The following is a 128,646-nucleotide window of genomic DNA, read 5'->3' on the forward strand; positions in this document are numbered from 1 at the left end:
GTGCCTTGTGAGTATCTGTAAGGGCATTAGAGGGAGAAAAAAAATCTTGGAAATAGATTCCTTAAGCCTGCAGAAGCAGTAGATCTCAAGCCCTCACATGGTCTTACAATGTACTTTAGGCTACTGCTTGGTGACATTGGGATATTGAAGCATCTGGTATCCCAGCAGGGCAGCAAGGACAAACCTGCCCAGCAGCTGGCACAGGAGCATTACCTTCCGGGTACTGCTTCTTGGATTCTACTTGAAATCAGCCTCAAAGATCCTCAAAGACCCTCAGACTTTCTCGTCCTAAAGAAGCTGAACCTCGCTGAGCTTATCCAGGCATTCCTATCACCCTGAAGCTATGTTTAGGAGCATGGTAGCACTTCACTCTCACTCACGTAGGCATACCAGAACTGGATGAAGAAAATGTCCTTGTGTTATCAGGACAAATCCAAAACATAGCCCCATACAAGCTACTATGAAGAAACTCTTTTCCCCATATCTTTATCAATTACAGTTCTTAAAGAGCAAACTGCAGATCAGCATGGGGCGTGCACCTTGGTTTTCACAGTGTCAGTTGATTTATTGTGCTAGATCAGAACATTCTCCCATCTAGGTGCTGTACAGTGCCTATAATCTCAGCACTGCAGTGAACTAGGGTGCAGAAACTACACTGTGTTTATCACCCTGTTATTGCTGAGAAACTTCCAAACTGCACAATGTCATTATGCTTCAGGGAGAACTTTGACTTTCATAAAGCCAAGGTGACATAACAATGGGAATGTATTACTTCAGAGATTCTGTGCAGGTGCAAAGAAAATGTCACTGGTTTCTAGTGCAAAATTTCCTGCTAGCCACAATTCTCCCTCAGAGGGTCTAAAGGTCAGGTTGGGAATTAGGAGAGCAGAGCATGAGGAAACCTAACCCCAGAGGAGAAATGTACCATTTCTTTGATGTAATACATATCTCTTGAGGTGTCTGTGAGTGAATTGTGTATCTGACAGAGCTTTTGGAATTGAAGAAAATTAAATTTAATTTTGAAGAAAATTAAATACTGCATAGTTGCTGCATTTTTAATGGCCTTGTTTGAAGACAAGTTGAGATTTTAGTTAACATGAAAACTTTTGTGGAAACTTTCCACATCAGTTTACATTTACATGTTTTCCAACAATGGAACAAATTGATTTTACAGCTATCTAAGAAATAGAAAATATTTGTAGTTTTTGGTTTGATTTTTATTGCAAAACGGAAAATGTAACTGGGAGCTTAAAACAAATGAAAATGGGGTGGTTTTGCTTTACATGTGAAAATTAACTGGCACTTCATGATCAGCTCTGGTATGAATGCTTATGAAGAACTTTAAATTGGCATGACATATCCAGCACAGAAAAAGGGAGCCAACAATCACATATCTTTCTAACTCTCATTGCAAAGACCTTGAATTATAAGTGTTGGGCAATTTTATCCTACGGTGAATAATTTATTGCATTGCCTTCTAGGAAGAACCCTGACTTTTTCCTGTGAACAAACCAGGCTTTCATATACTGCAATGACTTTATCCATAATCTCCTTTCTAATTAACTCACTTTTCACAAGTGTAATGTGCAGGGAACAGAATTTTACAGGGTACAACATGTTACTGATATGCAAAGCCACCCACTGCTATTGCAAAATAATTGCTACCCAGAGGAAAGTCACATGGAAGGAAATTGGAGGGAAGGACACCAGACACAGACCTCCCACTGTCTTTCTGCAATACAAACTTGATATATCAAGTTAAGCAAACTGATGACTAAAGGGAGGTTCATCTCTGCCTCCTTTGAGGGGCAGCAGCACAATTGTGTCCCAGCGATGCTGAGGGCAGGACTCAATCGAACAGGCTGAGATGCCTGAGTTCTCCAGGCCTCTGGAGACTCTCCTTCATTAATGGGGTGAGCTTTTTTCTCATCAACTTTGACTGTATCAAAATTAGATGTTTATGTAGGTCACCTGTGTTCCCTCTCTGCTCAGCATGTGGCAGCACTAGAGGTGGCCATTGGAGGACAATGCTTTACACCCACCTTGGGATAGGATGAGTAACTCTCTCAGTTTGCCAGTCTTTCTGTATGTCCCATAGGAGCCCAGAAGAAAAGTTTTCTATTAGACCTGCTAAACCAGATGTCCAACCCTGAGAACTGCAGTAAGTCCTGCAATGATTGCTCACTTTCTCTGTGTAGTAAAAGCAGAGGCAGGAATCCTTGAAGGCCCCAAGGAAGATTGCCTTGGCCTTGGTGAATGCATGTAAGACAGGCAGATAGAATCTCCTGGGTGCTTATTTTCAAAGACACCTGCTGACCACATAGGGAATTTGGATACTTGCTTTAGGGGAATGGCTTCTCTAGGTGCCTAACATTTAAATGCAAAGCAGTATCACTCCCTCAGGTGAGGCAGCTGGTTTCTACCCCACACACAAACCACTGCCAGGAGCAGGGTGCTGGGTGTTTAACCACGGTATGTGGCAAAGTCTTCAGTATATAATGGTTCAGCTTGGACCAGTGCCCTTTTCTGGGCTCACCAGGTGGTGTGAGAGAACCCAAATGTGTCATGTCACTAGCACCAGCTGTGCCTTTGTAGGGTCTGCAACTCTGATCTTCTCTTTGGCAGGAAAATGCTTCAAGCTTCCCAACCCCTTCTTGCCTACGTGTGCTCCTTTAGAACTCTAACTGACAGAGGAATGTCCTGACTGCTTAACTCTCCTGCTAGCACCTGGGAGCCACAGATCTTTGTAAAATACCTGCACAACAGAGCAAATACCAGGTCTCCTGATATGCTCTGTCCTACCTTTTCAATGAATCCGAGGTATGCTGCTATTTTGCATCTGGCCCCGTTTCACTCACCATCTTTCCTATTATCCTACATATTTATGCAGAACCTCAAGCAGAGATCAGTGACTTGCTGTAGTTTTCTCTGCACTTCTCATCTTGCTTAACTGGTTGAGTGATAGGAAGCTTTTCTATGCAGAGCAGTAAGCTGAGCAGTCTGGAAAGCAGTGCCCTGCTTTGAACAAGGATGCAAAACAAAATGCCACCCCTGTTTCTTTCTGGATACACTTTGTCCTGCCTCTCACAAAGAGAGGAGTTTACCAAAAGGATTTACAAAAGAGAGGAGGAATAATCTGAAAATGTGCTTTCCTAATAACAGCTTTGCAAGGTACAAGACACTGATGGCCACCATCCAATCCTTGAATGGAACGTGGTAGGTATTTTAGTTCTGTTTTCTCAAGTCAGATCCAGTGTTATAGTCTGTCTAGATTGATAGTCTCAATGTGTACAAATAAACATGTGCATAGGTATGTATGCACACAGAATTTCAATGTTTAATGCAAGAAAATATTCAGTATTTCAAAGAAATAGAATGCTCTACTTCTCTCTAACACACCCTTGCAGCTCTGTCAGTTTATGCAGCCATATTGCCCTCTGCTGACTTCAGCCTGTCCTGGCAGCTTTCCTCTGGCTCCAAGTCAGAGGTGACTCTTACTCTCAGAGCAAATAACCATGAAGCAGGTTTTTTCCTGACACAGACTTGCAGAATGGTTGAGGTTGAAAGGGACCTCTGGATGTATCTGATCCAACCCTCTTCTCAAGCAGGGCTGTCTAGAGCTGGTGTCCTAGCATCATGTCTGGATGACTTTTGAGAAGCTGCAAGGAGAGACTCCACAACGTCTCTGGACAGCCTGTACCAGTGCTCAGTCACCCTCTCAGGAAAATAAGTGTTTGGAAGGAACTTACTGTGTTTCCCTTTGTGCTCACAATCTCTGGTTCTGTCAGTGGGCACTGCTGAGAAGAGCCCAGCTCCATCCTCTCTGCACCCTCCCTTCAGGTGTCTGTATAACCTGATGAGATCCCCCTGAGCCTTCTCTTCTCCAGGTGAACAGTCCCAGCTCACTCAGCCTTTCCTTACAGCAGAGGTGCTCCAGCCCCTCTGCCATCTCCATGGCTCTTTGCTAGACTGTCCCCAGTATGTCTGTGTTTTCCCTGTAATAGAACCCCAGCTATGTTTCCCCAGTGCTGAGCAGAAGGGAAGGATCACCTGCCCCCTCTTGCTGACAAGATTCCTCCTCATGCAGCTGGAATCCTGGGAGCCTGCTTTGCTGCAAGGAGACATTTCATGAGTATTCATAGATGCAATAAAAAGTAGAAGTGTAAACAGATACTGTAACCTCAGTGTTCATGAAAGGAGTGCCATAACCAAAGCAAGCATGAAAGGAGTGCTACAACCAAAGCAAGGTGAGGCAGAGTCATGCGAGGAGGAAGGGAACAAAAAGTACTCAGGTGTCCATGGTTTACAAGTACCACAGTTCTACAGAAAATACTCTGTCTTTATGATCTTTATTACTCAGAGTGTAAAACCTCAAAAAATAATTTTAACAATCTCCAAACTTCAGCAGAGTACCCAGGAAGGTTCAGAACATTTGTCCCAGATACTATGACCCCAAGGGACATGCAGTTAAGGGCAAGGCTGTTCAGAGGTGACTACCAGGGCTGAGGTGAATGGGATGGAGGGATGTAACCCTGCATTCCCTGTGTGGCCCCTTGCCTTCCCACTGTCCCCATCCACTAATACACACTTTAATGCTTCCTGCATTCCCCCAGGCTCCCTACACCCTCTTGCCTGGGTGCTGAAGCAATAACCACACAAGCTGCCTTCCCTTTGGTGGCCACAGTAACCATCTGCACTGACCACAGTAACCACTGTACTGACCACAGTAACTGGAGGCATCATTCAGAGCCTCCAGTCATTTCTTGTTGCAGAGGATGGTCCTGTTCATTGCTTACAGTAAACACATTTTCATGGCATTCAGATTTGTGTCCAAAAACTTGTAATTTCCCTAGAAATACTCATGTACTGCCTGTGCAGTGGGGAGAGCTCCAGTACCCCGATGTGCACCAAGACTGGGAGGCCATGGAGAATTAAAACATATTGGCTGAGTACTTTCAGTTAGCTGCAGCTGGAGCAGTTTTGGGTTTTATTCTCTTTGGCTGGCTCATTAGTGAGGGCAGGAGGAAATGATGGGGACACTGTACTATCCAGGATAACTCTGGGATGCTTCTTCATTAGAATCACAGAATATTCTAAGTTAGAGGGGATCTACAAGGATCATCAAGTCCACCTGGAGTGAATGATCAAACCCACAACCTTGGCATTGTTAGCACCATGCTCTAACCAACAGGGGTTTAAATATAAAAATATTGGGCACATCCAGCATTGCTAAAGGGCTGATCAGAGAAATCCTTATGGAAAAAGATAGAAGAGGAATTCTGCCTGCTGAATACGGCGTTTTACCCTGGCTGTGCGGGAAGTAGCAGAACGCTGCCCCCTGATGGAAATGCTGACGTGTGCAAGAAATTAGTACCTCTAGAAAACAACCCTTTCACAGAAAATATTTTCAATTTCCGGCAAGGTGGGAAATCAATAGTATTATCTATATTATATATCACTGACATAAAGCTACATTTAGATGTTTTTAGCATAAATTGAACAGAATGTATATCCTAAATTACATAGAATCCACTATAGAATTATTCACTATAGAAGGAAAATTATCCTGGCCCATTGTTGTTCTCCCACAGGCAATGAAGGATTTATGTTTTAAAATACTGACGTGCTGAAGTGCAAATAACAGAGGAATGTAGGGTGTCCAATCTATTATTCTAGAAGAAAATACAATTTATTTTCCAGAAGAAAATGTGAGTTCTGGAAAAATATACATAGCGTTAAACCACACTAATTATAAAAATGTGTCAATATTCTAGTTCAATTATTTTCTTGATTAAATAAATCGGAAACAATTATTCAAAGTCCTTCCAAAATTATCCTAGATTTTACATTTTTTCATATAAAAAGATGTATGGGCATTTCACTGTCAATTAGATGGAAGAGGTTTCTGTCTGAAATGTAATTTCCCTTTCTCTGCTTGTGCCCAGGTGTTGTTCAGGACAGTCAGTCTGGGACTGGGGGCTGCTTTGCTCACCCCAGGGTTCATTTTGGTGCCAGGGGGGTCTGTGACCTCCCAGGTACCAGCACAGATTGGGGTCTGACCTACTGGAGAGCAGCTCTGCTGAGAAGGACCTGTGAGTCTTGGGGGGTGACAAGTTGATTCTGAACTGTCAGTGTGCCCTTGTGGCCAGGATGGCTGACCAATGGTGTCCTGGGGTGCATCAGGAGCAGTGCAGCCAGCAGGCCCAGGGAGGTGGCCCTCCTCCTCTATTGGGCACTAGTGAGGCCACATCTGCAGTGCTCTGTGCAGCTCTGGGCTCCTCGGCACAACAAAACCAAGGAGGTGTTGGAGAGGGTCCTGCAGAAGCCACAAAGATGACAATGGGACTGCAACACCTGCCTTAAGAGGAGAGGCTGAGGAAGCTGGGCTTGCTTAGTCAAGAGAAGACTGAGAGGGATCTCATCAATACATACAAATGATGTATTAATTAGCAGTGCCCTGGCAGCCAGGAGGGCCAATCATGTCCTGGAGGCATCACCAGCTGGGCCAGGCAGGGGATTGTCCCACCCTGCTCTGCACTGGGCCAGTGTAACTTCAAATCCCAGGAGCGGTTTTGGGCATCACAATATAAAAAAGACATTGAGTTACTAGAGAGCATCCAAAGGAAGCCATGAGGATGATGAAGGGTCTGAAGGAGAAGCCTTATGAGGAGATTTATGAGCCACTTGGTCTGTTCAGCCTGGAGGAGACTGAGGGGAGACCATATTGTAGTCTTGAACATCCTTATGAGGGGAAGTAGACAGGCAGGTAACAATTACTTCATTCTCATGATCAGTGTCAGCACTCAAGGAAACATCATGAAACTGAGTCAGGGGAGGTTTAGATTGGATATCAGAAAAAGTTTCTGCACCCAGAGGGCAGTTGGGCACTGAACAGGGTCCCCAGGGAAGTGGTCACAGCACCAGTGTGACAGAGTTATAGAAGTATTTGCAAAATGCTCTCAGGGGACAGAGTGAGACTCTTGGCGTGTCCTGTGCAGGGCCAGGAGCTGGATCCTGATGGGCCCTTCCAACTTAGCACATTCTATAAGTCTCTGGTTCTAGAGACATCTCAAAAACTGATTCCAAGAGGATGTGCTAGATTCTTTTTAGTGGTGCCGGCGACAGGAAGAGGAGCAGCGGCCATAAAGTGAAACACAAGAAGTTCCACCTCAGCATGAGGAAGAACTTCCTTACGTTGAGGGCGGTAGAGCACTGGAACAGGCTGCCTGGGGCAGTGGCGGCGTCTTCCTCTCCGGAGACATTCCGAACCCGCCGGGATGTGCTCCGGTGTCACCGGCGGCAGTGACCGTGCCCCGGCAGCGGGGCTGGCCCACAGCGCGCCCAGAGCTCGGGGCTCCCTCCCGGCCCTGAAGCCCCGGCGCCCGCCTGGCCCCGCCCCGCCCGGCACTGCGCCTGCGCTTGCGCGCGACCGCGGAGTCCTTGAGCGGCCGGGGCGCGGCGGCACCGCCGACATGCAGCGCTGGGGCCGCGTCTCCTGCGCGCTCGCTCGGGTACGGCACCGGCAGGGCGGCGAGGCGAGGGCAAGGGAGGGGACAAGGGACGGAAGCCGCGCCGGGCAGCTCGGGCCTGGGCTTTCTTCAGACCCCTTAGCCCGCCGGGGGCGTGTGTGAGGGCGGGCGGGGCCGGAGTGGCGCCTTGAGGCGGGCGCGGGCCTTGGCCGCGCTGCCCTCCCTGCTCCGCTGTCCCCGTCCCTCGCCGCTCGGGCGAGTGGTGGCAGCGGTGGCGGCCCTCAGGGTCCGTGAGCGGCGGGGACCAGCTGTCGTGTGCGTTATCGGTGTCCCGCTGTCCCAGCCCGCGGGAGGCCGCGGCCGTGGTGGCTGCAAAAGGCGCCGCCGTCAGCCGGCCCCGGCTTTTGGGCTGCGGTGCTGGGGACTTCGCAAATGCTTCCAGGGACATCCTCTGCTCCAGTTACAGCGTGATCGGCCCTCGATGTGTTTGTAGCAGCTGCTCTGTGCTGTCCCATTACTTTTTCGTAAAGGTTAAAAAAACTTGCCCTCCCGAACCTCCTATGAGGTCCAGCTGCCTGTTCATAGGAAATGGCTGAAGGGGTTGGTTACAGAACAAGATTCTTGTGGATATCTAATTTATGTCATTATGTGGTGTGAGAGTTGAAAGAGTTTTGTAGATAGAGGTGAGCCTGAGGTGAGAGTGACCTGAGAACAGGTGTGATGACAGACTGAGGTGACAGAGCAGGTAAGTGGCAGAGCAGCTTCTGCCTCTTGTTCCGGTCAGTGCCCGCTGTGCTTCAGTCCTGCTGTTCCTGTTTTGGTTACTGGTGACATTAACTGTATATTCATCTCTGTGTGGCTGAATGCTTATTTTCCCTCAGGGATAGACAGAAACTTGTAAAACCAAGGGGTGGTTTTTATTAATTTTTTTTCCTTTCTAGAGAAGCCATTTTGATCGAATTCATCATGGTCTGCAGGGAGTTTGTGCAGTGCCACAAAGATCCTATGCTGATCAAGGTAATTTCTTGTGAGAAACCTGTTTTGGACAAAAAAACCCCCACCAACCCAAACCTCCACAAAAAACAAAACAATACTTCAAACTCAGAAATCAGCCTTCCAGATGAAAACTGTGGTTTATTTTCATAATTTGATTACAAGTTAAAGCTGTCAATAGAAGTTGAACTTCACCATCTCTGTTCTTACATTAATTAATATTCTAAAAGAGATTGTGGTTACAAGATATGGGCTCGGTACAAAGTTCATAGCTTCCACTGCTTTATAATCAATAGAGTTTGCACAGATAACTATTGCAGCCATATTTTCCCCTTTATAAATTTGTGGCATTCAGTAAGCATTTATGATTGGTGCTAAACATCAATAGAACCTATGTGGAAAAAATGTTACAGTAAACTACTGAGACATCTTGGGTTAAATTCTTAAAGACTTTAGAGCAAGAAGGATGGGAAATTCAGTTTCTTGATGTCATTTTACATTATTTTCCTTGTGAAATTTAAGTCTGGTTATTTTTCTTGTGGAATGAGTACCTTTAGACAACCTTTCACTGTGTCCATAAAGTTACTTTCACATATGAGGTGTAGCTTCCTTATCTAATCCTATTTCATTAACTTGCATAGTTCTTAATGCACAGTTATTCTGCTGAAAAGCAGTAACCCAGCTGTTCTCTGTTTCAGTTGATGCCGATGTCACCGTCATTGGCTCTGGGCCTGGAGGATATGTTGCTGCTATCAAAGCAGCTCAGCTTGGGTTTAAGGTGAGACCTCACTCACATAGCACAGTACTCATCCAGGTTAAGTTCAAAGGTATCTGTGTGACACTGTAATCCTTCTGGCACGTCTTGGGCCACCAGATGCTGTAGACATCTTTTGCTAATCTTTCCTTTCCTTTCTTACCTGCATCCTGCAGAATTTGAAATGGAGATCTGACTGTATTACTATCTATAGCCCTGCTACTGACAGAGCTGCTTAGGACAGCTTACTTTTGGTTGGAACTGGTAATAAAATAAGGTGGGCTTATACTCCTGTGAAAGAGAAGGTGGGAAAACAGTGCTAGGAAGGAATTTTTCTCTCAACAAATGAAAAAATTAAGTGATCATGACTGACAAAAAGACTGGTGGAAAACTGTTTTGAAGAACAGACTGAGGGAGCTCAGAAGGAGAAAAAGCCATATTCAGCTGATATGCTTTTTGAATGTGATTAGTGGAATTCTACTGGCGTATGAGAATTTTAGAGGCAAAAGAAATACTGTACTATCTTAGTTGCATTTATTTATGTTCATCTCCATTCTGTCTTGTTGTCTTTGAATGCTTTTCAGAAGAGGCGATTTATGCCTGATGTGTATTAGTGGTGTCATTTCATTAAGTATTGTGAGAGTTGTATGTGTATAATATATGTCAGGTGTTCTTAAACTTATAAAAATACAAAATGTGACTTCAGGATATTTCTTTGCCTTCACTTCTTAATATGAGGCCAGCTGACACTTTTGGTATTGCATTATTGTTCTTGTAATTATCTGGAAAGAACTCTGAGAAGGTGGTGCTAGCATTCTTGAGCAGGTTTCTGCTGTTTTGTATGTCACAATGTTTCTGAATTACCTAAAATAGACTTCATGACCAAAATGAACTCCTGGTGATGAGTTCCAGTGAGGCACAGGAATGGGGGGCCTATGCAGTGTGTAGTTTTCATCTTTCAGTATTTTCAGAACTTGGCTGTACAAGGCCCTGAGCCATGTGATACATCATGGAATCACAGAATGGTTTGGGTTTGGAGGGATGTTAAAGCTGGCCTTGTTCCAACTCCCCTGCCATGGACAGGGACACCTTCCACTAGACCCTGTTACTGAGAGAGCCATCCAGCCTGGCCTTGAACATTCAGGGCTGGGGCATCCACAGCTTCTCTGGGCAACCTATTCCTGTGCCTCACCAGCCCCACAGTAAAGAATTCCTTCCTTCAGCTTAAGGCTGTTTCTGTCACTAAATATCCTTGTGAAAAGTCCCTCTCCAGCCTTCTTGCAAGCCCCCTTTAGATACTCCAAGGCTGCTGTGAGGACTCCCCAGAGCCTTCTCAGCCTGTCTTCAATGGGGGAGGTGGTCCAGCCCTGTGATTAACTTGGTGGCCTCCTCCAGGCTTGCTCCAGCAGGTCCAGTTCTGTGTTGTGCTGGGGGCCACAGGGCTGGACACAGTACTCCAGCTGGGGTCTCATGAGGGCAGAGAAGAGGGGGAGAGTCACCTCCCTCAATGTCTTTGATGCTGACTGTGTTTGGACAAGGAGGTTTGAGTAGATGGCCTCCTAAGGAGGTCCCTTCAAACTGAATTTACCTGTAATTCTGAGTGTTGTCCCTCATTGGTCAGTATTCCCAAAAATGGGTGTCAGTAACATCTTTTTGGGCATCTTTTAGCCTTCTAATATGTAACTGTATCAAAATATAAGTGTTTGAGATTCCATTAGGTTGTACATCTGCCTGTGACCTAGAGCAAAATAACTGAATTGTCTTTGCACATCTTTGTGAATTACTATTTTGTCATGGTAATTACTCTTGCTTCTGAAGGTATGTGGTTACTTAGCTAGTAAGCTGAGAATAAAAGGTGCTCAGTGATGCAGGTTTTAATAAAGATTGTGGCCTTCTGCCACATGAGTTCATGTTTGATTATTCCAAAGCTATTTTTGTGGCTGGCTATAAAGCAGCTTTTCTTGGAGCAGTACTATCCTTGAGTCCTTCATATCTGTGATTAACAGTAGGATACCATGCACAAGGGGGTTAAAAAGTGCCCTGGATTCTCTTTTTCATAATAGTAAAAAATAATTCTCTTAGACTGTTTCACTACTAGTTAGAGAGGGGAAAATGCTTGGACATACTTGTGCATGTCACCATAATCATTGAATAAACATGTAGAATGTTTTTAGTAGACTGGCAAAAAGATTGTATAGTTACACCATCCATGGAAGAACCTAATTCTGCTCTACTGAATTACTTAGATTTCAGTTTTAGTGCTATTTCTATTGGCACAAGCATTGAGCCCTTGTATCCACACTACAGCATCCCATGTTGTTGCCAGTAGTGTTCTCTGGGTTTTGGCTTCCCAAAAGCTTTGTTTGGCCTTGTCAGTGAAGTTTATGTGAAATGGATGAGGCAGAACATCCTTGTTGGGTAAAGATAGGTGCAGTCTGGTGCTGTTTGATCCATGATGCAGCTTTTAAAGCCCTTGTGTTGTGTTTCATGTATTCATGTGCTTAAAACAAGAGGAAGGGGAGGTAGGGGATGAGCATGTCTCAGAATGTTCCTGTGATTTGATTTGGTGAATTCTGCTCTTCATGTTACCGTCACCTACCTTAGCACAAAAACAACAATTTAAAGAAATTGTGAAAGGTTTTCACCTAGGTAGTTGCCTCTCAGTGGACTGGAGCTCTCAAGAGTGTGAACCAAGGTTACAATTATTTTGAATGTGTGTGCCTTCCAAAGAAGGAGATGACAATTCCTTTGCTTATACAATTCCTTCTCTGAAGGAGACCTTCCTTTGCTCTCCTTCATTTTCTCCCAGTGATCTGTTTTTAAATGAAGTTTTGGCAGTTGTTTTTGTCCTTTGCACACTTTGATGTTGTCAGCTTAATGAGAAGGAGATGAAATATTTTCCATCCCTGTTGTTATTGACCTTATTTTTGTTTGGTTTTGCTGTACTTCATTTTTGTTTTTTCTTTCTTTATAGGTGGTGGTACAGCTTTATAGCAGCAGAAGGAAATGTTGTTTGTGGCTTGGGGGTTTTGTTCTGTTTTGTTTTCTTGGAAGAAAAGATAGCTTCATGGGATTTTAATCTATGCCAGTTCATTTACCAGTTATTTTCTTGTTTTTATGAATCTTCACATGACTTACATGTTTTGTTTCTAGCAGTTTTTTCTGTAATTGTTAGGGGAACATCTTTCATTGGACTGAGTCTTGTATTTATTATTTACTTTGTAGATTTTTGTGGTAGGATTGCAGAAGTGCATGAAAGTAGCACTTGTATGAATTGTGCAGTGGCTGTTGTTTGCAGACAGTAAACTGGTGCAGTTTGGTAGAGAATTTGGTTGCAAGGAGTTATTTGGGGGGTTTTAAGTTAACAAAAAAATGAGAGAAGGGAAACATGAGCTGTAAAATAAATCTAGGAATTAAATTAATGGGATACTTGTAGAGGTAGAATTACTAGACAAGTAGCCAAATGTCTTTGTCATCAATTCTGCATTGTGAGAGAGCCCATAAGGAAATGGTGACAGAGTATTACTAAAAAGTTTTTTTTTCCCTCTGTTGTTTTTCCTCAGACTGTCTGTGTAGAAAAAAATGCAACGTTAGGGGGAACCTGTTTGAATGTTGGATGTATTCCATCCAAGGTAAGTTGCATGTTTGTCATAGCTTCATTAAAAGCAGCTGACATGATGTGCTTTGCTTGGAAGGAGAATAAGAAGGAGTTTCTCAAGATGGATGTCCATGTAAGAGTGGCCTGGAGGGTGAGGCTGTGGAGTGTGGAGTAATACAGATGTGGAGAGAAAGAGCTGAGTCCAACATATGCACTCTGAAAGAAAGGACAAGCAAGAAGAAATCAATAAGAACTTCCTATTTGACATTGTCAGTCTAGTTTAAAGTAATTTCAGGCCTTGGCCTTTGTAAGGACAGTGCTGTTGCTGGGGAAGCTGCCTCAATAGCACCCAGCAGGTGGAGGAAGACTCTGCTAAGGCCATGTTTGTGATGGCTGTAGTAACAGACATAATATTCTTAGCAAGATCCCTCCTAACTGTGTTGCTGTTTCTAATCCTTTTGCTCAAGAGGTTCTGTTAGCATGGGAGGAGAAAATACAGTATAAATACTAAAGGGTTTTTAAAATTTATGTTAATTTTTCTAAACATTTAGTAATCATTTTAATGAGGTTCTGAGTATCTTAATATATTGAAGCACCAATGAAACATGTTAATCCACACAGTGCTACCTTGAAAGTTTGAAACTACTGCTGGGATCTGCTTCTCAAGTACCCTATTATTTTTTTATCCTTTAGATTTCTTATGAAAATACTATTGAACCCATGGCTAAACTTGAATGCTATCTAGAATTCATTTGAATTGCAGTAAACTTAAAAAGAGGATACGTAGGCTGTGTACACCAAGGCAGTAACAAATGATTCAAATATTCTTCTCCAGAAAACCACCCAAAATAATACCTTGGGCATGGATTTTTTTTTTTCCTTTCTAGTTGCTAAAGTCTTAAGCAGTGGCTGCATCTTTTAAGTAATGTGAATGTTACAGTTTTGGGACTGGGACAGTTATGTAAAGTAGAGAAATTACTTTAAAGACAGTTGATAAAAATTATAAAAATAGAATTATCTTATTTTGATAGTATTAGTTTTACACAAACATATGTAGATAAGGCAAGTATTTCAAAATGCCCTTTGAATCTTTTACTGTGCTTACTTTAGATTTAAGTCAGTGCAAACTCACACTGCTGTCCTTGCAAAGATATAGATAATTTCATATTTGGGGTGGCTATAACAAATCAATTTTCTTAGTAAGATCCTACCTTAACTATATTGTTATTTCTAATCAAAATACAATTATCAAGCTTCTGAATTTGAAGCTACTAATTTCTAGCCATCCATATAAAAACCATTCTAATTTTATCTAAGAATTTGGAAGATCCGTGTACCGGAGCTAGCTCCAAGCCATCCAGCTTCAGCTTGGCTGGCTATGCAGTTACAGAAACTTCAGCACAAAACCTCAGAATTTAACTCATATATGTCTACACAGGTTAAAATCTTAACAGGCATTTTACTTCAGCATTGTGTTGAAGTATAGATTTTCCTCATCTAGTTATTCTGTATCTTCTCTTTGGCCATCAGTCACAGTGATTTTTCTCTTCCTCTATTTGGTCTGTCCTTTTTTTTTTTTTTAATCTCTGTGGAGTAATTATCAGTTTCTATGGTGAAGTGAGCAAAAAGGATAGGTGTTGATTTAACTGTTTTCTATTTCTAGGTAAAGTATGTAATTTCATTGAATGTTTCTGTAGGAGCTACTGTGTACAAGTTCTGTGATTGAAATACACCTTTTCAAATATGTAAATATCGAGCAATAGTGAGAACATTTTGCAAATAGCATAATTATTTTTCCTTATAGTAAATACTCTTTTATATTATATATGGAATGTATGTCCAAATCCACATTTTTGTGTGTCTGTTTTAGGCCTTGCTGAACAACTCACATCTGTATCATTTGGCCCATGGAAAAGATTTCGCTAATAGAGGAATTGAAAGTGAGTAAAGAGCTCTCACTAACTGTTGCATAAGTGGTTTCCACCAAGAAGTAAATTTAGTCTTTCAAATCTGATTAGTATGGTTTTCTGGTCAGAACATTTTTAGAGTTATAAATAATATCCTTTATCTGTCATTTGGAGGCTTAGGAACGTGTCTGCTCTTTGCACTCTGAATATTGGATAGATAAGTTATAGCTGAAAATGCAATATTGATTTTCAGCATAGCAGTTGTTGAAGGTAACCTTTAGCATGTAGTGGGGCCATTCAACACATCTTTCTGTGCCAGCTGTTAACTGTGTTGAGGTTAGCTCTTTTAACATTACATGCTTGATGTAAGTTGTTTTAATGCTTGATGTAAGTTGTTTTGCTTTAACTTTAGTTACAGGACTCCGTTTGAATCTAGAGAAGATGATGGAACAGAAGAGTAGTGCAGTGAAGGCCTTAACAGGTGGAATTGCTCATTTATTTAAACAAAACAAGGTTAGTTTGGATTATATACTGAGATATATCCATTTTTTAAATCTGAATTTCTTACTTTTTACATTTTCTCATTGCCACATAAATTAGAGTGACTGATATGACAAGGGCAGAATTTGGATGCTTCTCTTCCAGAAAACTTTTAAATGCCTGGTGCCTTCATTCTTAATCTGCTTAAAGGAATAGTATACCATTACTATTCCTACTAGTATGCAGTTACTTTGTGATTTGTACCAGATAGAGATGCAGAGAGATGTTTTAGCAGCATCTCTAAGCATTAGTGAGATTCAGATGAAATGCAGCCTAACTTACTTGAACCTGACTTCACTGTTTTCTGATTACTAAAGGTTGTACATGTATCTGGGTTTGGAAAAATAACTGGCAAAAACCAAGTCACTGCAACTAAAGAGGATGGCAGCACACAAGTTATCAACACAAAGAACATACTCATAGCCACAGGCTCAGAAGTGGCTCCCTTCCCTGGAATTACTGTACGTATTTGAACTTAATTGTACTTCCTTTTCAGTGTCTCATAGCCACACAGTTTAATGTGTAATAATGGTTTGCACCTGACTGCACTTCATGTTGTGTGTGTTTTGTATATAGTATGTAAAAGGTGTTTGGTATAGAATATGTAACAGAGATTGCAGACCTCCCTTTGTGCATTTCTTTGTCATTAGATTGATGAAGATACCATTGTGTCATCCACTGGTGCGCTGTCGCTGAAACAAGTTCCAGAAAAGATGGTTGTCATTGGTGCAGGAGTCATCGGTGTGGAACTGGTGAGAGGATGTTTAAACCACTCAACTTTTAATTTGTAAAGGAAAAAGGTGTATTTTTTGTGGCTGTATTTGATGGTTTTGCTGTGCTTTAACAGTTCAGCGAGTTGTAGTCAGTCTGTTCAAACTTCATAGCCTGCTAGCTCCATTTTTTACCAGAAAAGCTGGGATAAGTGTCTGTTGGGTCAGTACTTCTGCAACTGGTTAGATAAGCAAAGAAATTAGAGAGGAACATCCAGGGTCTTGCATAATTATTTTTCTCTTGTGGAGGGGTAGGGATGTGAGGGAATGCCAGGGTAATCAGGATGAATTCTTGTGTTTAGTAGTTAATCTCAAGAGATGATTAATGTGATCTGGTAGTACATATTCTATCAACCAGAAGCGTGGAGACTTTGTAGTTCATTGTGGTCTGAGTCCTTTTACCTCACACCTACACATTTCAAAAAGAATTTATATTTGCTGGTCTTGCAGCTGCTTGAATCTGTGCCCATCTGCCAGGTGGTTGCTTAACCTGCTGACTAATAAGCTGGGAAAGAGTAAGCAAAGTGAAATTCTGTACTGGGTGGATGTGGGTAACTGTAGGTAGATACCTCCAGGGTGTACATGGGTTTTGTTGGTGAGGCTGATGATCATGGTTAAGGTTATAAATACAGACAGGACCAGCAGAGGCTCCATTTTGTTGTGTAAAATTTCCTTAATGTGATACTGTTTTGATTAATTAGTAGTGGTATTAGGGCACCACAAGCAATTCCCTTTGGGTTTTCCTTTCAGATTCTTTGATTTTAAATTTCTTCTATACCTGTAGTATAAATAAAACATACATGAGTCATATTTAGTGATTTTGTTAGCTATTTCATTAAAAGCCTAATTCCCTGAATTCGATCATGGAAGTTTTGTGTCTGTAAATAAACAATGATAAATCTTTTCATGGAAAGGCTGGGGGAAGTTGAACTTGTTTTATTTTACATCATGTTTGTAGAAACTGATCAGTTTGCTGTTACATGTTATCCTGCTTTAGAAGAGTTTACAGTCTGTTGTAAATACTAGAGTAAAAGTATCTGAAATCTGCTTTTCAAAATCTCTTTTTACTTGCATTGTTGACCTGCAGGGTTCAGTTTGGCAGCGCCTCGGTGCAGATGTGACAGCTGTTGAGTTCATGGGCCATGTTGGGGGAATGGGAATTGACATGGAGATCTCTAAGAACTTCCAACGCATTCTTCAGAAGCAGGGATTCAAGTTTAAACTGAACACCAAAGTCACTGGTGCTACCAAGAGACCAGATGGAAAAATAGATGTAGCGTAAGTGTTAAACATAAAGCTAAAGGAATGCAAAATTTATTCTTCCTCCCAATTCATCAAACCTATTTAAAAATACAATCTGATATTATTTTTTAAACAGGAATGAAAATTAATTCTCTAGTGCAATTAAATGTTTATCCTCCTTTAACAACTTACAGAGCTCATAATTTTGGGTTTATTAAGTCCTGAGTTGCTTATACGGGAGAGGTTCCATTGACTTGAGTTGAGGGCATTCTGGCATAAAACCACTGTTATAATGAGATCAGTAATAAAAACAGAACTCTAATTTGTTATTTTCATGGAAGATATTTGCTTCTAGTATAACTAGCATAAATACCATGATTGTTCATACAGTTATTTCCAAGCCATTAATTCTTGACTATGTGCTGTAAGGTCATCTTGTCTTAGGGTAAGCCTGGCAGAGATATTATTGTTCTTGAACAGAAATAAATGAAGCTATACAAAGAGTTTATTTTAGTGGTCTTACTCAAGACCTTTGAAGTTTTATACATGAACAGTTAATATAGAAACACATAAAGCAAATTTGCTTTATTACAAGTTCATAAGTATACACTAGTTCTGTTTGTGTTTATGGATTCTCTGTGCAGAAACTGTATTTTAAAAAATTGCTTGATGTTACGTCACAAAAAAAAGCTTAAATGTTTTTTCACTGGAGACTAACTATGGAGACTTTTACTTGCTGGATCACTGTAGCTTGGGACAGTCTGTCATCCATCACTCTAAAGGTCCAGGGTTTGGGCTTCTTTGCATGCCATACTCATGCTGGCTGAATCTCTCATGTAGTCTGTTTCTGCTTTTAGGGTATCATTTTGGTTCAGAGTGTGCTTTTGAACCACACTTCCAATTATCCTCACTTCCCATGCTTTGGTTCTTGTGCTCTCAGAGTACATGAACTGAACTTGCTCTGGGCACAAGTAATGACCAGATGCACTTGAGGGATGCCTGGGATTCATGGCAGCTGCTAACAGGTGTTTGGTTCCTGGGCCAGGAGAAAGCTCACTCAGAATACATGGCCCTACCCCACCCCAAGTATATATACCATATACAAAATATATATACTTTGGGTGGCAAGTGCTCAGCAGTGATGACTTTGCTGTACAGATTTGATCCCATCAGATCATGCTACTTGCTGTTGAAAATACACCCTGATTTTCTCCCTGACAGTTGTTGGGAAATGTAGTAAGAGGTGTTGCCCCTTCCTCCCTCTTCCACTGCTGAACTCTTGCAAGGAAGAAGCCTGGGGCAGGCTGAGTGAAATGCTTTGGACCCAGCCAGGATTTCACCATCTTCGGTCTTACTAGTTACTAGCCAGGGAGAGATAAGGCTACAAGTTTACAGCTTAGCATTTTTGCTTCTTGTTTTGCTGTAGTGTTGAAGCTGCTGCTGGTGGCAAGGCAGAAGTATTAACTTGTGATGTGCTCCTAGTGTGCATCGGTAGGCGCCCTTTTACAAAAGATCTAGGTCTTGAGGAAATGGGAATAGAACTTGATAAGAAGGGAAGAATTCCAGTCAACAACAGATTCCAAACCAAGATTCCAAAGTAAGTAAGACTAATTTTTTTCCTGTTTTTTTTTTAATGCAGAAAACTTTAAAAATACGTTTAACTTACTGAAGCACTTCTGGTTTTTAACAACAGAACATATTTTCCTTTTCTGAAAAGAAAACTCAATATATCCTATCATTTCAGTAGCTAAAAAAATTTAGTCACAAAACTCCAAAACTTTGCAGTTTTGTAATTTAAAAGTCACTGTGAATTTCATGTCACTAAGTACTTCTTGAAGTGTGGCCATTCTGTGGAAACTGCTAAAATGAAGTATTTTAATCTGTTTTGATTAGAGTTTTCAGTAATATGTTTCAAACAGACTGTTATGTAAGGTGTGCTAGGATGTTTTTAAACAGTGTCTTATTCTGTTTCATTGGTCTGATAGCATCTATGCTATTGGTGATGTAGTTGCTGGACCTATGCTGGCCCACAAGGCTGAGGATGAAGGCATTCTTTGTGTAGAAGGCATGGCTGGGGGAGCAGTTCACATTGACTATAACTGCGTTCCCTCTGTGATCTACACTCACCCTGAAGTGGCCTGGGTGGGCAAGTCAGAAGAACAGCTGAAAGAAGAGGTACTGTTTGTTTTCTTTTCCAGCAAAAATTGTTTTTCTCCTTTGAGCTTGGTTTCATTCCCTAGTTGTTTACCTAGCTACTTTATCTAAATTTCTGCATTTGAATTTATGGGTTAGGGTGTGTGAGTGAATGATGCTCTTGTGCATGCCACTCTCCCAAGAACCACAGTTCTCATTAATGCATTCTGTGACATGAATATTGTTTGCAAATTAATATGTTTTGTACATTCTTACACCATTTACAGTGATAGTTTGTGTATATTCCTGTGTCTCCTGTTTTAGCTGTGCCTTGCTTCTCCTCATGTGTGTAACATTTGGTTACATTGTTCTTGTTGGTCATTAAGTCAGTGACACATCTCTTTTGCAGGGTGTAGAATACAAAGTTGGGAAATTTCCATTTGCTGCGAACAGTAGAGCAAAGACAAATGCTGACACAGATGGCATGGTGAAGATACTTAGTCATAAGTCAACAGACAGGATGTTGGGTGCTCACATTTTAGGCTCAGTAAGTATCATCAATTGTGCTTTCTTAGCCTTGTAATGTTCTTTTTATTTAGTGTTGCATAGTTGTTGAGTTAGAAGTGGTGTTTGTAAACAGGAAGGTTTGAGTTCGCCATACTTATATTTTTTTACAGTTCTGTTCCACACCCTAACCTCCTTCCTACTTTTTAGTTCCTTAGGTATAACTAAAAAAAAAAAAAAAGCCCAGCTTTTTTTTTTTTTTCTTTTTATTTTCTTGAATTGCTGTGGTTATTTATTTGGTTTCTTTGGCAAGTTTTGTGTGGTGAGGTTTTTGGTGATGGTGTTTGTTGTGTTTTTTTTTTTTTCATTTTGTTTTTATGAATACTGCCAAATACTTGAGAGAACAGCAGAAATTGTTGATTGATCTTTTGGAAGTTGGAGGAGCTGAAAAGACTTTGTCTTTTTCATTGGTGTCTTCTTTTTTCCCTTCTCTCCAACTAAAGACCTCAGCAAGGGTGGTAATCTTATGCTGCAGTCACCAAATCTGGGATCAGTAATTTATGGAATTTAGAGTAAAAAACCTTCGGGATTTTCCCTGTCTAGGGGGTTTTTGTTTTTTGTTTTTTTTTAAACTAAAGTTAGACCCTAATCTTTCTCTGTTTTGTTTCTTAGCTGTATTTTTTTTTTAAATATGTTTGCAGAAACGCTTCCTTACATTTTTGTGTACAGCTTTCTGTACACAAAAGTTAAGCCAAGTTAACCAAATTGTTCTCAATAAGATTCTATTCAACTTAATTTCTCTTGCAGTTGTAGTAATTTAGAAACCAGCATGCCTTAAAGGAAGCACAACTTTGTCTCATACCAGCAGATCTAATTTTTAATTTTCTTCATTGGGAAAGGACTGGGGGAAAATCTTATGGTTGTGGATCTGATTGCTAAAAATCTAAGAGGAGATTTAACTATTTTTGACTCCTCAAATATATATTCTCTTAGTAAATATGCATAAATACAGCAAATAAAAATGAAGGTGTAGGTGTAGTAACATGCCTTTTTTTTTATCTAGTTACCTCTTTTAACTTTTCAGGGAAGCATTGAAGTTTTGGGTAGGTTTCCTTTCATGGAAAAATGCCTAGCTTTTGCACAACTCTCAATGTTTGGATTTATGCTAGGTTTGATCACAATCACTAAATAGAGTACATTACTTACATTATAGCACAGATGAAGTGCTGGTTAAACCATAATTTCTCTTTTTTAGCAGAAAATGCTTATTTATAAGCTGCTACTAATGCAGCAGAATGTGGACAACTGCTTAAGAATTTGTGCTAATTGGAAGTACCATTAAATTACAGGGTGCTGGTGAAATGGTGAATGAAGCTGCCCTTGCAATGGAATATGGAGCATCATGTGAAGATGTAGCCAGAGTTTGCCATGCCCATCCAGTAAGTTAAACTAAAGGGGCTGTTAAACACCATTACACAGACAGGCTGTTATTCCATGTAGCTATTTATGACTTCCAACTTTTTGTGCTTGCTCCCTACAGACGGTGTCAGAAGCCTTCAGGGAAGCAAACCTAGCAGCATCCTTTGGCAAAGCTATCAACTTCTAAAATGAAAGAGCAAGTCTTTGTACATACATGGTACATCTCTGAAAATGGACTGTGGGCCCTTATGGAAGGCGGAATCTGAGGATTTTAGGACTGACTTAAGTGAATATCTTAATTTTAAACATCAGATATTTAAACAAGTAGAGTTTGGAACAAGTGGAACTATCCCGTCTCTGTAAATTAAAACATAAAATTACATGTTTATTTACACAATGAATGTTGCAGAAAAGCAGCCTGACAGAACTCTTTTCTTTTTGGAAACCAAACATTTTGCTGCTGCATGGGATTATCAGGTTTGCTGGTCAGAACTCTGGATGATTGTCCAGCATACCTTGTATTTTCTTATTTGAAGTAGTGTTACAATAAACCAGTTGAATACTGGCACTAAAAATGCCACTGGCACTTAAAATGCCACTGTCACTTCCGCACAAAAATGTGTTTCTTCTGAAGGGATTAACTTTGGTATTTAACCTACTTCTTACATATGAGTACCAAAACTTGTTTTCACCTAGTAGTATTGGGATGTTGGGAGAAGAGGGGCTCGTGTAGATCAATTAAAATTATACTCACTTTTTAAAGAGAAAATTACTGTCTGTGTGATTCTCCACATCAGGTTTTCATATTGAAAACTCTTAAGGGGAAAAACTGAGTGCTGATTGAGAAATGAAAAATTGAAGACAAATTCATTGTACTGCTACATAATCCTTTTTGGTTTTAAAGCTTCCATTGTCCAGCTCTCTTAAACTTGAAATGCTAAAACTTGGGTAGTGAAGCAGTGTTTGCTGTTAAATGCTATGGCATGAGGGTTATTCTGCACCTTCCACATGTAAGGGCTGCAGTGTCAGCTCTCCACACAATTAAGACATACTTTCTTCTCTTCTGTTTTCTATTTTGTTCTCTCTTTCTGTCTCTTCTGTAGCAAGAGAGCATAATAAATACTTGACACGGCTGGAGGGTCTTCTTGGATTTTGTTTGTTGATTGGATCCTTGTAGTGTCTAGGTTGTTGATTATGTGGGCAAACTCACAAACAGATGGCACTGTTGGAAGATCTGTAACCTGTGTATGGAGCATGCCCAAATCCAGTAGTTAAAATTAACTTCTTTTCCAAGGTGCCATTTCTTCTCTTTTGCCAGGCCCTTCTGCCTTGAAGAAAACCTTAATACCTGCTGGTGTTGTGCATGTCCTTTTTCATTATGCCACTGGACTGAGAAGTGCACATTCAGAAGGTGGTGCTTTTTTTTTGGTGGTGCTAATCAGCAGAAGCCAGTCTTCTTCATTGTGATTTATTTTCTTAGCTTCTACTTTAAATGTAGATGGAGTTAAACCATAGCACCTCATTAAGCTTATCAACATCAGAGGTAGTGAATTAATGTGGATCTGCTTTCAGGTGTTAGTAGGAAGCTGCTGAATGGAAAGTGAAGGTGAGACAACAGAGCAGAAAAGCTTGATTCTTCCAATAGATCTTGGCATTTCAGAATCACTTCTAACTTAACAAAGGTGAATGTTAAGTGTTAATCATGTGATTTGCAAGTTCTTCCCAGAAGCCTTCTCTTTCAGAAACAGTTTGGTGTCTACTCCCTCCACCCCTGAATACTTGTAGCAGTCTTACTGCAATTCATTCTTGAAGTTCATAAGTTAGAAAAGTTTGTATCTCATTTTATGTTAAATGAAGCTTAAAAAGCCAGGGAAACTTATAACCAATAATACTTCTAAGTTTGTACTGGAGACTGAGTTTTCCAGACACTTAAAAATAAAAGTCAAGGCCTTAAAATTATTTTTGTTACTGCTCTAGCTGTCGTTCCCATTCTAGTTAAGTATACAAAAAAGCATAAAAGTAAAATGAGCTCCTGAGCCACCTGTCAATAATCTCATGGCAGTTAGGCCTGAGTGGTCCCAAATTGGCACTTTGTAGCAGCTGCTGAGTGTACTGGCAGTGAACAGTGCATGATACTGCTGTCATGATCAGTTCCTTCAGAATTTTTTTTTTTTTTTGTTGTGCTGTTTGTAATCTCTGGAGCTTAGGGGTAATTATTTATTTAACCAGAATGCCCTTCAGTTTGCTCAGGTGGTGCCATATCCTGCTGTCCTGATTTTGATGATTCCACCTGCTTATCAAACCGGATTTCCTTTTATCACAAGATAACCCACATAGCTGGTCAGTGAAGCCACCTGATGTACCCTTTTTGGATTTCAGCAAAGCTTTTGATACTGTCTCTCATAGGATCCTTCTGCACAGAATGTCCAGCACACGGCTGGATCATTGACTCACAGGTTGGGCACAAAGGGTTACAGTGAATGGGTGGCATCAGTGGGGACCTGTCACTAGTGGGGATCCACAGGGTTCCATCTTCAGTCTTGTGCTCTTCATCTTCATTAATGGCTTGGAGGCAGGACAGGAAGGGCTACTAAGCAAGTTTGCAGGTGACACAAAACGGGGAGGAGCTGTTGAGTTCCTCTAAGGCAGAGAGGCCCTGCACTGAGACCTTGACAAATTACAGAACTGGGCAGTCACCAACCACTGAAAGTTCAGCAAGGGGAAAGTGCCAGATTCTGCACCTGGATGTATGGACAGACTGGGGAATGAGAGGCTGGAAACAGTGTGGAAAGTTGAATTATGAGTCAACAGTGCCCTGGCAGCCAGGAGGGCCACATCTGCTGGGGACAGCATCACCAGCTGGGCAAGGGAGGAGATTGTCCTGTTGTCTGCACTGGGGCAGCCTTGAGTGCCAGGGGCAGTTTTGGGCACTACAATACAGAAAAGACATTAAACTGTTAGAGAGCATCCAAAGGAGGGCAACAAAGATGGTGAAGGACCTTGAGGAGAAGCCACGTGAGGAGTGGCTGAGGTCACTGGCTCTGTTCAGCCTGGAGGAGACTGAGGGGAGACCTCACTGCACTTACAACTCCCTCATGAGGAGAAGAGGAGGGGCAGACCCTGATCTCTGGTGACCAGTGCTGAGGGAATGGCCTGAAGTTGTGTCAGGGGAGGTTGATGTTGGATATCAGAAAAAGGTTTTTCACTCAGGGGGTGGCTGGGCACTGGAACAGGCTCCCCAGGGCAGTGGTCACAGCACCAAACCCAACAGAGTCCAGGGAGTCTTTGGACAGTGCTCTCAGGAACGTGGTGTGACTCTTGGGGTGTCCTGTGCAGGGCCAGGAGTTAGACTTGATGGCCTTTGTGGGGCCCTTCCAACTCTGTTTATTTTGTCAGTCCAAGCTTGAATTACCATATAAACTTGGTACATTCATACTTTCAGTGCTGACCTCTGTTTTCACTCTACATATCAAGGATACATATAATTTCATAATCAATAACATGAAAGTAGTCTTAGGCCTAACTGGGTATCATGCAGGGGCTACACAATCCTTTTTGAGTGCTGTGGCATAACAAACTACACATGGATGGTATTTCTTCACTCACTGGTAATTTGGTCTGAGTCACCATATTATGTTTTATAGTAATAGTAACCCTTCTTTAGAATTACACAGCTCAAGCCAAGTTTTTATTAGATCTCTAACCAATGTAAGAACAAGACTTGCTAAAGGATTAATTGGTGTACCATTGCAGCTACTGAAAATAGGCAGGAACTTAATGAGTCATACTAGGTACATACAGTGATACAAAAGTACTGTTTATTTTCAACATCAAAAAGTTACTTTTCTTTGGTTCTGTGGTTTTAAAGTCAATATAAAACCTGTTCACCTTTTCAGGTCTTAATGTAATGTCAAAAAGAACTAGTATAATACTTGTAAAACCCATCCTGACCACAAGCACTTCCCACTCCTGTTTACAAGCAAGTGCTGTAAACAGCAACCTTCTGGCTGATTGTCTGTAAGAGGGAGCGAACTGTCTCCTCCAGCTCCACCAACTGCTTGGCTTTGTCTTCCAGAACTTTCTGATTGTTTTCATATGTATTTTCCAAATCTGTAGGCAAAGGAAGGTGAACAAAACAGCTTAATTGGTGGTGTTTTGATGCATGTAAATCATTATAGATAAACTACTATTAAAATTTATTTCTAGTGTGGAAGATATTCTGATTGGGGAAAAAAAACCAAAAAACAAACACAATCCCCCAAAATCAACAAAGGCTGGAATGACACCTTTTGTTTCCTTAACATAGGGATGAAAAGGAACAAAGAAGTTATTTTCCAAAGGTGAAAATCTGAAAGTATATTTTGAGGGTTAAAATAATTTTACTTCTTTGCTCTATGGTGGCTTTTACAGAACAGTGAAATGTTTTGGTTTGTGATGATTAAGACTACTCAGCAAGTCACAGTAACTGTGCAGCAGAAGCAAAGAGGGGAAGAATGAATTCCTGGCCTGGCAAAACCAGAAGGAAAATTTAATTCTGTCTCTGCTAGCCAGGGGCAGATTGCCTTGTTCTGGTTCAATCAACTTTGTCAACAGTAAATGTTAAATTAAACTGTGAACTGGAACTCCTGTGTCCTGATTAGCTTTTGTTTTAAGAGCTTTCCGGGGGGGTGAGGGGAGTACTGTTTGAAGATGGGGGTCTTGCTGGTAGAGATGAGTCCTTGGCCTGAGCAGAGTAGTTTTGCTCCTTCCCTGTGGTGGTTCTGGGGACAGTGAGAGATGCCTCACCAGAAGTTTGTGTCTTACCTGTAAGTTTCAGCTTATTCTATAGAAATCTTTGCTTCAAAAGACTGTATTATGTCCAGAAGAATAAGGAAAGCAGATCAAGTCTCAGTAACAAAAAAGTACCTTTTTTTTCCCCTTCTGCTAATGAATAGCTGGTCTAGCAGCATGAAACTGCTTCATATTCTAAGGTGCCAAATGACCTCCTCAGAAGAGCCTTACCTTTGAGCAGCTGGAGTTTGCTGTTTGCTTGAGCCAACAAGGCTTTAGCTTCATCTTGCAGCACGCCTGCTTTCCTCCTGGCCTCGGCCGACTCCTGTGTCTTCCTGGCAATGAGCTCCTCCACGGTTCTGTACTTGCCGCTGAGCTCGCCGCTGAGCACCTGTTCCCAATGCAAGCACAAGGTGGAGCTCACACAAAGCCAATACAGCGGGAGTCGGCATTTCCTCCCTCTGTCCTTTACTAGTCCAGCTGCCAGGAGAGGCTACGCTGGCAGCTCACTTAACAAGGGCAGAAACGGTGTCAGGGTATTTCCTACTTTCTGTCCAAGACTAGGAGCTGTGGTGAAGTCTCATCAGTTGCTCTTCTGCACATCTGTGGCTGTTTTACAGCTTCAATACTGGCACTTGGCAGAGATTTATGGGATTCAGTTCCAGGGTTCTGTAACTAATGGAAACCATGGCCCCTAGAACTGCTGGAAAGCTACACCTGGCACTGCTCCTGGCTGAGTGGCTGCATCTGGGGAGGAATAAATACCCCTGCTACCCTTTCAGCAACAGGAACTGAACTAGCTGCCCAGCTGGTGTTAGTGAAGGTGCTGGCAAAGTCATGAGGTTGGTTTCTCAGCTGTGCTTTTGTTGCGGGGTTAAGATTAAGAAATCCTATGGCCCAACTAAATTCAACCATTGAGCAAGATAACAAACCAGAGCAGCACGGGAATTCTCTTGTGTTTACTTGACAGCACCTGAAATTCTACTTAATGTTTGGATATTGTTGAGTTGATGGATAATGCAGCTCTCCTGTCAGAAAATGGCTCTCTGGAGATTGGTAGGCTAACTACAGACAAGAGATGGGAGCAATGAAACTTCCTTTGGCAGATTGGTCAATTGTTTTGTTAATGAACATTCTTTTGCTATTACAAAAGTGTGTAGCAAACATTGGGAGTAATGCCATATGTTCACAGAGAAAAATCTTGCATCTCCGATATTTAGCAATTACTTCAGTTTTTTGTTAGGATAATTATTTTTCCTGTTGCTTGATTCTGTATATGCCAAATTCTGGTTTGTTTGTCCTGAACCTATCATTGTCATAGAACCATAAATACTCTATACAAGTGGAAAAAAAAATTTCCAGTTCTCCTATGATATATAGTAAAGCTGAGGAACAGAAACCTATCTGTGAAAGGCTGACAGGTTCCCTGCAGCTATTTCAGAACCTGAAAACTTCCCAATAAATCTCTCTCAGGATCTGATACCAAAGTAAAAAGTAGCTATCTTTGGTTAGAGCATAAATGTTGGAGTATTTTCTACCCTCAGAATATGAACAATAAATGTGATGGATCACATGGATTCATTGATCTCCCTTTAGCCAAACATGGGGAGTTTTGCTGGCTTCCCTTTAGGATTGTTCTTGAGCTTCTCACCTTTTGAACTTCTTCAGCATTTTGTTTTGCACTAATAATTTTGTCTTCTATATTTCCCACAGTCCCTGAATTTGTAGCAGCCTTTTGTCTAAGGTCTTCAACACTCTTCTCTAGATCAAACAGACGTAAGGTAGCATTGTTCAGGGTTTCTGCAGATGCTGCATTTTCAGATTCAATCTAAGAGAAAGAAGAATGAGAGTTAGACTTTCAAAGGACAATGGATATAATACTAAACTTTCTCCATAAACCCTGCTCAACTAACTAGTTTGTGTCCATATATCTGAGTTAAAAGCAGTGTTTTAGTTTTGCTAAAAATGGCCCATTGCAGCCAGGGTGAAAAAGCTCAGTGCTTGAGAATGGTACATATGGGGCTGCACAACCATTAAGGAACATGGTCAAAAAGTATTTGATTGCATTATACACGCAAGAGTTGACTAATCCACTGACAAAACTTCAGACATTTGACTCCATCATGTGATAATGGACTTGTGAAGCTTCTAAACTGGCCAAGCTTCATAAGTATAGATAGCACTGTGGTCTCATGAGGCCTTTGAGATGAAGTCTGCAAATACTTTATCTGACAAGATTGTAGCACTTGGCACTTCAATCCAGCCTTTCTTTATTTTAGTTTGGTGCTGCAGCGTGGATGACACTGAGCACACCAATGCACAACCAGTGTTGCTGACAGGTGTGGCTTGCCAGGGGTCTTGTCAGACCTGCTGGTTTAGAGGGCTACAATCCTGCTCATTTAACTTGGCTGGTGCAGGATACGGGGTGAGAAAAGCCTTATGGTGTTTGTTGTTGTTGTTCTCTGGTTTGGTTTGTTTATGAGCAAAAAGTCCCCACTTAAAAGTTGATGTGAAGGCAGGAATGGTTTAGATGGATTTTAACTGCAGCCTTTGCTTTGCAGTACCCAAGAGCTTTCTCTAGACAGGCTACATCAGTTTCTGAGCATCAGACTTGGTGCTGTTCTATTATGTTAAGAAATACTCGAAAGAACTCACCGAAGTCAGCAAGTCTTGAGTTCCTTTAATATCTTCATCAGCTTGTTTGATGGCTTTTTCAGCTGCATTTTGAGCTTTTTCAGCTTCTTCCAGTGCTGCTTTCACCATGTCTGCAGTGACTTTAACATCTGTTGCCCCTTTGCTGTGGAGCAAGATTGTTAATGCTAAAAATGCTCTTACTTTGGAACTGGAAAAAGAACATACGCTGCAACGGGCTGGTTTTGCCCCTTACTGAAGGAATGAGAATTTACATCAGGGAAAGTTAATCTGCATTTTCTGATGCAATGAGATGAAACAGGGCTGCATACCTTGCTCTTTTAGCTTCCTCCAGTAGCATTTCTGCTCTGGCAATGTCTCCAGCACTCTGCTGCAGAATGACCTCAACATCAGAAAGGCTTTCTACACGCTCACGAATATCTTCTGTCAGGGCCTGCAGCTGCTGGGGAGTGCTTGGCATCTCCATGTTCAGCACTTCATTAGCCACTGCCTCAATGCTATCCAGGTCAGCACTGTCTTCTAGCAGATGGACACAAATGACAGAGATGTGAGTAAAAGCTTCTCTCTGTCACATCTCAGCACTCAAATTCTGTTCAGCTGTTTCCTTAAGAAGGAAAATAATGAGAAAATTTCCTCCCCCAGATGTATGGAAAATCAAGGTGTTAAAGTTACTTCCCAAGGTGAAACTTCCCTCTCAGGAGAGGCCCAGCAGATGTATAGGCCCTGCTGGCACAGCTCTCTTGGAAGCCATTTGAAGATCTTGGTGCTCAGCTGCAGCACTCTGGGGAGGACCCGAGCCCACAGGAAACAAAACCAACAGCTGCACGTAGATTTATTTGTGCTCCCAGCACAGTCAGCCCTGAGCAAACAGGCAAGGAATGGGTTGCTGGCAAACAAGACTCTCATTTAACCTTTACTTGCTTTCTTACAGGGAGAGAAATGCAGTTTCTGACTCCCTTCCCCTTTAATACTACTTTGTCTTTCTAGCCAGAACTTACAGACATACTTGGCAAAGTACAGCAGTACAAAAGCCTCAGCTGAAATGCACACAAGAACATGTCACAGTTTGCTCTCACTTTCTTATTATCTTGGTTTTCTCTTGTTTTTTCTCATGTTTCCAGATTTCATCATACACACTGTCTGTCTAAGGGAGGTGCGGGGAATGATGACAACAGTTGAGCTAACTCTTGGAAGATAATACAGATGTGTAAAGCCGGTTTTCACAAACCCAGAATTAAAATATTATTGAAATGTAACGTTCTTACGCATTAGGAAGTCTCTAATCTGTTTAATAAGATTTCTCAGATCTTCATTGCTTCTGTCCACTTGTTCTTTTGTAGCATTGGTTTTAAGCAAAACTGCTTGTGCATTTTGTTTTGCTTCATCTGCTCTCTGTTTTGCCTCAGAAACCTAAAGAAAGGAAAATGGAAGGCTTGCTTGCTTATCTTCTTATGCTTTAGGGCTTGTTTTAAAACAATTCATCTGGAGTCAGAAGTAATAGTAACAAGGAATGCTTTTTTTCATATAACTCACAGAACACTTGGAAGCTGGCCCTGATCCATACCACCAGTGCTAGTTTAAACAACTCAGGCTGATGTTTAGTTATGCATGAAGCTTCACTCTAGCAAGCTCCCTTTCTGAAGATATTTACAAGCATGATGAAGTTATCAACCAAAAGAAGTATTTTCTTCAGAAAACCATCACATACTTTATCAATTAGAGTCTGTGCTACAATAGACAGATTTTCCCTTTTCTTTTTTACTATCTTAACAATTAATTTGGCATATTACCATTCTGGAGAGTTGCTCAACTTCTGCTAATGCACTGAGGATGTCTCTGTCAAAATCCATAGCCTTCTGCCAGGCATTGTGAGCCACGGTCACCAGCCCGTCACAGCCGGGGCCTCCACACTTCTTCTTGCCCTCGTCTGTCCGACAGCTCAGCCCCCCGCACTCGGACTCGGCACATGAGGCTCCCGGGGCACTGCCACACGTCTGCAGGGACACAGGGGAAGCAGTCACAGCCTCATGTCCATTCCATTGCCTGGGGGCTGGAGTAGGACACTTCCACCACAAAATTTCAGAGTCAACTTCTTTTCCAAGAAGCAAAACTATTTCTATCGGCAACACTGTGCTGAGAGTTATCCACTGCTTGGTCAATTGTTTGGTAATGAAATAACACAGGAGTTGGTTTAAGCAGAGGGAAAATTAGAAAATTCCCTGTTCTTGTGAGGCTCTTTTACCTTTTCATGCCCCCCCAAACCCTCCTTTTGCCAAATGATAGTCACTAACTCAGGTTTTGCAGCCAAAAAACCTCCCTGGAAAAACCTAGGGGCTGAGCCAAGTTAGCTGCAGCTGTCTTCTGTGAAGTGTAAATGAGTCCCTCTTACCTGTTTGGCACGTAACCCAGCAGTAGCTAGAAAGCAGAAAGATGTGTCTCTGTGTGTGTGTGTGTGTGTGTGTGTGAGTGTCTTATGATTACACCTCCAAGCAATTCAGTATTTACTGCCTTGATAAACATCTACCCAAGACTTCAGTTCTTAAGAACAGTCGGGGCAGGAATGTAGGGGAAGGGAAACTAAACAGAAAGATGTCTCTTTCTTCCCTTCAGAGAAAAAAAGGAGGGCTGAGGGAGTGGGAGGGATGACTGGTTGTAAAGGACAAGGGACAATCAGAGTGTGAAGAACTCACTCTCTACCACAGGCCTGGCCTCCCTGGGGGAGTTAATGAGGGGTGCCCTGCAGCCTGCCTTCACCCCAGGGTTGTTCAGGGATTGTTCTCTGAATGCAGCTGGCCAACTTCAAAGAGAAACTGAGGAACACCCAGCCTCTCCCAAGAAAAAGCCATCCTTAATCATATTTACAGATGAGCAGGCGCCTTCAACAGAGAAAATGCCCTTTTGACTCCATCTCCCTGTAAATTCTGCTTTGTCTCGAGCAGGAGGATGAGCCTGGGGGGATGCTGAGGCCCGGGGGTGTGTGCAGAAGCACAGCCTGGCCAGGCACTGTACAGGCACAGAGTGCATCTGATGGAGCTGCAGAAGGGAAGAGGGGAGCCTAGGGAAAGCAAGCACTGAACTCAGGATAGGTTGAAGAGGATGGCTCTCAGCCCAGCAGATTTGCCACACTTTCCTGCACGTGGGAACTCTGTCCCTAGCAAAGAACATTGGATTAGAACAGGGGTGATGCAAAAACAGGTGCTCTGTTGGGGCTGGGAAGAGTGGGAGGAAGACCAACATGAAAGGCTGGTCTTTGAAAGCCAGTAGTGGCAGAGCCCACCAGTTAAACAACCCAGTTCCAGCCCACAAAACCGAGGGGTTGCTCAACCAAGCAAGGTGCATTTCTCAGGAACCAACTGCACATCTCACACTGCCACATCCCCTACACCTCCTCCCTGCCCCTTGCTTCATCACAAACCTAATTTTGTTTCTGCCATGGGTTTATCCCAGCCATTCTCAGCTGTGTACCTTCTCAGCCACCTCAGAGAGATCCAGGCTCTGCAGCTTCCCAGCGAGTTCATCCAGAAGGCGTGACTGCTCCTCTTGGTTAGCCTTGAACTGTGCCTCCTTCTCGTTGATCAAGTCTTGCACTTCCTGCCGCGTCCGCGCCGACAGCTCCACGGCGCTGTCGGGATCAACGGTGGAGGCATTGACCCTCTCCTCTGCCTCCTGGGACATCTGGAAATACTTGGTGATACTGTCCAAGGCTCCTGCAGAAATCAGAGGGAGCTAATGAAAACTCTGTTGAGTAACCCAAAGTAATGTATATGACAGATGTTAGCAGATGACACATCAGGATTAGTGATATATCACATTAAAGGAAACGCTGGCCTTGGCAGCTGTGCCATTGCAAGGATGACAGAATTTGGCCTCTTGTAGGAAAAAAGTTTGCTTCTTTGCTTGGTGGAGAGTGTCAAGTTGGTCTTTGAAGTTAAGCCTTTCTCTGACCCTAGTGACTGAATTCTGCCTGCCCTAAGGGCAAGAGGAAATACAGCCTTTGAAGGTTTTTAGGGGAACAGTTTGTTTTCTAAGGATTCCCTTATCCCATCAGTTCTTACTGCTTGCCCTGGGATGTCTGGCTTATGGAGTCACTGCTTGGAAACTGGTCAGAGCTTTCCTAAGAAACAACTGCTTGATGAAAGATGCTGATTTATGGAACTGTTGATTTTGGACAACTCCTGGAGATGCCTTGTGGGTGTGAGGGACCCTGTGGAGGTGGCTATACTCTGCAGCTTGGGGCAGCTTTCCTTTGCCAAATGCCAAAAGTCAGGGACTCCCCTATACCCACATGCTATTCGCCTCAGTCTGAAATCTCCCATGTTCACTGGAAACAACCTCAGACTTCCTGAAAACCAGGAAACATATAAGAAAAATTATAAATACTTTCTTTGAAGTCAGCTTTCCAGATTTCCAAATAATTTTGTGACATTCCTCTTCCTCCAGCAAATTTTGATTCTTGGCCCATTTCAATGTACCAGTGGACATGCCAGGCTTGGGTGGGTCAGGAGAACTGGACCATTTACCACAAGCTCTTTTTTTTCACCCAGAAATAGCAATTTAACAGACTGAAGGGAGCAAGGGGAATGTCCAGGCATATCTTGAAATCAGTGGTGCACTTTCTTCTATTGTGTCTCATCTACAATGTGTTCAGCATGATACCTTAAGACGATTCTGTGCCCCAAGAATTTGAGCCAGCTTTGCAACATGAAGAGGAAGAGAGACCAGATGAGGGGGCAAAAATTCCTGCTGCATCAGCAACTCTGCTAATGCACAGAAAGAACCTGTCCCTGAGGAACTGTGCTTTGTTACAAGTTAGAAGATTAATCTGGTACTGAAACCCATGCATCAATTAAATCTTTGGCCACCCTGCTGCTTTCTCCCCCTCCCTGTGACACTTACCCCGAACATCAGAGATCTTGATGAACTCTAGCTGCTCTGCAAGCTCTTTCACGACGTGGTCCAGACTTTTGGCATCTGTCTCCAGTGCACTCAGGTCTGTGTCTGTGCTATTGCTCTTTGCTGATAAGGCTGATAGGTTTTCTTCTATATCAGCTATCTTAACTGTAACATCTGCTGTCAGCTTTCTGTAAAAGAGGCACAGGATTCAGCATGGGGAGGAAGATGGGTCATACACCTCATACTTCACTGGAGCATGGTGGCCAGAGATGTACCCAGCTTCTCCCATGGCAGGACCTGTCCTCCCTTAGTGGAGCTCCAAGTGATTTGTAACAACATGCCTACCTAAAATACGGTTATGTTTCCTTTAATATACAAACCTACCTTTTAATCTACAGCACATTTATAAACCCAAAGTGCCAAATCACTCAGAAAACAGCTGCATTGTGTAAGATTAACTGGAGGGAGATTCCAGAGGACTGGAGTAATGCTCTTGTATCATGGCAACTGCATAGGTCAGAGTTGACTACTATGATCCATACATAATTTGCTCCCCATCCCACACAGCTTAAATGTAGTTTTGATTACTACGAGCTCATCGGACAGAATTGAACTTCAGGAAACAGGGAGGGGGGAGCCTTAGTTTTAGCACAATGGATTCTTTAAACTCTTCTGTACAGATCCCTCCTCACCAGAGTTTTGAAGGAAAACCTCCTGCTCTATGCATTCACTCAGTGAGCCATGGAGCAGGCTTTAGCTAATGGGATAACCCTAAAAGGAAAAGCAAGTGAGTTACATGTCAAGGCCACTGTGGAACAGAAGTGGGCATAGGAAGCTATTCCCATCCATGGTGATCCCCTCAAGCCAAGCATTTCCTCACTCTGAAAAAATCAAGGAAGTACTTAAAATCTAAGATCAATTTACAGCTCTCTCAATAGTCTAACAGCCTGCTGTTTTCCAGGACTCCTCCAAAGCCCAGTACTTTCTATACAGCCAGAGAGAAGCAAGAACAGATACACCTAAGGCAAGTTAGGCAAAAGCAGCCCCTCAGCTGTTCTGATCTCCCTCAATACACACAGAGTCCAGAAGCAGCAGCAACCCTCAGCTCTCCAGCAGGACGGAAGGGAGCTGTAGGACACAAACTATTCCTAATCGAGACATTTGTGCTTTAATCCTCGCCCCTTTGCTTTGTGCAGTTCCCTTCACAATGCAGAAGCAAGTTGGAGCAGTGGCAGACAGGGCTAGAAAGCCTCTGTAATCCTACTTAATGTTACACTGCCCCATCTCCAGACTACCATCTTTTGTATGCTTAGCCCTAAAAGAAAATACAAGGCTCCTACTCTCAGAAAAAAAGGAAACAATCTGTGTTATAAACCTGGTACTTCCGCCAACACGTGCTCAGCGTGCAGAAAGAAGCCCAAGTTTCCAACTCATCAGCTACACACGGAAATCCAGGAATTTAATCTCTCCCCCTCTTCATTCTCTCACATAATAGCAGTGTTTGTCCTTTGCCCTGGGGCAGCACAAGGCAAGCATGAGTGGCTCCCTGGTAATTATCTGCCTGGAGAGCAGTGGGAGCAGGACAATCCAGCTCAGCACGTGGCAGCTGCACTGTTCCTGCCTTCCCACCAGGTTTCTGTCCAGTGGGAAGGGCACTCACTGCCAGGGCTGAGCATGGCAAGGGGCTCCAGCAACCACAGCACCCTCACCCAGTCAGAGTGCCCTCAGCCCAGCATGGGGACATCAGTCACTCAAGTAAATCCCAGCTCACTGGAACTCCCACTTCTTCCCAAGACACACTGATCCAAGTAACTACAACTGTACTCACTCTGCTTCCTCGAAGAGATTCCCAATGTTCTTCAGGGGCTCAGCTGCTGGATTTTGAGCGATGATGGTTTTAATTTCAGTGAGCTTCTCCTCCAGTGTGTTGAGTGTCTGCTGGTATGGGCCAGTGACTCCAGTGACTTTGAGGGTATTAGCCCTGTCCAAGAACTGCTGGGTCCTATTAGCCAGCTCACTGATGATCACATCCCAGAGGGCAAAGCACTGGTGGCAGGGCACGCAGTCAGGGAAGACACCTGAGTAGCCCCTGGAGCACTTGTCACAGTGCAGCCCTTCCACCCCCTCATTGCAGATGCACTGCCCTGTGGCACGGTCACACTGCGGGGTCTGGATGCCACGAGGGTTGCAGTCACATGCTGGGAGGAGAAAAAAGCACATGTGAGGGCCATGGATGTTGGCAGGGTGGGGGAAAAATCAGTTATTATAAAATGAATACAAATGTGGTCGTTGTCTCAATTATAAAAAGCTAATTATGGATGTATCACACATGTATATGGAGGAAGCAAGTGTGAGTGAGAAAAGGGAGAGAGATGGGGAAATAACTCTAGAGGAGATCAGGATTTGCATGTCTTGGAAATAGGAACAATAATGGAGCAAGGGTGGACACCAATTGCAATGTTCAAATGTCAGCTGAATAGCAACTGAAAACAAAGATCCCAGTTTCTCTCCTGCAATGAAGAGTGAGTAGAGCAAGGCTCTCGGGACAGGAAAAGAAGTGGCAGGCAGGCCCATAGCAGAAGGTTTAAGAGCAAACCATGAGAGAAAAAGGAAAATTTGACTGGAACAGCCATTTACTGTCTCCTCCAGCAGAGGAGTAACAGTCAAGTGAGGAATCCTGCAAATCATAAACCAGCCACCCTTTCCCTGCCCCTCCCACAAACAGCACACTAAAAGGAGATAACTGATTACACAGCACTTGGTTAAGCAGAGGAGCTCTGTTCCATAAGGTGCTGTGGGGTGTTAAAAGTGGAATGGGTTTCCAAGAACAGGCCAAATCCATGGAGCAAAAGCTCTTGTGAGATCTTGCAGGCAGAGGTACAGAGACTGGCTCAGAACATGCTCCTGCCATGGATAGTGGGAAAACATTCACAATACACACTGAGGAGCCTGGCACTGGGCTGACATTTTGGGTATACAGAAAATCAGAAAAAAAAATCTGGCAGTGAAAAGTAGAATAGAATAAAGAATGTGGTCATGGGCAGCCCTGTAGTGTTTGAGGTGTTAAGGACCAAGAGCCTGCATGCTGTTTGTCACCCTCAGTGTCACCCTCAGTGGAAATGAGGACACTTAACAGATTTATAAATTTTTCAAAGTTATTTCACACTGAGCACCAGCTTCAGAGTTAGTATTCACACCTTCATGAAATGCATTTTTTGGCACTAACCCATCACAGAGAGAAGTTACTTAACTGAGTGATGCACTGTCACTGCTGAAAGCACAGACACACTCTGTACACAATAATGCTATCAGGAGAAGCATTTCCATGCAGCAAGGCTGCCACTTGACCTCCTTAATTACACAGGAGGCAGCAGCAGCAGAGGACATCACCAACATGCAAAGCTTTTAATAAAGAAATGGCAGCAAGCAACAAAAAGAGAGGCTTTGAAAATATGCACATCATCTACTTATCATCATGGCAGAGTGCACCCAAAACAGGTCAGGCACATGTTCCCTAAACAGGAAAAGGACTGGCATACCTGATAAAACCCCTCACTTACACATCCATTTACCAGGCATTCTCTAAGGAAGTTAAATGGCTCAAAACCCATAAATCAATTCACACACCCAAGGCAAATGCCCCCTTGAAAATAGGGCAAAACACAAAGCTGTTTTCAAGACTGTACATTGTTTGCTTCAATGCCAGAGCACAGTGGTGGTCTTCAGTTCAAAAATTACACAAAGAGCCCCAGCAGAACAAATCGCTCCTCAACAAAACGACTTTCTTGTACAACGTGAATATGATAGGCAAGAGACAAAAATAACTTCTGCTGCCTGCACAATTGAGCAAAACGGTCTTTTGTTCTTTGAACTATACCCTGACACAAGAGATTGTTTTTACTTTACATTGAAAGTGCTTAAGTAGTCAACTCACCATGGAATATGTTCCCTGCAGGCAAACCGTTGAGTTCCTGTTTGAAGGTCAGCTAACCCTTCTGTCAACTAATAAGGCCCTTGGTATAATGATGAATTGTCCAAATTCCTCTGTATAGAAAGAGGCTAAATGGCATGTGGTTTTTCTCAAAGATCTTGAGGTCTGATCAAGTTACATGAATACTTGCTGCTGGCAAATCAGATCACTATATTTACTTGCAGATTTAAAAGGCTTAATGTGAAAAAACCCCCGTAACCCCATATTGGTAATTCTACTCCTGAATACCTGCATGTTCAGGAAAGCCAGATGACATGGCTTTAGTAGCATTTGCATGGTAAAGTGGATTCCAAACTCTCTGCAACAAGAAAGTACTAGGGAAGGAGAGAAAATAATTTAGGTACTAACATACTGTTTGCAAAGTGAAAACCCAAACTCCACAGCTGCCTGTCAGGGGATGATAAGAGCAAAGAAGTAATTTATTCTAAATGCAGAGCAACAGTTGGAAGAATACAGCCCTACAAAACTCCCAAACAGAGCTTTGCAGGACCATGAGAAATTGCACAAGGCAGCTAGAAACATTACTGTGTCTTATTTCTCCATTTTAAGATTTTTTTATCAAGCCCACAAGCAGGCAATCCTGGCTCTGAATTACCTCAGTCCCCTCAATGAAATGTATACAGAATGGCTTTCAAAAGTGGTGGTTTCGTATTGCTCTTCCTCCTCTTCATCATCTTCCCAAGACATTAACCATATACAGGACTACACCAGATTTCACCCCTAACCATCTCTAACACCTCTAGTGATGAGTCCTGCTCCTTGTGCCCTGGACACCTCCACCAGGCATTTCACAGCCCAGCAAGGAGCATGTTCAAGCCACTGAAGAGGAACACCTCCCCTTTTTGCCATGGTGGGGATCAAACCCTCTGCTCACTCCAGCTGTGGCCAGTTCTGAAGAGAAGGAAAGCAAGCCCAAGCCAAGGTCATGTAAAGCCTTCTCCCTAGTGAGTAGCGCCTTGAACACTGCAGTCCACCAGGCAAATAGCTCAGTGCCAGCTTTCACCTCTGCCTCAGGCAGTGCCTGCCTGCCAAGAACCTGCTGGCTTCAGTCTCTTTGACTGAAGGGCATGACTTCATCCTAAAGGAACAAAAGCACAGTGACAGTGGCAGGATGTATGTGAAAGGAAAGGAGGCCCTCCGAGCTGGCACAGACTGGAGAACCCTGGCAAAGAGCTCATGGAAGAACAACTGAGTTACACATCTATCATTCAAGATGGTGGGTGCGCATGCACCAGAAAATTCCTGTGACATTCTAGTATCACTGCCAATGAACTGGGATGTGAATACCAGAGATACCTGCTAGAAACAGAGCAAACACCAGTCAGAGTGATCCAGCACACCATGCTCAGTATCATGTTTGACCAAAGTACCCACCATCACTTCTAGCCACAGCAGAGTTCTCATTCCCCAAACACCTCCTTTGTTATGTCCAACTATTCCTATGGCCATGGTGGGATTCAGAAGCAGTCCTGTACCCAACAGGCTCACTCAAACACAACCTTCAAAATATTGCTTTGCTCAGGAGATTTTGGCTCCAACCAGCACACTCCTAAATCTGATGTAAGACCTGAGTAATACAACATATCCAGTATTAGCATATATCTAGTTAATCTGAACTTTTTCAAGAACAAGAAACACACAGCCACATCTAGGGAGGCAGATGTGCCTGCAGATGTTTCAGATGTGGCTTAGTAGCTACCAACACCTTTATACTCTACTTATATGTGGTATAGGGAAAGATGAAGTCCTGTAAGCTACTTTTATATGGCTTCCCTATGCTTACATGACAAGAAACTGGAAAAGTAGCTCATTTTGCACTGCAAAATCTAACAGATGTTGAGTTTACTTCAAGATACTTGGATGCCTTGACCACTTTGAGTTGGAAATGCCTTTCAAGACAAATGGTTGATTAGTCTCCCTTCAAGCAGACAGATGGCCCAAAGCCAAGGTGAAGGGCTGAAAGTTAATGCAGACACGGCTGCTTGCACTGAAGATCAGTGTTAGACAGGCTTCAAATCTGTAAGCAGAGCAGGACATAACAGTACCTCCCATGGAAAACACAGTGGAGGAAAAGAAGTCTTTTGAAATCGTTGGCCCAAGATTTAAGGGCTTTCAAAGGAGCATTTACTAAATTAAACAATAGGTTTCTGTTTTGAAATGTCATTTTGGAACTAGGCGTATTGTTTTCTTTAACTGAGTGTGTAACTCAATCAGTGATTCTTTTGTGGCATACTTCAACTTCAGGGAAACCATATTTTTAGAAAAGTTTAGGCCAAATTCTCAGCCAGGATCTGCTGATTAGCAGATTTATGAGGATTGTAGCTGCATCTGTTTACAAATGCATGTGCATGTATGTGCATGCACACACTGAATATCCGTGGGTAATTTTTGTATCACCTTCATCAGAGCATTTATTCTCCTTCTTTTTCCTGATCCTCAAGAGAGAAGTAACACTCAAACATGTATACCAAATGCATTCATGTAAAAACCTAAGAAGAGAAATCCAAAAGAAGCAAGTAACTAGCTTCAGAGGTTTGCTTTAAGCTCAAAAGGATCTGAGAATTGCTTTATCTTTTACCTACTCTGACAGCTCTGCTATCTTTTCCTCTGATTTTAAATATTTAGGACTCACTTCCATTTAAACTACTCTAATTCAATATGCAGTATATTTGCACATCACTTAATTTAAACTCGGGTGTGTCAAAGCACTTGATACTAGAGCAGAGGTGACAGAATGGATACTGAATGGGCTGTATGAAGACCAGTATCAGTGTCCAATTCAGGAACAAACAAGCATTGTACATCATCCTACGCTGAACAGAAATCATTTTTCCAGAAATATTTTTTTTACTGCTTGAGACTGAGGGCGGCAAGCATCAAATGTTTAACTCCTCCAGAGAAAAAACACAAAGGTTTTGTTCAAACATGATTTCCTGGCACAATTTCCCAGTGGTAGTGAGGCACTGTGATAAGAAAACCATTCAACAGCTTTTAAGATTGAAAGTTTTGCAGAGCTAGCAAATTTCTTCTGAATAATCAGCTATTGATTCAAGTTACCCTGCAAGCATAGTGCTAACTCCTCAACATTATGATTTTCAGTAGGAATATTAATGTAAGATCCCAGTCTAAAATTACCGGAATTGTGCTACATCTTAACATGCTAGCACACCATGCCAAAAGGATAATTTTCTGGAAATAATCAATACACATTACAGTACTTTATGACCCTAGGTAATTTAAAATTATGAAACTCCAAGTGAAAATTATATTTTTTTTAGCACAGAATTTGTCTGACTTCCTTTAGGCACTTCTCACAGAAGGAAACAAGACATCTCTAAACACCAAAAACATCTCCTATAAAAGCAGCCTATGCGACTAGTTTAAGATCCAAGTGTTAAAATTTTAAGACTACAAAACTTATTCTTACATGGCAATAGGGCAATTTTTAGTGAACTGCTGTTCCTGCACCAACCATATAACAAAGACTAAAAACTGAAAAAAACAACATTCTTGTCAATGTATGCAGTGTGTATTTGACAAAAAACATGATTTTTTTTTTAATTGTAGTTCAATTAAATTCTGTGATTTTACAGTAAGTCTTGATACTCATGTCCAACACAGGACATGCTCCTTGTGAAGGGGCTATAGCAACACCACCTACTTCCAATCTCACACAGAACCTCCTACTAACTGCACTCTTGTCTGCTTGTTCAACTTATTACAACAGTAATGACAGTGAAATTGTCATCTCCTTCATTTTAGATGAAATATAAACTGGAAGTATCTATTGTGCAAGGGCATTGTTTAAGCTGCATCTGCAGCCACTCCACATCTCAGGCTTCCCAGGAGCCTGCAGCCTTCTCCTGGACATCTACTTTGTGGGTTGAAGCTGGTGCAGAACTTGGCATGTTGAGTCCTGCACTTGAGTTGCCAGGCTTTGGAAAAGCTCCAGCAGAATGCCTGGGAGACCTGAATGTGATGAACCCTGTACTGCTATTATTTACTCCCTTAGGCAGGATTTTTATGCACACACACACGTTCACAGGCAGGCTCGTGCAGAGCTGCAGCCAGCTCAAGGCTGCAGCAATGGCAGAAGAGTTCTGCCAAGGGGCTGGCACTGCCTCCAGAGCAGGTGATGCTCACAGCACAGTTCCTGCCCACTGTAATCCTCCCAGGGACCTGCATGAGGCCAAGACGGAAATGCTGGGCTCATTCCCATCCTCTATGCCTCTGCTGTGCTTGTTTCAGGCATTATGTTGAACTCAAAGAGAGAATATTGTGCTTTTTCGAAGCACAGGGAGTAAGCAGGCTCTGCAGACCCAGCCACAGGCTCTCTGTGGTGTGTAATCCCCAGTGGACATCTGTGGGTGCTGAAGTGCAGCCAGTGCTGTGGGTGCACGATGCTGTCCAAGCACAGGCACCCACTTCAGCTAGCCCCAGCAATGCCAGTGTGAACTCTGTGGACATGCAGAGAGGAGACATCAGACGACATTTTCTCTCCACAGCAGGGGGCACAGACTGCAGCACCCACACCAGGTACAAAAACCTGCCTTCCCTGGCTTCTACTTCACCATGGCTGATCTAAACAAGGTTTCTAGAAGAGACATCACAGGTAGCAGCTGGCAATAGGGATGGCAAGGAACAGTGCCCTAGAGCCTGGTATCCCCTGGAGTGTACTGGGACCCTGGGCCCCATCCACAACTCACTGCTACTGCAAGTGCCTGAGAACCCATGGAGAGCTGCAGCCCCAGCCTGTCCTAAATGGGCCATTTTGCACATCTCCACACAGCTTTGTCCAGAGCTTATTTGCAGGCACGCAACATGAGCAGTATGGTCCCCATTGCTCATCAGGAGCTTGTGTTTCTTGATGCCAGCAACCTAAAGACCTTTCATGAAGAGATCACATATCACTGTCCTTGGAGTAATTGATTCACCCTGTGGTTTCCAACCTTGAGCAGAACCCACTTGCCCTAGAGTGGAGGATCCCACACTGGAGTCCTTGGGAGCAATATCCACATCTCTGCACCAGCTTGGTGAAAACTGTGTCCACACTCACAAGGTTCAGAATTTTTGCTCTTCCCCATCCAGATTTGTTCCTATTTTGTTCCTGAATGCAGCACAAAGTGTGGCCATACTGGCTGCTTGGGCCAGCAAGAACACGCCAGGTGGCAAACACCATGGCAGGAGTCCACATGTTCCCTGCAACTGGAGCAGACATCTTTGTGACAAAGCCTTGTCTCAGTTCCAGCTTCACTGGCTGCAGGCCAGATCTCTGCTGTTTTCCAGGGACACTGCTCAGCAGCTCCTTAAATGGCACAGTTTTCTGCTTGCAACCCGCTTATCCCAGAGAGCTGCTACCTGCCCACGCAGCAGCTGCAGCTCTGCCAGCCTGAACATCACCTCTCACTCCCTGAGGCTAAATGAGGGCTGAGAAGTCAATTGTCTTCTTGCCAAGGAGAGACAGGAGACAGGCAGGAGGCACTGACCCCAGCACACCAGGAGAGCCTGCAGCACCACCCAGCTGGATGTGTTCCACGAGCCAGCACATGCCTGGAGCCTGTCCAGAGCATCACACTGCAGGCTGCCACTGCTCAGCCCTGGGCAGCAGCTCTCCCCACCTGCCACAGGGACCTCCTGCTGGATGTAATCATGAAGGAAAATCTGCCTTTCCACCTGAGGGAGTCTCCTCTGTCACTAGGGCACAGAAGGGATGGTGGACTGGAAGGGGAGTGTAGATCTCACATGGTAAAAACAGGCTCTGAAGAATATATTGTTTCTTTACTTCAGAAAAATTAAAGCAGGTTTTCACATGTTCAAAAGACAGCAGAAACTCCACGAGAGATCAGAAATGATGCTATGCTGCAAAACCCTGCCGATAAGGTATGCAGATGGACTCCATCAATAAACCCTGATGGAGACAACTGATAGCAAAAGACAATCCCTGCCCTGGAGCCAGCAGGGTCAGCACACCCCTTCCCATGTCAGAACACACACAGCCTCTGAAAGGCAGCCTTTCCCCAAGAAACCCAATATGTACTCAGGAACTGGGGCAACTCCCCAGTCCTTTCATCTGCTGCAAACTAAGTAGCTGTGACCTGCCTATCTATCAAGATAATGGGCTCTAAGCTATCTCTATTGTAAGGGATTTATTAAAGACCACAGCAAGCACATTCCTCCCTGCAGGAAAAAATACCTTAAATCTATTGCAAATCCTCCTGGCAAGGGCTCCTATTTGAACAGATCAGAGATACAAGTTTGTTCTGGTCTGGACAATGTTTGAAGTTTCTTTTCCAGCTAACGAACAGACTTGTTTATAATGAAAGGACAGAGGCCATCCAGTTTTCTAAACAACCTACTTCATGGTGCTCTGTTTTGCAGCATGTAGTTATGGCTAACCCACTGCATGGTCTCTGCTTTCTCCTTTATTTTTATCTGAAATATAAGGAAAGTCTCCTACTAAATAAAAAAATCTCTACTCTCTGTATGAAGGCATAAGAGACAGGGGTCTTCAGCTACGTACAATCGAAAGGCAAAGGAAACTGGTTTCCAGAACAATTCTCAAACTCAAATGCTTGTGATATGTTTTCTTATCATGCTGGCCTACCTGAGAGAATTGCGATCTTACCCTTAAGGAAAAGTTGCTTCTAAACAGAGAGGTTTGTTTCTAAATAAAGGTCAGACAAGAAAAACACAGACAAGCACTGGCCTGGCCTCCTGCCACATGTCTCATCCTGCAAGGTACCAAAATCCCAGGGCAGACTCCACCATGCTTTGTCCCTCTTTTCCAAGGCTCGAGAGGGCTGGTCCCAGCAGGGGTGTCCCAGTGAACCAGGCTGTGATGGTGTGCTCAGCCACACAGACATTTCCAAAAGGAGCAGGCACCAGGGTTGGACTCACCTAAGCACTCCACACTTGGGTCACCCCAGAAGAGCTCCTGGCACTCCCGGCAGGTCCGGCCTCCAAAACCCGGCATGCAGTGGCACTGCCCTGTGAACTGTCAAAGACAAAAAGCAAACCCATCAGTGAGCCCTCAGCAGCTCACCCTGCCCCGAGCAGGGGCTGAGCCTTGGGCACAGGGCTGCGCCTCGGGCACAGGGCCGCACCTCGGGCACAGGGGCCACGCCTTGGGCACAGGGCAGAGCCTCGGGCACAGGGCAGAGCCTCGGGGACAGGGCCGCGCCTCGGGCACAGGGCCGAGCCTCGGGCACAGGGCCCAGCCTCGGGCACAGGGCCCAGCCTCGGGCACAGGGCGTGCTGCCTCACCTCGTTGCAGGCAGGCCCGAGGGAGCGCGCGGGGTCGCAGTCGCAGTGCTCGCAGCCGGTGCTGCTGGCCAGGCGCCACGTGTGGGGGGCACAGCGGTCACACGTCTGTCCCACCACGTTGGGGAGGCACCGGCACTGCCCCGTGGCCGCCGCGCAGCGACAGCTCTCTGAGTCCTCGCAGTCCTCCCGCACCGTGCCCAGGTAGTTGCAGACGCACTCTGTGAGGGAAAGAGCACGGCACCTCCATGTCAACCTGCCCCTCGCTACCAGACTGCCCTGACTCCACAACTAGTTCATTCTCTAAGTCCACAGAAATGTGGGCAGATGCTGGCATGTCCCAATGCCAGTGGCCAGGCCTGGCTGACCCAACACTGAATGACATCCAGCACTGCTCAAGAGCCCTCCTCATGCCCCAGCCCCCCTCATTCAACCAGCCCAACCCTCCCTGCTCTCCTCCATTCCTCCCTCTGTAAAACCAAAGCCTAGGTCTGCCCAGCTTTCCTCAGTCAGCTATGGTGGCAGATCTGCTTGAAGTGGTCAACTGGCCAACAGTAAGCTCACCTGCTCAGTGACCCGCCTGTCCTGGTGGGCTGTGCCTGATACCACAGGAGAGGAGGATCTGCTTCCCCACCACCCATTTCAGCTTCCTGTCACAGCCTTCATTCCCACTGTCAAACCACAAACTCTCTCCCCACAACCTTATCTCTGTAGAAGATATAAACAGAGACCAGTATCAAGAGGGTAAGAAGTCTCCCTCCTGCAAAATCCTCCTTCCTTTCAGCAAATGTAAATGCTGTCTCAGAACTCCCTCTCAACCGTAGAGAGCCAGGAGCCCCATCCAGCTGCAAGCAATAAAGTTTTCCCTCCACACTAAATGCTGCCAGGTAAAAAGCATTTAGCTGCCCACTCGCACTCACTTCTGCAGTCCTGCTGCAGGGCGCTCCCGTAGTAGCCCTCTCTGCAGAGGTGGCAGTTCTCCCCCTCAGTGTGATAGAGGCACTTCATGCATGCCCCGCTCCTCTTGTCGCAGGCCTCAGGGTCAGTGGTGTCGATGTTGTTGTTGCACTGGCACGGCTGGCAGGCGCCACCGACCTCATCAGGGCTCCCAAAGAAGCCAGACGCGCATTCATCACAGCGACTGCCTGTTTGAACAAACAGGCACAGTGGGAACGGCCATCACGGCTCCCTGGCACAGCCCCTTCACCAGCAAGGCAATAAAGACCATTACTGGGGGGGCATTAACTGGATCATGTTTAAAGAAACAGAGACAGCACTTGGTGAGACCATAGTAATAGGGTGCAGAGCATGGATGGTACCACCCAGGGCACCAAGGCATGCTGCTCATCTCCTTGGTTCCTGTGTTGTCCTGTCAACCCTTTGCTCAGCACCAGTCATCCCTCACTGCTGCAGATGAGGTTCATGGCCATGCTGGCACCACCCACACAAAACACTCTGCCCTGGCACCTTCGAAGTGAGGCAGCACCCTGCAACAACCCACTGGTGCTGTGGTCACATCTAACCCACATGAACACATCCTCTCCCTGAGAGGTTCAACCCAACCAGCCACCCATCCACAATCCCCCCCACGTACCTATGTATCCCACGCTACAGACACACACGACTTGCAGTGTGACTGGATCCTGGTAACAGCCACTGGCAAACTGGCGTCCACTCTCAGGGCCATCAGGGCAAGGGCAGGGCCGGCAGTGGTCACCTGATCCCAGGATGGGGTCTCCATAGTAGCCAGCCTGGCACCTGCACAACAGAGTACACAGCATGCAGGGACTGCAGGCAAACACGCTGTAATTAAGCTGTAAATAAGCTCAGATTTTATACCACTGTGAAGAAGCAAGGGGCAGAAACATCCTTATGGCTCACACTCCTAACAGCTGTGTCCACAGACACAAATTTGCCTGGTTTACACCAGCACAGGAGCTGCACACCGAAGGCTGGACATCAGCCCCGCCACTGCAACGCCTCTCAGAAGGCTTGCAATGACTCGCTAAAGGCCTGGGTTCCTGCAGCGTGCTCTTGGTCACTTATGCAGACACAAGGCTGTGGGCAGGAAAGAGGGGATCCCCACTCCCATCAATCCTCAGGACCACAAGTGCTTCTCTGACTCCCTCGGCACAGGGACTTTTGCTGTGGCTTAACACCTGTGTGAGCACCAGCACCAGGGAGGAACAGCAGAGCTGCTGTGCCCATGCTGCTGTGGGGGAGGAGAGGGGCCAGGGCAAGGGCACAGGTGCCGCACCTCTCACAGTTGTGTCCGGCTGTGTGGTCCCGGCAGCTGAGGCACTCCCCGGTGTAGGGGTTGCAGTCGTCAGCGTGGCCATTACAGTGGCAGGGCTGGCAGCTGGGGAAGCCCCAGAAGCTGGGCAGGCAGCGGTCGCACTGCCGCCCATACACCCCGGGGAAGCAGTGGCACTGGCCCGTCTCCACATCGCAGAAGGCGTTGTAAGAGCCTCGGGCGTGGCACTCACACGCTGCAAGGAGAGAGGGAGAGGGGCTGAGTTCCCATGACAAGCCAAAAGCTCAGGGCCCCAGCCACAGCACAGCCCAGAGCCAAGAGTTTAACATACGTCGGCATCCGCTCGGCCCGAACCCGAAGGTGCCGGGGGCACATCTGTCACACTGCCTTCCAACAACGTTGGGACGACACTGGCACTGTCCTCCATTGGGGTCACACACCGAACTCAGGGAGCCCTGCGGGTCACACTGGCATGCTGAGCAGAGAAAAACATTGCAGAAAGTGAGCACTGTGGCACAGGACATGAATGCCCTGCCTCATCCCACGTACACGCCTTCCCCATACAAACTGCTCTGCCCGCAAGCGCCATCCAGCCCCCAGGCATGGTTTGCCCTAAGAGTAGATGGTTACATACATAAGGCAGTCTCATGCAGTAGTGCAGAAATGCTGAATATTATGTTCTTGCAGACATCTGTCATGGGAGTTTTCACAACACTCCTGCTGTTTTCCAAACACCGGTATCTCTGGAAAGTTTCCCAAGCGCTGTTCGTGACCACGTCTTCGCCCGAGCCTCCCACTGTGAATATGTCCAGTGATTTGCAGTATGGCATGAGAACAAGCTACAAAACAATTTTAGAATGACAAAGTGTCACTATTTATAAATAGCCTCCACCAAAATTGTGAAAATTCAGTATTATCCCAGCTTCTAGCCTTTTTTTTGCTGAAAAGCAAACAACCAGATGGAATTTGAAACATAAGTGACAATATTTCTCTAGTTTTGATGGAACACTTGTAGTATCTGACAAATTTTTACCAAATCTACCAAATTCTATCCATTCTAGAGAAGAAGATTGACACTGATATTGATTTTCATTACCTACATGACACACATTAACTTCTCCAAAGAAACTATAGGTCTGTGGACTAGCTGCAGTCCTGCAAAATACCTCAAAAGCCTCTTAGCAGAAAAACAGCTCACATGCTTGGAGGAACTTTTGAAGAAACCTATGCTGCATTACATTGTTCAGCTGAAATCTGACTTCAGCTGCAAGAAACAACGCTGCAAAATACTACTTTGAATTTACACAGATATATACCAGGGGAAATGCAAACTTCCAGGCTTTTAAGAGCATCCCTAAAATGAATTCTGCTCACAGAGTCAATGAGTGTGTAGGGGTTCTCAGTCTCCGTGTCCACCGAGGAGTACTGGGACAGCTCCAGGCGGATGGTGTAGTTCAGCCCCTTCTCGAAGCACACGGGCCGCGGGAGAACAACGTATCTGAAGGAGGAACAGGAAACAGTCCTTACTTCAAAGGCACCATAAAGCATTTAAGGTGCCCCTATAGAGCAATCAAGATAACAGAAAGCAGCCAAGACCCAGCAGAACAAAAACTGCGACGTGAGAGAGGCAGTTTGCAGGCTCGTGGAAGCCAGAACCGGAAAAGGTTATCAGCAAGGTAAAAAGTCAAACCAGTGTTCACTCACAGGCTGTGCAAACACCTCCCCCTCCCTCCACTCAGTGAACAAACCCTATCAGAATATGAGAATAAACTTAAAAGCTTTGAATCTACAGACACACTACTAAATGTGGTTTTTATAACCTACTGGAAATTAATTTTCACCTATTTTCACAGAGGTTACAGCAAACTGAAAATGTTACATTATTGTAGTTCAATTTTAATCTGTTTTATTTTTTCTCTCCTTTTGCCCATCCAGTTATACCGACCTGGATCCAGGTGACAGTGAGACCACTTGATTATCATCATCAGGAACTGTGTTGCCACACCGACTGCCTGTGGGAATCTTGCCTGGGCGTGTGACACTGATCACAGCTTTTTCCCACTGATCAGGCAACTGGGGAAAAAAAAGGCTCATCAGTATCTAGTAATAATCATAAACTCCTGGAAGCATCCAGAGCTCAGGCCAGGAAAAGCGTGAGCACAGACAGGGTGGTTGCAGTGCTTCAGGGAGGATGGGGCTGCAGCTGCAGCATCAATGGGGCGTCTACCAGCTGCAGGTGTGGGCTGAGAGCAAGGAGCAGGGGTCCAGCAGCCCCATCTGCATCATGGCATCACCAGGGGCTTTGGTGACTCCTCTCCCCTCACCTCTGGGTCCTGTATCTGAGTATTCACTGCAGTTAGTTGCTGCCAACGGGCAAGGAGATGGAGGGATTTTTCTCTTTCCCTTCCCTCTGCAAATTATCAAAGCCAACTGCTCGCAAACTCTTGGCTGCAGGCATTCAACATCCAAGATGGGCAATCTGCTTCTTAAGGTGCACAATGCCCATCTGATCTGGCCAATAACAAATTTATAGTTTAATCTGCCCTGATGGGACTTGTCACTTTTTAATTTGCTCATTAAACAGGTGCTGAAACAATGCAATAGTGAAACAAACTCTAAAGCAAATAGTACTAGAAATAGTCAACATCATTTTGGATTTTCACACATCTCAGACATTTAACTGAGCACCTGTCCTGTCTTTGGGCCCTGATGACTCCTTAAAGAGCCAGCTCATGTCAGTTGTGCACCAGGACAGCCAGCACCTGCTGGGAGGCAGCAGTGCCCATACTCACAGACCCACCTGCGGCTCGTAGCGGATCACAACATCATACTCCATGGAGTAGGGGATGTTGTCAATGTAGAATTCCAGGTGTCCCCCCTCAGGGACTCTCACAAATCCTATGCCTGTCCATGACGGCGTGCGGTCTGGCGTGTACTGGCGCTCTATTATGTTCACTCCCTACAAAACAGGGAACAGATATTTCAGTACTGATCCATTAAATCTGCAAGTCCCATGGGAGTCCATGAAGTGTGGGGTTCTGCTGATGGATGACTTCTACATTGCAGCATCCACTGCTGGCATCCCAGACAACACAAATTCTCTTTTAAATCCATACACGTGCACACCACTGCCCTTTCACTTAACAACATTACAAATGCAAGAGAGATAAAGCAAAACAAGACTGCACAACTCTTCATTTATTTCTCTGCTATGGTGCAGAATTAAATTTAAAAACTTGCTATGAGTAACTAATTCACCATACAGATTTCCACACTGCACTTGTAGCAGTAGGATTTACTGCACTGGCACATCACTGTTCCATTAACCATCCAAGCCTGAGTGCTAATTGCTCCCTGACTACACCAGGCTGATTCAAACCAAACCACTGCTCAAAATTGCATTGGAACAGCAGATTGTGGCTTTAATGAGCAGGGTGTCACTAAAGAACAGAGATCCTAATCATTGATAGATATTTCCTAGCCAAATCAACACGTGGTCACCCTTTTCAGTCAGAGGTGTCAGGTGTTTTATCTGTTTTTTATATAAAGCAAAGAAGAGGAAAAAGGTAACAGAAAATAGAAACATGATGCTCAAATTTCCTGTTTCAAATGTATCTGTCTCCACTAATAGTTCTCTCCATAGAACAACATCCTGTGCATTCCTAAGGAAGCTGCTTCAGTAGAAAGGGATAAAAAGCAAGGAAATGTCTACATACATACGTGTCACTCCAGGATGTCCCCTCATGTATTCTCACACTCTTTGAACAGAGCCTGGCTGTAAGTTATCAGCCTTTGGCTTTGCACAAAAATCAGAGCTCCCCAGAAAGGATGGCAGGCAGGATGTGAGCAAGGGCATGCAGCTGCAGGAGCACAGAGGCTTGGCACTGCCTGTCAATCCCTGCAACTCTGTGCCACTGCATTTTGTCTTGTGTTGGGCCCCTGTCTGGGAATTCAGAGTTTTATTCTATCATCAGATTTGTGAGAAAGCTTTTCAATATTGATGTTTTTAAAAATTGTTTGTTCTCAGGGTTTCAAAAGGCAAACCAGCAGCACATCCCCTTGCTCTGTTTGGCAGGGTGGATTTTTGTGCTGGGCTTCTCCATCCCTGAGCCTTGGAAGGGCCTCAGGTACAACCTCTCCAGTTGGGCAGACACAAATACACCAAAAACCCTGTGCCAGCTTATGTGCCCTCTGCTGTGGTACAATTTCTGCTCTGTGCTTTCTGCAGTTATATGAGAGCAAAAACTCCTCTGCCTTGGCTGAAACTGCAAAGTGGCTGCACTTCGCTCAAAATAAATAAATTAGGGCACCAAATGCCCTGACTGCAGGCAGGCAAGGATCTGTTGCTTTAGAGAAACCATTATTTCCATCTTCCTGTCTCCTTGCTGGAGGCAAAAGTGATTGATATAATCACCTAGCTGCTGTTAATGAATTGAAAGCAAGGCTGTGTGATGGGCAACAGAAAGAGCCAGAGACCCTATTGTACCATGCCAGCAGGCAGAACAAGCTAGAGGCAACCTCACTTTCGTAAATAGTTTTTTGGACAATCAATATGGTTTTAGTCATTAATAAAATATATGTTACTGATGTACAGAAACTCTAAAAACTGTGGCAATGTGCTTAAATGTGTGCTTTGTTCACTCCCAGTGAAGTGGCATCAAGGAGAAGAGTCAGTGCCTGTGTCCCACCTCTTCTGAGATAAGAGGAGAAGTAGATGTGGTGGGGTACAGAGAGGGATGGTGACAGAAAACTAACTGTACAGTCATGATCAAAAAAAAACAGGTTTAAGAAAAATTACAATTCCTCCCCCCTCAATTACTCCACTATTTATTGATACTAAGATTGAAAAGCTACAGGTTAGTGGTTTTCTGACACATTTCAGTTTTGTGTTTTCCACATTTTAATTGCAAAACAAGCAGAGTGTAAAAGATACTTCCAAGAGCCAGCTGGTGAAACAACTTTCCCACAGCTCTCCAGACACTCCAGCCCACTGAAACCGCTACTCACAGGGCCCAAGTTGGCTTCCTCTGCCTCGTAGATGTAATGATCCAGTGAAATGAAGTAATAGCCAGGCTCCACCTGGTTGCACTGACGTCCGAACATGTGGGGCCGGCATTCGCATTGCCCAGATTCACTTGAGCAGCTAGAATGGAAGAGCAGTGAATTTACAACAGATCTGGGCTCTGCTGAGACAGCAATAGAGCTATGACATTTTAAATTACACAGGAGGAGAAGCACTTCTGGACACAGCACACAGGAGAGGCTCTTGGGCTCTGCAGCTGGGCTACCTGCACTACAAACACGGCAGCACAGTCACAGGTACAGACCTAGCTCTACCCAACTATCACTCTCCAAAACAACATCCAGGCTCAGGCTGGAAGCAAGCATGGACCAGGAACATTTCCAGTAGGCAGTTTGCAAGTAGCTTCTTCTGTTTAGATGGCAAGAGGATTTCGTGCTATGGATGCAGTGATTCCCTAGGACACGGGAGTTCTGGGAGCTTTACTTGCCACCAGACCCAGCCAACAGGCACATTTGCCCTGAGGCCAAGGGCAGGCTTTGTCTCCAAGCTTGCAAGCCACACAGGCAGTGCATCTGTTTGTAGGGTCTCAGGCATGACCCTACATGCCCCAGGATGCTGAGCTGCTCTCACTTGCTGCAAAGCATCCAGACAGGTCATCAGCAGCAGCTACACAGGGAGCAAAACCATTTCTGGCTGCTCTAGAGCAGGACAGACACAACCAGTGACATGGGGCAGTCAGGGCCATCACCAGAAGGTCTGTCCAGAGTGACACACAGATTTCCCCTTCTTTCACAATGAGACGTTTTCTTTACTCAATACAGCTCTATCCCCAAACTGCCTTTGGCTGTTTTATTGTCCCCAGAGAGTCTGTCCTGCATCATAAAGAACGCTTGATCACATTGCAATTTTGCACAAACTCAATCACACTTCTTAAAAGGAAGGTTTTTTGGTCCACCAAAATACACCTCCTTCTTTAAATTTGAGTGGGATTTAGAAACATTTTCTAAAGGTAAATGCCTCTGGTTTCCATGAACAATCTCCAGACTCCTCAAGCCACCAGACAAAGAGTAATTTTTAACTGAAACTTTTTTCAAAATTGCAGAGATTCTCTAAAATGTTCACTTTGAGATGCCAGAAGTGCCTTAGCTGGTCCCAGAAGAGGAGGTGGGAAGCTTCCCCTCTGGGGAGGCAACAACTCCACCACCTGGTGGTGGGTTACACCACAGGGATGAATTTTGGGCAAGGCACAGCATCCCACACCCTGAGAGGGAGCCAGGAAGCAGTAATTCAGCAGCTGAGGAGAGGAGCCCTGAGGAGAGCACAGCTCCCCCTTCCCGATGACAGCACAGCTTCCCCTTCCCGATGACGTGAGAGAGTGAATGCAGGAGCCAGAGCTGGGCTCTGCAGTGCTCCTGCGGCTGGAGGGGAGCACAGCTGCTGCCTGCCCCTGCCAGGATGCTGCACCTCCCCTCCCCACATGGTTTTGCAATCTCCAGGCTCAGTGCATGGGAAACAGGCTGGGCCACGGCTGGGCTGTTACCCCAAAGCCCTGGGAGCAGCTGTACTGGGGGAGCTGCTCTGGGCTGTGTGGTGTAACCCATCTGTGCGCAGGCAGCGAGCACGGGGGAGTAAATAATCCCTAAGATCCACACTGCTGTCTGCCAAGGGCTAATGATTCACTGGGGAGCAGACAGGAGAGACGGCCCCTGGGACATTCCCACGGCAATCCCTGATGCAGAGGGGTGTCTGTAGGCTGTGATGACCTATGGGAGACACACCAAGATGATCCCACACTCCCCCAGTGTGGTCCATGGGCTTCAGTGGGAAAGAGCTCTCTGACCCCCTTGGGAAACTTCTGTGGCTTTAGACAAAAGCATAACATTTCAAAAGGTTTATGGAAGGAAGGGAGAGGGGAAAAAAAAAAAGGCAAAAGAACATGCTACTGTTAAAAAGCCAGGGGTTGGACACACACCTAGCACACAGAGAACTGCTCTGGTCAGAGGAGCAGGCGGGCTACCCAGCACCCCATTGACAGGGCATCTAAGCTATGACTTTCCATGCTGATACTGATGGATGCACATTCAAAACTTACAGTTTTCTCTAAAAAATGTACATCTCCCCAGTGGGCACTTCTAGGTCCACATCCTACTCCATGCAGCACCACTGGGACAACAGAGCAGTACTGTGCAGCTAGTATGCTTCCCTTAGCACAAGTGGGCAGACAGATTGGCCAAAGGGTGATTTGGCAGCAAAGCAAGACCAGCATGTCCATGTCACTGTCCATGTCATGCCCGAGTCCTGCTTTCATCTTGTAAGAGCAAAGCTTTGACATGGACCATACCCTAGGTTACAGCCAAGGCAGAGCTTAACCCACACCTGGTTCCTACCCTGGCTGACAAAGGCAGAGCTACACCAAGAACAGTTTTACATGTTCACTTCCACAAGTGGCACCAACGAATGTTGTTCCACACAGAAAAGACATGGATGCCCCTGCCACCTTTGCTGCAATCAAGATCTACCACCTCCTGAAGCAGAAAGATGGGTGACAAACATCCTCCCCCAGAGCACACTGAGCCCTGGATGCTGTGGTTACAAAAATATGAGGCTGGTTGATCACAGGAGAGGAACTGTGCAGGGACTCACTTGTTGTTCAGCGCTCCACCCTGGTCGCAGTCGCACGGCCGGCACCCGTCCATGTCATTGCTCAGGCCCCAGTGCTCGGGCTGCAGGAGCAAACATCACCAGCACTGTCACCTGGGGCTCACTTAGTTCCATCTAACCCAAAGGAACACTTCTAAACACTCAGCCCAAGCTGTCCCAGACTGCCCCACCACCCATGGATCCTGCTCCCCTGGCGGTGGTTCTACCCCTATAAGCACCAACAGCACTTTCCTACCTGCTCTCCTCCCACCCTGCTGACCATTTCAAGGGCAAGAGAGCCACACATGGGGCAGTGTGTTTGGTTTTTCCATGCAGTTCACTGCTAGATAAGAGTTTCTCAGTGTTTGTACAAACACATCCAGTTATCTGACAGCATGTTTCTGTAACACTCCAGCATGCATAAACACTACATGGAAATGTAGGTGTGTGAAATAATCCCTGCCTAAAATAATGGCCTGTTTAGAAAGCAATTTTTTTGGTAACACTGTTTCCCTGACTGCTTTGTCTTTCATCCCAGCAAGGACTTCAGCAGAACTGCCCTAGATCCTTCATTTTCAGAGCAACCACAGGTATCCTAATGTCTCACCCCTTATGGTCCTAGGAATTAGACTGGATGCTCCTGTCTGCCATGACATGCATGCCAGCTCCCCAAAACACAGCACACTTCATGGCTCCTGACATCTCAAGGTGCCCTCTACACCCTGAATGCCAGTAGGCAGTCAGAGATAGTGGTCAGCACCTTGCTCCATGCTTCCCACACTCCAGCCCCTCTCACACCAGTGTCTCCCAATTGATTTTACGGTGAACTACTTGCCAGACATTGATTGCACTGCTTTCCTGTCACCAGACGCTTACAATAGCAGTTTCCTGTCTCCGGATCACAAGGATTGCCCCCGGGGTGGGTACCCAGAGGATTACAGGCACAAGCTACATGGAAATACAAACAGGCAGGTCAAAAGCAGGACTGGAGTCATATTTTAGACAGTGTTCAACTTAAATATATACATTAAATTTTCCCCTGAATTCCCCATTATAGAAATTCATTTCATTCTTTGCTCACCACCCATCCCAGTAAAACTTCCCTGGCCTAGAGATTCAAAATTGAAAAGAAATAAGGAGGATTATGCTATTTCCACTGAATATACCAGAAGGTTCAAATGGTGAACTGGATTTTAAGGGCCGGTGGACTCCAAGCTACATCAAATCTACAGTAATGTTTTTCCTTTAGGCAAAACATGAAAAAAAGGAAAAAAAAATCCATCCCACAAACCAACTTCTCCTGGCACTAACAGCCCCTCAAAGAGCTTTTGATCACACATAAAGGAACATATGTTTTTACTCACACTGACAGCCTGCTGGGTCATCGGCACTCAGGCCATAGAAACCTTCTTTGCAGAGGTCACAACGCTCCCCCTCGACAAATAATTTACAACGGCACTGTCCGGCAATGAGGCCGGTGGAGAAATCGGTGTAGCGGTCACAGATCCCACCATTCTGGGAGCCAGATGGGTCACAGTTGCAAGCTAAGAAGGAAGCACCACACATGTGTTATTAACTGCTACAAAATGAAAGGCCAAGTCTCACACTGAATTACTGAAACTCAGCTGCTGTGTAGAAAGACTGTCACTCCTGCATGACATGGCATGGGTTGGACACACAAGGACCAGGTAAATTTCCAGATTCTCAAAGAGAAAACAAAACCCAGCTAGGCTCCCTCAAGACCTCCAAGACGGCCACTTGGAGGCTTCCTCAGGGATCCCAAGGCCCACCTGGGATTTCCTCAGGGATCCCAAGGCCATTCCCACCCTGCAGAGTGGGGCTGCACTTACGCTCGCAGACGTCGGGGTCCCGCAGGTCTCTCTCGGGGTGCTGGAAGTAGAAGGGCTTGCACTGCTCGCAATTGCGGCCCATGGTGTTGTGCTGGCAGTCGTCACACACTCCCCCGCTGGTGTTCCCTGTTGTCATGTACACTGCCATGTCAAAGTGACACTGGCTGGAGTGGCCATTGCAGTTGCACTCTGTGACAAAGACAGAAAGCAGAGTGAGAGTCCTGGGGGAAGTGCAACTCTGCAAAAAAGACATAGCAGTGTCAACCAAAGAACAAAGACAGAAAGCAGAGTAAGAGTCCTGGGGGAAGTGCAACTCTGCAGAAAAGACACACCAGTGTTAACCAAACATGAAGGATTTTACACACAAGTAACAGCCTGTAACGCTCACGGCACCCAGCTCTGCCTTTTACTCCAACTCACTTTTGCATGCGTTACTATTGCGACCTTCAGCAGGGCGCCAGGGTAGATCATGGTAGAAATCCATACACTGCTCACAGTTTAATCCTTTGGTATTATGTCTGCACATGCAGTGACCATGAACCTGTAATTGAAAAAAAAGGAGGAAAAAAAAAAGAATTAAAAAAGAGTTGGTTATAAACGAAAAATGAAAAAAATCATTCTACAATGAATGCAAAATAAAGCTAGCACATAATGGACATATACTTTTGGGGACTTTAATCCATGTAACTGCATTTAGAAAAGGCATAAAGGGCCATAAAAATGTCCTTCACCTGCCCAAGTGTCCTCATACAAATTTGTCCTTCTTTCCTCACTGGAACTAGTGCCTGAATAAATGCTTTCAGAAATAAACAAGGAGAGCACAGTTCGGCCCAGAAGCCTCTTGGAACTAAAAGTTAGCTGTTTATTAGCTGTTAATTAGCTATCAACATGCTTCTATTTACATCAGCAGGTCACTAGCCCAGTGCCCTCTTTCCAGCCTGCCTTGATCCTCAGAGCAAAGATAACAGAGTTTGGATGGCGTTTATCCATAAGCCCCAGGCTTTGCCCTTGCCTTGTGTACAGAACAAGCACCAAGCAGACCAAGAGTGGTTGTGTGACAGCTGCTGCCACAGACCACTGGCATTACCAGCACTGTAGCAACAATGCTAAAGGCAAAGCTTGAGTGGAGACACTCATCCAAACACAGGGCAGTGGAGCATGCCCAGCTCGATGGCATCCTCCAGCCCTGGACAACTCACAACCCCATCCCACATCTCCAACCAGTTAATAACTCACCCATTAACAGGGTGCTATTGTGGCTTGTCATGCAAAAAGCATGGGGAAAAGCAGACCCCACAAGGGATGTGGCACTTGTGCAGCAGCATACCATGGAGGCAATCAGGGTTTTCCTTCAGGGCCTGTGTTTATTAGGGCTACAATCTCGATTTCTCAGCTGGTAACAACTAATACAAACACAGGTTATGTTTGATTCACAAGTGTTTCAGCCTTTGATGCCTCTATTCCACTTCAATTTTAAGGTAACCAAGTGAACTCATATATCGGTCTCTGACCTAATAAGGTTACACTCCCTTTCTTCGTTCCTACCTTTCAGTTTCATCAGCTCTGCAACACAATCAGAAAAGGAATGTTAAAACAATTATCACCTAATCTGAGATATGTGTTAGGTTAATACCAATAATGACAGATGTGTTTGCCACGGAGGAATAATTATAACAGTTCTGTTGTTTGAAAATCAAGCGTGCGGAGGTGAGGGAGTGTCATCTTTACATTTGTGTTCAAATCACTTAAAAGAGGCAGAGACAAGAAGAGTGTGAATATTTACCATTCCTTCCACCTCCTCATCCAAGCCCTCCACGGGCGCGCACTCGCTGGCGTGCCCGTAGCAGAAGCAGTTCCCACGAACCACCATGTCGTAGATGGCATAGTAGTACTTCTCTCGGATCTCCATCCTGGAGTCCAAGAGGTTGTCTCCCAGAGTGTGCAGCTTGACAAATTTGACTCTCAGGTTTGTGATTTTCAATAGGTCTGCAGGGGACACACACAAAATAGCTAACCAGCAAGCCCATTTTGGAATTATTTGCCAGATAATATTTTGAATGAGAGGAAGCCAGGAGTGACTTCCTAAGCCTGCTTCCTATGGGCAGATTAGATCAGATTTGATTTCAGCACCTACACATCACTTCATACTCCCCAAATTAAAAAAAAAATTACATTATTTTACTACAAGTTGATAACTGTATAAGTAAATTTATGCATAATTTTAAATAATGGTTTATTTTATTATAGACGTGCACAGGCACATACACAAATGTTAAAGGCAAGGAGAAAAGCACTACCTAAAAGACACTGGTTCCTTGGGGTTTTAAAATATAAGATGGGTAAGGACTTGATATCAAGAAACTGCTGCCAAGTGGACCAAGAGCCAATAGACTTATGAAACTTTTGGAAAAAGTCTTAGCTGGAAATAAAGACAATTCTTCTTTTGTACACGCCTAATTTTCCTAGGAAATGTAATTAGTTACATTTTGTGGAAAGAAGTAACACCCCATCACTGACCAAATACAAAGAATTTCTAGAGGGATAATCCATGGGAATACAATATTGCAGTAATTAATACCATCCACATATCTACTTTGATGTTGTGAATCCTATGTAGTTTCTTATAGCCTTGAACTAGGCTTGACAAAGGACTTCAAGCCTATGAAAGCAGTTTCTCCTTTAAAATGCTGAGTAAAGAAAAAAAATAACATTAAACTCATAGCAACAAGCAGACACTCCTCTACTTCACATATTTCCTTTTGCTCCAGGTAGCTTTACACTGAAGGACATGAACCCAGCCTGAGAATGCATATTAAATCAGGTCAGGTTAAGGCTGAGCACTGCAGTTCCCCCAGGCCAAACACCCCACAAGGTTTCTCTTAAAGCCACACTGAGCAACAGATCTCTCATGCATTGCCAAGACCATGCACAAACATTACAGCAAGTTGTGGTTTATGAGCACATCTGAGTGGTCCAGCCATGCCAACTACCATGGCCAACTGTTCCAAAGTCACTACTTTGTTCTGAAAAATAAAACATGACCCCATTGATTTTAGCTAGAAATGCACAATGAAATAAGTACCTTTGTAGCTCTCTTCATTTGTTTTCTGAATACTGTACAATGATAGGATCACATTTCAACGTTGCCAAGTTTCTCTTGGCAACTGCATGTATTTTGGGGAAAGGGGGTCTTTAATGAAAACAAATCCCTGATCAATTAAGAAAAGGACCAGATCCAAAGAAGTGTGTAAGAGCAATCTCTTGAGTTTACATCACTGATCTTTATTTCCCTGCACATCACTGTCTCAGTCAGGAAAAGGAGCCATACACAGAGATATTCATATGACTTCAAAACTGCTACTGGGGCTAATGCATGACTTTGTTAGTGGATTACTGGTTTTCCTAAGCAAGTAAGTGCTGAAATGCTCTCAAATCAGCCTGAAAGGCAACTGCATACATACTCTGAATCCTTGGACTGTACGGATCTTCAATTCGAAAAGCAGGATCTAGAACACGATATATTACCTGGAGGAAAAATCAAACAACGAAAGATTCAGCTTCAAAAGTAAGAGAGCCTGAATTTAAAAGGAAAAAGTCTACACAATAAACATATTAGAAAAATTGTCTCTGACCTCTCCCTCTGTTGAAGGTTCAATGTCAGAGTATCGGGAATCACAAATTATATCATCCACTTTCTTCATGGGTCCAGTTGAAATCCCAGGAAAGGAGCTCTCACAGTCATATGCAAAATACCTGTAAACGTGCCAGGTCTGTCCAAAGTCAGATGATCTTTCAATCAACATTGCAGCAGGACGGAATGTCTAATGGTAAGAAAAACAATAGATTTCATTTGGTTAATTATTATTTGCATTTACATTAAATCTTTAGTAGTGTGAGCAATCCACATGTCTGGATTTTAGTCTCTCTCCCTGCACCGACTATTTCCCATATGTGGAAATATCAGAAATACTTTTCTGCTGATATTCCACTTTCTTCTCAGAGGCAGACACATGAAATAACACTCATCAAGCCATAGACTACTACCCATCTTCAAAAGATGGCACCCAGTGGCCAAGTGCATAAACACATTTAAACAAGCAAGCTTGTAAGTTTTTTTGATTCCAAACTCTTGCTGAAAAGTGGGGTTAAAGTAGGGCGTTACAGAGACAAAAATAATTTTTTCCCGCAGCTTGTGGAAAGCAGCAGAGCCTTCTTCCTTGCTGTACCTCTTGTCCTTATCTTTTACAAAGGACCTAATTGGCTTCCTCTCATACTGTAGGGAGCAGGAGGTCACTGCAGTACTTCCCATCCAGCTCTGATGCCCAGCCGTTACTGCTGAGCAGGTAGCTCTGAAGCTCAGAGAAGCCCCAGCATTTCCTCTCTTTGCCTGACCACATGACCTTTTGCAGCATCTCTGACATTCAGTGCCAGCTGTCCTCTGTGCTGCCTTAAGAAAATGTTCCTTATGGAGATGGAGAGGTTCAGCTTCATCCTCTCACACTGCATTTGACTGCCCCCATCCCCAGTGACCCTCGCCCGGCTGGCCTTGCCCAGACTCTGGCAGGCTGCATTCACTTCACCAAACCAGTGTCCTTCTTACCTACATGTATCCAACTCTAGAACAACAAACTAATGAAGTTTTGAAAAGATTTTTAATCCCTCTGACCTAAATAAAATCATGTTTTCATTTTTGTGCTGCCTTTCAAAAGCCAGATATTTATTTAACCCTAGCTTGTACCTACCAAGAAATGCCAACAATCTCTTCCTTACTTTATGTATTCAGTGGAGGACCTCCCAGAGCCAAGCACAAAAGCATTTCAGTCACAGCTGGAAAGAAATTTTCTCTCTGCTTCCTGCCTGAAAATATCACCCAACTTAGAAACTAGTATCTCACCCAACAAAAAAAAACAAAAAAATTTAGCAACCCAGAAATAAGACAGCTCAACTGTCTACCACACCAAGTCCACAAGGCATCATTAAAACTATCTTTCCCCTGCAGTCTTCCTCCTGACAGCAGACCAAGCCCCAGTTTGTACTGGGGTACAATGGCTGCAGTGCCAGGGTTTTTTGAGGGGTCCCTCACTGCTGGTTTCAGTAGAAATGACCACCTTCCACCTCAGCCACCACCTTAAGTCACAGGGAGAAACCCTTGTTGATGCCCCAGGAAAGAGGAACCAGCTGTCCTAGAAAGCTGATGCGCAAAAATGAAGAGATTAATTTGTCCACATGGGAAGAACATTTAGGATGTACGGGACATAAGCTACCATTCCAAGACATCTGTTTGTAAAAAAACAAAGACACTTTGTGTACAGATGTTCCTTCTTCCTGAAGACCTTTCCATTTGCCAAATGAAAACTGATACCATGGCCAACTTTTTTCAGGAAAAAAACCCTTGCTACTATATGACTTAGCTAACAATCTTCTAGAATACAACCACCACAAAACCCAGCTTCAGCATGACTCCTTCTGCAGCCTCACTTGAGCTCAAACACAAATCAAAACTCAGCCTTTCTGCATGACTTCAGCACTGGTTAATGGTTGGCAGCTCTGAAAACTTCAGGCCAAACAGTTCAGACAAAGTCCTAATCCCAAATATCAAATAGATGTGAAGGACTATGAGACCTCTCATTTCCTCATGTTTTAGGGTTCAGGGTAAGGCTGTGGCTTCCTTACCTTGAAGGTCATAATGAGATGAGTGAAATGAAACTCAGCCTCCAGGTCCAGCTGGATAGTCACATTTTCCAAACCTGCAGGGGCAGAGTAAAGAAGGTGTTAAGCAAACAAGGACACCTGCCAGTCTCTACATTTACATTTTGCCAAAGCTCTTCACTCTGTTGGCATGAGACTATTTTCTTTACTACTTGGCTCTGCTGTGGAAAAGGAATATGATGGTTTAATGTGTGCCTGAGGTAGAGGAGGAGACACCAAGAACCTGCTGAAGTGTGGGATTCCTGCGTGTGATCAGCACCGAACGCTACACCCAGAGCGTGAGCCCGCAGTGCTATTTGACACAGAGGCATGGCTGGGACCAGCACAGGCTGGGCCCTGGCACCAAAGCCCCCAGTCCAGCTGGGGATGCTGAGCCCAGATGTGTGTGGTGGTCACAGGCTGTTCTCCCACAGCCCAGCCTCTCTGGCAGCAGCAGCAGCACAAGATTGTGCAGCCCTAACACCCCCAGTCTCACTGATGCCTGGGTGGGGGCCATTCCCCACCATTTTTCACTCACTCCGGACTCTCCTGTCCACAAAAACAGGTCCTTTATAACCTGGTTTTGAGACACTCCTAAAGCAACTATCACAGCCCTGCTTTGCAGTCCCAAGGATTAAGAAAATGGTGAGAGGAAAAAGGTTTTCCAAACTGCTGTAAGACTACCTGTGGTCAAGGACTCTACACAGAAAGGAAGAAAAACAGCCAGAAATATTATTTTGCCTTGTGAAAAGAGGTCTCAAAGCAGCTGGATACTAATTATACTGTAGTTAGAAATAAAAAAAATAAAACCAAGATTTACAGAGAGGAGAAAGGGTAAGAAACGAAAATAATAAAACAATCAGGCACTTAAATTTTTGACCAGCTGTAACCTTCTGTGAAGCATGCAGCAATGGTCCCTTATGCTGTATGCCTGAAAACATGAATTGGACAGAAAGAATCGTTTGTTTTTTATTGTTGAAGGACATTTTCATGACCTTATGAGCTAAGAAACTTTTTTGTGTGAATGCTGCCAAGCCTGTTGCAAAAAACATGAATTATCTGGAATGCTGGAAGAGAACTGGTGGCGGCAAGCAGTTGATCTAAATGGTTAGAAAGGATTTAGTGAAAATCTTTCTTTAACAGGCAGCAAAACTGTTACAAATATTACCTTTTTTTTTTTCTCATATACAATAAGGCAGCTGCTGCCAATGAATTTGCAGAAATCCCACCCTGTCCAGCTGGCTTTAAGGTTTCAGGGTAGGACCGCTGCTTGAGAAACCCTTGCTGTCTTGTTTTGTGTATGAAAGCATGCCAAAAGCATAACCAGAGAAGTAAAACAGGCAGAGGAAGGATTAAAAGCAAAAAACCAAAAACCCCACCAAACTAATATGCAATTTTTGATTTTAACGAGCTGGCTTGTTTCCGCAGTTCATTTTATTGCTTGGCCAATGGTACAGAAATTCAGGGAGCTCAGGAGGGAGAAGGCAGCTTGCAGGGTAAGAGATATCCCTGGCTTTACTGTCCTGGGGTAGGAGAAGGAAACTGGAGGACTGCAGGCAGGGCAAGAGCAGCTCTGTGCCCAAACCCCCTCCTTCCACAGCCTCCATCCCGGGCGTGGGGAAGCCCTGGGATATTTTCTCCTGGAAGGCTGCTCCGCTCTTGCTGCCCAAATATGAGGGAGATCTGAGGCCAGTGTGGGAAACTCTTCTCTTTAGGAAAGGACTCTTGCAGAGTGCTTGGACGGCTGTTTCCAACACTCCTGGAGGACCCGAGGGGTTTTGTCACAGATTAAGGACCACTCCAGGGCACACAAAGGCAGCCAGTTTTACTCATGGCTCCTCACACAGCATGATCCTTCACAGGGCACTAATCAGCAGGCCAGAGATAAGAGCAAACCCACAGGTACCCTTCAACAAAAGGAGGGAAAACAGCTCCCAGCCCCGGAAATTGCTCCGGACAAACCACATACCATTTTCCGACTGCCACCAGAGCTTCAGGCGGTTTGGGTCGAACGTGGTGACAACATTTTCAATGCGATGGCTGTCGGGATTGAGAGTATCGTGGAAGGGATCCTCTGAATCACATATGAAACATTTTTTGTCCTCCTGAAACAACACGATAATCAGCATTACTGATTTTATCCATGGGGCAATAGTTGCTTCCTGCAGATAAGGGTATTTTCCATCCACATCACATTCCACTCATTTTGCCTGCAGGAGTCATCAAAGATTTTTTTTTTGTTGAAATGTTCAGTGTTTTTACCTCTATGAATTAATGTAATGGAAAGTATGCCAGGAATTCCATAAACTTCATTTTTATGGGAAGCATGCTTTCAATGAAAATTGCAGTTTCAGGAAATCTCTTCCAGCGCACGTATTCTCCAGTGGAATTCAAAACCAACGGCAACATCTACAGAAAATTGCTGAATTGCTTCTGTAAAAATGCACATGTGCAAAACTGCATCTTAACAACTCGTGAGAAATAATTCTGGCTTTTGGAAGCTGCCTTGGAGATGCAAGCTGCCTGCACTAGGGATACCTCCCTTGAGGCTCAGCGCACATCAAGGGGCCCTCAGTGATTTAACCCTTTTCTCTGAATTCAGCTCGTCCAACTCCTACCCAAACCTTGCATCCTCAGCTGGTGTTGCAACCTCAAACTGTGTACATAAGGTTCATCTGCACACATTACAAGGTCTGCCCAAGCAAAACCAGCTCAGAACAAGTCTGGGATGTGCTGCTTGGGAAAGCCGGAAGCTTCTTCACCAGGGGACAAAACCCCATCCTGGCTATTACTACAAACGGCACTATTTTTGCATTGTCCTTCTGCCTAAAACCACCACTTTCTGACTGCAAGGCAGGGTGCAAACTTAACCAAAAGGGAGGGTTCCTGCCCAGACCAACGCGAGGGGGCAGATGAGGAGCTCATTGCATGGCAGTGAAGAAGCCCAACACAGCAACAACTCATCCCTGCCCAAAGCTACACAGGCATCATTCCTGCAGCACGTTTATGGAGGCAGATGCTGTTCTTTATCAGCCAAGAATGTGACAGCTGGCAGGTCTGCACCACACAGGCTTTCCATTTCACCAGTCCTGGCTTCAGTGGCTCCTCCCAAGCTCAGGGCTTCACCTCCCAAGAGCCCTCCAACACTCGTCCAGCACAAAGAATGGCAAGAAGAGGGTCACAGGAGGATGTTCCCTACTGCCTGCTCCAGGCTTCTCTCCCCCCACACTTCATGCCACAACTTGCTTCTCCTCTGACCAAAACTGAATCCTAGAAGACCTAGCAGATCCTAATTCTGCCAAGCACTCAGTGCGGCCACGCCCCATGTTACTAAGAGGATACTGGCAACTTCCATGATTTCTTCAATACCACACACTATGTATGGTTCAGAATAACCAGGGACATCCCAAATGCTGAACTGGGGCAGGGAGATCAGGAATATGGGCACATGAGAACTTTCTGAAGTGATGCTTTTTACAACGACACTTCAACATTTTTTGAGACAAGAAAATGTAACAAAGCACCCTTGTTATTTCATTCTACCAGAGATGCTTATGATGCTAAAGTTAATCCCAACATATACTGAAAATGTTCAGAGAAGCTAAATCCCTCGTCAAATAAAGTAGAGCCATTAGACAGAACTTATATAGTAAAACTGAAGGTGGGGAAAGAATGAAGGGAGACTTGGTAACTTCAGGGCACAAATGAGTCAAGGGCTACAGCCTCTCCTGCTTCCTGTGGTTTTCCTTCCAAGTGCCAGAATCCGGCCCTATTGTCTCCACAGTAATTCGTCCGGAGATTATCCCTTTACTTTCAGTTCAACAGAGTTCCACGTATATAACTGATAGTTTATTCTTCTCCACCATCCCTTCTCTCTCAGAGATTTTAAGTTTGATGAGCTGCTTCTGGCTTTAAAGAGCAGCAGCTCACCAGATGTGCAGAGATACCTTATTTGCATCCTTCCACTCCGAGACCATACACATGTAATTACATTACTGGGACTGTGGACAGAACACTGCCGAGCCCTACAGCCCACTCTCCTTTAGGAAACTGTCTAGACGACTCCGAGCGAGCCGGGAAATAAAGCATTAACTGAACTTACTGCGGCACATTCTTCCTTATTGGCCTCGATCGGGAAAGCGGGCTCGGAGCCGAAAGCCGCGGGCATTCCCTGCACGCGAGGTGCGGGATCCCGCACGGGGCACGGTGCTGCCCGCGCCCCCACCCGCGGGCGGTGCTCGTCCCGTCCCGCCGGCCCGGGCGCTGCCCCCGCACCCCTGCAACTCCCGCGCAGCCCCGGCTCAGCCCCCGCACCCCGCGCTGCCCCGGCTCAGCCCCCGCACCCCGCGCTGCCCCGGCTCAGCCCCCGCATCCCGCGCTGCCCCCCGCACCCCGCGCAGCCCCGGCTCAGCTCCCGCGCAGCTCCCGCAGGAGGCGATGCCCGCCCCAGCGCCGGCCCCGAGCGCGGTGCCCGGGAGCGCTGCCCGCCCCGGCCGGCGCTCACCTGGAGGTGGCTGACGATGCAGTAGGGCTCGGGCTGGCGGAGGCCGCAGGTAGAGGAGGCGGAGAGGCGGGCGGCGCGGCCGATGAGCAGGTCGCCGGTGGCGGGGTAGCAGCTGCCCTCGGCGCAGCCATAGCTGTACTCGGGCTCCTGTGCCGCCGCGGGCCACAGCGCTGCGCGGCCGCGGAGGGAAGGAGAGAGGGGGACACGGTGAGAGAGGGACACAGAGTGAGAGAGGGGGACACAGGGTGAGAGAGGGGACACAGGGTGAGAGAGGGGACACAGGGTGAGAGAGGGGAGCGGGAGCGCGGCCGGGCTGCGCGCCCCGAGCCGCCCCGGCGGGCAATGCAGAGGCGCGCCCAGCCCGCCGTGCCCCGACGGCGGCCGGAGCGGAGCGGAGCGGGAGTTACCGAGGCAGCAGCAGCAGAGGTACAGCGGGAGGCGGCCCATGGCGGGCGGCAGGACGGGACGGGACAGGACACGACGGGACGGGACGCGGCTGCCCCTCCACGCCGCTGCTCCGGCTGCTCCGGCCGCTCCACGCAGGCGCCGCCGTTCCCGACCGCGGCCCCGAGCCGCCGGGTGCCCCCGGCCCTCCTCCTCCTCCGCCCCTCCGCATCCGCGGGGCCGGGCCGAGCCCCTCCCGCCCGGCCCCCGCCCTGGGGCAGCCCGGCCCTCAGCTGGGGTACGGAGCGCCGCCGTCGAGGAAGGGCGGCTCAGGCGGGGTGGGAGGCGAGCGAGGTCCTGTCCCGCTGTGGCCGGGGAGCCCCGAGCGGGACACCGGGAACTCCGGCCCCCGGCCCGCAGGCTGTGCCCTTCCAGCGTCGGGAGCGGGCTCTGGGCAGGCTGCGACAATCGGAAGGGGGTGGCGGATAGGTGGGGGGAGTCACCAATCGAGTCTCCCCCTTCCCTGCTCCTGTCGGTGGAGAAACAATGAAGGAATGGGGTTATTGACTTAATCCTGCCTTCTGCCGCTAGTATGGATGGAGCCGGGCCCCTGGGATGGATGGATGGATGGATGGATGGATGGATGGATGGATGGATGGATGGATGGATGGATGGATGGATGGATGGATGGATGGATGGATGGATGGATGGATGGATGGACGGACAGTGGTGCATACTTGTGTGGAAGAGCCCAAAGCCCAGCAAAGCACCAGGGGTTTGACAACTGTCCCACACAAGGCTCATCAGCCCCGCTGTGCCTGGTGTTGTGGTGCCAGCACACGTGGCTCAGGAGGGCCATTCCTGGGGACGGTGGCTGCCATACATGGCCAGGCCTGGCTCTGGCACAGGCAGGGAGGCCCAGCAAGCTGGAGCAGCCGCTGCCAGGCTGTGTCACATTCCCTGGGAGCACACGGCACTGGTGCCTTCCCAGGGGCACTGGGGCAGCTGCAAGGAATGAGTGGCCGTGCTGCAGCTGCCCCTGCGCCCCAGCCTCCCACATCAGTGCCCTGGCCTCTGCTGGGGAACATGGGGGCTTCACTGGCTGGGGGCAGAGTGCCCTCAGCACCCAGGGAAAATGTTTAGGGTTAAATAAACACCTAGGAGTGTGTGTGAAGGATGGATGTGGCTGGGACAAATGCCTGGGTTTATATACCCAGGTTGTGCTTGTACACGTGTAACACGTGTACTTGTGTAAATCTTTACCAGGTACCAGTGCCCCCCAAGAACACTTTGCCCTCACTATTTGCAGTGCCAGAGTGAAAACACACCATGGTCTGTCTGGCCCAGCAAACCCTGCCGAGGTAGGTAAATATGTTCATTCTCATTTTACAGATGGATAAGCAGAAACAGAGAGATACCAAGTGACTTGCCCTAAAGGTTAAACACCAGGTTTGAAACATAACCCAAGACTCTGGATTAAAGAACTTGTGGAGCTGTTTCATTAAAGAAATCCATAAAATTAAATCATTCTATACTGACAGGGCAGGAATTGTAATATCCTAAACTTCTTCTGCAATGTGGTCTTCTAAATTCAGAAAACAAATTCAGTTTCATAACCCTGTTATATTTTTTAAGCTTCAGTACAGCAAACATTTTTGTCCCCCCACTAACAGAAAATGTTTTACTTTGCTGCTGGTAGAGCCTCCTCTGACCCATGGCAGATGGGCAGCAGCAGCATCACCTCATGTGCAACTCTTTCAGTGCCACTGGACTTATTCTGTCCTGTATTTTTCCAACTTTGATTGAAGCTTTCTCCTTTCGGTTTTTTTTCCTATTTCATGGCCTTGTGGAAGTCCTTTGTGCCTTGGCACAGAGAGCATGAAAACGTGCTTTGTTCCAGCCTGGGGGTGACCCTGGCATGCGACACCAGGCTTGAGCTGGAGCTTTGGCCACAGCCTGGGGTGGCCACCATCACCCACAACTGGGGATTCTTTCAGACATAACAGAAACCACCACACTCAGTGTGTGAGTAATTAGGAACAGGGACTCGTGTCCCTCCCTCTTTGCAGTGCTTGTGACAAAGAGTGAGTGGGAGTATTTTAATTTGATTCTTCAAATGATAAAATTTCAGTGTTGTGCCCATCCTTGTAGTTGATGAACCACCTTTGCCTCCCTGGAGTGTTTGTGTTTGTGCATGGTTGGAAGTCTCAAAAAACAAAATTTCAGAATTTGACCCCAGTGGGACCCACTTGATCACCCATGTTCTTAAAACACTGCAGCGGTTGAATGCCGGTAGACAGAGCTGATTATAGGATTTTGATTAAATATATTTTTGATTATATGTCAGTTTGGTTGTGTTGTTTGCATTTTGATTAATGCTATTGAAGTAAAAATGCTCTACAACAGGAAACTTATTTCAATTCTTTTTCAAGAAACAAATTTCTGAAGCCATTTCTGCCCACAAGGAGGAGGTCCAGGGGGAACTACAAATAGGTACTTATTTTTTGTGGGGAAAATAGGCATTTCCCCCACAAATTAACTTTAAAAAACCCTTTGTAAGTTTTTGCATCACTTCCAGTGGGAAATGCTACACGGTTGTAAACTTCTGAAGCTGTCACAGGATGGATTTGGAGTTCTGTGGCCACTGGTCCCATCGGATCTGCTTCCTTTGTGTGGGAGCATGCTCGGGGGCAGGGAGGGGAGGTTAGGCTCTGTGCTGAATTTCTTGTTCCTGCTTCCGCTTTCCTCCCAGCGATTTCTACTTCCCCCATGGATATATCTCCTCTCCAGGCCTGTTTAACTGCCTTGTGTTTACAGATTTCTCATCTGTGCAGCTTGTGGAAAGCCATTCAGCAATTCTCATAGTCGACAGTGGATTTTAGGGGGAAGTTCTCTTTCAACTTTTTGCTTGTGAATTCAGATTTTTAAAGCCATGAATGAAATCATTTTGGTTTATATGCAATTGGAAATTTCTGTCAGAGCTTCAGTTTGCCTCTCCCAGGTGCAGTCCAGCAGAGATGCACTGAAACCTGCAGAAAATCTTTCACTACCTGCAGACCTGCACGTGAGCAGCTTGGTGTGTTCTCCAAGTAAAACAGAGATGTTTGATTTCATTAAGTCAAAGCCAGACTAAATACACTCATCTGATTACAGCCTAGTAACTTAGAAAGAAGCCTCACACCTTACAGATGATTTTTCCAAAGTTCTAAAATTCAGACAATGCTAACCCACAAATTCCATGCATTCCTGTGTTCAGGTGACTTTGTTAGATTATATCAAAATTATAATTTGATTCCATTATTTTCACAACAGAATGTGTCAGTGTAATGCATGTTGCACATTGCCCTGGAGCACAGCTGGTTCGAGTTAGAGGAGTATCTCTGAAATCTCATCTGCCAGCAATTCCCACCCAAGCCCCCAGCGCATACCAATGCTACTTTAGCTCTTGTAAACACGGGGTGATAACTATGCAGTGTTTATCTCCGTGGGATCGATAAGGATTGTTTCACGGGTGCTGCTGGCATGGGTAAATGTCAAGAGCCCTGTGTTCCCGCAGAGCATTCCTGAGTTTTACAGATGTGGTCTGGGCTGCATCCAGCTCTGAAGCAGCACCGAGCTGAATGCAGTCCCTCGCAGGGGGACAGTCCAGCCAGCAATGACGCGACTGGTTTTGACTGAGGAAAACCCATCATGACTCTGTTCTGCGACCTGCAGGAGTATGTATACCAAGGGTGGGAGTTTGAAACTGAGGCGTAGCTCACTTCAGTCTTTTTTAAACTCTGGCACATCTATAACACTTGCTTAACCACAGATTCCTTTCTTATTAATATATAAAAAAATAATTACAGCCTAAAATTTAGGCCAATTCCTGTGTTCCTGATGGCTAAAAGAAATTGCTGAGTGAACCCTGACTTCATGAAGTGCTGCATGGTAGGAGAAGAGCTGGAGAAACTGGTTTTCAACATTTCTGGCCCTTTAGACTCACAGCTTAAACATAAGAGCTGGAGTTATTCTCCAGTTGCTGGTTACATTAATGAAAAACGCGTGGAACCCCCTATAAGCATAAGAAAAACGTGCATTGCAGGAGCGCCAATGTCAGAGAAAATACTTTAAAGTTGATTTCTGCGTTAAGCATCTGAGCACTGCCATCCAGCGGGCAGCGGGGAATCGCCTCTGTCCCCCACCGCCCGCGGCCCGGCGCTGCCCGGAGCTGCTGCCCGCCGCTTTCCAGGAGCGCAGCGGGACCCTCAGAGCGCCAGGCTCTGTGGGAGAGCCCTGCTCTGCCTCCCTCGGTGAGGAGATGGGGCTGGAGCGGTGACAGTGCCGGGGGTGCTGCTGGATGCCAGCAGGGGCGGCTGGGAGCCCGCGGGGTTTCATTCACCCGCATCCCGCTGCAGGAGCCGAGGGTTTCATTCACCTGCATCCCGCTGCAGGAGCCCGCGGGGTTTCACTCATCTCCATCCCGCTGCAGGAGCCCGCAGGGTTTCATTCACCTGCATCCCGCTGCAGGAACCCGCAGGGTTTCACTCATCTCCATCCCGCTGCAGGAGCCGCAGGGTTTCATTCACCTTCATCCCGCTGCAGGAGCCCGCAGGGTTTCATTCACCTGCATCCCGCTGCAGGAACCCGCAGGGTTTCATTCACCTGTATCCCGCTGCAGGAACCCGCAGGGTTTCACTCACCTCCATCCCGCTGCAGGAGCCGCAGGGTTTCACTCATCTCCATCCCGCTGCAGGAGCCCGCAGGGTTTCACTCATCTCCATCCCGCTGCAGGAGCCGCAGGGTTTCATTCACCTTCATCCCGCTGCAGGAGCCCGCAGGGTTTCATTCACCTTCATCCCGCTGCAGGAGCCCGCGGGGTTTCACCTGCATCGCCCCATCCGAGCCTCAGCAGCCCCTTGCAGGGTCATGGCACAAGCTCAATTTTTAGGGGCTGGCAGAAGACACAGGGCGCTGGGAGTCTGTCTTTGAGACAGCTACCAGCAGCTCTCTGAGCAATCCTCCTTTTGCATTTCCAACTCCCCCACCATAAGAAGCCCTAGACTGTGCACAGGAGTATATTGTAGAGCTCCCTCAAAGACTATATGATTACTAAATCAGATGGTTTATTACAAGGTATTTCCTATTTCCATATAAATTCAATTGGACAAAAGAAGAAAAAGAAAAAGAGGTAAAATTACATTATTCATTAGGCCACTTCAGATGTATTTCCAGAGGACAGTGGCCTGTGCCAGGATGCTTAGGACGTGGTAATCATGGTGATTTCAGCTTCATTCTACCTGATGGTCTGTTCAGACCCTAACTCTTGCATGTTGCATATTTGCTTTCCTGCTCCATTATTTCATTTTTAATGGCTATCACTTGTTCCTCTAGTTGTCTCAGTTGCTCTGCTTTATCTTGTTTGGTTTGATTCAGTTCCTGAAGCTTCTTCTCCAAATCTGGAAAAGCAGAGACATGCAATGATGTGAGCAATGATGTTGTGTAAGTAAAATCCAGTGATTAGCAGCATTTCTTTTCCCATAAGTTTTAGAGGCAATAAGCCCATTTTGAATGGGGAATGTTATATGTGCAACTGGAAGGGAAAGTCTGGCTTCTGGACAGCAAGAGAAACATGATAGCCTTGAAGAAATTAATTTCCCAGCATGTGCTTTTGTCCATCAGCTATGATGGGATGGACAGAATGTGGAATTCTTCAAGGACTTGGTTTAAATGGAAACACTCAGAGAAAGAGTGTGTCCACTGATGTGTGTAAAGCCTAGACAATTTGGGTGTGATGGGCTTAGGTCTCCCTCACTTGTGTAACTGTTTTCTGCTGGTTCCTGTGGAGCTACAGCAATGTAAACATATTGGTAATGAGTTAAATCCACAGGATTCACTGCCTGTTTCTAATATCCTTATCATTCAGGCATTTGGAGTGACTTGGATGATCTTAATTCTTTTCCTCAAGGTCTGTGCTCAAAATATTTATTTGGATCCTGTCCTGAAGAGTTTTCTCCTGGGATAGAGTTTCTGCTGCAGTTTTGTTGACGCTACATGGTATTTGCTTATTTGAGCCTGGCAGGATCCTAGGCCTAAGGGTTCCCAGTGGGAATGCTCAGGTCTCCACTACAAGGAGGATTAGGTTCCCTGTGTGCAGGGACATGAGATGTGCTTCTCCTTTTTGGTGACCCCCTGAGCCGGTGAGAGCAGCACTGTGTGCCAGGACAGCCACAGCAGCTCTGTCTGCAGGGCCTGTGACCCCTCTGCCTGACAGTCATGGCCCCCCAGATTCAGGGCACCTCAGCTGCAGTCTCCACAAGCTGTGGTTGTAGCTGGTTTGCTCTGCCATTGCTCAGAGATAAGGTCTGAAGGGGAGCAAGTATGGGCTGAAGGAAAACAGCTGCCCTGCAGCTCTGTCACACCAGCATTGCCTGGGTGATGTAGGAAAGACAGAGCATAGAGGAAGGATGGAAGGTCCAAGTGCCCAAAGCAAATGCATAAATCAGAGCCTCCAGATAAATCTGCAGCCAGGTTTTATGCAGGTTTTGCACTTACCCTGTTTTTAAACTGAAGAAAATCTCTGCAAGTCCCTGTGTGGACAGTTCATAACCTTTGCTTATAGCAATGTATTTAAGTCAGAAAAAGTACATAAGCCAAATCAATTCAACTGCTTTTAAAATTAGTAGCTTCAGGTAGGGATTTTCACCAGGTAAAATGTTTTAAACTTAATTTTGGGTGAACTTAGTGTGTTAGTGTCTGTGGGCAAGGACTTTAGCCTTGAATTCATGACTATACAGTATTTACCACTCACTGTGGAAATGAGAACATCACCTGTTATTCTTTTTATCTTCTTTTCAGTCTCTTCAGCTAGTTTTTCTGCTTCTTCTTTCAACTGCTTCACTTTTTCTAGTGTTACTTTTGGAGGTCCTTGGGTTTTTAGCTTTTCTTGAAGAATAGTGTACTTTCTTTTAACATCAGTAAATTCCTGTAACAAAATGTCATTACTTAGTTTAAGAGCATGTCATAATTAATCTGGTGTACAGAAGGAAGATTTAATACTTTTTTTAACATCCTCTTTGAACCAAAGTTTAGATTCCCCATTCTCTTAAATATTAAAAAATAGATCCTTAATTTCTAGACATTGAAAAATGCTTTGCAAAATATGATAGAAATCAATTAAAACAAACTGCCAGTGGAGTAATCTAAAGGAGGGGGAGGGGCAAGGATATAAAGAAAATATTATTTAAGATATTTAAGTTTATGCTGGTTTTGCTTGTGTTGATAGGGCTTTTCTGTAAATTTCATTTTGCTGTAAAGCTTAATTCAAATTTAATGAATTATCTGTAGCAGCATTGGGGTTTTTTACATTTTCAATTGCAGTAAGATTTACTGGCTAATCTCTTCCCTGCTGATCTAGGTTGCTGTTGAGGCTGCAGCTTAGATTTTGCCTACAGTTCTTGTAACTTGGAAGTATGGCCACGTTCCAAGCTTGTGGTGTGGGTACTTGGTTCTTGCCATTTTAGCAAATTTTTAGCTGCATTTTAAAAAAACTGAACTACTGGAAAGCACCAAGCCAATCAAAAACTCCAATTACTCCCACAGCAATTTTCTCTGAAGGAGAATGGCACAGGATGAATTGCCAGGGTGCTTCCATCAGTCATGTATTTTAATATCTGGTTTTGTAATTTGTTCTGTTGTGTTTATTGGTGCCCATGGTGACTACAAGTCTTATACACAGTGCAAGAAAAAATGTCATGAAGTAGCCAGAGAAATGTGTATGTTTTCTGTCATTCAAGCAAACAGAAGGGTATGCCAGAAACCTTAAAATAAAACACAAATTCTTCTTAACCATGGCATTTTACACTGCATGGCATAAGGAAAATGTAAATTTTTTATGACAGCATGGCAATGCTTCTGAAGCAAAAATACTATTAAACATGGGGAAGGTTTTTTCCCCTAAATATGTGACAGAAGAGCTTACATTATCCATTTTCTGGGCTTGCTTGTGAGCTGCTTCTGCCTCTGCTCTTGCCTTTGTAGCTTGGTTCTTGTTCATCAGCATTTTTGCCTGCCATGTGGCACTTTCATCTTCCATCTCAGTCTGTTTGGCTGACAAGTCATTTAGTTTATTGTTTGTCTTGTTCATTTGGTTCTCAGCCTAAAACAGAGCAATTGAAGGCTGTGATTTCTTATGCAACATCCATCCAGCTCGTGGAGTGTGATAATGAGGGACTGTCAGTGGATTAAGAGACACTTAAGCAGTATGGAACTGGTATTATATCTGTGCCACATTCTGGTTTTGTTTATTTAAGTTTATGTTAATGAAATTTCACAATGAAATATCTCTTTCTAATAAATCTTGCAAATAAATTAAAATATTTGCAGCAAGATACCTGAGAGATTTGTGTTCTGATGCTTTGTATCTCTTCATTTGACTTTATGATGGTGCTTTTGGAGTGCCCTTGGGACTTCACAACATTTTTTAGTTTATTATTAATTTCATCCACTGGCAGAAGAGCTTTAGCTGCTTTGCTAAAATGGAAAAAAGGAAGTGCATGTAGTATCATGGTGTGGTGAGCAAAGCAAGAACATGTTTCAAATGGACCCATGCTGACATACAGGAATGTTTCCTCAAGTCCAACAACAACCATTAAAATTGTGGTAAATTGGTAAAGCAAAACCTCAGAAAAGGGCTTTGTGGGGGAGCACCTGAGTTGCTGTACTCAGGGTGAGGTTGGATGCTGCTGGCTGCGGGGTGGTGCACAGCCAGGAGGGAACACTCATGGGTGAACATGTTTTTTCTCTTGTTGGGTTTTTCTCACCCTTATTCAAACCACCCAGTGAGCCAGATGTAATGCTCCACCAGGTCCAAGGTGGAGTTAAGGAGCTGCTTTGGCCTCTCTGACAGCAGGCAGAGGAGCCAAGGGCTGTCAGGAGCTGCTCCTTTCAGCATGGTGGCTCCTGCAGCACGAGTGGCAGTGACAGAGGCCCTGTGGAAAAGGCAAGGTGAAATCTCCATCTGAACTCCCCTTCCAGTGTTTCTGCCAGGGGAATGGAGCAGTCCTGCTGTGCACAGTGCCACCCCAGCTGGAGCTGGCACACCAGCATGAGAATACTCTACTTACTCAGCTTCTTGTGCCTCCACCAGCAGTGTCTGAGCATCCTCCCTTTTTATGTTTCTCTTGTTATTCAGTTCATACTTCTCACAGTGGTTCATCATGCTTTGGAGTTTGCCAAGCATGCCTGTGAGCTCTTGTGGAGTCAGGGGAAGGTTTATTTGCAGAACATAATTTGCCACCTTCTCGATGTCTTCTGGAGGTGCACTCTCATCTGCAACAGAAATGGAGCTGAGAGTATCCTGAAGCAGCTCCTTCCTCCCAGCAAATGGTCATTATGGCTGCCTACCCTTTGAGTTATGGGGGAGAGTAAAGCTGACAGGCACAGCAAGGGGGTAAGAGAATTATCTCCAACATTTTGTAATTTAATATTATGCTTCCAGATACTGCTGTTAGTGTTGTCAGAACTGGCTGAAATGAGGATTTGAACCCACTTTGAACTGAGTTATTAAAATTCTGACATAGGACAGAACCCATGGAGGGCTTTAAATCAGTGCCCAGCACAGCTAGATGTGTCAGAGCCCATTTCTCCCCTGGCCCACAGATCAAAGAGGTGCTGGTGAGGCTGGGGTGTGAATGGAGATTTCCAAGCTGGCCAGTGGGTGTAATCCCTTCCCTGGAGTTGCCACAATATTGAGAAAGTGGTTCCTTTGCTGGTTAATGAGAAAGGCTAAGCTGCAGAGGGAACTTGGGTCAGACTTGCATAGGATGGGAATTTACCATAGAAAAAACTATATTTTGAAAATTCCCATTACAAATGAGCTTGTCCTAGCTCTTTGCTGAGAGGCAGAGGCACACACAGAGTAGTCAATGTCTTGAGAAGTCACATCATCAGTTCTATCTTCTGTTCACATCCATTTATAGACAAGACCTTGTATGATAAAGCAGTTGAGATATGTTAAATGGTTGTGGTAATCTGAAGAGTAAGTCAGCAAGGATTAAATAGAAGATGTTTAGTGTGCAAACAGTAGTGAATTCCTGAGAGCTATTTTCTGTAGAAATTTATTCATCCAGAATCACCATTCACATCAATGTCAAGTTCAGCAGATTTAATGTATTTTTAATGTTTAACTGTATATTTCTCAGCTGTTCCTGTTCTTAAAATTAACAAAACAAAGATTTGAAAAAATTCTTTTAAAATTGTTAATAAATGCTGTCTGTCTACTAAGAAACATAAAAGAAGAGTGAAAGATGGAATTTTCAGTGGCTATCAATAAAAATCTGAGACTCTTAAGCAATCAAATTGACGTAAATCTTCTAAATCAATAAAATAATGTAAATTTTTCTGAACAAAAGAAGTCATCTGTCCTCTGCCCTTGCTCCCATTTGGATGTAGAGGTATGAATGCCAAAAGACTGCAATCCATAGAAATTTATGAGATCAGCTACATTGAAGAGATTAAAGAAAATCCTGCCACATTTGAACCCTTTGATGTGCATCTGGTAAAAAAAATTAGGATCTGTTTCCTACAGCATTTTTCTGCAATCCTGAGAGTGGAAATTTTTTAGGGTAGATACGGTTGTTTTGTTACTTTTTTTTATGAGAGCTGTGAAGTTCTACCAGAATCCTTTGATTCCTCGAGTTACAGCTTTATGGAGAGGATGGAGTGGGATGTGTCCTAATTCCCACGCTCCCTACTGAGAGCCTCTATTTATGGGCCTGGAAGAAGGGGGTGGAATAACAATTTGAGGGTGCACTGGACATGCCTGGCCATTATATATTGTATGAAATTATCTTAGTAGTCCTTTACCCAGAAAAACCAGGAACAGAGAGAGTTACTTCAAATTAAACTCAGTAATAAAAGATGATAATCAGAATGTAACAGATGTAATTGATACAAAGTACTGTCACCTGGGAGAAAGAAGCACTAGAAAAAAGGGATTTAAATAGTTTGCACAGTTCAGGATGCAGATGAGAAATTTCATGCATATACAGCTAGATCATCTTCTGGCTGTTCATTATGCTGTATTATATTGGAATATATTTATGAAAAATGAGTCAAAAAGAATATTGCATATTTACCTAACAAGAAGACTTTCACTTTTTTGATGAACTCCTTAGTGATCTCACCATCAGCTTCAATTTGATTGATAGCTGTCTCCAGTTGCCCATTAAATCGTGAGCCTTTCAGTTTGCTGTCTTCTGCCATTTTTCTAATGATTTTAACCTGGAAATATTATTAGAAACAGCAGTGCCATTTTCTGGAGGTTATCTGCCACTGCTTTGCAAGTTGGGCTCTGACACAAAGGTAATTTTGATCCAAGCCTCAGCTGGAATCACTTGATGTGGCTTTGAAAAGTAGTAGGAGACCTCTTTGGGGAACTCCAGAAGCTGCTACATCCTGGGCTTCATCAGGCCTCAGAAAAAGCCTAAATCAAGCATTTTTTCCTCTCTGCAACCACTGCTAAACCACAGCTCCCTCCTATCTCTAAAAAAAATACTGACAGTATTATTGCAGTACTGTAGCTTGTCATGGCCAGATTAAGATCTGATTATAGAAAATGTGATTTCTTTTGTCATTTCACATTGGACTTGCTGTTAAAAAACAGCTGAAGAGGTATCTTGGTTTGGAAAGACAGGAGTCTGCTAAGGAAGGCAGGAGCCTCCCTGAAATGGAGAATGTAAACCCTCCCCACCCTCTGAATTCCTATAAATTTTAACAAGAGGACACAAGGAAGGTAGAGTTCAAGGCTTGTCTTTAAAAGTTACGTTTCACCACTAAATTAGTATTCTTGATAATTTGAATGAGAACTTTAGACTAATTATCAAATTCCAACAGTATTTTACTTTGGCAGGGGCTTTGCCTTCCAGAATGGCCCAGGTACATCTGTGGTCTGCAGAGGGAAGAGATTTGGTCTTTCCCCATGCAATGAGAAAAATGCTCTGGCTGGCTGGGATGCAGTCGAGGGCATTTTAAAGAGAGGAAATGGATGCCCAGGCATCCTGCAGGGACAGGACAAAGCCACAGCAGAATGTAATTTCTGCTGGAAAATGTGCTTTGCCTATAACTGTAACAGACATCATCTCTGACTGTTAATAAGAACAAACTCCTTACTGCTGCTTTGGGATTTGTCTGTTTTGTTTCCTTGGCATACATTGCATTGGCCACACTTTGTTTGAATTATTTTTCACTGCTACTGTGCAGTATAGTCGACTAATTGATGCCCTCCTAAACATTACTGGGGGCAGAAAAGCTTCATCTTGAAATTATTTTCCAAAGGAATTTATTGGCAAGCATAAGAGTAGTATGAAGTTGTATAAATAGAGCTTAACACCATGCACAGCAGTAATCCCATTGCAATAAGCATGTCAGGCTACTGACAAATGGTGCCATTTGAATCTTTCCCAGTAAAAATTTAGACAATTCTAGCCTGAAACCACCTACTCCCATAGAAACATGGCACCATGACTTTTGAAATCAGCAGCTGTGAGGAAGAAGATCTAGATAAAGCCAATCTCTTGGAGGGGCTGACACCTGGTACTGTATCATGATCGGTCTGTGATGCTGGGACAGAGTCCATCACTATGTCACCACTCCTTGTCCAAAGAGCGGGTGAGTTTTTGTAGATTTGTGACCTCCCAAACCTCACCCTCCATCCATTTCACTGAACAAATGTAGGTTTGATATACAGCACCTGATTTGCAGGTTCCTGTAGCTGAGTAGTCAAGTTATTTAGCATCACAGCAGTCTCCTCAGCTTTCCTGAAGGCCTCAGAGGAGAGAGGAAGAGCCCCAGTGCAGTCTGGGCCACCACAATGCCTTAGTCCGTGATTGTCCTGGCACACAGCTCCCCCACAGGCTGCTGTGGCACATGGCTGGTCTCCTGGAACACCACAGATCTGCAAGAGGGAAGATGCTTATGTCAGGACTCCTCTGGGGGCCTGAGATACACTCCTGAGGGAAGGAAGATGTTTGACATCATGTGAACATTGACTATAGGATTGGATATTCCCTAAGACACAGTATCTGGTCTTTATAAAAATGGGTATCACTGCTAGGCACAGGTCCCTCTGCCCTGATTTGAAGGATGCAATGGCAGCCCATGGCTCTGAGCATCCTTGCAGGAGCCATTTGTTAGGCTGATGTACTGAGTGATGTACTGAGACCCTTGCTTTGCTCTTCTTTAGCAAAAGGGCTGAAACCATTCCCTAACTATATCCAGCCCATGGGCCAATGGCTTCTTCTAAAGGATCCAGGAAACCTCTAACAGAACAAGGTGCCATGTCTAGTCCCATGTATTTTGACACAGATATGGAACTATAGGCTTAGGTGGATGATCTCTTCCAGATTTGTCATGAATTGGTACTATCAGGTATTTACTGCTGCCCTGCAGAAGAACAGAAATCCCCTTCTTTCCCAGAGGTGACACAAAGGATATTGAGCACTCTCCATCCATTCCAGGACAAAGTCACTCTGGTTAGTTTAACTTACTCATGGAGGAGGTTTGCCTTAATCTTTCTGAAATTACTCTGATGACCTCTTGAGACTAAAGAGTGCTTAAACAGTTCCTTGTGCTGGGAACAATGTCTTCCAGAAGGCTGGAAATAACTACACCTGAGAAGTGCAGTTGTTCTGATGTGATTGGCTGTGGCAAGGAAGTGCCATTTTCCAGGCTTAAAAATGCATGTAAGCATCCTTTTAAAATAAAACCTACTACAACATCAAAAAAAAGAGGTTTTTGGTTTTTAGGGATTTTTTAACTTGCATTCAAAATCCACAGCACCTACCTTTTCATTCAGGTTTTGGATGTCAGGGCTTTTGATCATTCTGAGCTGTTGCAGCACACTGCTTGCGTTAAAGACCTGATGGTCCAACATAGTGAGGGCGTCGTTCCTGGTGTACTCTGAGTGTCTTACAGCAGGGGTTGTCCCCCTGGTCCTCTGCTCTGCCAGCAATGATACTTCAGAGTGTTTCCTAATGTTGCTGATGGCCTCTGTACCAACAGAAATAGGGTTTAGTACCAACTGCATTTGGTTGCATTCAGTTTGTGCATTTGCTTGAATCCTGGACAATTGATGAGTGACAGCTGATTCACTGGTGTTTAATTTGGGAAGCAGGGAAGGGCAGGAACTGTCTTTTCCTCAGCCAAGCCTTTTAATCCTTTACTTATCCAGTTGCCAAATAGAAATAGTTATCAATACTCACAAAACCTGCTAAACTAGATGAAAAAATGGTGGATCCTGTGTTATCCACAGGATGCCAAGGTGTTTGAGAAGGCAACAGAATAGTTAGAAGTATGAAGGAGATCCCATTATTGACACTAACTGCTACAGATCTGCATTCATCATTGCAGATCTCATACATTGCTGCCATTGTTGATTGGATAAAAGCTCCTGACATTTATTATGTTTTAGGCAGGAAAACTCTTTCTGCCAGTTGTCATGAAATGATCAGCTGCCTGATTGTGAGTCAGGAAAATAACCATCCTTTCTGCTCAGCATAGCACCCAAGAGTTAAGTGGTCTGCTAGAGTGAGACCAAAATTTATGTTACAAATGGGAATATATGAGGGTTTTTTTGTCTCTGGAAAATCCAGTTTCAGGATTGATGAATTAAAAAACCCCCACTTCCGTGATAAGCTAATAGGCCAGGCTAAAAATGCTTTCCAGCAAGAGTCTTTTTTGGTTAGTGAAAGCTTTTCCTTAAGTAGGCTCAAAAGGGTTGGAGAATATTACATTTTTTGCAGATTAATAGCCTGAGAAAAGGATTCAGGCCCCTTTGCGACACACATAATTTAAAGCTGTTACTGCTGCTGTTGAGGTTTCCCAGATCTCTGGAGAGCCCAGATTTGTGCCCACATTCTTAGGCAGAAATGTGTCCAGAGCCAGAATTGATGTGTCAGCAGTGAAAAAGCATTAGAGGTCTCTGATTAGCATCTCTCTTTGTGCTGGTAACTGCCTCAGTTACAAGTTGAAGTCAAAGACAAGACACTCAAGTCCTGTGTGCTTTGATTCAGGCTCTAAAGCCCTTGGCTGTGCTTTGATTGAAGCTGAACAATGTTTAGTTATCATGTGGAACCGGGGCTATTTATTTATCTTGTAATTCTTGGAAACAATGTACAGTTTAAAGCTAGCTCTTAATACAAAATACCTGGCAAGAGATTGCTGCAACTCCTCATCTAAGCCAGAGATTTTTTTTCTGCGCAACAATTCCATTGCAGGAATATTTCACAGTGGTTCAGCTCTTCATTAAATGGCCTAAAGGCATTTTCCACATTTGGTTTTTGATGGAGCTGTAGAGATTCCAAGTTCCTTTACATTAAACACAGTGTCTTAGCACAGGCTGGATTTACAGCCTAGGAAGCTTCTCTCACTGGCTTACTGCACCTCAGCTGCTGCAAAGGCAGGGGCCAATGCTGGAAACCCATAATTTCATGAGATCTCATAGACTGCAAACATTCTTTTAAGGGCACTTGCATCTTGGTTTTTCCAGTGGTTTTAATTTATCATTAGATATTGATATTTCCAGGTCATCTAGCTGAATGTGTGCCTGTGAGGAGGACTCCAGCTCCTGATCCTCTGCACAGAGACACAGGCAGGAGCTCATTCTCTGTGTGTGTCTAGGGCACGAGTGCCAGATGTGCCCCAGATGGTGAATCTGCCCCAGCAAAAAGGAGAGGAAAAAGCAGAACCATATATAGAATATGCTGCTGGTCTGAAAGGAAGATGGACTGAGGAGTCAGTCTCTCTCCTGGGTATCAGAAAAGCTGTTTATCTTGAGGGAAATGTTATTTTTGTGCTATTATATGCTTGGTAGCAGAACCAATGAATATTTGTGGCCTTGATAGGAAATTCATCTTAAATTCAAGGTCTTCCCCTCCCCACACTCCCATGAGCTTTTTATAGGGCTGTTTATCTGTCTCCAGAGGCCAAAAGATTAAGTGGGTTTGGAATGTGACCAGAGAGCACCATGGATGCTTCAGCTCTGTGTCCACTGGCCTCCCTGGGATTTATTGTTTCTTTGCCTTTCTGCCTTTCTGTGTGCAAGGCTCAGCTGAATTGAGAAGTGGAGCCTGGGAGAGCTCTGCTGGCTGCTTGCAGAGGAGCTGCCCCAGGGGGCTGCCAAATGCAACAGGGCACGGGAGCCCTAAACCTCTGTTAATCCTTCTTTTCCTCTCTCCCATTCCCTCCACTTTGCATTTTGTTGACTTTTCCTTCTTTTTTCTTTTTCCTTTGTTTTTATTTAAAAAACAAACAAAAAACAAAACAAAAAAAATTTTAAATCCAAACCAAAACAAAACCCCAACTTGCCTGGGCCAAGTTTTTCTTGCCTGAATGAAACAGAGGAACTGTAAGTGGGAGTGCATTGCTTGTGTCTTCTGTGGTGAGCACCCTATCTTCTGGGGGTTCATATCTTGGCAGCCATCTCTTTGGAGAGAATTCTGCTGACCATCTCCTGCCACTGTGGGTGATGCAGCATCTGTCTAAGATCCCTGCCTGATATAGCTCCATTTTTCTCCAGAAACCAGTGTGGGACATCATCATTACAGCTATTAGCAGCTGATGGAGACTATGCTTAGTTCACAGAGGATGTAATTCTTTCAAAAATGCCAAGGAGCTCAGTTCTGCTTTCACATTTTTTGATGAGGGAGAGCTACTTCTGTCCCACATGAAGTCAAGTATTTTCCCATGAGAACACTAGGAAGCTGCACTATGACACAATGCTTTAATTAAATAAACTGTTCCTGTACAAGATTCTTTGAGTATTCCTATGAGCAAGAGGAGTCAAATGTGGTGGGGGATTCCTTTGCTGTTCCATTGCATGTGAGTCTGTACTGTGAAACTGGGTTTCTTTTATATCCTGATGTAAGCATTTGGATTTTTGAGACTTCTGACTGATGTGACCCTGGCACATGCATCTGAAATTTGGGATGCCAGAAATCACTGCATTTTAAGACAAAAGAAAATTTGGAAAGTCAGTATAAAATGTTATTAATGTCAACATTTTTGTGCTACCATAGGAAGCGAAAGGATCTTTTGAAATGTTGTATGGTTTAATGATGAGAAAGCATTCCAAAATTTCAGGGAAAATGTCCACCCATTTTAATTCATTGCTGACTTACCTTTGAAGTTCAAGTACTGAAAACTTTGATGCAGATGTATTTTTTGTTGTAGAAGTTCAAACACTAGGTTGGCTTCTTCTACTATATCTTCTATGCTCTTGTTAAGGTCAGGAAAGTCAAAGGGTGAACTGTGAAGGGGATCCATCTGTGCAACTTTTTGTCTGAAGGGGATAGGACAGTTATGCAGAAGTCAGACCAGATTGTTCTTAAACTAGAACTGAGTTACACAATATTTTAGAGGGCAAGAGATACATTTATAAATAAGCAAAAACATTTAATTATATGACTTATTTAGAAAACCTTTAGTATTAACTGGAAAATTCCAGCATTTAAGTATATGTCTCTATGGGTTAGGCATATATTAAGGATTATTTTGTTCATAGATCTATTGAAAACAGTGACTCAGTAGACCAGCATCTGTGTGCTAATCAGAAGTGGGATGGCTGGTGGAGGCTGGGGGAAGACAGATTCTCAGCTAAGGGATTTTTCCAGGAGCAACCTAGCCCTTACTGAAGGTAGCCCAGAAAATCCCTGATGCCTGAAAGGGCCTCCGGTGAAAGGACAGGATGTCTGAGAATGCGTTCAGTTTCAGAAATGGCATCTTCAAAGGCTTTGAAGCGCATGTCACAGCTGGGCATTCGTCCTCCTTTATCTTCCAGCTTTGCTGCAAACCTCATTAAGCCCTGCACAGTCTGAGCCAGAGCAGCAATTTCAGCATCCCACTGATCAAAACAAAGATGGCACTGAGGGCAGGAGGGAAAGTCCTTCCCAAAGCCGCGGGCGCACTGGTCGCAGAGCCGGCCGGTGACACCAGCCCGGCAGTTACACGCGCCCGTGGCTTTGTCACACGTGGGCTGGTGGGTCCCCTCCAGGTTACACTCACATGCTGCAAGAAAGGAACAGCAGGTTACATCCAGTTGTTCCTCTTCTTTGGGATTAATGCATGAAAAAGACACTTTTCAAGATAATAAAAGCAAAGCAGTGTTTGAGTTAGAGCAAGGTGGACTGCACAGTAGTGGCTCTTCATCTCTATCTTAACCATTGAAATAACAATATAGGTAAACAACATAAACACTTGTCCATCTCATACACACAAACATATGAATGCCCTGTTTCCTCTGTGAATATAAAAGGTAAACATTTATGTTGAGGCAGTTCCTAATCCAGTTGTCCCACACAATAATATACTTACAAACACAGTGCAGCTGGGGATTGCCAAAGTAGTTTTCCTCACATTCATTACAGTATCTTCCACTGTAACCTGGCTTACATGGGCACTGGCCTGTAAGCTGTGAAGACAGATAGGGTTGAATAACTTCCAGCAGAGCCATAGGGCTGGATATACATTATTTCAGCTGTACAAGAGCTGCAGCAACACTGCTTGCTCACAGTCTTTGAGCACCATGGTTTACACAGTATTGGCCCAGCTTTTCTACCTTTCTCCTGAAGGTCCTGAAAACAAAATGCACTCTGAGAAATGGCTTTGCTTTACTAATGTTGTATGATCCAATCTACTGATGCTGTTTGAGAACTCATCCTCTGACAATGATCTGAGAGGATTCTTTTCCTTTGCAAAATAATTATTTTTTTATTTTTGCTAGATCTGAGGACTTATCTTAACATTTGAACTTAAACTACACAATACATCAATCGTAACTGAAAACCTTGAGGATATATTATGCATGTTGCCCTAGAAAAAATATTTTGAAATTCAGCTATTAAATTAGACTCCAGGGAATTACAACTCTGATAACCGCTAGTAGTTCTTTGAAGTCAAGAACTAAATTCGCTATAAAAAATAATAAATCTACTGGATAAACTGGAACAAACAGAGAGCATATTGAAAAAAAATGTGCAAGTACATCAGCAAGATTTGAGGATAAGCTCCTGGTGCTCTGAAGTCAATGGCAGAATTGCTGTTGACTCCATGGGACCACAATTTCACCTCTCTGTTCTGAAATGCTGTTTAATTTTTTCTACATTCTAGCCCTGAAATGTGCACAGGAATTAAAATGAGAAAAGGTACTCCAGTAGTACGATATATGAGGCTTGATTAATGTAATGGCCACAGCTGCTACTTTATGAAAATAAACACTTAAAAAATACTCATCAGACTCTTGGGTCCAAGCTTGGATTTCCTTCTTCCCTAAATGCATAGTTATGAGGCAGCTTTTTCCTATGACATCTTTTTACAATGTATTTCTAAGATCCACTTGACAAAAAAAACATGCAAAGAGAGATTGCAAAGCCTCATTATCAGAACAACACTTTTGATTTAATGACTCACAGTGTGATTACACCAACTACAAACGTCCAAATAATTTTTTGGTTTTAGGGAATATGACAAAAAAGCGATCTTCATTTATAAGAGGGTCCCCACTTTGCAATGTCAAAACACCAGCACCTTGATTTCTAGAAAACAGTAATTTTCTTGCCTGGTTGCACTGGTTGCTTTGGGAGTTTTTTGGGTCACAGTCACAGGTCTGACATCCTTTTCCACTGGCCAGGCCCCAGTAGCCAGAGGCACACTGGTCACACGTGGCACCCAGCACATTGGGCAGGCAGGAACAAGCTCCTGTGGCTGGGTCACATAGGCAGGCTGCGTCCCCCCCCGGGCACACGGCAGGCTGAACACCTGCCAGATTGCACCTGCAGCCTGGAAAAAGAGGGACAATTACTACAGCAGACAGAAACACAGACAGCTGATGGACAGTCAGAGCTGGATATAAAGCTTTACTTTTAGTGACCTTGAACATGTTTCATACACATTACCTGTCTTTCTGTAATAACTTATATATGGCTTTGAGAAAACTTATTGTGAATGTTCAACCCTTTTAATACAGGCACAGAAAATGAAGGCTCAGTGTATTTTGAATCTTATTAGAATGCAATGTTAAATATGTTGGGCAAGGATAAGTTGATTTACAGTAGGCATTATCCAGCGTGGGAATCCCCAGTAAGCCAAGTAAGATAAGAAGCCCTCCTAGTGAGGAGCCAAAAGTTCTTGCTTAACAATTTCTAACAGACATTTTCCAAGAATGAACAAGGGATGGACTTGGACTGTATTTTAGAGATTCCCAGAAAAATTGTTTCTTGACTATACTTATAGTTATCTTGGCCATAAAAATTAAATCCTCAGGCACATCTGTGAAAATGAGTTTAGAGAAAAACTGGGAAGAAGTTTGTGCCTTGCTTTTACTTACACTCCTACTCTTCTGTTCAAAGTGCTGAGTTACTGATGTGTCCTCATGGAATCTATTCTATTGTCTGAATGCTCTCACTCTAGCCACTTAATGAAAACAACTGGTAAGGCAGGAAGTGCAGCAAGGGATCGTCTGGTTAACTGAGCTCTAACTGAGCTTAGCTGGCATCAGCCAGCAACATGGATAAACAATTATCACTGATTCCTTTACTTTTGATTCCTTCCTGAATAAGCTGAATGCACATTTATTTTTCTAACAGAGAGTACTGCTTTCATTTCACAAATAAGTATTTCCTAGGAGTGATATTCAGTATGAGAGTTAGTGAGACTTGGATGACAAAGATTTAATAGATGCTATATTAAGTTATTTGTATCATTGATATATTTATATTTAGTAAATAGAGAAATATATTTGTGATTAATATATTTTGCTTTATTTATCTTCTTTAGTTTTGTCCTCCCTCCAAGGTCTAGCCTTTCCCTATAGCCTATTTTAAAAAACATTTTCTTGGTAGTAAAACACAGTTGCAGTGCAGTTACTTACTTTGACAGCTTTGATTGAGGGCTGAGCCAAAGTAACCTGGTTTGCAGAACTGGCAGTTTGCTCCATGGGTGTTGTGTAAACACTTGGTGCATTCCCCAGTGACCCTGTTACAGGACTCTGGGTCTGTCAAATCAATGTTGTTATTGCAGGGACATGGTACACAGTCAAGCCCAGGGCTGCTGGGGTTTTTGTAGAACCCACTAGGACACTTGTCACACTGATTGCCTGTCAGAGGAAGGTAAAAATATTGCTGGCTGATGGATTCAAGTGAAACATGTAATTTCCAGTAATATTATTAAAAGATTCAGACTGTCTGTTCAAATGTATATTTCAAATGGAAAATATCCAGCTGTTTGAGATTATTGCCCTTTAATTCTCTGAACAGTTTAAATTATATCTTCCCCACTGAAATCTGATGCCAAGACACCCTTCTCATCCCAAATTGTTTATACCAAGGAAGTCCTTTCAGTAAGAGCAATTAGGTGCCCCATCACATAACACCTCCAAACATCTTTTTCCATCAAAGTCCATTCAATGGCAGTAGTCAGGGTTAGCCATATTTGCAGGATTTTCCTTGGCCCTTCAAGCAGCATTGGAGGGTGGGGGGTACCCAGGAGTTCAGATGAACTCTGATGCTCTGTCCTTGCTGGCATTACAACTAGTACTGCATTTTGTCTCAATGCCTGCCCTGATCTGGGTGCAGCCTCTGCATCTCAGAAACCATTCTGGGCAGACTGGTGTTTCTGAAACCATGTCCACTGGATCACACTCAGCCAAGGACTCCCTTCATTGTGCTCCTCAGGACCCAGAGCTTTTCTCAATCTCTGAGAAAGTGAGACCACTGCTACAAAGATGATCAAGAGTCTTGCTGGAAAGGAGCAGGAGCAATAAAGTCCAAAACTGAAGAGTGCAGTGATTTGTGAGGACACAAGTCCCCTGGGTGAACACCAACATGAATAATTTTGACCCTACAGCAATTACTCAAGCAAAACCACTCTTGACTTATAAAGAAACCTTGCCTAAGTAAAGATGACAGCATTGGTTTAATTTTCAGCAGTGATTCCCATTAAGCTTTGCTTCCACCAGAGGAGATCTTTCTAATGCCCAAGGGAAAGGAAACATCTTCAGCTTTCCCTTCAGGAATTCAACCTAAGTCAACATGATCTTAGGAAATGAGCAATCAGTTTACTGCAAAAACATCTGCATTTCATACAGCTGAGAGCAGAAACCCCATTTCTAAAATGACTATTTGAACCATGAAGCAGTCACTATAAGGCATAATGTCAAAGAGTTTTCCTCTATATGGAGAAAGACTTTCTCTCATTAGGAAGTCTTATCAGCTCATTTTGATGGCCTAATCATTCCCATTTGGGCTTGCAATGCTTCTTTTTCAGAGGTAACAAGCAACTGCAGTTCTCCCCTCCTTTCCCCACCAGATTAGTGTAATGCTCCTGGAAAGGAGGAGATTTCCAGAGAGTGACATCAGAACAATAAATTACTTCACTGTATCCATAGGTGAACGTCTTTTGAAAACACTAACTGCACAATTCCCATTCTTCCTAGTCAGAACTTAGCCACATAATTTCAGTAAACTCGAGTGCAAACTCTTCTTAGCAGTTTTATTAGCATTACCTCATTGTCATTTCTGAACACTTGAGAGGTGGAGGATGATAATTTTTTTTCTCTTACATTAATTTAAGTAGTATCAAAACCAGTCTTTATTTTGCTTCATACCTGAATATCCCTCGAGACAATTACAGACAAGCTGTGCAGACTGGGAGTCCTGGTAACAGGAATGTGCAAAATACCTATTGCTTGTAGGTGGCCCTGGGCACATGCATGGGTGGCAGGGCTCTCCATCCAGAGGGTTTCCATAATAGCCATCCATGCACCTGCCAAAGCAGTCAACACAAAGCAGGACAAATTGTCAAGTGCTCCATGCAGGTGAATCAATTTACATGTATATATGGAATTTAATATTCCAGATCATTGTAATGTTATCTCCATCAATTGGTAGAGATATTTCAAGCTTCAAATGTGTTCTAAAATGGAAAATCAGAGCTGCATTCTCAAAATCTGAAGCAAAAAGAAAAAGACATATGTTGTCCTTTCAAGAAATGTTTGTGAGGACTTTCACCTACTCTGGAACAATTTTAAACTGAATGATCATTGCTGAGGGGTTTTTGCAAGACAATGGATATATATATATATGCACAATCCAGTCTTCATAGAAACTGAGTAAGGTCACAATGCCCTTGAAGGACACAAAAGAAGGACACAAAAGAAGAAGAACACGCTCAGCAACAGACAGTTCAGGATGTAAAGGCAGACAAGAAAACCACAGCGAGACATATGAAGAAGAAAAACTAACTAAAATTAACTGAAAGATTAAAACACATGCACAGAAGGATTTAACCAATCATGAATTACCTTGAGGAGTGAACAGTAAAACACAGCATAAATATAGTTTGCTTTTTGCAATCAATTGGCTTCACTTGATCACATTGATCATGGTGTGATGTCCCTTTCCTGATCCTCTGCAGATTATGATATGGCATATCACACATGCTCTGCATAAGCAGCTAAAAGCTGCCATAAAAAAATTCTGTATATTTACCTATCAGTACATATATTCATCTATTTCCATCCAGACACACACACAGAGTGGTTGGCATGACAGTAAAAAGTGCTGGCACAGGCAAAAAAGCAATGATTCCTCAAGAGTACTCAGAGAATACTGCATATTTTAGATGCAACATATGTATTGAGCCATGCTGTGTCTGACATGTTCTGCAAACCTGATGGCTCCTTCGAGGTGCTGGTGGCTGTGCTGTAACCCAAACTGGTGGGGGCTTCTGGGGCTCCCTGGGGTCTCAGCCACCCTGCCCACCACTGCTGCCTCCACATCCCAGGCCCCCGCAGGCCTGCAGCTGCAGCAACAACAACACAGAGGTTTCTGGAGCAACCTTAGTCCTTGATCTGTTCTACTATGCCAAATGGGAATACAGCTCTCCATATGTATACAGGCAAGGCTAAAAGACTTGGCTATCTGACTGTCTTTCCCCTGGGGTCTGGAGATCCTGCAAAGCCACAGGGCAAAAAGTGTTTCAGTCTCCCATTTTTAATCTGTTTGCCATCTACACATAAAACAGCCAAACACTGTATTGTCTAAAACCACTGCAGGAAAAGCTCAACAGGTTTCATGAGGAAAACCTCTTAAAAATTAATGACAAGGCATAGTCCAGCCAGACCAAACGAAACAAACCTAATTTCGATGTCCATGTTGAACTGCGATACTGCTGCCAGTGTACAAAACAAAAAAGAGGAGCAGTGCTCTGAATGCAGCTGGAACATGTGGGAAAAGTAATTTTCTGGTGACATGGAACTAATATGACCAGCAAAGAGGGCACATTTACTTAAACTCCTTGAAGGTAATTGCAGGTATTAAAATGAGTATTCAGCAGAATATTCAGCCTCTTGGCTAGCCTCGTGCTGAATTTTAAATTTGAAAGCTGGCAATTTGGAACCTGGCAGGAGTCAGTTTAACCCACACACGGTGCTTTGTGCATGTCTCCAAGTACATGGTGCCGTGGTGTCCATGTCTCAAACGTCTGCTGCAATGCTGGGTGCATGCCCTGCCTGCAGTCCACCCACAGGCATTGCATGCACATTCCCACATGCAATAGGTAATAGTAATGAAATAGGAACCTGACATTCAGCAGTTTTATGTTAATATGTCAATGACCTGTTAAGTGTTCTGCAAACCTGGGGTAATGGCTCAGTGACCTCTTAAGGTCATTGATGCATTTGTAGGCCCCCAGCTAGACAGGCACTGTGCAGATCAGCAGCGTGTGTTGGAGCCTTGCAGCAGCGCCCACGGACTGACCTCTCGCAGTGGCTCCCGGCGGTGAAGCCGCGGCAGTCGAGGCACTCTCCGGTCCGAAGGTCGCACAGCTCCGCATGGCCATTGCAGGGGCAGGGGCGGCAGTGGGGAAAGCCGAAGTAGCCGGGCAGGCAGCGGCTGCAGCGCTGGCCATCCACGCCCCGGCGGCAGGAGCACTGCCCCGTCACCTGGTCACACAGCGTGCTCAGCGAGCCTTGCGGGTGGCACTCGCACGCTGGAAAACACCAAAGCAAAGCTGTGCCCTTAAAGCGTTTCTGCTGTTAAGAAAATTAATTTACAAACACTAGAAGTTTATGTCCAAAAGGGAGACAGAGGAGTCCTTTCTGGCTTTATTCGAATAAAGGGAGAGGCCATGGGACATTCCCCTGAGATCTCTCAAATTTTTAGTATACACAGCCTCCCTTTTATCCTAATTTCCTGGCTGCATTTCCCTCCTCTCTTTCCCCATTGAGAGGTACAGACTCCATGATAGGCCTGATCCCAAAGATTTCCCTCCAATGTATAACCCTCCCTTTTAATTTTTAATTCTTACAGAATTTAGGAGTTTTTCTTCCCCATTGTTTCTTTCATCTCTCAATGTCTAATTTCGTTTATCAGCAAACCTAAAGTTTATTTGTAAAAGCAAATATCTTTTTCCCTTCGTCAATCAGTAGAATCCTTCCCATTGTTTCTTTTATCTCCCAGTGCTAGCTTTATATACCAGCAGACCCACAGCTTGTTTGTAAAGACAAACCTGCTATTCCTCTCACTGCCAACCCATCTCATTGCTGCTCAAAGGCAGCAGGGATGGAAAATTTGTTATTAGAGGAAACATTTTTAATATTGCTTCACATATGATCTAGGATTCAAAGCCCTGAGACATTGGGGTGTGCTGGTGGTCCTGGCAGCGGTGCTGGCTGCAGGGCACTCACCGTAGCAGCCATGGAAGCCGAAGCCATAGCTGCCTGCAGAGCAGGTGTCACAGCAGCGTCCCACGACGTTGGCTTTGCACTGACACTGGCCCCCCAGCTTACTACAGCTGGCATTCAGCGACCCTTGGGGATTGCACTTGCATGCTGGCAAGGGGAAAGAAAATCAAAACAGGTTTGGTTGTCAAGGAGTTTTACTGATCTCATCAGCTTGCAGGTTTCACAATTTAAAATAGATAGGAAAGAGTTTGATTATTCTTCTCAGGGTTCACTACACTGATGATGCCATAGTTTAGATCATTTGATGGTGTAGCATGAATGGTGATGGTATATCAGGCACCAGCACAAGTCTTGGTGTTGCAGTTGCCACATTCAAGGCACTGCCTTCAGCACACATTTGGGGTTGGACAGAAAGGGAGTAGCAAAGTGTAATCCAAATAGAGACATTGTGAAATCTAGAAGGATTTGCTATAAATCTGCATCTAGCTGAAGCACTGCACATAACCTGCAGGCTGTATTTAGTCTGCATCTGTGTACTGTTTGTTTCCTCCTGGACACCTTGGACTAACTTATTGAGTGAAGATGCTCCACTAACCCCCAGAGGATGTTTGCCCAGGATGCTCTGGAAAGCACCAGAAAACCAAAGTGCCAAATTTCATTGGGAGAATCTCATCACTTTAGGAATCAGGCCACAGGAAGTTATCACAGCCCAAGCCTAAATCAGAGGTTCACTGGTTGCACAGCTGTGACCTCATTGCCTGATATTAGAGTGAGGTATCAATGCTAAAAATTGCCCAATCCAAGCAGATGCTATCATGTTGAAGACATTGCTGCTAGGCTCCCTGAAGGAAGTTGGCCACAAAAGTTGCCCAGAAAGGCCCCTCCTGTTACTGGAAGTGCAGACAAGTTCCATTTCTCTGGTCCAAATACTTGGGAATTCCCTGAGCTACTGAGCCCAGCTAATGGTGGGTCCAGGAGGCTGCCCAGGAATTTCAAACCCCACCTGCCACTGCCTTCTTGCTGGAATATCTTCAAGGTATACCTGGTGAATCTCTTCCAGTACACCAACTTATGTACCATCATGTCTGTAATCTTACCAAGGCATTCAGCTAGCCTACAGCATCTAGACAGAGGGCTTAGAAACTTCTCTGTCATTTAACAGCAGCCAGAAAAGAAGGAACATTACTGCCTTGGCCTTATGGTAAAGGCATCTGATTCAAATGTTTTTCAGAAGACACAAAATACTGCCATGGTCCCTCTCATGCTGCTCATGAAGCCCATCAGGAGTGATGAATTCTGAGATTCATGCCACCAAGAGGTGTTTGCAGCCCATGCAGGATTCAGCGGGATATACCCTGCACATCCATGCTGGCCAGCTTCACTTCTACACCACTGCAGGCTCAGAGCTCTACAGTCAACATACCCTACAAACCCAAGGGAAAGCCAGCAACTGCCCAAAAGAGCTGCCTGTGCAGGCTGGTCCTCACCAACGGCGCCGTTGTGGATTCGGGCGGACAGGCTCGCTATGAGCCGCGCACACGCCTCGGGCAGGACGTGGGGCCCAACTTCAGATGCAATCTCAATGCAGTGATACTTCTGGTACTCATCTAAATCCTTTTCACTGCAGAAGTTCTCCACAGATCCAATTCTGGGAATAAGTCCAAGCTTTGTCATTAAGAGAGAAAAGAAAATATTTTTGCTTAGATATATTGAAAACCAGAATTTCCCACATTCTGCTAATGTGCTTTTCATTGGAATGACAGAAGCCTGGAGCATTGGGTTTCCAAATCTGCAGTTGTGCCATTCTGTCATCTAAATTCACATTTATTCTCAAGGTCTAAACATTCCCTGAGTTCTTCAAATAAGAGAGACTGTGTTTAAAATAAGACCTCTGATATACGCTCAGAACTGGTCTTGCCATGCTGTGTTAGTGACTCCAAAGGCAGTGTCTGGCCAAAATTTTTACTTGTATTACTGTGATAGGGAAAAATCAGCTGAAGGTTCTATGTCCAAGTATAGTCAGCCCTTGCCAGGTCCAGTTCTACAGGAATAATAAGAGAAATAGACCTAAAAATATTTTTCAAGAGAAGGACCCAAAACTAACACCCAGTTCCTGACTTGATGAAAACTGGCAAAATATCTGGAACTGATTCCCAGGAAGTACAAGACTAATTTTACTTTTCCAATATAATCCTTAAAAATATCCATGACTCAAACAAATTAGAGATATTTAAAAAAACCTAAGTGATGAGGAGCTGTACAAATTTATGTCCATAGCCCACAGCATCTTATCAGCACATACATATGGACTGTATTCATAATCAATGAGCAACTTGTATGCAACAAGTATGACTTGTATTGCTCCATGAAAATTTAACCAGATACAATTCTGCCTTTCCATGCAAAAATATGCACTGTTTGCATAATGGAGAAAAACAGAAGCTGAATTTCTATTAAAACACACTATACCTTATTTAAAAATACTTCTAATAAGTCTGTAAAAAAAACAGCACTGTGTAGAAATACAACCTCAAGGGACTTGTGACAGAACTACTCACTGAGTCAATCAAGATGAATGATTTTGCCTTTTTGTCAGAGGCAGAGGGCTGGGAAAAATACACATCCACAAAATATTCTGTCCCTGGCTCCAGGCAGACTGGGGTTTGCAGAATTGCAATCCTGTTTAACAGAAATGAAGCACAGTTATAGCCAGGAGTCAGGACAAGGCAAGTTTACTGAATGTTGTGAGCTGTCCCTTCCCTCTGTGCCTGCAAACTGATGCCTGCAGCCTGGAGCAAGCCCTGCTGCTGTGAGGAGCACACCCAGCCCCATGCTTGCAGGCTTTGGGAAAGCTGCAGGACTTCTGCCAGATGATTCTCTAAGTACAATTTAAATTGAGGAGATTAAACTGAAAATGGCAGGTTTCACTGCTTCTAGCAAGGGGGTTTGCAACTCACTGTTCATATTCATCCTTTCCTGTCCCTCTTTGATCAAGACATTGGTCACATACTCTTAGCTTCTCTCTATTCTTTACACAGGTCCAAGCTGAAAAGCTGGTTTTGAAAGTAGACTAGGATAGTGAGTTTAAGTCAATATTTCCTTTCCATTCTGATCTTCACCAGAGCAACCAACCTTAGCTGAATCTCAGGCTGCTCTCCTGGGTTTGGCAAATGTTTGCCAGATTGGGGCATTAGACTCTTCCTTAGACCCTGTGTAGTATTGTGGTGTGCCAGCAACAGAAAAGGCCCCACATGTGTTTCTGATATTCCCACTATCCCACACATGTGTTGCTCTGCAGTGCTTCAGTAAATGATTTCTACACAGAAGATCTACAGGCAAAAAGACAGCAACAGTCAGACCTCTTTGAAGCTGGGAGAGGCAGCTCTTGTGGCTCCTGTGAGAGGACCTTGTTTTTGCAGTGTTGATCTGACAAGATACCAGCAGGCTGGATGGCAATGCTTGCAAGCCAGTCTTCCAAGATCTATAAACAAAAGACAAAAATTCTGGCTATATTTTGTATCTGAAAAACCTGCTTTCTCTTTGCAAGTGTTAATGAAAGCCATCTGAATCACTGCACACTGCAGTGACAAGACAGACTTTCTCTTTATTCTTTACAGCACTGAAAAACAATGTTATTGTGAAAAATTCATTGTATTTGCAATAGATAATGAAAAGCAGAGACGGAAATGGGACCTCAGCTGGTTCAAATGGAAACAGCTCTGTTAGAGTCATTGGAGTTGTTTCTTTTCTTAGCACAGTGTTTTTCTGGAGATATCCTTCATTAGCTGCCTTCTCACACATCTAATAAGAAATAGTAAACATAAAAGACTTTGTATCAAATGTATTTAAAACCCAACTCTTCAATCCTTAGAGAGAAAAGGCTAGCCCACTGAAAAAATTGTTCCAATGTTTTAAAATACTGGGAGATTGTTTTGCCTCAGAGTGCTAGTCAGAGAACAGAACACAACAGACAACAGGAAAATCTTGAGGTATGGGACTGTCCCAGAGAATTGCAAAAAAGTAAGGAGTATACAAAAGCTGGTACCAATAAAACGCTTTCATGTGTTTTTGAAGACATGGGTAAGGACCTGAGTTTAACCAGATTCAGATTAACAGATTTCCCTAGACATGCCATCATCATTAAGAAATCTTCTCCAGGCAAAAAATAGTAATTTTTGCTATTTTCCTACAATTTTCACACATCTCAGAGTCCAGATGGAACAACTGGGAAGCAGGATGCCTGCAAAAGGCCTGGATAAATATCTATGCAGATGACTCCTGCCTGTACACACTTTACTGCCCAAAAAACCCAGCTAGGAATACAGGATGCTTGTCTAAAAGGATCTGCATTTTCCATGTGTTTGATCTTTGAGTAATAGCCTAGTCCAAGTAAAGCTGCCAAAAGAGAAATACTCAGAAGATGAAATATTGGCCCATGCTTAGAAAAGACTTCTAATGGAGATTTTTCATATTTGAGTGGAAAGGGTTAAGGGGGTCACTGGAGAACCTGTTAGTTGGTTCGTAAGGCAATTTGTTACTGGGTGAAAAACCAAGCAATTTCAATTTTAGATATAAAGAATAGGACAAGTTGCTCATCCTATTATTCACAAAGTAGACCCTGCACCTATGACAACACCACAAGACACACACGACATCACAAGTACCTCAGGCTCATAGCGAACGGTGATATCAAAGTCCATGGCAAAGGGAACGTTGCTGATGGCAAATCTGAGCCCAGCTCCGCTGGGGACGCGGGCGAAGCCGTGTCCTGTCCAGGTGACAGCCCGGCCAGCGCTGGGCGGCCGGAACACCACGGCCAGATCCGGGTCCTGTCCAAACTGCATCGCACCCTGCAGAGACACACTGGCATCTTCAACAACACACAGAGTCAAATTACAACTGAAACAAAGTCAGAAAAAAGAAAGGAAATATTTTTGCCACATTGTTTACTTATTTTAGTTATCAGTCTCATTTTCCAAACAAGCTTGAGATTGACAGTCAAAGAACTCTCCCAAAGGTAGGATATTTAGGGACACATGTAAAGGAAAGATTCCTATAACTTTGCAGCAACAGCAATAAGAGAGACTAGAATAATCCACTCATCTCTGAATATTTGGCACCTCCAAACATTCACATTGCAAACCTTAAACGGAGTAAGCCTGATTTCATACATAGCTGAACCATTCCATTGTAAGCTAGATGCATAAATATCAGTCCTTACAATGGCAGCACTTAAGTGCAGGAGGTACCATGCTAATGTCTTGGCAAACTTGTTGAAAATGTCTTGCAACCAAAAAAAAATTTACCTTTCATAAGGCCTTTCTCTTCCAAAAATTAATGGAAATGAGTCTACAAAGGCACCGGACACAGCAGAGCAAGCCTGTCACTGTGAATAATAAAATGTCCGACCCAACTGTCTACCAAAATATTGATTTGCATCATGATTGAAATGTCTAAGACTGCAAATCCCATGTGCTCAGACATTTCTTTGACCTTTGTTACAAAATAAAATTTTAGTATTTGGTGTAAACTTGAGTAACTACTCAAGTACTAATTTACCTGTTCCAGTCCAGATTTCCTTACTGTTCGTTTCTTGTTCCTGTTTAACACAATCTTTCCATTTTCAATCATGAACTCATAGCCTTTCTTCTGGAAGTAAATGTCACACCTTGGAAGAGTGCTTGGCTGAACCTATGAAGTATCAAAAGAGGAGCAGCACTGTCTCAACAATGTTGAAGGGTGGTAAGCAAGTAAATGAAAACCCACATTCTTAAAACAAGATCTATTCTCTCTGGGAGAAACTCTAAACTGTGGCTCAACAGCTGCTGGAAATCTTTTTCCCTCACTCCTTTAAAATTAACTTGCACTTTTCCCTCATAAGCTATGTCCCAGACATCTGTTTTCCATTTAATTATTGGACTGTAGGATAATTGCTGATTGTGATTATCGCTAAATATTTGTGGATGCAACATGCAAATAAACATTTTTTTATTATTCTTTATCTATAGTTTCTATGCATGTCAGAGAAAAAATGTTAGCAAAAGCATAGACAGAGGAAGGGGTGCATTCCAGGCTTGCAGTCAGCATGGGGAACAACTACCCCCATGTTGAAGGGGGAAAAAAAATTAATTTTTCTAAAGGCATTACAGATGGATGCCAAATTCTTGAGGAAATTAGGCTACAATCAATGCCGTTATATAAGGCAGCAGGAATTAGTCCAATGGAGCAGAGAGTAATTTGATTCTTCCCTTGTTGGAGATTTCCAGAAATAAAACATTTCATGAGAGCTATTGGCAACTCAAATACTTTACTCTAATTTAAATAATTAATTTTATTTCTCTGATTCATGATAGACCAGCCTGCACTTAAGAAGCAACAAGGGCAGCTCTGCAGGGCATACCATGCTGTAGTGACTGTCCCTTTTTAACAGCCACAGTTAGGGAATAGTCATGTCCATGACAAACAAAGACAAACTGACAATGTCCATGGGGCTTGTTTTGCATTTTCCTGCTAAAGAGCTGCTCCCCAAGCAAGGGCTCTCCTCCTCAGCCTCAGCTCCCATGTCATCACCACAATGATCCCCTCTCAGTACAACCCCCAAAAAGCCAAACACCTACCAGGGCTGCAGAGCCAGAAAGGGGCCTTGCATGCTCAGCTTCATAAATATAATAGTCCAGGGGCAGAAAGAAGAATCCTGGAGCTGGCTCGTTGCACTGGCGGCTCACGATGTTGGGCAGACACTCGCACTGACCGTCCTTCCGCGAGCACCTAGGGAGCAGTTGGAAAAGGGAGGACATCAGCTGGCACAGCTGGGTCCTCACAGCATGAGGGCAGCTCACACCCACCCTTGTTCTACCTTTGCTTAATTTCTCCCATTGATGGATTACTTCCATTACTAAACTTCCTATCACCCACCTCCTCTGTTTCTGATGCAATGCTACTTTTCCATGACTTCAGAGTTCACAACCTCCTTAGTCTTTTCTGTTCCATACCTTTAGCACTGATCCTTTTGTTTCCTGAGCATCTGTTACTGTCTATTACTGTATAATTTCTTGTATATTTTTCTATAAGAATCACTATATCATGATTCTTAATAATCTGTCACCCACAATTCTGGAGGCAGGACATGAGATCAGAAGGACCTTTGATGTGATATTGAATGTTTTCATATGCTTACATGTATATTTAATGCATCAAGTGATTTACCTGCTCACAAGGAGCTGCTCTACAGCATGGGACTGTATGCTCCTCTGTCTGAAGCCTAACAGCAGTAGTGAAAACCCCTGCCCAACAGATTTTTGGAGGAGTCCAAATGAAACCAACCTTTCTTCTAAAATTATATATTTTGAATAGGACCCAGAAAAAAAATATCCAGCATTTAAGGTAGGAAGCTAAGTTAAAAATCTCACCTCTGACTTCTAATTTCTAATAATATTAGGGCTTCTGGTTCTCTCAAGGCATATGTTTTGTATTTCATATTAAACACTTCTAGGCTCAACCAGATTTAAGGTTGGCTTCAAATGAAATAGGTAAATCCCGTTACCACAAATAAATTTCCAAGATCCCCACCCAAATTTACACTGTTTGTATATTATGAAATTCCATCTACATTCTATTTTCCTATCTGTACTGTGACTGTATTAACCTAACCAGAAAGTCTAGCCTAAGAGTTTATAAAAATTAAACTCAAGAAAAAACTTGAAGAACTTTAACTTACAAATTATTCTGTGATCCACCAATATCACAGTCACATGGAGAACAGCCATACAAGCTGTTGCCAAGACCCCAGTATCCTGCCTGGTATAAAAAGAAAGGTTCTTTTATGGCAAATGTTTAAGTATGCAAAGCAAAACAAAACTCGTTCTGCTGGATGAACAATGGAGCACTACTGTGCTTGGCCATGGGAGATTGTTCCTCTTACTGGGTAGCAGGGGTGCTCAGCCACTGCAAGAGGCAGATATTTACCCACTTGTACTAGCAAATTGCTCTGTAAACATCTAAGATGGATCAAGGACATAATTTTGCATTTCCTTTCTGGGAGTGCTCCTCCCCCTGCAATTTAATTGCACAAATATTTGGGAGCAGTGAAAGAAAAGCAGACATGTCAATGCTAATTGGGAGCATACAGCTATAAAATGATTTTGAATTTTAACTAATTGTTTACTTTTCTGGCAATGAAAAGGTGTGAGATGGGTGAGGAGACTTCCACAACCACATGCAGAAGTGAAACCAAAAACTGAGTACATACAAGGCATCTTTCACAGCGCTGCCCTGTTGTGAACCTCTGGCAGAGGCACTCTCCCGTGGCAGGATCACAGACGGAGAAGGGCAAAGTGCCCAAGGGATTGCAGTTGCAGGCTGCAGGGACAGAAAAGTGCAGTTACCTCTGCAGGGCCCAGTGACAGCCAGGACTGGCATTTTCATTAGATGTGGCATCAGCATGACAGGCAGTCTCCATCCTCCACACAGACACTCTGAATGTGCCCCTGCACCCTCCAGACTACACTTGGAAATGCACAATTTCCTCGGTGGGTGCCTCTCTGGGGGGAGCAGAGTCTCTGGCAGAAGGCCTCAGCAGTGTTTTTGCCAAGGGCTGTGTGCTGATCTGCACTGCAGTCCTTGTGTGTGGCTGAGCACCTGGTGCTGGCATAACGTGCCCACAAACCCATGGTGCACCTGGGCAGGGCTGGGATGTGCTTTCACCAAGCCTTTCTCAGAGGAATGGTTGGCTGGAAGTTCTTTTGGCAAGGCAGCAGCTCCTGTCATCTCAATATTCCTTTTCAATTAAGTTGCATATTTAATAATCCTTCTATTAACAATAGCCTAATCTGTTATTAATATAACAGATACTATCCATATACTATTAAAATAACAGATACTATGCATATACTATTAATATAACAGATTACTATGCATTCTGAAAGTGATTTTGCATTGTTTCAGTCTTGGACGCTGCACCACAAACCTTGAATTTTCTTGACGTTAAATTACAGTAGACAACTGGCTATTTTGTGACTCAAGTAGAGCATTAGTGTGTGGATCTGTGCATTCAACTACCTCCCTGCCCCAAAAAGGCTTTGGAAAGGAGACCGGCAGGGATGTTTTACTTACGCTGGCAGCCCAGGGGGTCGCTGCTGCTCAGTCCGTAGTAGTTTGCCTTGCACTTGTCGCAGCGAGCGCCCTCCACGTTGTCCTTGCAGGGGCAGCGCCCCGCCACCGTGCCCAGCGCGGGCTCCGTGCGGCTCTCGCACACAGCCCCGGGCAGGGTCCCCGCGGGGTCACAGCTGCACGCTGCACGCAGGGCCAGGGACACACGCAAAACAGCACAGGTAGGTGTAAGCATGAAAATGCAATTACAGAGCTGCTGGTGATCTGCCCTTGCCTCCTTAAGGACTTTTCATGCCAGTCAATTGCTGCAATTAAATAATACTCGGAGTGTTTTCTCCATTCTATGTTAATAATGAATTTAGGTCATCTTTCAGAAGAAGAGCTTTCACGTCTGAAAGATTATTTTTCTTGCATATAGCAGGTATCTAGTAAAAGTTATTTACTCCTCCCATCATTTTGGAGCCTCTTCTGTAATCACTGAAGCAACATCACTATTGCTATTCATATTTATATTGACCTTGTTCAAGAAAAATGATAGCTTCACTGGATTTCTAAGCTCTGTCTAGCAAGGAGTTGGAATATGCAGCTCTTTTCACAATGAAGTTTGGAGGATACTGTCATGCAGCTACTTAGTAGGGCAGTTTGGATATTATAGGTTTGGTAACATTTTTACATCCATGTGGACATTTAAGCATGGGGATGGCCATAGGGCTCAGAGCAAAGGGAACCAGAACTGATAGTACAGGGATAAAATGTTTCTAAAATCATGGGATATTCAGGGGAGCTGGAAAGAAAGGTTGGGCGTGGTAGGCCCTGGGAAAATGTTAGGCTTTACTGGATCATGCAAAACTACACCTGTATAATCATTTAATGACTATGATAAATTATATGATTGTTATATGATAAATGATATGATTGTTAAATGCAATGATTGTTTGGTAATTGGATATAATTATTGTTTAATTGTAACAAGAATCATGAGAAATTATGTTTGGAGGGTTTGATGGAAATTACAAGAATCCATGCTTGGATGAAATCAATGTATACAATAAAACAATATAAATGTAATCATTAATATGTAGTTATATAATGATAAGGGAATAAAAACATGTTCATCCCGAACCCATGTCAGGTCAGGTTTGGGTCTGTACCCCTGACACCCAGAGCTCTTCAATAAAAGCACCTGCATACAATCATTATGAGTTCCTGAGCACTAACAGACAGCCCTGGTTTGAGTCACCCATGCAGAAGTTAAAGGGGAGGCTTACGGAGGCACGGCCGAGGGTCTGAGATGGCTTTGAGCGGGTCCTGGTAGAAGGAAGGTTTGCAGGTGTCGCAGTGCTGGCCGGTGGTGTTGTCCTGGCAGTCCTCACAAACGCCACCGCTGACCCCACCGCTGGCCTGGTACACGGCCATGTCAAAGTGGCACCTGCTGGAGTGGCTGTTGCAGTTACAACCTGAAACCAAAGCAAACAGGGGGTGTTTCACACCATGGAAATGCTGTGCTCTGGCCACAGTGCTGTCTACACTTTACACAGAGTTACTGGTTACTTGTATGATTCCAGTGCCCAGCAAGATTATTCCCAGGCCTTGTGTGTTACAGCTGGGGGAAAAAAATTGGATTTTTCAGACAGAACTGTATCCTAAACTTGGAAATGCAGGAGAGTGTGCCTGATATGCAGGGGGGAACACTGCTCTGCTGAAGAAATCTCTAGCTGAATATTTGTTACCGATCCTAATATATTATTCTTGTGTATACTGCATTACGCATTATTGTGGAAATGAATAATTTAGCCTTGTCTAAATTCTTTCACTCATGTGAAAAACACTGTGCAAACCAATGAAATATCTTTTTTGCATTAGCTGTTTTTTCCCCTCTTTGTTGTTTTGGTTTTTTTTTTTTTTTTTTCTGTATGAAGAAAAAGAACATGAAACAGCTCTTCCTCTTGCAGGATAATACAGCACCTGTGGATGCAGGAATCTGTTTTTCTGGATGAGGTATGAAAAAGTCTCCCACCCAGAAACTTGGCCACCCCATTATGGATTGGACTAGGATTGTGCCACACCCACTCCTGGCTATTAAAAATGAAAATATCATGTTTGAGTTACGTTTGCAAGCATTATCTTGTGTCCCTTCAGCTGGCCTCCAGGGAGCATCATGGTAGAAATCTTTACATCTTTCACAAGAGAAACCTTCAGTGTTATGGTGGCAGATACATCTCCCATGGACCTGTAATGTGGTGAGAACAGAGAGCAGATAAGGTGACAAAAAAGAGGGAGAGGAGAGGAGAGGAGAGGAGAGGAGAGGAGAGGAGAGGAGAGGAGAGGAGAGGAGAGGAGAGGAGAGGAGAGGAGAGGAGAGGAGAGGAGAGGAGAGGAGAGGAGAGGAGAGGAGAGGAGAGGAGAGGAGAGGAGAGGAGAGGAGAGGAGAGGAGAGGAGAGGAGAGGAGAGGAGAGGAGAGGAGAGGAGAGGAGAGGAGAGGAGAGGAGAGGAGAGGAGAGGAGAGGAGAGGAGAGGAGAGGAGAGGAGAGGAGAGGAGAGGAGAGGAGAGGAGAGGAGAGGAGAGGAGAGGAGAGGAGAGGAGAGGAGAGGAATTTGCTTAAGGTATGTCAGCAAGATTAGGAAAATTTGAAGCTCTTTGGCTCCCTCAGCTGACATAATTTTCAATTATTTGAATAAAAGATATGGAGAATACCTCCAAACATTAAAGCCACTGAGCAATATTTAGAAAAAAATTACTTATAGAGATATCAAAGGAGACACCAACATTTTAGATTATTTCTCTCTCTCCCTATATGTCTTCAGATTGTGATACATATTTTCCAGGAGAAAAAACTCATGTTCCCAGAGGGAAAAAACTTGCAATCACATTACTGGAATTTTTAATAATCCATTTTTCACGGGTTAGCTTTGCATTATCAACTATTCTTTGTGCCAATGCCTCCTCTCCCTCCAAGCCCAGCTGGAGTGTGGAATGCACCCAACAAGTGGCCATTCAAGTCTGCACATGCCATAGGCTACTTAATCCATTACATTTGCACCATTACAGCTCTGGAATTCTGCTGCTATTATCAACATGTCTTGTCCCAGTTGCTTTTGAAACACCACAGTAGTGCCAACAAAGACAGCTTCTGTGCATTCCAACCCTGGGTTTTAAAGGAAGAGTCTGCATTGAAACATTTAACAACCAGCAATTGCAAATGGCCAATCCAAAGATTATCAGAGATCTTCCTTCAGCTCCCTCCATCTCTTCCTTCTCACTAAACACCAACTGAGACTCCCCTTTTCAGAGCCAGCGTTAAGGACGCACCATCCCGGACTGATGGAAAACATCTCCCCGGAGGTTCTGCATGGAATCACACTGGCTGGCATGGCCATTGCAAAAGCAGCTGCCCCTCACAACCATCTCATAGATGGCATAGTAGTACTTCTCAAGGGGATCACTGTGCCTCCTCCCAAGCAGAGCATCTCCAAGGGTGTGGAGTTTAGTGAAATTGATCCTTAGGTTTGTCAGTGTAATGAGATCTGGAAGGAAAGAAGAGAGCAGGAGCCCAAGTTCAGGCTAAAATGAACAGTATGAAATCTTCAGCTTGAATCAGTCATGCAAGAATTTTCCTAGAGTGAAGAAATAATGAAAATGATCCACTATTGGCCAAGATCAGTAATGCCTACAGTGGCAGTGCAGGGACCCACTCCTGGCACACAGCTGTCACTATAGGCATTCTACGGTGTTAGCATCCTACTTGGTATGGCTCTGCACTCTCCCAGCCACCGTCTTCATGGGTTCATGTGTACCTCTGGGACTGCTCTCAAAAAGCAGTATGGATTGAGCCTGAATCCAGAGGGAAAGACAGTTTAACTTCCCGGATGTCCCCTGCAGAGCTTTGCTGTTTGCCCCCAGGGCTAGAGAACAAGACTGGCCCATTTCATTTATTAACACAATGTGTCCCTAAGGTCTTTAGGTACCTAATTTTCAACATCATTGACTTACACCAGCTGAGCTGTTGACCCTTTTCAGTGTACAAAACAAAAAATACCAGCAAAGTGTCTCTGGACAAAACATGTAGTGTCCATACCTTGGATATATGGCACATATGGATCTTCTATTTCAAAGCTGGGATCCAAAGCTTTTAAAACAACCTGCAAAACAAATCAATAAAGCTCTAGAGATGAGATGAGCAGCCACCAAAGAGATCGAAGGACAGGCCTCTGCTTTTAACAGACACAGACAAGAGACCTTCAGTTCCACAAATTATTTGAACTCATACAAACAGACACTTGACTGTACCTCGCCTTCAGTGGAGGGCTCGATGTCTGAATATCTTGAATCACAAACAACATCTCCAACACTTTTTGCTGGACCAGTAGAGATGTTGGGGAAAGAAGCTGCACAATCATGTGCAAAATATCTAAACACTTTCCAGGTCTGGCCAAAATCAGTAGAGCGCTCAACCAGCATTGCTGCAGGCCGAAATGTCTGCAAGAAACATTTCAAGAATTCCCTAAGTCAGCATTAATAAGACACCTCAGGGGTTGTTTCATTGATATTCCTCTTTGGAGGACGCTAAAATTTTGTGTTTGGGAGGTATTTTGTATTTGTTACAGGTACTGTGATGGTTAAAAGGGTCTCTGAAAAAGCTCATGAGAACCTCTCTCCAGCAAAAGGAAAAAGTAACATTTCATATAGATATGTGATTACTTTCTAAGTAAGGTACTTTACCACAACAATTAGGAATTTAGTACAAAAAAATTGTAATCATCTGGATCATAATTGATATGCATGAACTGAACTAAATTAAAAGACCAACTGCAGTTCAGATATGTCCCACATTTTTCGAGTGTAATTTTGCAAAGTATTTTTTCAGTTTTAATTCTTGGCTTTATAGAAAATAGGTTTAGAAGGCACACAAATGGGAAGCTGTTCAGTCTATCCTCCTCCCCTAAGGCAGGATCAACTATAATTTAACAATACTTGACAGGAGTTTATCTAACCTGTCCTTACAAACCTCTAAAGATGGAGCTTTCAATGCCTCTCTAAGCAATTTATTCCTGTGGTTAATTAGTGTATAATCTTACACAAAAGCTCTGGTAAAAGATGTACCTTAAAGGTGAGGATAAGATGGCTGAATTGGAATAAAGTTTCTAGGTCCAATCTAATGCTCACATGGTCAATACCTGAAAAGAGAATGAAAATGAAGTGCACAAGGTGTACATTGAAGGGGTTGCTGAGACAGTTTTCCCATGGAGGATTTAAAGATGCCTTTTCCAGCAGAGCAGCTAGACCCTTTAGGGCACCCTCTGTGCACAACCCCATGCAGCTGGACCTCTCTCTCTGGGGCAATACAATGTGCTGCCTTCCTGGCACTGTCACCAGCAATGCTGCATGTCACTGAGACTGCAGGAGGTGGCTGAATGTCCTGCTCACATAATTCAGACTATAAATGATGGTCATGGCAGGGTGTTGGGTTTGTGTGTTTCTATATCCAGTTAGGTTTATTTCTTAAAATCCATTCAAATAATTCACTTATTGCTAAGAAAGAAAAAGAGAACTAATAAAATGAGGTGTTTTCTTCATGCTAAACAGCACTGTTAAACCCTTCTATACTTCCAGATGTGAAATTTGTAATGAGCAGAACTACTGCACCAAACATCTTCCAAAACTGCAACAAATATGGGAAAAAACTCTAGAGGTCACACACTCCCTGCAGAGTTCCAGGAGCTCAGCTGATATCCCCATTGTTCACATCTGCACACACCACCTCAGGACTCCTCCTGACCAGACTGTGCATGAGACTCCATCCCAGAAGAAAGATAGAGAGAACAAGGAAAGCTCCTCTCACAGCTGGCCCACAGCTTTATTTGCAGTGGTGTCCAAAGCCAGTGACAGATCCTTGCTAAACTCCATGAAAAAACAAGGCTTATGGATTTTCAGTTGGATACTCAAAATAGAGGTAACATCTTATTTTTCTATGCCTTAATTTTCAACCAGTGAAATGTTTTTCACATAATCACTGTATGTCAAATAAGACAGAGTAAATGTTATTCCTCCTAGCATGTCTTCCCAGAGAAGCTGTAAGGATACTATTTTCATCAATTCTGGGATTGCACACATCCTCAGCAAGTTGCAGGGGACACCAAGCCTAGTGGCGCTGTTGACACATGTGAAGGATCAGTGACCATCCAGAGGGACCTGGAAAAGCTCAAGATGTGGGGCCATGGGAATCTGATGAGATTTGTCAAAGACAAGTGCAAGGTGCTACAGCTGGGTTAGGACAATCCCCAGAACCAATACAAGCTGGGGGATGAATGGATCCAGAACAGCCCTGCAGAAAAGGAACTTGGGAATATCAGAATAAGGGAGCTCATAGCCAGGCTTTATTTAATTTTTTCCTAAATCATTAGTTCTTAAAAAATAATTTTTTAAAATGAGTATTTGTGTTTTACAGACTGTCTTTACGTTACATCTGTAGGCAAATGTATATTTTGCCCCAAATGAAAACTCTCTGTCAGGGAAGACAGCCAGTGGAAAATACATGGCTTTCATGTATAACCCAGCATTGCCACACATCCTCTGGCCAGCTCTTGGGGGTGCTGAGTTTAAAACTTGACCATAGAAACACAGACTTCCTGAAATCTTATCTTGCTACACACAAATGGGTTTAAATCACTCAGGATTCATCTCTTCATGAAGGCAATTTTGTGAAAGCCAATTATGTAAAGAAATCCCACAGTAACATTTGCAGTAATATTTTCTCTAAGGAACTTACCATTTTCTGACTGCCACCACTTCTTTTTCCTGTCAGGCTCAAACGCTGTGATAACATTTTCTACCATGTGACTGTTATGCTGGGTATAGGGATTATATGGGTATCTGGAATCACAGAGAAAGCACTTCTCTTCAGCCTGGAAAACAAAATGAGCAGAATAAAAGCTTAATTTGGATTCTTCACTAAAAATTAGCTGGATGTCCATATATTTATGCCATTGCAAGGCTAGAACCTGTCTTGCTGCTTTGGATGCCTGGGCTTTTAATCACTCAGGCTTTTCGTATACAAGCCCAAGAGAACCACCATATGCACAAAGCATGCACATAGTAAGGGTTGGTCATGGTCTTCCCCAGGTACTTTATAAAAATTGCACTTTTCATTTGTGGAGAAGGGATCTCAGTAAGACCAGGTACCAGGTAAGTAGTTGGTTTGGGATGACACCACCACCCTGACTGCTGTCTTTTGAAGTGTAGGGGAACTGGGAAAGTTTAAACCAATGCAAAGAGGGAAAATCAGGATATCAATAGGATACAAGTTCAGTACCCATGGCTGGGAGGCTGGAAATGACCCAGAAGGAGATGGGTGGCACACTCAGGATCCACAAAGAACTGGGAATGGTTTTAACATCTTTGCATTATGAAATCACCCATTTGCATTTAAATAAATGAAGATATATAGATTCACATGTATAATTAATGTATTTTAACCACGGTAATTATGTATTACGTTAAGTAATTCTATACTACACTTGACAAATGTATGAAAGCACATTTTAGAAGATGAGTGAAAAATTTAAAAAAGACCCACTCTGTCATCTCATTTCACAAAGCTCTGGTAAGGAGAGTCTGGGTTGTTGAAGCAGTTGGAAGGACCATGCACACTCATACTCTGGTTTTTATAGGCATACAATATGACACTGGGGCAACTTATGTTGAAGGTTGCATGTCCATGTCTGGCAGATCCCACTTGCCTCTGAATTGTGGAGCTTTATACTCTCCTCAACACTGAGTGCCCTGTCTTTTCCTTTCAAAATATATGTAAGTAGTAAATCCAATCATTGAGCTAAAACCCACTTAACCTACATTTTAAAAACAGTAAGACATATTAAAGACTAAAAATTACTTGTAGTGCTGCTTTCCAAACACAAAGCAGTTGAATTTTATTTTTTCCCCATCTGAATCCCAGCTAAATCCTGGCTTTTGGTAGCTTGCCACATTGACTAATACCCACTTTCATGAGTAAGGTTTGCTCTTAAGAAATCTGCCACAGGTCATCAGGAGAGGAGAGGAAGAGCTTTGGTTTACAAGATGTAAGATGCAAAACTTCCTGGTCTGCCTCCAGCAAAGTATTCAAAATGTGCTGGTGAGAAAGCAAATTGAAAGTGAAGTGGCACTCTGATGCACTGGAGGTGCACAACACATTTAAGGCAAGCTGATGGAACAGAGCACATTGACAAAGGGTCTCTCTCTCTCAAGCCCTGCAAAGCAGCAGTTTGTGGTTTTCACCCTCTTCAGGAGACAGCCATCTGGGGTCAAGATATGTTGAAGCAGCATTAAATCACAGGGATTACTGCAGAACAGCTGCTCCTTTTCATGAGTCTGTATTTACATAGTTCAAAGGATAAGTACAGGCAAGTGAACATATTAATTTTTTTATGGCTTTTTGATCTAAAAAAGCAAGAATAAAAGGCAATCATCCACCTTGAGGACCAGAAAGAGGATTCAGGCTATTTTAGCAAATGAAAGAGATATTTACATTTTGCAGCAAACTGTGGATACAATATGCAACCTGGAGCAGTGCTTGGTTCCATGTCCATACTTTACTCTGCAAATGTGTCACAACATTAAGCTAGAAGGTCATAAACTGTAATTATTTTAAATTGATTATAAATTAAGCTGTATTTTAACTTCCTCTTCAGCCTAGGCTGTTATTTAGTGACAATATTTCTATTTGTGACAATTCATTAGCTCATTGGGGCCAAGTCCTCCAGGATGTACAACAGGGAAATCCTCATTTCTGCACACCTTCCATATACCCAGTGGTTCCCCCTCCTCACTGCAGCCAGGGAGTGAGAGGCATCCCTCTGGTCAGCCACATTTTGGATCTGCTGACCCACACACATGGCCAAAGCCTGGACCACAGCATTAGGTCCTCCCTTTTCAGAGGCTGCTTTCTGCTCTCAGCAACACTGGCCTCATTTCAGATCAAAAGAGAGGAGAGTGTATGGTGTGACTCTCTTAACAGGCTGCCCCAGGTCTCAACACCATATGGACATTCCTCTGGAGAAGGCCCTGCAGCCTGTGGGACCCCTCTCACACACACAGACCATGGGCTTCACCTCTGGGGCCTGAGGGGGAAGAGGACTTGCAGAGCAAAGCTCCTTCAGAAATCCCTGTGCTCCATCCCTGTGCATCTCAGGGATGGGGATGCTTCTCCCCCTTGAGAAGATACACATCACTGTGGAGGCTGTTTGCTGCCAAACCCTCCATATGTGCTGCAGTGAGGCACAGCCTCCCACCAGACTTGGTGTCACACTGTCTGATAATTATTCAGATAACTCCCACAGGAACTTCCCAGTCTGGGCAAATTCCCTATACAGATGAGAATAAGGTTAGTAGAGGATATGGTTAGCAAGTGGAGTTCAATTTATTAAAAAGGAAAGAGCAGACCAACCTCCAGGTAGCCTATAATGCAGTACTTCTGAGGCCTGCTCATGCCACAGGTTGACGAGGCTGTCAGTCGCTTGCTGCGGCCCTGGAGGAGGTCCCCAAGGGCTGGGTGGCAGGACCCAGCCCCACAGTCATGCTGTGCATGCCGGGGCCTTATCAGCACTGAGCATAACAGAAGATCAAAGAAAGATTAAATTGGTTTGTGTAGCCAGCAGTATCCTCCAGACAAAAACAGTTAAATCCCAACACAAGCAGAAAACTCAATTATCCTTTGCCTGTACTCCTTTTGTCCTTACTTATACATTTTTAAAAGAACTTCAGTAATGAACACACCAGCTGCAAAATAATAAAAAAAATAGAGCTAGCATATTGCAAATCTATACTAAAACTTAAATTTTCAGCACGTTGGCATTTTTACTGAAAAGAAATGTGCCATGAGCAATAATTTATTATGCTTCCCACCCTTACATACCATTGCCAGCAATCCTAAAAAAGAGTATTTCAATTGACTCCCTGAATAGAGACAGATTTTAATTAATTCCACTTATTTCTGTTGAAATAAGTGTTCCAAGTTATAATGGTGGAAATGAGACCAGGATTGAGACCAGGATTGATATCAGGGGTCCCCCAAATTTTCTTTTAATTTGCAATGAATCCCTAGTCCAGTGTCAAAACCCTGTCAGACCCCATGAAGTGGTCATTAATAAATTAAAAGAGTAATTCTGAATACTCTGAATAATTGCAGAACTTCTTTGTTTAGCCTGAAACAACTTTCAGTATCTTCCCTATTATATTAAGACTTTCCTTACAGGGCTTTTCCTTTTAAACAAGTTCTGTCCTGAAACTCTGCAAAGGAATGGGTACCTTGGAGGCTATATCCATTCAGCCTTACTTGGCTCAACTTGTTAGAAAAGGTGCAGTTAAAAAACACTACAACTGATACTTGAAGATCCCACAAAACACCAGAAATACAACTACCACAGTAAAAATACAGCATTTTACACCAAATTTCAGTCTAGGACTCAGGCTATAATTCAAAAGCAGTGCCTATGTTTAGTTAGCCTGCTCTTTTTAATTATACAAATCCATGATGATTATTCATTAGCAGATGTTGATTGCCCCTTTCAGGACCTGAATCAGACTCAATTACAACATGTGTGTCTTCTTTGTACTTGAAGATATCATATCTCATAGGTCCCTCACTGGCAGGAGAGTGGGGAATAAGGATTCACTGTCAAGTGTTTCTCAATAGCATTTTCTTAAAAGAAGTGCTTTAAGAAAATCTTGGAAAGGTGTGTAAATCATATGATAATATTTCAAATTTGGCCTGAGTCACTGTAGCATCTGTACTTACTGAGGTGTAACAGGATGGCCAGCCCCAGCCTCATGCCTCCCCATCAAACTCTGACTGGTACTGCTGCAAGAGAAAAACTGGTCCATCACTTGGTGCTCTGGCTCACCAGGGCCCACAGGTGTACTCAGAATTGACTGAATTCATTTCAGCCTTCAGTGAAGTGACAGAGATGTAATAAAAATATAATGACTAAAAGGAAACCCTGGCTTTGATTTAGTTGTAGGAAAAAAAAAATCTCATGATGGAAACTTCAGTACTGAAACTGGAATGAAAGCAGAGAAGCACTTCACAAAGGCTTCCAGAGAAGACCTTGAAAACATATTTACACTTAGTATAAAATAGAACTAGAATGCTATCAGCTAAAATACTATGGTATTCAAATTTTAAAAAACCACCTCAATTCTAAGTGGATTCAGCAGGGCTGTTTGCAGAGATCTAGCTCTGTCTCTGGAGATTCTAGTTTGTTTTCATTAATTTAAAAGACAGTCAGAGATGCCACTGAGAAGTGCCTGATGTCAGGTGCTATGAATTTTGTCAGAAACCTATTTGTCAGAATAAATGCATCTTAATGTTTAGTGAAGAAAACCAGGTAATGTCAGCATCAGTGCAAAAAAATTGTACAGGTAAAACTCAGCACAAGTCCAAGAGAGATTGATTGTGACATTATGGCATCCTTCCTATTTACTGGAAGAAAGTGAGACTTGCCAACACAAAACTATTGGAAAAACAAAAGGCAGTCATGGGTATAAAAGATAATCCAGTATCCTGCCACCAAGTAGAACTCCCAAACCAAACCTGCCCCCATCTTTGCATCTTCCACCTCTTTCTCCACCTGTAGGAAGCAGTGAGGCTGGTGCACCCTGAAACAGTTCCAGCTGCTGGGACAACCCTGTATGAGCATGGCCCAAGCACCACTATCCAGCTGTGTTCTTGTTCCTCACACAGCCATCACTGTAGTGAGTGAGCTTAAATGAAATACACCCCCAGAGAAGTGGGAACATAAACAAAATCACTTCAGGTGTTAGAGACTCCATGTGCACCCAGCTCTATGCAGCACACGACACAACAGCTGTACCCAGATGAGCACTTCAGCAACCACTTCAGGCAGTACCTAGATGAGTACTTCAGGCAGGAAAGCTAGCAAGGGTCACCAGGCTTTCATTCTGCTGCAGCTGCTCTCACCTGCCACAATCACAGAGGGCCTGGCATGTGACAGGGAGATGATGCTGCTGAGCATCCATGCAGCTGTGCCTGGCTACAGAGACCTGGCCAAAGATCAACTGTCCGAAGCAAAACTGAGCAAATATTTTCCCTCTCTGCTGGACTTCAAATTTTCTACTCTGTCAGAATAATGGGCAGACTCAGAGATGATTTAAGCTGCAAGCACTGCCACAGCACTGCAGTGAAAAACAGGTGCCCATGGTGAGCAATCTTGGCAGTTACACATCCAATTCCTACCCTAACACTGTGACATGTAACACAAGTGATACTCTCTAAACCTCACTCCCTTTAATGGACAAACAAGGACTAGAAAAACCCCAACAAATTTTGGTTCCATGCTTAACAGGAAAATTAAATACTGAAGAGGTCTTACCTGGGTTCCAGGCAGCCCAGTGTCTCAGCTGGGAATGAGCAGAGCTGAGTGAGGGAAGCAAGCAAAGGAATACCTGTGCACTTCAGCTGGAGAAGACAGCACGTCCCCTGAGGCACCAAGGTGTAGGTGAGAATGAGACCCAGCCTGCAACCTGTCAAAAGCTTGATTTGTGAACTCCTTCTGCTTCTGGCATCAGCAAATATATTCACTGAAAGACAATTGTGACAGGTTAAGTTCATGGCAGAAAAAGTTCATGCAAGTGAAAACAGAAGGCTGGGATTCTTAAAGTGCTGACAAACAACACCTTGTCTGTTGTTTAATTAAACATCTGTTCAGTTGGTCTGGTTTGAAATCAAATATCAAAGTCTTTCTAACTAGTTAGCATCAGAAGTCTAGTGGCCCTGGATTATCTGATCATGGGCTAAAAAGGATTCACACAGCAGGAGTGTCAATGGTCTGAAGGGCTGTTTGGGGTTCTGAGGTGACTGTAAACATGCCTGCCAGACAGCTGTGATTGCACTTGTGTGGACATACTGAGCCAAATCTGAAATAATTCAAACTCTGGATCTTCAGTGTGAGCACTATGTTTTTCTCAATTTAAAGCTGAAGACAACAGGGCAACTTGAGTCATGGCTTTGCATTTCAGCACAAATTTTGCCTGTAACTGTCCCCAGCAGCAAGCACAGGACTGCACTGATGTGTGGGGTACAGCACAGTCACAGGCAACACGGTGATGGAGCAGCTCTGAAATAGGGTCCAACAGCTCATGTGCAGAACTGGCCACTGTTCTCTGGTGTCTGTTGAAACATGTGGCACTGTGATTCCAGTTTTCAGAATGGCAGGTTGCCTTGATACACAATTTTAGAGGGGACATATTAGTTATCAGTTCTCTGACTGTTTGTAAGGCTCAATTCATGACAGTCTGTCAAGCATCATCACACATCCTTAAACAGAAGGTTTTCTACAGGAGCAAAATATGTTTTATAAATTAATCACTGCCTTTTCTTTTGGTTCTTCCTATTCTTTTGGAAAAAATGAAAGGTGTGTTCTTTAATCCTATTGCAATGCTCTGTACTAAGTGTCCTCTGCCATTATTATAATTATTAACTCTAGTGGAAATAATTCTTATACTTAATTTTTTTGAAATTATTTTCCTCAAATGCATGTGGAAATTACTTGTGAGAGACTTTTTTCAGGTTGATTTAATCTGCATTTGGTCTGCACTTATGCATGATTAATTATTGTATAGATGGTTTACACTTAGTGGGTTTTGGTATTAGGAAAAAGACTAAATGATATATTAAGATATTAATTTCACTTTTTATCTGCAAGCAATATATCAAATGTTGCCTGGAAGAGACACATATAACTGAAGAAAGTATTATTACTATTATGCTACTAAATTATAAACTGGTTGACATTTTATTAACGTATTTCATGGGGAATTCAGAATTTGTTACAGAGAAGTTATGTGAGAAGTAAATATCAAGGAAGATTTATTTGCAGAATATAGCCAGTCCTCTGCTCTGATTTATGTAAGACCCCAAGCAAGGAGGTTTTAAACTGCTTGAGGCAGGGATTAAGAAACTTCTTTCTTGCTTCTTTAATCTCTGCACTGGTAAAGGATCTGGATTTATAATGCATCACTTGTCCCATGCTGGCTGGAGGCTAGATAGCACTGGTGTGTGATTTTTCAAGTCATCACAGGTCTGAGGGCTGTCATTGCTTAGGCCCAAGGCATATCCTCAGTACACACAAAGGATGGGAATTGTCAGCACTGCAGCATGTATTCCCTTCCCAGATACCAACCAGCAGTGAGGGAAGGGGCAGGAGTAGAGCCACAACTTCAAAATTTCAATACATTTTTCAAGAAATGAAATTATTTGAGCCTAGCACTATTCTTGCTGTGTGAAAAGTAAGTATTCAATCTAAACAAATAACTTGGGCTTCCTTCATGTCAATGGAGAAAGACAGGGAGAGTTCATCCCACCACCTTCTTGAGGAAGGGATAAATCCTCTTTGGAGGTATCTGCTGCTTTCCTTTGGTCATGAGCAGCCCAGCTCCTTAGTTTAAGACAGATGCTTGTATTTTAAGCAACTGTACTGAGATTAAATATAAAATGTACTGACATGAATCCCATCCATGGCCAAAATCTTGAACAAAATCAAATGGTCTGAAAATCAAAATTATCTTCCTACATTCTCTCTCGCCTCTTTTGTTTCTGTCCTCATTTCTTCAAAACTACATCTTATGCCTAAAATAGAATTTCTCAAAGGCAAAGACTGAGCTTTTTGTGGGTTTGCATACTGGCAGAATGTAGCACTACATAATAAAACCAGAATGAATTGTAAGTTTACAACCAGGTAAGATAAGGGTTTTTTTCTGATAAATCTGATCAGGAGAGAGCTAAGGACAGCAGGGGAATAGGCTACAGATGTGACAGGAGAGAAAGGCTACCCTACCCCTCAGCCTCCTCACCTCCACATCCCACTGGCTGACTGCTCCTCCATATTGTGCACCCTGAAGGAAACAGCTACTTTAAAACTTGTATTTAATAAATATTTTTAAAGAGCTTTTTCACAATTCAAAAGGATGTAAAGTCTATCTGTAATTTATGAGAAGCTTCCTCTTTTTCTTACAGTCACAGCATCCCACAGTGCCCTTCACCTTTAGTGTGCAAGTTTGAAAGCTTTGATTTTTCCGCCACAAACAAGAAACTTAGCTTCAACTCAAATATTATCTCCCTGGCAGGCACAGCATTGATAGTAGTAATCGGCACTAAAGACTGTCCTGGTTTCAGCCAGGACAGGTTAATCTTTTGCAGTAGCTGGGAGGGGACATGGCCAGGATCCTGATACTATTCAATACCAGCTCAGGTCATTGCCAGGGGCAGGAGGTGAGGACTGTCCTTCCTTCAGTGGAGTAAACACGGCAGGGGGAATCCGTCCAGCATTGTTCATTTGTCAAGGAGTCCATGGTGGGCATTTCTGCGGGTGAATCACTCCCTCCTTTGTATACCTCTGTTGCTATTATTGTTGCTCTTACTGTTGGCTTTCTTATCTCACTGCTGTTTCCAGTAAATTGTTCTAATCTCAACCTGTGAGCCCTGCCTTTTGTGACTCCAATTAGAGGGGAGTGAGGGGGAAGCAGCAGTGTGGTTTTAGCAGGAGTACTAAACTGGAGAATAACATTCCTGAAGCAAAACAAATAATAAGACAGTGTATTTATTCTAAAATACCAGTGTGATTTTAAAAGTGCTAGTCAAGCTATATAAGTAGAAAAATAGTTACTCATTTTTTTTTAAAAAAAGGGTTGCAGAGTTACGAGTTGGGAGCTGATTGCAGGCCAGGAGAGTTCTTTGTTAGCTGCATATTGTAACCACCTGTTAAGTGTTGGTCGTTAACCCTCTATTGTTGAGAATTCCCCTTTTTGTATCAGTACCGCCCTGCCTAAAGCCGGGTTGATGGCCCTTCTCAGGAAGAGACAAAGGAGTACACGCAGATAACCTCAGACCCAGAATGCATCGAGAGAGGACCCCCACCAGACTTACCAAAAGACCCCAAAAACAAGGAGCCAACACAGAATTAAGAGATCAAAGTGATGTCTGGACATGAGGAACAGTACAGAGCCTGCAGAGACGCTGAGACCCTTTGCTGCCCCTCGCCCCAAGCAGAGACCTCAGCTGGGGCCAGGACCGCGAGACTGCAAAACCCAGAAGCTGTAGCATGGGGTTTAACCTCCTTGGTTTCTCATGAGGGTGGGTTCTTCAGCTCTGCTCTCTAAAGGACAAAGCTGCACGTTCCTCCTTCTCCAAGCCATTCCTGCCAGCGATGGCAAGACCGGGGACCCGTTGAGCGTCCCAACCTTGAGCTGATCACTTTTAATAAAGGCATTATAAAGGAGAAGAGATCTCCTGCCGTTTTATTTCACCATACGTGTTTAAGATACTAGTTTCATGTTATTTCCCTGCTGGCAGTAGGGCTAGGATGCTGGGAAATCTGTCACACACCTCAATGCAGTCTCATGTTAAGTTTTCTCAGTGAGTTCATGCAGTATAACAGGACAGGACTCTTTCTAAGAACCTTCCATATCAATAAACAACAAATTTTAAATTTTTCATTGCTTTGCTGGCCTATTAGTCAGATATAGTTAGTCTCCCTAAATTGAAGAGGCAAAAAATGTATTATTGCACACAAAAGCATAGAAGAGAGAGCTAGAAAGAAACTGAAAAGAAATATCTTACTACAACCTTAAACATGAAGCTTCTCACTGGAAAGCTTGTTGCACCACAGTATCTGTTAACAGGGCATAACAGTGCTCTTATTCTGCTAATGGTCTTTGTACTGCTGAAAATGCTAAGAAAAGATTGTCCTATTTTTATTTGTCCAAATTTGTGGCCATGTCCTGTTTTATGTCCCTATTATTAGATTTTTCATGCATGTCAGCCTAAATTGTCCTATTTTTCTCTAGGTAAAAGTAAATTATTTTGCAAATGTTGAATTGACGTTGTTTAGAAATTATCTTGAGCTCAGAAAATCTCTCTCGCCCCTGAGGAACCCCTGGATCACTGGCATATAAACATTTTCTTACAAATGCAGAAAACTTTCATACCATGGTCTGTTTGGGAGGTCAGATGTATGTTTGGGGGGTTTTATTGGCAGGAGTCGGGGGGAGCGAATAAACAAAAATCAGAAGCCAAAAGACCACAATTTAAAAATGTATCAAAGGAAAACAGTAAATTCCACAAGCTCGCCCAAAAACCCCTAGGAAATTGAGATCATCAGGTGGAGAACCTGACAGACAGGGGGATGACAGCTTCAGTTTGAAAAGTGCAAACAGCAGAGAGATCATGTCCACTAGAGGACAACAGCAGTGACAGCAGCAGCAAAAGCATTCAGTGCAGAGCTACCAGGGCTCAGTGGTTAGAGGTTCTATGGGAGCCACTGGCTCTAGCCCTTCAGTCAGAAGCACAAAGTGAAATCACCTTTTCCACCCTCCTGGGAAGCACCTGAACTATTGGTCTCTGCAATGAAAGAAATCTGCCCTCATAGTTTCCCTTTATTTTTTTATAAGGACTTCAAAATTAAATGTTATGTCTCAGATGGACATGGAATAAAACAATTTTGGTTCATTTACATTCATTTTGGTTAGTAAAAGTGAGATGGACTGAAATTACCTTTCTCTTTACTTCATTGGCTGTAAGAAATGGTTTCTTTCTCATATAACTGGAAAAATAAGAGTAGCACATAGAAGACAGAACAAGCACATTTAGCTGAAAAAGCTGAAATGAATAAATCTTCAGAAAGATCTGTCTGCATGGAGAAAAAACTGGTAAATGTGATGTTACCAACACCTGTAACAGGCATGGTGTCTGGCTGATCACCACTACAGCATTCTTACACAGCCCCTCTCCTGTGGTCACCCAGGAAGTTCCTGGTTGCAGAAGAATGAGAACAGAGCAGACAGGAGTCAGATGACCTGTAAATATAAATATCCTGGCAATATAAACAGCTAAACTGACATTTTGGAATCTCTTCATTTTCAGTCCTAAATGAGCTTTGATACAAAGGCTTCCAGAGGTATCAGTTGGTGGGAGCATGGTGCTGATAATGCCAAGCTTGTGGGTTGAATCTCCATATGGGCCATCCCTTAAAAGCTGGACTTGATGATCCTTCTGGGTCCCTTCCAACTCAGACTATGCTGATATTCTGTGAAATCTCCCAACATATGCATGCTAATTACCTAAAAGCTTGACAGAATGATAGCTGGACATCAGCTGTTTAGTTTTAACTGTGTCTATCCTGTAACACCCAAATCTGTTCAAACACAGGAAGCATCACACAGAAGTCACACATAAGTGAGAAGAATAATTAGATTTTGTCATGGACCCTAACCATATAACCAACATAACAGTAGCACAGCCAGAACATTGCATGCTAGTAAGTTGGGAACTGGTGTACAGATTAATATATCTTCCCCAGGATCAAGAATATATAAGCCCTGCTTTCTCTCAAGTATTTAATTATACCAGATGGAAGAAAGTGGAAAAAATTTGTCTTACTTCACTTTTCTGATCTTATCTTGTCAAATGGAAGGAAAGTGTTGTCACGACCAGGAAGGAGCAGCTGGGTTCAATGGAAACCCAGCCAAGCACAAAAAATGCCAGCAGCAAAGCTGGGGCAGGAAATACCTCTTGCTTTCAAAAGCCATTATTGAGGCAGTTCCTTTTCATCAGAAGAAGGCAGGAAGCAATGTTTCCCCTGATGACCACCTATGAGGAGGACATTTCAACAACAATTGGTTTGCTCACGCTCCCTGTCCTTTCTCACCAGGTAGTTTGTGACCATTACCCCAAGGTCCTGGCAGCAGGGTCAAGGGAGTGTCTGTGAACCCTGAGCCAGATGGCACCTCAGGATCTCTATATATCTCACAGGATAAGAAGCCTGAGACAGAAAAGGACCAGAACTTTGGGGAAATGAGGATCAATTTGAAGTTGGGGAGAGGGAAGACAAGCAGCTGATTCAGGAACCCTGGCAGCAAAAAGATTTAACATTTTGAAAAGGTCCACAGGTAATCATAGAGACATAGACTGGGCAAGGAAGATGTGAAGAAAGCTGGGCAGGAGATTGCAGAGAACATATTCAAAGTTGAAGCTGAAAGTTGTGGTTTAGACAGATGGGCATGAAAGAAGTGCCACGTGCTAGCAATTCATAAAAGTGTATTGCCATACAGGAACAGATGCTAAAAATGCACCAGGGCAATCCACCCACATGGCTACAGGGTCTCCATTCCCAGAGCAGGCAAATCAGAAACACACTGGCTGTTTGAAGAGTTAGAACGCATTGGACCTACTGAGGTCCACGATAAAGTGCTCACTTAAGAGTATCCTGATCCCTTCAGATTGCCTTGAGGAAGTGTCCTGAAAATTAATTGAAACCTTGGTGATTGCCAGATTATGCTTTGGCTAGATAAAGCTTAATAACCAGTTCTTGTTTTTGCAAGGTTCAGCTCTAACCAATCATATTCAAATTGTTGCAGAAAGCAATAAGCATGATAAAATAAATTTAAAAATCCCTCAGCAATATACTGAGTTAATGTTCTTTATTATAAAAATCAAAATAATATTCTTATAAAGCAAAACCTTCATACCAATTTGTAAAGAGTTCCTTATAATCTGTGTGACCTGCTGGAATATTGTGGGAAAAACTTACAAGAAAACTCAAAAGTCTAATTTCTAATATGTTGGAATAAATCAGCCAAGATTCTTCATGCAGAAAGCCAATTCTTTATTCACAAAGCTCATTTATAGGAAATGACATCTCACCTTTTCGTTAATTTAAAAGGGCTCATATGTTCTGATATTAAAATGGCTCGCTCCTGTGAGCTATTATCTCATTAAGGTTACCACTGGTTACCTATTAGATATGGGATAAGATACATAAAAGACTGATTACAATCAACAAAGCTTATCAAATTTAATCATGTCATTAACACTGGGTTTCACAGTATGAGGAAACAAGAGAATAATGTCCAATGTCTCTTAGGGAAATGGAAATAAATGACCATTTTTTGAAAGTCCAGATAGTTGAAACTGAGGAGAAAGTTCATTAGCTGGAAATGTTGATCTTTGACATCACTGAATGTCCTCCTGGATCCTGGAACAGGGAATAACTAAAGAATTTTGGAACACTATACCATGATGATAAGGCTTTTGTTGGCAAATTGCCTCTGTAGTTTGCAGACACAGATATGTCTTGGCAGTCCTACTTCTGTTCCTGTTCTGGCCACGAAGGCTGCATGGTGATTAGGTTATTTCTCTTCCCACTGGGCCTCATTTTATCAGAGGCAATTGGTGTCTGATCAAATGAACAGGTGACTGTGTCAAACCTGCTGATGATAAAAAACAAGCACACCCTCTCTTCAAGTTAATGAATCAATTAGGCTTTGCTGTTGCACACTCAATTGGGATTTAGATTTGATGATCTTTTTTCCAAATTTCTAATGTAAATAGTGCATTATTCAAAATTATTTGTTGTCTAAATTTCTAATGTACATATTACATTATTTGGATGTTCTTAAGGCACTAAATTCCCCTTATTTCTTTTTTTTATTTGAATGAGATGCATGTCTTTGATTATAAGCATGAAGAAACATCAAGGCAAAACAATACATGTAGTGAACAAGAAACTGACAGCAATCAGGAATAAATCAGGTGCAACAATTAAGAATATTTCAGATAATACACATAATTATTAATACATGTGAAATTAGGTAATTAGGAATCTCTGAAACACTGTACCATCATCACAGAGTCTGTGAACAGCTGACAAACCTCAGTTTAGTGAGGGCTTGGATAATTATTTCCAGTTAATAATTCCCAAGCTCACTCCAAAAACAGGTTCAGCTGTCATATATAAAGGGTCAACTTGCCAAGTCCAAGTGACTTGAATCTAGTTTTGATGCAGAAAACATCTTTATCTGGGTTTACTGGCAAATTCTCCACCCAGGTAGAGCCAAGGCCTGGCCACTGCCCAAGCTCCAACTGGGAGGGGATTCCCTAAACACATTTTAAAACAAGGCTCTTAAGAACAGCAGTTAAGAGTAAAGGCCTTGGGGTTAAAGACTAATCAAGCCATCCATAGATGGATCCCCCCTGTCGTGGTTTGAGAGGAAGTAAGTTTTCTGGGATATGCTGTGGTCACCATTAGGTGTTCAGATTTTAATATTGGCATCTGGTGTGCCTGAGATGGAAGGGTGAAAGAGAGAGAGCACCGAGAGGCATCGGGCAGCGCCCCCCACCCCCCGCCTTCCCCAGGAGACAGAGAGAGCCTGTACCACCTTAAAATTTGATATCAGTGTCCAGCCGCTTGTGGCAGCTTTTAACCCTTTTTCAGACAAGGAAAACTTTGCAGAACATTAACCTTTCCTAGAAGAGAGATAGAGATGAAATGGAAGAAGGAAATGTGCAGGTATGAAGGTCTGGGCAAGTGAAAGATGTCAGGAGAGTAGAGAAGAATCTTAGGTGGAAAGAGATGATGGAGTGGCCTTAGCTGGACTCTTCTTGTTATAGCCATGGACAGAACCATGTTCCTGGTGACACAGAGACTGCATCCAGGGGGAGGCAATGGCTCAGAGCCAAGAGGGTTCAGTGTTGGTACCCCTCGGGCCCAGGGGGTGAAATCTGGGGGGACAGGTGTCCCAAAGGTGAGACTGCTCTTTTTGGAATGGGACAAAGCATCCTTAAAAGGATGACCCTAGAAGCAGCTCTGGTCCCTGTGCAGTGGTGAGAGCACTGGACATGGAAGGAAGAGGTCACAATGGCACATGCTGTCCGGGCAGTGCCACAAGTGACATGGAAACACAGGAGGTTTCAACGGTGTTTCCTGGAGAAGCCTATGGCACAAGAGGAACTCCTCTCTTCTTGATGAACTGGGAATTGATTATCTAAAGGGTGGTGATGGACTGAGAGTTGGTGATTTTGGGGGATAGATGTATTGGAAATTTGGTGGGGGGAGGAGGAAATGTTTTTGGAAAGTTTTCATTTTCCCTGTGTGTTTCTTGTTACTTAGAGTTGTAGTTTAGTTAATAAAGTTTTCTCTTTATTTCTAAGTGGGGGCCTGCTTTGCTTATTCCTGGTCACATCTCACAGCAGATGCCAGGGAGCATATATTTTCATGGGGGCACTGGCATTGTGCCAGCGTCAAACCATGACACCCCCAAAGTTTCCTTCAGGGCAGAGATATTTCAAACACAGCAATCTGCTGGACTGCTTCTGTAATAATAACTGGAAAAAAAAACACATGGCTAGCAGTTTGGAGGAGGCTTTCAATGAAGCTTAGATATTTTCTTGGAACTCTGAAAAATATTTAAAATTATGAGACAGCATTGGGTCAAACCATAGAGTCAGTGCAGGGACTAGCCAGAGTCTGGTCTAAGAGATGCATAAGCAGCTAGAGAACAAAAAAAGAAGGATCCTGAAATGACAGGTGTCTTCTAGATAATAACACAAAAAGATGTTAAAGCATAAAAGAAGCTGGCTGAAAATACAGTAATAACATCTTATGATAATGCCTATTGAAATAAACAGGGCCAGAAGATTTCTTCTCCTTTTTAATGCCTTTATTAAAAGTGATCAGCTCCAGATTGGGCAGCTCCAAAGGGCTGCAATCCCCGTCGTGTCTCCCAGGGCAACTCAGAGGAGGAGGACATCCGCAGCTCTGTCCACTACGGGCAGAACTGAGGGATCCAATCATCGGGGGAGCCTTTCCAGCATGATGTGCCCATCAAATCTTAGTGCTCCCTGCCAAGTCGGCCCCATCTCACCGCCGGGGATCACTCCCTCGGTCAGGGCGAGAGGGAGTCCGAAGGTGTTCCACATCTCTGCAGGCTCAGCACTCGGCTCCTCACGTCCAGACATCACTCCAGTCTCTCAACTCTTATTTGGCTCGTTGTTTTTGGGGTTTCTCCGTGGGTTTGGAGTCGGGGGGAGGGGGGGGGGGGGGGGGGGGTCCCACAAAGCATGCTGGTCCTGGAGTCACTTTGCATAACCCCCCCCTCCAGGTCTCTTCTCCTCACTGTTCGGGAAGGTCCCCACCCTTCAGTGTCTCAGGAGAAGGGCCATTAACTCACCCCAGCCAGGGCTTTTACTAATACAAAAACAACCATTAACGACAACGACCCGTAATTACCACCATTAACGACAACGACCCGTAATTACCATAACACAGGCAGCAGCCCAGCAGTAGTGGTAACTTTTTTTCTCACAGAAAAAAATCAACTGAATTTTTGTTTATAACACCTATTATAAAATCAGTAAATTCACATCATGTAATCAACATATCAGTGGTAACTGTCTTAGGAAGTTGAGATAACACCTTTCTAAACAGTCAGGTACCTATGACAGTAAAATGAAACAAATGAAAACACTAAAACAGCTTACAATCAATACCAGCCATAATGTAGAATCATCACTGACCCTTCTGCATTATCTATGGAACATAAAACAGCAGAGATTGTAACAAGCAATAGAATCTTTGACAAAATGAAGGGTGAACACACTGTACTGTCTTTATCCACAAAGAGGTGTTTATCAGTGTTTCATCACAGCTTTTTTAGTTGGAGTTGTCCTATCTCTCAAAAGAAAACAACTATATATCTTACAATGTAGAAAAGTAAATTTAGCTGTCTTAGATTGCAATGAAGGATGTAACCAGAAGTGTGTCTTGTTATCACCATCAGTTAAAACCAGGTGGAGCAGTGTTCTTTATCTCTCCCATAACCCACCCTCCCTCCAGGAGTTATCTTCTGTTAATGGCCCATTGAGTCTCAAAGCATGAGTGATAAAATTACCTCATCCCATTGTGAAATGCTCCACCCAGGGGGAGGAGCCAAGCATTCCTACCTCCATATAAACTGAGATTTCAAACATCTTAGGCAGCCTTTTTCCACTGGATTCCAAGAGGAAGACCAGACCCTTCTACACCACCACTGGACCTTCAAAGGAAAACTACACCCTTTGACAGGATCACTGCTTCAACAGAACCCCATCTGTCTCTCCAGGAGGACTGCAGCCACCATTTATTTGGACGGCTACCAACAACCTGACCAACAGGGTGTCAGGTTGTGTTCTGACTTTGTCTGCTTGAGCAGTAAAATATTTTTTAAAGAGCTAATTATTTCTAAACTTTAGAGAACTGGTGCAGATCACATTCAAGGTTTACGACTTAGTTAAGAACTTAAAATTGCTGAAAATATTCTTGGAGGAAAAGGAGAGCTGTGAGCTGGGCGCAGGGGCAGGGATAGACAAGATGGCAGCAATGGCCAAGCTGACAACCCCAGCCCCACATGCTCCCCCCGAGGGCGCTCACATTGGTGCCAGGACCCCCCTGGCCCCCCAAGGCAGCCCCATGGGAGCCCCCCTGCCCACAGCAGCCCCCCAGCCCCGTGGGTCTACCCTGCTCCCCAGCAATGACAGCAGAGAGGCCCAAGACTCCAGAGTGGGCCCCAAGATCCCTCAGGTGCTGGAGAAGATCCTGCAGCTCCAGCAGAGCCGCCAGGAGGAGCTGGTGACGGTCCTGGGGGTCTCAGCTGAGGATGAGATGGAGACAGAGCTCCAGGCATCAGCATTGGCCTCCGAGGCTGAGGAGGACACAGGAACATCCAAAAAGGTGAGGAACCAGAAGCGCCGCAACTGCAAGAAGAAGAAGAAGCAGGGGAAGGGAGGGCCCCGGGAGGGGCCCCCAACCCTGACCTGCCCCTGGGTGGACCCCGAGCCCACCCCTTGCAATGTCCCTGAGGTGGAGATTGAGTACGTAACCGAGGAGCCTGAAATCAACAACCCCAACTTCGTGTTCTTCAGGAGGATTTTCAAGGCTTTCAGGCTGACAGACAGGGTGAGGAAGGACAAGGAGAAAGAGCCAGAGTGGGCAGAGCAGGCAGAGAGTGCCGGGGTTCCCCATAAAAAGGGACCCAAGGATGGCACCAGGCGCACTGATGGGGTCAGCTCTGAGGACGAGCAGGAGAAGAAGCAGGAGGCACCCAAGCTGTCCAAGAAGAAGCTGCGGCGCATGAACAGGTTCACAGTGGCCGAGCTGAAACAGCTGGTGGCCCGGCCTGACGTGGTAGAGATGCACGATGTCACCACACAGGACCCCAAGCTCCTGGTGCACCTGAAGGCCACACGGAACTCGGTACCGGTGCCGCGACACTGGTGCTTCAAGAGGAAATACCTGCAAGGCAAGAGGGGCATTGAGAAACCACCCTTTGAGCTGCCCGAGTTCATCAAGCGCACGGGCATCCAGGAAATGCGCGAGGCCCTGCAGGAGAAAGAGGAGCAGAAAATTATGAAGTCCAAGATGCGGGAGAAGGTGCGACCCAAGATGGGCAAGATTGACATTGACTACCAGAAACTCCATGATGCCTTCTTCAAGTGGCAGACCAAGCCCAAACTGACCATCCACGGGGACCTCTACTACGAGGGGAAGGAGTTTGAGACGCGGCTCAAGGAGAAGAAGCCGGGTGTCCTCTCGGACGAGCTGTGGATTGCGCTGGGCATGCCCATGGGGCCAAATGCCCACAAGGTGCCCCCCCCATGGCTGATTGCCATGCAGCGCTACGGACCGCCCCCCTCGTACCCCAACCTCAAAATCCTGGGGCTCAACGCCCCCATCCCTGAGGGGTGCTCTTTTGGGTACCATGCTGGGGGATGGGGGAAGCCCCCCGTGGACGAGATGGGGAAGCCACTTTATGGAGATGTGTTTGGCACCAACATCACCAAGTTCTTGATGAAGGAGGAGGAGGAGGAGATTGACCGCACACCCTGGGGAGAGCTGGAGCCATCAGATGAGGAATCTGAGGAGGAAGAGGAGGAGGAGGAGAGCAATGAAGAGAAACCCAACCAGACAGGGTTCATCACCCCTGCTGACAGTGGGTTGATTACCCCAGGGGGTTTCTCCTCAGTGCCAGCCGGGATGGAGACACCGGAGGTGATCGAGCTCCGCAAGAAGAAAATAGAGGAGGCTATGGATGGGAGTGAGACCCCCCAGCTGTTCACAGTGGTCCCTGAAAAAAGCACAGCGACCATGGGCAGGGCCATGATGGGCTCCACTCACATCTATGACATGTCTGCAGTGGTGGGGCGTAAGGGACCAGTGACAGAGGCACAGAGTGTGGAGGTGGCGCTGGCCCCTGAGGAGCTGGAGCTGGACCCCACAGCCATGACTCAGAAGTATGAGGAGCACGTGCGGGGGCAGCAGGCGCAGGTGGAGAAGGAGGACTTCAGTGACATGGTGGCTGAGCACACCGCCAAGCAGAAGAAACGGAAGGCGCAGCCCCAGGATGCCCATGGGGGGGCCAAGAAGTACAAGGAGTTCAAGTTTTAGGTGTCACCACTGTCCCCTCAGTGTCACCTCTCTGTCATCCTCCTACACTGCCCTCTGTCACCCAGGGCTGTGGTCCAGGTCTTAGAGAGTTTGATGGCACTGTCCTCCATCTTTGTCCCCTGTCCTTGCCCCCAGCCTGTCCCCATTGTTTTGAAAATAAAAGGTGGCATTGCCACCACAAAAAAAAAAAAAAAAAAAAAAAAAAAAAAAATTACATAAAAAGAGTTGAAAGAGCTAGCAGCTCAAAAGCATTGAAGAGCCAAAAATTAGCCTCAGCCCAAGTCCAAGTGGTTCAATAAAGGGCTGTGGCCAAGACATTC

The 128,646-nt window shown here is 44.1% G+C and overlaps 4 protein-coding genes across 4 annotated transcripts; 2 read left to right on the plus strand and 2 right to left on the minus strand.

Annotated features, from left to right (window-relative positions):
* Positions 1-7,427: 7,427 nt before the first annotated feature.
* Positions 7,428-22,461, plus strand: DLD (dihydrolipoamide dehydrogenase). The gene is made up of 14 exons (XM_059473195.1): positions 7,428-7,511; positions 8,411-8,486; positions 9,161-9,240; positions 12,780-12,848; positions 14,685-14,754; positions 15,134-15,234; positions 15,579-15,722; positions 15,912-16,013; positions 17,119-17,309; positions 18,700-18,870; positions 19,259-19,448; positions 19,816-19,953; positions 21,260-21,349; positions 21,451-22,461. Exons 1-14 carry the CDS (start codon positions 7,473-7,475, stop codon positions 21,514-21,516), a joined length of 1,527 nt encoding a protein of 508 aa, XP_059329178.1. The 5' UTR covers positions 7,428-7,472; the 3' UTR covers positions 21,517-22,461.
* A 2,524-nt stretch (positions 22,462-24,985) lies between these two features.
* LAMB1 (laminin subunit beta 1) lies at positions 24,986-67,460 on the minus strand. Its single transcript, XM_059473194.1, has 33 exons — positions 67,262-67,460; positions 66,855-67,024; positions 64,320-64,455; positions 62,336-62,409; positions 60,295-60,483; positions 60,124-60,187; positions 58,446-58,648; positions 57,083-57,203; positions 56,663-56,851; positions 56,177-56,356; positions 55,648-55,760; positions 54,816-54,895; positions 52,157-52,292; positions 49,950-50,108; positions 49,095-49,222; positions 48,524-48,647; positions 47,784-47,988; positions 47,481-47,624; positions 47,153-47,384; positions 46,490-46,653; positions 45,816-46,040; positions 44,899-45,116; positions 44,533-44,629; positions 35,473-35,842; positions 33,648-33,832; positions 32,217-32,458; positions 30,542-30,745; positions 30,017-30,161; positions 29,063-29,270; positions 28,755-28,896; positions 27,751-27,927; positions 26,331-26,490; positions 24,986-25,439 (listed from the first exon to the last, which is right to left on the minus strand). Exons 1-33 carry the CDS (start codon positions 67,299-67,301, stop codon positions 25,303-25,305), a joined length of 5,361 nt encoding a protein of 1,786 aa, XP_059329177.1. The 5' UTR covers positions 67,302-67,460; the 3' UTR covers positions 24,986-25,302.
* A 5,076-nt stretch (positions 67,461-72,536) lies between these two features.
* On the minus strand, positions 72,537-112,885 carry LAMB4 (laminin subunit beta 4). The gene is made up of 34 exons (XM_059472393.1): positions 112,852-112,885; positions 111,502-111,659; positions 108,829-108,964; positions 107,163-107,236; positions 106,350-106,538; positions 106,138-106,201; positions 105,372-105,586; positions 104,170-104,290; positions 103,329-103,517; positions 102,064-102,243; positions 101,201-101,310; positions 100,670-100,749; positions 99,570-99,720; positions 98,512-98,643; positions 97,617-97,802; positions 96,312-96,433; positions 95,511-95,631; positions 94,440-94,617; positions 92,956-93,099; positions 92,027-92,258; positions 89,875-90,032; positions 88,141-88,365; positions 86,830-87,050; positions 85,587-85,683; positions 84,905-85,280; positions 84,395-84,555; positions 81,061-81,266; positions 79,969-80,172; positions 78,356-78,500; positions 76,343-76,547; positions 75,611-75,749; positions 75,199-75,375; positions 74,049-74,202; positions 72,537-72,676 (listed from the first exon to the last, which is right to left on the minus strand). Exons 1-34 carry the CDS (start codon positions 112,883-112,885, stop codon positions 72,537-72,539), a joined length of 5,424 nt encoding a protein of 1,807 aa, XP_059328376.1.
* A 13,368-nt stretch (positions 112,886-126,253) lies between these two features.
* Positions 126,254-128,326, plus strand: SF3B2 (splicing factor 3b subunit 2). Its single transcript, XM_059471769.1, has one exon. It carries the CDS (start codon positions 126,254-126,256, stop codon positions 128,324-128,326), a length of 2,073 nt encoding a protein of 690 aa, XP_059327752.1.
* Positions 128,327-128,646: the final 320 nt, after the last annotated feature.

Source organism: Ammospiza nelsoni, chromosome 5, assembly GCF_027579445.1.
Source record: "Ammospiza nelsoni isolate bAmmNel1 chromosome 5, bAmmNel1.pri, whole genome shotgun sequence".
Taxonomy (NCBI): Eukaryota; Metazoa; Chordata; class Aves; order Passeriformes; family Passerellidae; genus Ammospiza; species Ammospiza nelsoni.

Coding starts and splice junctions, on each gene's coding strand:
- DLD (XM_059473195.1), top strand. CDS start 7,473: ATGCAGCGCTGGGGCCGCGTCTCCTGCGCGCTCGCTCGG. Junction 15,235..15,578: donor ATTTATTTAAACAAAACAAG/GTTAGTTTGGAT, acceptor TGATTACTAAAG/GTTGTACATGTATCTGGGTT. Junction 19,449..19,815: donor AAGAACAGCTGAAAGAAGAG/GTACTGTTTGTT, acceptor TCTCTTTTGCAG/GGTGTAGAATACAAAGTTGG.
- LAMB1 (XM_059473194.1), bottom strand. CDS start 67,301: ATGGGCCGCCTCCCGCTGTACCTCTGCTGCTGCTGCCTCG. Junction 62,410..64,319: donor CTGGTGGCAGTCGGAAAATG/GTATGTGGTTTG, acceptor CTGCCCCTGCAG/GTTTGGAAAATGTGACTATC. Junction 27,928..28,754: donor CTCAAGACTTGCTGACTTCG/GTGAGTTCTTTC, acceptor TCTTTCTCTTAG/ATTGAATCTGAAAATGCAGC.
- LAMB4 (XM_059472393.1), bottom strand. CDS start 112,885: ATGAGGCTGGGGCTGGCCATCCTGTTACACCTCA. Junction 98,644..99,569: donor TTTCTGGCTCTGCAGCCCTG/GTAGGTGTTTGG, acceptor GATACTTCATAG/GTTCAGCCAAGCACTCTTCC. Junction 87,051..88,140: donor CCTCAATCAAAGCTGTCAAA/GTAAGTAACTGC, acceptor CTCTTTTTCCAG/GCTGCAGGTGCAATCTGGCA.
- SF3B2 (XM_059471769.1), top strand. CDS start 126,254: ATGGCAGCAATGGCCAAGCTGACAACCCCAGCCCCACATGCTCCCCCC.